The following is a 144,179-nucleotide window of genomic DNA, read 5'->3' on the forward strand; positions in this document are numbered from 1 at the left end:
TGTGCCGTACTTATTGTAAATACCAATTTACATGCCCACATATTTATCTAGGCGTTGCAGATGATTATGTATTTAGTAGCAGAAGGTTACAGAATTTAGTTTGAAGATATACTTACTTTAATTTGAAATGAATTTGTTTTTACCATTTTTTGTATGTACTTATCTCTGACTTTCAGAGTACAAACAAAAAATTGTAAAAACACCAGAACACACGGTGGTGGTACAACCTAAAAGCAGACGGTCGGCAACGACTGGCCGTTCTATAGCACTCTAACCTAAGTACGACAACGGTCTGTCTGCTCGGCGGTAGAAACAAAGGGCAGTCATACAAAAATAATTACCATCGGTGAGGAAGTGTGTGGTGGTAGATATAGAATTGTAGATGTAGATATAGGTAGAATGATAGAATTGGGAGAACAAAATTCTATATTAGACTATCTAATATAAGCGGGAACAGCGGTAGCTTAACTCAAAAAACCTTCAGGTACCAACCGAAAGATTGTGGTTTGAAATCCTACCTGCGATTGCACCACTCAATATAGTTTTGGTCTATATATCGGCATTTTTCAGTTTAACCAATTTCTCATTCTTCGCACCAGACGCTTCTTCACATTCCTCAAAAAAAGAATGAATTTTATGTTGCCTGGATGTCTGTTTTCTGTAGTATAACCAATGTTTTATAATTTTGCATAAAAAGTTTATTAGTACCAGGAATTATTATAAATAATTGTTACATAAAGGTGAGTACTGACGCATGGCAGATATGTAACATTGGTTATAAGTACAAGTCAATTTTCCAACCAACTAGGAAAGTCTCGAATTCGATAATGAAGCATGTATATATAAAGTTCCATGCCTGCCATATGCAACACTCGATCAAATGATTACATAATCATTTGTTAAAATATTAAAAGAATAAAATAAAGTTGTTCTAACGAAAGAGTTGTCTCATATCTGAGAGTATATGAATGCAGTTTAAACATATACTATCATTTCGAATGCGGTGGAAAAATACCGTAAATTAATCATGATATATCTAGACAATGAATGAATACATGGATCGCGCAGTGCTTATCCCTAAAAATGTCCGAATCACTACACAGACGCTTGCATTGCTCATAAAAATAATGTCATGAATGCTTATACTGTCAGTCAGTAGATAAAAGCACATTTAGAACGTAAATTTAAGTATGGACAAAATATACGATTGAATAGAAAGACGCTGCATTCAATGCATCCTTTTAATCTAATCAATAACAATTTAGGTTTGATGTATTTTAAAATAAATTACTAACCTAGTTATCGCAGTCTCTATATAGGTTAACGATTATTGAGTTAAACAGCTTCTTTGTCCAATAAATTCTGATTGTTTTTGTACGTTTGTGTAATTTTTGATGGTACAAAGAAGCGAATTAGCTATCACGAGAATTAAATCAACAATCGAAAACCCAATAGAAAATGTGATGTTTCTGATGAACGACTCTGTTAAATAATGTGCATCTTATCTTTGTTTACTTTTTGTGCCAGATGCAGCCAGAAATTCTAAATCAACAACCATGAATATTAATTTGGTTTTCAATACAACGTTACAGGATATAAGAAAAAATTGTGGCAAGTGCTAAAAGTAGACCTAAATGGAGTTTAATATTGACTATAATGGTATCAGCTAGGTGTACTTCTTGATTTTAAACTGCCAGTGACAGGCTTCATTTTCGGTTTTTTGCTCAGTAGATGTTCATTTGACTACAGCGCCTCAGCGAAACGGAATTCGAAAAAGTAATGTAAAGGGTAATTGTAGAGTTAATTATTGTCTACAATATTGTTGAAGTAAGTACATTTTTCTTCAGTTCAACTGCTACCCCGTTGGTGGCAAAAAAGTGCGCCGAAGCATAAATGATAAAGCTATACTTTCTACAACGATATTGGAGATAATAATTAACTCTACAATTGCCCTTTACACTACTTTTAGAATTCTGTTCCGCTAAGGTACTGTACAAGGTGAGTTAAAATAGGTGATCTAGTTTTCACAGTTTGTAGAACAGAAGTGCGCGGTACAATTGGTTAGCAACCATCGACGTTGTTTATACATTCAACAGTTTCCGCTTTGAAAATTTCGGTGATCGTCAAGGGTAACCCAGCGGGGGTGAAAAACAAATTTGAACATCAGAAAACCTCTCTTGACTAACCTTGGTACTGTAGTCAAATGAGCATCTACTGAGCAAAAAACCAAAAATGAAGCCTGCCCACAGAATGTTAGATGTCTGTCAAAATTGAATGATAATGTTCTATCGATTAATTTTGTGTATCTTTTTAAGAAATGTATCATCGTTCATTATTCAAAAGCATAACATCATAATACTCGATCACCTAACGTTTTTTAAATAAATAAATACTTATTCCCTATAGTCATTTAGAGATGTCGAATTCACTACTGTTAAAACAGTTAATTCCTACATATACAATTTTTCCTTGTTTTGTTGGCATTACTCCTTTTACGGTTAGTCTGCATAATCGTGTAACCGTTCATAGGAGTGTTGTTACTCTAATTAAGCTAATACAGCACAATAATAAATAATATACCTAAAACTAGTTGAGTGCCGCCATGATCTGTCCGATTGATTTAAGCCATTATTTTGTGTGGTTGTATCCATTTTTTCATGTAGTAACAGAATAGCGTGGATAAATATACTAGCACCATTAAAGAACACGTGACAGCTAGGGCTAGTACGGATGTTTTCGTTGGACACGGTTCAATGATAGTCACAGTTTTATCTAAAAAAAAAAACAAGAGAACAATTTAATTTAACTCACACCAGTTCTAAATTCTTAATCTGGTATTGTGCGCACGTGTGCTTGACATATAACTTTATAATGATGTTGTAAACATTAATATATTTTAAAGCAAGAGAAACGGCGTTGGCGGCGACATGGTGCTATCAACTTGGATAATTGGACCAAATATTTTGACTTCACCCAAGATATATGCAGATGATAGTCTAGCCAGCGCGTTGGTTAGGATCTGAGAGAGAGGCGCCAGCTCAGTGACAGATTGATTGTTGTTGTTGTCTTGTTCTTCTTATATTTGATACAAAAAATTCAAATACTAGATATTATTTAAGTCAAGTCAGCATGCTCCGGTTTGCGAGGAATTTGAAATTTCAACGAAAATAAATACATCCCCTGTTTTATTCAATCAAGCTAGCCCGGTTCACACTGACATTTCTTACCCAGTTTCCAGTCCGGTGCACAATAACCATCCCAGCTGGCACCTCTCTCTCTCAGGTTAGAATAGATTCATTTGTCAACATAATGTCGTCACCGGACAAAGCGTGTTGCGAATCGAAATCGAAATCGATCCATCGCCCTACAGAGACTATAGATTACAGAGGCGCCGAGACACTCAAAAACCGCTAAATTTTGAACGAAAGCGGAGAGTTACCCTTATTTATGTCTCTGTACTTCTCCCTCACGATAAAAATCAATTGATTGGTAAGTAAGTGGTGCTGCCAACATCGTCATCAACGAATTTAACGAAACCAAACAGGTATTTCAAAATAGCAGATACAAAAATTAATTAAACAAATAAAGTAATTAGTTTATATTTCCTGGTTTCGATCTTTACTTACCTCTTCCATATTCCGTACTAGCTTCGCTTCGCAGGAAGTCTCGATTTTTTTCGTCGCCAAAATCAAGAACTAGGATTTCTTGGGAAATATTCATATCCTCTTCCTCTTCTTCACCAGCTCCCGTTTCATTCCTGCAACAATTCAAAATTGTTAGCTCTGTCTTATAAGACTTGTTATGAAATGAATTTATGACACTTTTTTACTTGTCTTATACTCATAAAATAAGGCTTTCTTCTTATACTAATATTTATACTACGGCACTATTATTGACAACAGCTTTTGAAAAAATAAGGCGCATAAGGAAACATAATTTGCGTGAACTTCGGAATTACTGGGTAACGGTTATGGAACCATTACAAAAAAACTAAATACTTAAATTATTTCACCTTGCGGTGTTACATGGTGTTTCTAATGCAAAAATGTATTATTTGTAGATTTCTCAGTACCGGGATACCTGGGTATGAAATGAGGAAGGCAAATAAGAAAGTGACCAATGTTCCAATATAGTTCTTGCCATCTCAAGTCCCTACCACGCGGCCATACCCGGTAATGCTCTATTGAGTAGCTAACCTAGGAGGTGCGATGCTGCGTGGTTCTCGGCAGCCTGATTTCAAAACTGCGATTTTGGGCAGGCGGCTGTGCCACACGGCCAGGTAAGCCTAATATGTTATTCTAATGATTTATTTTGTTTTAGCTCATCAAGTAGCTCCTACTGTACAGTGAAAACTTTTGTAGTGACAAGTATAATAATGCACATGGATATCACAAGGAAAAATTAAATTAATGATTGGAAATGAGATGCATTGATGGAAACTCAAATGACGCAATTATATTTCATTTGACGGATTGCTGGTGCGATTATTATATTTTTGTCCATATTCGCTCCATTTCATTTTATTTTTACGCTTATATATTCATATTATATTCATATCGTATATTACTGGGTACATAAACTCCTATGAAGGTTGCGAATCATAAGAAAATGGCTAGCTGTATGGTGTACTTACGGACGAGCACACCACATCAGCCACCCATGGTGTGTACTATGGTTGTCTATTGTAGAAGGGAAAATTAATCTTCACTGCTTGGTGGTCCAAATCGGAATAACAATTTAATTTATTCCGTATTAGTTACAGGGAGTCAAGGATACCTAACGCTACACAGTTTACTACGATCCTACATCTATGTTATGCTATGCTATGTTATGCTATTTCTCAGTACAGGGATACCTCGATATAAGACAATTTATTATTTTAAAAAGTTGTTTTTTATCGAAATCGTCTTATTTCAAAACATGATTTAAAAACTACAAAGTAAGGGTTAGTAACCCTAAGGGTTGTACTTGTACGAAAGGGTAACGTAGCATTATATCAGATCATTAGAAAAAAAACTAATGTAAACTGCGTTTGATCGTTTTTGATTTGAACACTTTTAAATTTGAATCCCGCGAATTTGCAAGACTTATAAATTAATAAATAGTTTAAATGTCATAATCAATATGGTATCGGTCAATAAACACGATTTTTATGCACTAATTCTGCGTGCTTAATCTGTTCCATATTTCGTTTTACCCAAAGATTCTGATCAACGTTTGATCTGAGAACTAAATATTCGTCGCTTGCAACTGCCAATTAAATCAACCACACACACAATAACCGCACAGTTCACACACGTTTTAGCACATTTATGGTTGCCAGTTGTTCAAATTAAAAACGAACCCCGTTAGTTTGCATGAGCAACCGTTCAAATTACCGGGGCATGGGCCCGCGTATTAACTAGTACACTTTATTTATAACCACCGTCATCCGGGGATACTTGCAACACTTTTGAAGTTTGACTTGGTATAACTTTCGAAATGTACCGTTTAGGTCCAAGTGTAAGTAGCCAAAACTTGTATAGTGGTCAGTACTTTTGATTTATGATTATAAAAAAATTATCAACCAAATGAACTTGAAAATAGGGGTGTTGCAAATTACCCAGTCAACGGGGTTACTTGCAACACTTTTCTGATTCTGATGATCCTAAATTTGATTTCAAATCGAAAATGAGTATTTTTAGTTATTTTGAGTATATTTCTAATAAAACAAGAGATACTGGAAGCATGTTTTGTTTCCCAATTTTGTCTATTACTTTTTTAAAGATATTCAGTGAAACTGCAGCATGTCGGCGTAGTTTAAATTGCCGTTTAAAGGCACGTGAAATTTTTCACAATTTTAATTTTTCTGGAGATGGCAGTAGACAAAATAACATCGTACAGATGCAAACTTACTTTGTACATACTGTCTATTACTATAATTATCTATTTTACAAGTGCTGCAAGCCGCGCCATATTGGAAGTAACAACCAGAATTCATCGTTACTTCTCCAAGTTCATAATATAAACAAAGCTCAAAGTTGCTATTTGTCAGCTTATATGATGCACTAATTGTGTCCAGGAACCAAACGATAAAAAATAATTTCATGTCAATAAACTGACGCAACTTTGCGCATCCATTTTTCCTACTCTGAATGTAAAATTACTTTAAAATCGATCAAATGATACCGTTCTGATTCAAACTTAAAACAGTTTCAAACTTCGAACACTTAGAATAAAATGCTCGCTAATATCGCTAGTGGCTGGCAAAGGGTGAACATGTGCATTCCATAACCTCTGTTCATTAACTCCTATTCCTACCTCCACGAGGTGCCGGCTGGGGTACGCAACTTCGGTTGTCGTATGCTAACAGCAAAGGGGACACAGTGGCTCTCGCCCACATTAAGATGGCAACCCCATCAGCGGGATAAGGACCTTAGGTTAACAGCCTACTGTACCAGAACATAAAAAAAGTTACCGAAAATGAAAGAAGAAATCTCTCTGGATTATTGGCAACGACCTTTAGCATGAAAACACGGACACGAATCGGAACATGGAATATACTGACCCTTGCCCAGCAGGGCAAGCTGGCTCAACTTGCAAGGGAAGCTAGCCGCCTGAAGCTTGAAATCCTGGGGCTGAGCGAAGTCCGCTGGCCGGGTACTGGCGAACACAGGACATCATCCGGGCAAGTCTTGCTCTACTCTGGCATACAAGGTGAAAATGCTACTCGAGAAAGAGGAGTTGGATTCCTACTGAGCCCTGGGGCACATGCGGCCCTGATGAAGTGGGAACCAATAAATGAGCGAATAATCGTTGCCAGATTCAGAACACGGGTAAGGAACCTTACGGCAATTCAGTGCTATGCGCCAACAGATGCTGCCGACCTGCAGACAGCTGAACAGCGTGGTTGAGAAAATCCCGAAGGGGTACATCCAAATTCACATGGGCGACTTCAACACGAAGATTGGCTCAAACAACGCGGATCTTGAACGCGTCATGGCCTAGGAGAGATGAGCGAAAACGTGGAGCTGTTTACAGAATTCTGTGGTAATAACGACATGGTCATTGGTGGATCGCTCTTCCCCCATAGACCAGTGCATAAAGTCACGTGAGTTTCCCGCTACGGCCGAACAGAAAACCAAATCGACCACATCTGCATCAGCCGGAAATGGAGAAGGAGCCTTCTTGATGTACGTAACAAACGCAGCGCTGATATTGCATCCGACCATCATCTTGTTATCGCTGAGATACGTCTGCGCGTCGCACGTGTCCAACGACGGGAGGAAAAAGTTGGATGCCGCTACGACGTCCGCCGATCGGAGAATCCTGAGGTGAAAAGGGCCTTTGTCGAACAACTTGAATCTCGAGCCTCAGAGTTGCCACCTGGTGGAACCTGGTTCACTGACCGTACAGAACAGCTTAAGCGATGGACTGAACATTTTGAACAACTCTTCCTTGTTTCAAATGTCAGAGACCAACAAAACCAGCAGCGTATGACGCCTACAGTTCATCAAATTAATCGCGTCAACTCAGCAGCCATCAAGAGTATGAAATCCAATAGAGCGCCAGGGATAGATCGTATTTCAGCCGAAATTCTCAAAGCTGACCAATCTTTGTCAGCCCAGATGATGCATCAGCTTTTCAGCAATATTTGGGAAATCGCAACTTTTCCGGTGGACTGGATGCAGAGCATATTGGTCAAAGTCCCTAAGAAAGGAGACCTAACTGAATGCGGTAACTGGCATGGCATCATGTTGCTCTGTATTACTCTCAAACTACTCTGTAAGGTAATCCTCAACCGGATCCAGGAGAAGATCGACGCTACTCTCCGGCGGCAGCAAGCTGGATTCCGTGCTGGCCGATCATGTGTAGACCATATCACAACGCTCCGCATTATATTGGAGCAGATCAACGAATTCCAGGACTCTCTTCTGCTGGTGTTCGTTGACTTCGAAAAGGCGTTCGACCGACTCAACCACGAAAACATCTGGGGCGCACTTAGGCGTAGAGGAGTTCCAGATAAGCTAGTCCATCTCATCGAGGCTCAGTACGAGGCGTTCTCGTGCAAAGTTTTGCACGACGGCGTCTTGTCCGACCCCATAAGGGTTACTGCTGGCGTGAGACAGGGCTGCATTTTATCACCGCTTCTGTTTCTCGTCGTTATGGATGAGATATTAGTTGGAGCAATTGACAGTAGACCAAATCGAGGATTGCCTTGGAATCCTCTAACGATGGAGCAGCTAAATGACCTCGACCTAGCCGACGACATTGTCTTGCTCGCACAACGCCGAAACGATATGCAGAGCAAGTTAGACGACCTCTCCGAGAGCTCCCAGGCAGCAGGTCTCACAGTCAATGTAGCGAAAACTAAGTCAATGGTAGTGAACACTGAACCAACTTCACAGTAGCGGGACAACAAGTTGAGCAGGTAGACGACTTTCAATATCTTGGTAGCCAAACAACGCCCGATGGTGGTACCAAGACTGATATAGCCACACGGATCAGGAAGGCCAGGGGTGCCTTTGCAGGTTTGCGAAACATTTGGCGCTCAAACCAGATCACTCTACGTACGAAAACCCGAATCTTTAATTCAAACGTTAAATCCGTACTGCTGTATGCCTGCGAAACGTGGTGCGTCTCAGTGGAGACAACGCAAAAACTGCAGGTATTCATTAACCGGTGCCTGCGATACATAATAACTGATAACTGGATATCCAATGAGGAACTTCATCGTCGGTGTCATCAACGGCCGATAGCCACAGAAATTCGTGAACGTAGGTGGAAGTGGATCGGACACACCTTGAGGAAAGGAGTGAACGAGGTTTGCAGAGAAGCACTCGACTGGAATCCACAAGGACAGCGTAGAAGAGGCAGACCCAGAGGCTCATGGTGACGGAGCTTAGCCAACGACATCCGGGCTCTAGACGAGAACCTGTCCTGGCGACAGGTAAAAGCCATGGCGGGTAACCGTCAGCTGTGGAGATCTGTGATTTCATCCCTTTGCTCCGCCGGACCGGCGGACATGGACACATAAGTAAGTAAGTAAGTAATATCGCTAGTATGATAAAATATTATCCTAATTGTATGCCACCGGATAGAGGACATCCTAACGAACACGGTGGTATACAATATCAATAAGCATACTATTTTATCATATTAGCAATACTAGCGAGCATTTTATTCTAAGTGTTCGATGTTTGAACGGTATAATGGATTAAACTTAACTAAACAATACGTAAACGTCCCTTCTTCAATCTTTAAGGCCCCGACATCAAAAATTATGGTACTTGCAAGCTGTATCTCCACTTGTTTTCATTCGATTTTTATGCAAGTAGCCTTAAAAGAACAACAATAGATTGGCCTTTAATGAAAAAATAAGTTAATAAATTTTGGTTCCATTTTCCCGGAGATATTCCAGATCGTAGTGAGATTTTTTTTGACGTCATAAGAAGCATGTGAAATAAAACTAGAAATCTTCTTAACATAGTGCGCAAAAGTTATCCATTTCATTTGTGGTCAATAAAAATGAACCTTACACTATCCTGTAGAGCGCAAGTTCATGTTCCACACTCCGGAACATCCGGTATCGGTTCTACCGGAAATGAAAATTGGCCGTTTTGAATTCTCTTCTGATTATATGGCAAATGGGGTATCAAATCAAAAGATTTTTCAACGCGAGTCCTTCCGTGGACTTTTGGATGTATTTTGACCCGCTCTGGACATTCCGGAATATCCGTTGTCGGTTCTACCGGAACTGAAAATTAGCCATTTTAAATTCGCTTCAGTAATATGGCAAAAGGGGTATCAAATCAAAGGGGTTTTCAACGTGATTTCTTGGGTGGACCTTAGGATGCATTTTGAGCCGATCTGGACATTCCGGAATATCTGTTGTCGATTCTAGCGGAACTCAAAATTGGCCATTTCAATTTTTCTTCTTGAAGTGTGGAAAATGGAGTATCAAATCACAGAAACCACCCAAGTGCTTGCGTTGAAAATTCCGTGATTTGATATATTTCCAAAGAAAATTCAAACAGGCCAATGAGTTCCGGTAGAACCGACAACGGACATTCCGGAATGTCCAGGTCAGCTCAAAATGCATCCTAAAATAAATGCGACAATGAATGGGACATGGACATTGCATGTAGATTGACACCCACACCACCCTTCTGGTTGCCATCCATGCCAGCAGGGAAAGACATCCGAACGAATTAACTGAAGGTTAAATGAAATTTTTCGTAATCTACACTTTGCATTTATAATTGTAAATTACCTTTCTTGTTAAAATTTTTAGTTTACCGTACCTAAAACGCCAAATACATATCACTTTTGTGGCGTTCCCTTTAAACTACTATTGTACAACACTGTACAATTCCCTAAAACAATTTAATTTAATTTAAATTTAATTTTATCTTCAATTATTCCTTGATGTTAAAGGCCACCAAGGCCGCTTGATCGATGATTTTAGCCTGAAACATTTAGGTAGCAGGAGCTCAAATGTCGTGATAATTATGTGCCTTCTGGAAGTGCATTTTCTTTAATTCACTCAGCAACAAGAAGGAACGAAGGTCTGAACCTCACGACCGATATCCAGATAGATAGATAGATAGATAGATAGATAGATAGATAGATAGATAGATAGATAGATAGATAGATAGATAGATAGATAGATAGATAGATAGATAGATAGATAGATAGATAGATAGATAGATAGATAGATAGATAGATAGATAGATAGATAGATAGATAGATAGATAGATAGATAGATAGATAGATAGATAGATAGATAGATAGATAGATAGATAGATAGATAGATAGATAGATAGATAGATAGATAGATAGATAGATAGATAGATAGATAGATAGATAGATAGATAGATAGATAGATAGATAGATAGATAGATAGATAGATAGATAGATAGATAGATAGATAGATAGATAGATAGATAGATAGATAGATAGATAGATAGATAGATAGATAGATAGATAGATAGATAGATAGATAGATAGATAGATAGATAGATAGATAGATAGATAGATAGATAGATAGATAGATAGATAGATAGATAGATAGATAGATAGATAGATAGATAGATAGATAGATAGATAGATAGATAGATAGATAGATAGATAGATAGATAGATAGATAGATAGATAGATAGATAGATAGATAGATAGATAGATAGATAGATAGATAGATAGATAGATAGATAGATAGATAGATAGATAGATAGATAGATAGATAGATAGATAGATAGATAGATAGATAGATAGATAGATAGATAGATAGATAGATAGATAGATAGATAGATAGATAGATAGATAGATAGATAGATAGATAGATAGATAGATAGATAGATAGATAGATAGATAGATAGATAGATAGATAGATAGATAGATAGATAGATAGATAGATAGATAGATAGATAGATAGATAGATAGATAGATAGATAGATAGATAGATAGATAGATAGATAGATAGATAGATAGATAGATAGATAGATAGATAGATAGATAGATAGATAGATAGATAGATAGATAGATAGATAGATAGATAGATAGATAGATAGATAGATAGATAGATAGATAGATAGATAGATAGATAGATAGATAGATAGATAGATAGATAGATAGATAGATAGATAGATAGATAGATAGATAGATAGATAGATAGATAGATAGATAGATAGATAGATAGATAGATAGATAGATAGATAGATAGATAGATAGATAGATAGATAGATAGATAGATAGATAGATAGATAGATAGATAGATAGATAGATAGATAGATAGATAGATAGATAGATAGATAGATAGATAGATAGATAGATAGATAGATAGATAGATAGATAGATAGATAGATAGATAGATAGATAGATAGATAGATAGATAGATAGATAGATAGATAGATAGATAGATAGATAGATAGATAGATAGATAGATAGATAGATAGATAGATAGATAGATAGATAGATAGATAGATAGATAGATAGATAGATAGATAGATAGATAGATAGATAGATAGATAGATAGATAGATAGATAGATAGATAGATAGATAGATAGATAGATAGATAGATAGATAGATAGATAGATAGATAGATAGATAGATAGATAGATAGATAGATAGATAGATAGATAGATAGATAGATAGATAGATAGATAGATAGATAGATAGATAGATAGATAGATAGATAGATAGATAGATAGATAGATAGATAGATAGATAGATAGATAGATAGATAGATAGATAGATAGATAGATAGATAGATAGATAGATAGATAGATAGATAGATAGATAGATAGATAGATAGATAGATAGATAGATAGATAGATAGATAGATAGATAGATAGATAGATAGATAGATAGATAGATAGATAGATAGATAGATAGATAGATAGATAGATAGATAGATAGATAGATAGATAGATAGATAGATAGATAGATAGATAGATAGATAGATAGATAGATAGATAGATAGATAGATAGATAGATAGATAGATAGATAGATAGATAGATAGATAGATAGATAGATAGATAGATAGATAGATAGATAGATAGATAGATAGATAGATAGATAGATAGATAGATAGATAGATAGATAGATAGATAGATAGATAGATAGATAGATAGATAGATAGATAGATAGATAGATAGATAGATAGATAGATAGATAGATAGATAGATAGATAGATAGATAGATAGATAGATAGATAGATAGATAGATAGATACTCGTGAACGTATACATGCCAGAAATGCAGTCTGCATTGGTCCTTGCTCTAATGATGCGACATAAAGGAATACTTCATCGAGTAAAATATGTTATTAATACAACGATAATGTTAACATAGGCCTACGTCACCCTTTCGTACAGCCCTTAGTGCTGTATACCTTTGGTTTTTTTATTTCGTAAGGTAGACAGTAATGAACTATATAATATTATTAGCATGTATATTTTCGAACTTCAGCTACCGATTAGATTGATTAGATTAGATACTCTTTGAAAACCATTACAAAAAAGTGGATGTAATTATTTTGTTCGATGTTCTAAAATATTTTCATATTTGTAACTCTCATATCATCCACAATATCAATACCAAATTCATTTTTTAAAATATCGCATATTTTTGAATTCGATTGTACTAGTTAGTATTTTATATACTAGTTAAGTCTGCAGACGCGGGAAATCGAAGGTGTAGTATTTCAAGGTCAAAGCAATTTTTCTAAGAAAGAATAATCAGAACTTGATTGATTATGCTACACAAATTTCTTGCTTGCAAAGCGTTATAGACTGGTAGAACACGACCTATTGGATTATTTTTTAATTTTGTGAGAGATGTTTCTTCTAGCAATTTTTCTATGAATGTCGACAGATTCTGCATTCAAAATTCGTTCTGCATTCATTCAGAAACTTTTCTGTTTTAATTTAAGAGCTGCATAAGGCATTTATGCAGAATTTTAGTCTATGGCCCCGAAACATGTACAAAAATTCAATGCAATAGTTTGATTTTTACAAAAACATGTTTTGTAGTTTTTCTAAGGTTTAAAATAATTTGCAAATTGTACTAAAAACGGTAAAAGATGCATCCATGCTTATTTTTAAGGTTACCTTGTCAGAGAACGACGTTTTCTTCCCCAAGACTCTACAGAATCTCGTCCCCATTCACAAACAGCCGGTTCACAAGGTCCTAGACAATATTTAACGTTACACTGGAAAATAACACCGTAGCTTTCAGTAAATCTGAAAGCTTCATATATTGACTGTAATGCGTTTCCATCTTGTGTGAATGCGGGGAATATGCTTGGATCCACAGGGCATCCGTCGTCATCGATGATTTGGAAGGTACTTTTTGAATCCTTAGCCATAGCAACACATGACCGCGCAAAGATACCATATGGAGCTGTTAAGTAAACTAAATTAGTAAGCAGTTAAAATGTAAGAGTAAAAACTGGAGCCTTACTGTCCTCTGGAATTTCAATTCGGAATGTCAAACGATCTCCAATGCGAACTGTTTCCACTTCACGACTTCTTGCATCTAGGATGCGAATTCTCGGTGGTGGTGCTTCCGGTGATGAATTAATGTGTATCATTTCTGGATCTCGAATCGGGAGCATTCCGAAGGAGATATTCTTTGAACTCATGTCGTAGGTACATTTAACCTTATAAATTTTATCCGCTTTTGTCATAACAACTGAATGATGTTGCAATACAACTGTGTTACTGTAGATACCCGTCTGAAAAGTAATTAAATTAGTCAGTTCAGTTGATAACAACTTCGTTCACTATATCGTACAGCACTCTGTGTGTTACAATCCTGTCCACCCATTGTCAAATCGAGTCGGAAGGAATCTGAATTAATCACGTCAATGTTACAAGTTTCGGACCGTCCTAATGCGTAGATTCTGCCGTTGAATGGTTTATTAGTTCTGACTTGAACAGCAATTCTTGTGTCTTTACAATGTACAGATACTGAAACGATAAAAACACGATTATTTACACGGTTATTTAACAGGCGTTATGCAATATAGTCATAGGTTTATTACATGATCTATGACATGTCCATTCTTTATCTATGGTGACTGGTACCCGAGAGGCTAATGTCTGTACCGGCACTGGTATAAGAGGCTTATGTCTGTACCGAAAATCAGGTCTCAGACAGGACGCCATAAGAGGCTTATCGGTAACTAAAAACAGGTCCCTGACAGGACGTCATGCTTTCGTAGCAATGGGTTGCATTCTCAGTCACCTCGCTGGTCGACTGCTGGACTGCTCGATTGCTCAACTGGTTGACTAGACTGCTCGACTGGACTGGTTGATTAGACTGCTCGTTTTGATTACTCGACTGGACTGCTTAACTGAATTGCTCGACTCAACTGTTTGATTCGACTGCTCGATTTAACTGTTCGAGTGGACTATTAGACTTAACTACTCGATTCGACTACTTGACACATTTGCTTGACTTACTACTCGACCCGACTGCTCGACTTAACTGCACGATTGAACTGCTCGACTGGACTGTTCGATTTAACTACTCGACTGGACAGCATGATTTATCTACTCGACTAGACTGCTCGACTCAACTGTTCGATTCGACGCTCCACTCAACTGCTCGATTCAACTGCTCGAATGAACGGCTGGACTAAACTACTCGATTGGACTATTCGAACGGGTTGCTCGACTCAACTGCTCAACCTGATTGCTCGATTCAACTACTCGACTAGACTACTCGATTTGATTGCTCGACTCAGCTGACAGCTTGATTCAATAGCTCGACTAGACTGCTCGACTTAACTGCTCGGTTCAACTACTCGACTCAACTGTTAGACTTAACTGCTCGACTGAACCGCTTGACCCGAGTGCTCGACTAGACTGCTCAACTCAACTGCTCGACTAGACTACGCGATTCAACTGTTTGACTAGACTAATCGACTTAACTGCTCGATTAAACTGCTCGACTGGACTGCTTGATCAAACTGCTTGACTCGACTGCTCGGTTCACCTGCCCTACTCGACTGCTCGATTCAACTACTCTTGACAACTACAACTTGACTGAACAACTTGATTTAACTGCTCGACTAGACTGCTCGATTTAACTGCTCGACTCAACTGCTTGACTTCTGTTTGATTCGACAGCTCGACATAACTGCTTGATTTAACTGCTCGACTGGACTACTCGACTCAACTGCTCGTCTAGACTACTCGACTCGACTGCTCGACTCAGCTGCTCAATTGGATTACTCGACTCAACTGCTCGACTCGACTGCTCGAATGAACTGCTCGACTCGACTGCTTGAATGAATTGCTCGACTCGACTGCACGAATGAACTGCTCGACTCAACTGTTCGACTTAACCGCTTGACCTTACTGCTTGACTAAACCATTCGATTCGACTGCTCGACTCAAGTGCTCGACTAGACTACTCGATTCAACTGCTGGACTGGACTACTCGACTTAACTGCTTGATTAAACTGCTCGACTGGACTGCTCGATTTAACTGTTCGACTTGACTGCTCGACTCGACCAGTCGTTTCATCTGCTCGACTTAACTGCTCGACCAGACTGCTTGACTAAACAGCTTGAGTTTACTGCTCGATTAGACTGCTCGACTTGACTGTTCGACTCGACTGATCGACCCAACTGCTTCACTCAATTGCTTGATTCGACTGCTCGACTCGCCTGCTCAACTCGATTGCTTGTCACGATATCATACGGTCGGTGTTAAATCAGACCGGACCAAGTGGCAAAATTTTAAAAAATGAGTTAATGATAGCAAACGATCAAGAATTTTCTAAGCAACATTTTACTCTAATCAGACTTCATAAATGTTGCAAACAACCAGAAGTTTTTACTCAATTAAATAAAATTCAATATGACTATAAAAACTATTTGTTTCAGTTTCCGGCTTTGACTCGTTTATGTACAGCATTTTCAAAATTTTCAAAATTTCAAAGAATTCAAGTATTTATTTACTAAATTTTAACTTAAGTTAACAAATTTCCTACTGTACTTCGTCGGCGCAAAACATTCGAGCCTCCTCTACGAAGCAGAAACTATACGCAGCATGTAGCGACATGCAGGTTCATGAGGTTCATGCACGAGTTTAACGGACTTCAGCATATTATAACTTTGGATATAACACCGAATATGTTACGACGAAGACTTAACCTGTACTACAGAGGTCAATTATATAGTGTTTAGATTTTATGTATTTATAATTTACTTAAGTCAATATTTTCTTTATAACTGTAATTCAATTAGTGCTTAAGGGCAAAAAACCTACAGAAGCCAGAACACATACAAATACTAACTCTTTAATTGACATTTTTCATAAGAAAATTACACGAATGTGCTACCGTGGACTCTCGCTATTATGAATGACATGTTATTCTAATTGAGCGGGTTCACTTTTCATTTCGTCCGGTCAGCTTTACTGTCAATTGTATATGTTTTTTTCACCTATTAATACGAACGTACTCGGCATTGGCAGAGCTCAGATTACAAAAATCCTATTTAAGACGTCCGCATTAGACGTCCCGGTACGTCCCGGTATTACACGGTACGTGTAATTATTATATTTTGTACACTAATATATTTTCCTTTCTGTGGTGTTTAAATATTTATACTTGATGAATACGTAATTTATTTTTAGAACTGTCCACGTAATGTTTTTTTTTACAGATTTTTCTTATAGTTTTGGATTTCTAATGTATTAAGAGGAGATTTTTCAAAATTGTTCGGGTTTGGACCGAAGGGTCATGAGTTCATGAGTTTTTGTATCGTCATTTCTTTTTCTCTGTGGGCTTATCACAGCAACCAGTACTTTGACCTAGTGTAATATTGCCCGGGTGTATGCTGTAAGCAGCACTGCATTTCTAAGTTTTTTCGTTATTGAGTAAGTAATAAGCTTATATCTCGGGTACTTTTTCATTTCGACGTATCTGCAAATGAGAGATTCTCTTCGTGTCTCCTCTCTTCCGCTGTTTACGGCGATACTAATGCATTTTGACACATCAGCTTTGCCTGAATTGGTTGCCGGAGTCACTAGCTAGCCAACTGTTTTGAAAATTTTCTTTTCAATGCACTAGTATCGCCGTAAAAAGCGGAAGAGAGGAGACACGAAGAGAATCTCTCATTTGCAGATACGTCGAAATGAAAAAGTACCCGAGATATGTTTTTATGCGTGTTTGTGTGATGAGGGTTTACGTTTTTCTCGAAGCATGCCCTCCAATACCAAGCCTATCCCGCCTCGCTGTATTTGACATTAGCGAGTCCTCAATAGGCTCGGAACATTAGCTCAACAGGTCCTCGTGATCAGTACACTTCATTATAAGAAGCTCCAGAATTATTTTCAGCATCTAGGACCTGAACAGCCCTGGGTCTCTATGTGGTTTCCGTAAATCCGGATCGCTGGAACCATGTTCCAGATCCAAAACAAATTTGTACAATTGGCAATAAAACCAAACAATGTAGGTATCGAAATTCATGAAATCACTCCAGAAGTTAATTTTTATTCATTTTGTGTCCATTTGAAAATTTGTTTCTGGAATTCCCTTCGCTGGTTCAAGAACCAAACTTGGGCAATAAATGATAAAGCTAGAACCATTTTATTAAGTTGGGATGGTACCCAGCCGAACAATTATAGGTGTTAAATTTCCCGTACACATAACGGTTAAGATTCGAAGCCACGACCATTCGCTCGTCATGGCAGACTCTGTAACTTTGCAGCGAGGGAGCCCCCCGAGCATAGTTTATGGACTTATTGATAAAAACAATAAGTTGATTGATAAAACAACGTTTTGAAAATTTGATGTCTCCTGATTTCCTAGTTTTCTAAGGAAAAAGGCAGTCTAAGGAAAAAGTGACAAAATCTTGCCGTCCCTACAGCTCATAAATTCTTTACGGTGATTAAACCTAGAACAATTTTATTTCTCTGCTGGAGAAGTACACGAGAAAAAGTGACAAAGTCGTGATCGTCCCAGCAAGTTGAAGATTTTTTATGTTTGTAAGAACGATACGTGTTGTGCCCTGTGCTGTATTAATAGCGACGATTAATGCTAGGCCAATTTGATATCTGTGTAAGGGAAGTGCGCTACAGTTGTAGTGTAATTTTATATGTATGCGTTTGTTACCATTTCATTGGAAGGGTAGTGTAATTCGTATATTGATGTAAATGTAGCCAATTGTTGCATACACTTCGACCTAATACAGGTCGGACTCAATTATCCGGGTGAAATGGTAGGTCTCGTCGTCCATAACCCATTTGCTATGTACTTGTGCAGAACTTTTTTGCGTACGAGCTGTTCTTTCGACACTATTTTTCAGATCTTTGCACACCTGATGAAAAGACTCACACAGTGTAAACAATGCACTTTGAACTTTCTGCATGCAAAATTTCAATTAATTTTGCCCAACGGTTCAAAAGTTATAGCAATTGGAGAGTGTTGCGATTTTACCACGGGCACCTTTTACTTTGTAAATTTTTACCTCCTTGCCACAAATCTGCCTCCCCCTCACCCTCCCCCTCACCGCATCCATGGCGTTTTTCCAATATCAATGGCCTAATGCTGAACGTGCAAAATCTGTAAAACGAGTAAAACCGGGCTAAAAGTTAATCTGGACGCATAGAATAACTTATAATTCAGGGCTGGAGTGTCGCAAAAAACCCATAAATGATTGTACTACAGTATCTCTATCCAGCTTTAAGTTTCACAGTATCGCATTTCTCTGGCTCTGATCAAAATTCGAATTTTTTTAATAGAGCTCATCATAGCCTGCACAGTTAAAGATGCGACTGAATCAGCATGTATCTTTCATTTTGAACCGTCCCCCGCTTCGTCGAAATCGTCATATAAATAACAATACAAATGTATTAAAAAGAAAACTTTCTTCTACCTTCAGAACAGAGCACACGCGAAGGGAATCTGTCAATGTCACATACGTTCTGTTGAAAAAGTACCCGAGAATAAGCCTAGGATAACCTATCCTGCTGTTCTATGATGGTCAAAGGTGAACGGTCCAGGTCAAACTAAACAAAGTTCAGCGCATGGCTTGTTTTTCAGTTACCAGTGCCATGCGTACCACATCTACAGCGGCCATAGAGGCTATGCTATGTTTTTTTACCGATGGTTCTGCACAGGCTCGTAGTCTGTGAACTCGTTATTAGGGAAACTATCTCATTGGTAAAGTAACCCACCGTGTTTCAAGCAGAAGTATAAGCGATATACATCAATGCAAAAATATGCTTGAAACGAAAATTGATATCTTTACGGCAGGCCAAGCTGCACTCAAGTCCGCTAAAGTCCGGAGTGCAGCACGGCATTAAGGGAGCTAACCCGCCAAAACAAGGACTTATTGCTTTGGGTGCCCGCCAAGGTGACTAATAAGCATTAAAACAAGCAGTAAATCAACTGCTTATTGGCATATCTGGCATTTTAAACTGCACGTTGTTGTATATTAGCTTTTTGACTGCATAGGTGTTGTAAATTGGCATCCAAAATTCTATTCAAACAAAAGGTCGTAAACAAGTTAAACAGTTTATTTACCCAAAACCGGCAATTAGATAAAGACTACCAAACTTAGCGCATAGAAAACTATGCACAATTATGAAAATTCACGTAGCTGCTTTGCAATTGCGGCACTCTTGCTTTATCTAGACATAACTTTTTGAAAGTTTTCCTCCTACTCCATACTAAGTATGAAGCCAAATTCTCAAAATGGCCATTGATTTTTTGACCATGTAGTACCGAATCGGGGCACAGGATTACATCTGTCTACCTCAACTCCTTCAATGGGTATGAGCAGTCCGTAAACTGACAGCAATCGTGGCTTACCACAAAATACGACCATTAAGACTGTCGCAGTGGCCTTTTAGCCCAATACCCTTCTGGCGTACAAAAAAGACACATCGTATACATACTCGTAGACGGTAACTCGGAGGGTCATAAAATTATGTTTAAGGAATCGCTTGTTTTTTGAATAGGTCTTAACTGCAAACGAGAGATTCTCTTTATGTCTCCTCTATTACGCTTATCACGGGTGCCTAAAAGCGTTTCAATGCAATTTTTCTTAACAAATAGGGATAGCTAGATTTTGACGCCAGCAAGCATTTCATGGGAAAAAGCTGCATTCGAGTGTATTGGCATCGTCGTGATAAGCATAAGGGTGCCTACTAGGGCTGTCTAACCGGTAGTACCGGTAGTACCGAAACCGGTAATACCGGCCAATTTTTGGATACCGAAATACCGGTTTTGGAAAGGCAAAAAACCGGTATTTCCGGTATTTTCTAATCTGAACTAAATTTGATAGAAGATTATAAAACTCTTAGGAAAACAAATTGGTGTTAATGCAGACGAGATTCTTTGACTACTAACAATGAAGATAGTGAAATTGTGGGTCAAATAACTATAGTTCTTGAATCCGTTTAAGGCACAGGAGAGCATCTTTGCTGTAAAAATGTTTTATTGTATGAACCAGACGTCGCGTTTCAATTTATTTTTGAACAACTTGATATTTAAAAACCACAAAATTATTCGAAGCTCTCAAATAAAGAATTTAGGAAACAAGTTCAGGGCCCAGAAACATCACTTACAATAGTATGTTGTTTTTTAACTATGAATTAATGAAGCTTCAGTTTTAACTGAAGCAGCGCCGCTTCATTTCAAAATTGGCTTCAATCAGCGTCATTGAACCGATTTTTAGTTCATCATGACGACCGGTTTTAATGTTTCATTTGTATTTCTCTATCAAAGTCCAGCCATTTTGAATTCAATTGAATTGATTTTGAGTAACATGTCCTACCATTTAACGCATATTATGATTAAACTACTCAACATCGACAAATCGTGCCTGAGACTGTCATTTGACACAGCCTCTAGCTTCAGGTGAAGTTTGCTAGAAACGCTCTGTTCAACAAATGAAACAAGTCACTTCATATGTGAAGCGAAGGTAAGAGAAGGCAGCTTCATTTATTTGTTTCGATAACGCCGGGCCCTGATCAGAATACGGGGACCTTTGCGCCTTTTGAGTATTCTTGCCATCAAAGGATCTGCCAGGAAAGAATTTGGAATATTTTTCAAGTCTTTCGAGTGATACATTAAACAAGGAGATGAAATCTGCATGACTGATAACAGAGAAGAGAAGATATCTGTGAAGGATTATGAAGAGGATGATGCTATGCAAGAGTTCCGGTTTGGAGATGGAGGAAAAATTCGTGACTGTAGGAGACCGGGGCATTAATTATGCTGTAAACTTCAATACAAGATATTTGTAAATAATTAAAAGCGGGTTTCCCTACTTTAAATTTGAAGAAATGAAAGGAAAATTCCTGATGCGCTTAGAGTCGTTCGACAGACATCGATGAAAGCGGAAGTTTTTTCAATTGTTGGAAGCGTTGGTAATAAAATTCGTTCTAGTAACGGAAATACATCGCTTAGAGTATTATATCTGCTTAAATTTTACATTGATAAGCAACAATACTGAAGCTTAAGTTTAAAAATAAAAAGATTTACTGAAAAACATCGACATTTCTATTGATTTCGAATAATCTGCCAATACCGGTATTTTACCGGTACTACCGGTATTTTCTGCGCCAATACCGAAATACCGGTTTTCACCAAAAGCGCCCAATACCGACAGCCCTAGTGCCTACAGACTACAGAGTGCAAGCGACAGCGACGCGACGCGACTTCGCTCACATTCATTTAAGGAGACACCGAAAGTGGCTCACGTTATTGTGTTAGAGCGACACACACTGTACTGTACATCTCATGTGTTCGTTAAAATCCTAAACGTTTATTTGAATGTTGCATTAGTATTGGTAATATGTCAAATGGTAGAGCTTGCAAATATAAACACAGCTAATTTGCAGCCAACCGCCAATCGAGCCAATCGACTACGAATATCCCGAAATATGGTTTATTTTCTTTATCAAGACATTCCGATTCATCTAAGATTTGCAGCAGCAATCCTATTGATCATATAGATGCATTCAATAGGATGGCTAATTAATCCGTTTGTATTGAAGGCTAGTTTTTGATTGCTGGTCAGCTGTTAGTTTGTTTACATTCTCTAAGCTCATCGATGCGGCAAAAGCAGAAAACACTTTAAAAGCTCATTGATGTGGCGAAACTTTGAGACCGTGGTGCTGTTTTTTCGGAAAGCGCTAGTGCAACGAAATATGTCCGCAACCAAATATCTATTAACCAATTCCAGATTATACGTTTTATGAACACATAATGATCTATATGATCCGTTGAATTTATTTTCCATTAGCAATTATGTTTTGCTGAGCGTTTGTTGATAGAGTAGGGCGGGGCATAAGTGCGATGTTAGAAGTTGTCATAAATTTTCGTGAGATATAAAGAAGGACAACAACATAATATATTTTATAGTGATGCAGTAACTCAATGTCTTTACATTCAACTATATATCATGTGCGGTAATAGTGTTTTACAAAATAAATTCTTCTTTCTTCTGATCAAGTGCCGATTCGCACTTTTACCCCACTAGCGGGGCAAAAGTGCGAATACCGCAGGGCAAAAGTACGAAGCTCGAATCTATGAAATTAGCACGGCAGTGGCTAACAAAATCATATTATCTCCAATCTGCGGAATGTTTTGGTAAGGAATATTCTCAATTTGCACCTTTACTATTTTGTGCTGGTGTATTGAAGCCTTCGTCTGATCGAAACTTTTCCAAACGTTTGTTTTTAGTTTCATCAGCCGAAAAACATTGTTTTCCTTCGGCCAACATCTGTAGAGCACACAGTTTTCTGCTGATCTTCCATTTCTGGTATCTGTAATATAGTACCTAAAGTTGTATATAATTACCCAAGGAGCAAAACGGCAGCCCTTAAAAGAGCAGGTGTGGAATAAGAGTTGTGTAATAGCATCCGGTGCTGAATAAGCGAATTTGCTGAAGTACGTGTTGTTTAAACGTTATATCCCATATTTTTCCTAGCTTCTAATCAACATCTACATGTTGTTATTTAAGTGTGGAATGAGAGTCGAATAGGCATTGTGCAAACGTATCAGCAGCACAGCTGGTGTGGAATACCGGTCGCTTAAAAGCTACCGTATCAGCTAAGAGCCAATGTGGAGAAAAAGTAGAATAAGAGTGGAATAAGCATTATGCAAACGTATCAGCAGTATTACAGAAAGCACGTGTGGAATAGTAGTGGAATAAGGATGGAATAAACGTGGCGCAAACGTATCAGCAGCATTGCTGACAGCAAGTGCAGAATAAAAGTGGAATAAATGTTGCGCAAACGAATCAGCAGCATCGCTGAGAGCAAGTGTGGAATAGTGATGGAAAAAGGGTCGAATGAAAGTTGCGCAAACGTATCTGCTGCATTGTTGAGAGCAAGTGTGAAATATGTGTCGATTAATCGTCGTACAAACGTATCAGTAGCACCACCAAGAGCAGGTGTGGAATAAAAAGTGCTTGATGGCAGCCAATAACACCAATAAATTGAATTACACTTTATAATTTATATAAATAAATTTATATTAGGTACACTTTATTTCTTTTTTTACAGATTAAGAATAGAAAAAATTTGCATTACCACTTTTAGCCGAGACAAGTTTTTGCTGGTCGTGGCAATCCTTTTATTTGTTGTTGTCTTGACGGTACCCAAGTAACAATTTGGGTTTTTTTACACTTGTATGATGGCATTTAAGAGCAAAATTGTGCTTGAAAGCTGTAATAAGAGATACAAATACAACTCGACAATACAACTCACATTGTTACTTGGGTATGTATCTTCTCCCTCGGCGTGTCGTTATCCCTCGTCCAAGGCAACCAGCTCTGCATGGCGCTTTGCGAGTTACTCACAATAAAAAAACTTTGGATGAAAAAAACTAAATCCGATCCGATGACAAATATACGTAGCGATTAGCTCAGGAAGCAGTACTATCTGCGTAAACTAATGACGGGGTGACAAAAGTACTATTCCTCTGCGGTACTAACACAAACCACTTCTGCTGTTAACTAATCACTGCTGCTGCTAACTAATAACATAACATCACTGCTGAACACAACTGAACAATCGCGCACAATGTTCCCAGCTAGCCGAAAGTTCTGGATTTCCAGTTTCCACTGAATTTCACTCAGTAGCACTGCTCACCGTCGTTAATATTCAAGAGAAAAAAAACTTTGCGTTGTGAGTGTGTTATGTTGCTGGTATTGCTGGTGGTACAAGCGAAATACTTTAGCACAAATAGTTTATTAAATGTTTAACATGTGCAGAGTAAATACTTCTAAAGCAATCTTGTACAGCAGAGGCCATACATGATTTGAGAAACTACTCTTCAGCGCTTAAATGTATTTTAGCCCATTTTTGTTCCACGCTTGACAAACTTAAACTGGTAAATCCACATCGGCTAAAAACTCGGCGCCTGTCATATGTCAGATTATCTCAGTTGTGTTCGTCGATGGCTTCCGATTGTCAGGATGTAAGTTCGAATCCGGATGAATGAAAAAAGTATAATGGCAGGCTTGATAAATTTTGAGTCAACCAACGATTTCCTACTAAGTCTCTCATGAAATTATAAAAACTCGAATACAAAAGTGAACATGAAAATAACGAAACCCACAAAATAAAATAACAGTAGATACTTCCTGCATATTTTATGCCTTTTGCTTGTCTAAATGTTGAACTGCTGTGGAATAAACGTAGCTTCAGTGTCATTAGCAGCAGTTTAACAAACATCTCTATGCGTACTGAATAAACGTTTTACTAAACGTTGATTAACAGTCATACAAACGCATCTTCCACGTCCATATTCAGGACTGTGCTGTTTAAATTCTCCAAAACCAACTGTATAAGCATTGAACAGAGGTGTTTAGATATACATTAAAAGCAACTATACAGCATGTGCTGAATAAAAGCTGTCGGTGAAATGTTTAATAAGCAAAACTTGTTCCTTGGGTAGCTATACATTTTTGCCTCGTCCATGAATCGCACTTTTACCCCGTCCGTGAATCGCACTTTTACCCCGCTAAGCACTTGACGGGGTTGGATTAAATTACGGAAAAGTAAAATATATTTTGTAAATTCTTTTCACCGTATTTTCAAAACAAATATGTGAGTGATGTAGAAGGCTGCTACAAATTTTCAACAAGTAATATCCTCCTGTTGATATCGTATTTGCCGTATAACGAAAAAAATTACATTACAATTACAATTACAATTACAAAATTACATCAAAACCGCCCTAAAATAACATTTGCACATAACTCAGCAACTATGCTTCGTAAGCAACCAAAGTTTACGTTAGATTCAAGCTGTCAAAGTAGTCACCCATCCATGCCAATGTAGTTAATTTACTCGCAATCTGCACCGATAAATCATTGAATCGCACTTTTACCCGCATCGCACTTTTACCCCTCCTTACTCTATATACCGGGTCGATAAAAGGAATGACAAGATTTAGGAAATTCTAACAGCACTGGAAGCACTGATTACGTGCTCTGCCAATACATATGCATTTTTAAGGCATGAAACAATATATGCATCGAACGGTAGCCATTTATCCAGCCATCTTTGAGCCATTTTCGGTTTCCCCTTAAATACGCAGCTCTTTTTCGTCGGAAGCAGGGCTACGTATTTGTGGGCTACGAACAATGTGAGCGAAGTCGCGAAGCGTTGCTGTCGCGTGCACTCTGTACGGGGCCTAAGGGAGGAAACACGAAGAGTATGTCTCATTTGCAGTTAAGACCTATTCAAAACTCAGGCCAGAATTATACTAAATTATGCTTGTGTCTTCGCTTCATCGCGTCACTACGAATTATCTAAATACGAGCATGAGTGAGGGTAATGAGTATCTAGTATCTACATCCGTGCCTTAGCCACGTTAGGAGTTTGTAGTTTTTTTTATCAAATTGTGGAAACTAGAAATATCTTTTGATCTTTTAATTCTTCTTTTACCGCATTTTTAAGACAGATGTTTGATAATTAATTATTTCCTATTGAAAAGATTCAACCAAATAATGTGCAAATTAATAAATTTGCTTTACAGTGAATGTGATGGAGACATTTGCTGATTTTGTCCCTGAGAATATTGATATTTAACATAAAATCGAACAATCTTACCATCGTAGCAGGTTCCGGTCTTATCACAGTTTGCATCGTTTCGTGTTGAATTATTTAATGTTTCGTCTTGCACTGTGTCGAATACCACTGGTAGAGTTGTTTCTCCTTGCGAAGATTCTGCAACAATGAAACGCATAAGTATGTTAGTAGTTAGTATGTATATTTTAGGAATTTTTAATTTTTAATTTAGGAATTTTTACACTCATTTTTCGAGGTTTTCAAGCTGTAGAGTCCACAGACAATTGCTTTTATAAAAACCCGATTTAATCCACCTAGTGGTGAAAGGAACCTTTGTTATACATTCTTACTTGCTATTTGAGATAGAGATCAGCGATTGCTTCGTTTCTGTGATTAAATTATTAATGCATTGAATAATTATGACATTTTGCTCATAAGAAGTTTATTGAAGAATATACGTTAGTTAAACAACGATTTGTAACTTTATAATATGGCGTTGGAAAACCTACACGTGTTGTACAAAATACAACCAGGCTTCATTTTCAGTTTTTTGCTCAGTAGATGCTCATTTGCCTGCAGCGCCTCAACGAAACCGAATTCGAAAAAGTATTGTAAACGGAAATTGTAAAGCTAATTATTATCTACATTATTGTTGAAGAAAGCATAGTTCTATCTCTTGTATTTAAGGCGCTATGCGATTGCTACCCCGTTGGTAGCCAAATGAGCGCTCTTTTTGCTACCAACGGGGTAGCAGCCCCATAGCGCCGTAAATACAAAAGATAGATGCTTTCTTCAACAATAATGTAGATAATAGTTAACTCTACAATTACCGTTCACACTACTTTTTCAAATTCTGTTTCGTTGAGGCGCTGCAGGCAAATGAGCATCTACTGAGCAAAAAACTGAAAATGAAGCCTGAATACAACAGCGTGAGTAACCGAAGATTAATAAAAATTGATGAAAATTATTCAAGAAAACTCTATGGATGTGAATCAAATAGAATAGAATACAGAAAATTATGCATAGTTCCAAAACCTATAAACTAGACTTTTACTACGCAATGTATATGGTAAAGAATAATATTTCCTCTTACAACTTGCTTTTACTTGCACTTACTCAAATTAGTAACAACCAACTTACCCTCACTCAGTAATTTCATGAAAAAAGGATCTATCAAAATTTATAGGTGCTCCTATTTTGTTCAAATTTTGTAAACTTATTCAATTTCCATAAATTTTATGAAAACCAATGCACTACGCAGCGTTAACCAATAGATGAATTATGTTCCGAAGACGTGTCGATTTCTATCTCAAATAGCAAGTAAGACCGTATAACAACCCAAGTAACAATTCCAAGTTTTATTACGTTCGTATAGTGGTTTTCATGACCAATTTCATAAAACCGCCAATAAAACTATGAGCTCCATCAGAACTTTCTGATGACCGCTATAAAACTGGTTTCTGACCAAGTGGCCCACTCCTCAGAATGTTTTCATAACCGCTATAAGAATCAAGCTATAAGCTCAAGTAGCTGTATTACGCTCTGCTCAAAGCAGCAATAAAACTGCTTAAGCTTTCGCTGCTTGACAGCCATCGCCGTAATTTAAAAAATCAGAGGGGTTGTGTACAAGACACGACCGCATATATAGGTGACGCAGGACTACGTAAGTCTCTTTGTAGTGATAGTAGCATGTATTCATGCTTGTAATCATTCTATTCTTCATGTATACATGCTATATGCAACATATATACATGCTACATGCGTTGTATGTAACATTTATCAAAGAAGTAACATTGCATACGTTCAATTCTCAAAAGAATGTGCATTTGAAAACAATTTAACAAAATCAAGAACACAAACTATTGCTCTCCTGCTACCTTACTGAAATTAAAGATTGTTTTTATTACCCATGGTTTCCCACGTTGAAGGTATTTTATCAATTCAATCCTATTTTATCAACAGCACATCTTTTCACTACAATTCTAATGAAACGGCAAGCATGCGTATTCATACAGAGTCGTATTATAACCGAACAGTACAGCTGTTGCACATTTTTCCAACACAGATATCAAGTTCGCCGAGGTTTAATCGTCTCGCAGTAAAGAATTTGCGATTTGTTGGGACAACGAACTTGTGTCATTTTTTCTGGCACACTTCCCTAACACAGACATCAAATTAGACTAGGTTTAATCGCGTTCGTAAGAAATCTGTTGGCACGAGGGGGCTTTAACACTCTTTCTGGCGTACTTCCCAAGCAAGGACATCAAAATGGTCTAGGTTTAACCGCGGTGATAAGAAATCTTGTTGAAATGAGGAAACTTCGTCACTTGTTTTGGCTTACTTCCCAGGCACAGATATCAAATTGGTATAGGTTTAGATCATCGTAAAGAATCTTCCAACCAATCACGAAGCGAGAATTCTGGTAAAACATAGGTTCATTATTTTCAATTTTTCAATAGTTCAACATCAAGAATCCATACTTTTCTTCATTTGGGTCAATTCTTAGAAGATTTTCCGAACGATTGGTGTAAGAATATTGAAAATCGATCGGAAAACCGCTGAGCTATTAGTGCTCAAAACCTTTCATTTTTCGTGACGCTCGCATTTTTCGATTTTTTGGAATGACACCCTATCTCAAAACTTGCCGTAAGACGTAGTCCCACGTCAAAAAGCTTTTCGCTTGTCGCATTTCGCTTTTCGTATTTCGCTTTTCGCTTTTCTGGCAAAAGCTAAATAAGTTCACTAGCTTTGTCAACTTGTAAATATATCTGTGAAAAGAAAAGTTTACTGACATATCATTCTGAACGATTTGGTTTATACCGACCAGAGTAAAATATCCCATAGAATATTTATTGAATTTTAAGCAATTTCATTGGCTTGCAGCATGTGCGCGTTTAATTTCATCGTGCATATTGATATGATAGGTCGATAAAATCAGTGCGCCACTGATTAATCGAAAAAGTTTCTAAAGATGAAACATAGGAAATTATGTTACATTGCATGAAAAAAACTATTGCTGACACCGCTCATCAGCCGGTTCCCACCCTCCCCAGTCACGGCCCGCCCAGCCCGCACCAATGTCGCTGGTGACTGTTCTCTTCATCTTGAGCTTTCGTTTCATTATCCCCCAATATTTCAATACTGAACGAACCCGGGGACAATTTGATGCACTCATCTCTTTTGAGATGAACTTAAGTCCATTGTCCATTGTAGCATGAAGACTTGAAGGCACCTAGCCCCAGGGGCGGACTGGCCCACCGGGCAACCGGGCAAATGCCCGGTGGGCCCCAGTAAAAATTTCGTCGTTATACAAAATGAGATTTTCCAAAATTTTTATTTCAGTTAAACTCTTTCTACGACTCACGAATGTTCAATTGCTGGGGCCCCATGATTTATGAAATCAACCGATTTGATGATTGAAAACTCAGCTTCAAATGGAACTGTTGGGGCCCCGAACTTTAAACCAAAATTTCTCTTTCAATCAAACTTTTTCTATGACTCACGAATGTTCGATCGCTGGGGCCCCATGATTCATGAAATGAACCTAGTGATGTCCGATTTTTTCAGTTAATCGATTAGTTAATAATCGATTACTTTTTAGGCAGCCAATAATCGACATCGATTAATCGGCGCTGCATGATCGATTAATCGAAATAATCGATTAGTTATAACCTTTACGTCCCCGACACCAAAAAATAACTTTGCGTCCCGTAGTACTATCCACGAGTGTTTTGGAATGTGCCAGACTTAGGCTAGTTACATAGAAAACGAGAAGACCGCATTTTTTGGGTTTTGTATAGAAAAAGTCGCAGGGTATTACCCAGTTTTCTAAAAATTCCTTACAAAATTCCGTGTCTGACAGACTGACAAATTTCGAATTATTTTTTGACGGTGGCACGGTTAATATCTAGATTAAGTTTAGTTTGGTTTTTAGGCTTCAGCGTAGTATTTAAACCGACCCTCTGCGTGCAAACTGGATGATTAAAAGCAAAGCCTTTGGGTTAAACATCCTTTCTAAGATTTGACCCATCTTTATCGACAGACTTCACAGCCAACTATTAGAGTACAAGGCAGTTACGGGGCTATTGCAACAATCCTACTGACTCTATCTAGGAGCACCACCTAGCTGAGATTTGAACATACGACTGCTGGTTTCTTAGATCAGCATCGTACCTCGAAACCAACGAACTGGCTGATTGTGTGTGGTTAATTTAGAAGGTAAGCGCCTGCCACTGTAATAATTAAATTTGTTAGAAATTGTCAAATAATAAAATTTTAAATAATCCGCCATAATCGATCGGCCAGTTAATCGATTATCAAATAATCGGAACATAAAGCAATCGATTAAAAATTAATCGATTATTTTAGCGGATAATCGATTAGTTCGATTAATCGAGAAGTAATCGGACATCACTAAATGAACCGATTTGATGATTGAAAATTCAGCTTCAAATGCAACTGTTGGGGCCCCGAACTTCAAACCAAAATTTCTCTTTCAATCAAACTTTTTCTATGACTCACGAATGTTCGATCGCCGGGGCCCCATGATTCATGAAATGAACCGATTTGATGATTGAAAATTCAGCTTCAAATGGAACTGTTGGGGCCCCGAACTTTAAACCATAATTTCTCTTTCAATTAAACTTTTTCTATGACTCACGAATGTTCGATCGCTGGGGCCCCATGATCCAATGGGACTATTGGGGCCCCGAACTTTAAACCAAAGTTTCTCTTTCAATCAAACTTTTTCTATGACTCACGAATGTTCGATCGCTGGGGCCCCATGATTTATGAAATCAACCGACTTGATGATTGAAAATTCAGCTCCAAATGGGACTATTGGGGCCCCGAACTTTAAACCAAAGTTTCTCTTTCAATTAAACTTTTTCTATGACTCACGAATGTTCGATTCTATGACTCACGAATGTTCGAATCAACCGATTTGATGATTGAAAATTCAGCTTCAAATGGAACTGTTGGAGCCCCAAACTTTAAACCAAAGTTTCTCTTTCAATTAAACTTTTTCTATGACTCACGAATGTTCGATCGCTGAGGCCCCATGATTCATGAAATGAACCGATTTGATGATTGAAAATTCAGCTTCAAATGGGACTGTTGGGGACCCGAACTTTAAACCAAAATTTCTCTTTCAATTGAACTTCTTCTTCGACTCACGAATGTTCAATTGCTGGGGCCCCGTGATTCATGAAACCATTTAAGTTGAGCTGTTGGGGTCCAAGCTCAGAAAATATTACTAGCTTCAATTCTGAGTATTTAAAAGTAGAATTAGCATTTCATCCGCAGTTATTTGACTACTTATAAATATCGAACTGTCGGGTTAAGCTCCATACTTAGTTTACTTCAGTGGCGATGTCTTCTCTGAAGTCTACGCTCTCTTCTTGATTCTATGATTAAAATAATTTTGGTTACTCTTTCGTCGGGCATTCTAGACACGTGACAATCCCAGCGCAGACTGTCACACTGTACTATCTTCATTATAACAGCATATTTACATTCTTAATACAGCTCGTGGTTCATGCATCTGCGCTACACGCCATTTTGGATTTTGCTAAACTTTACGCTAAAACCCCAAGCATTCGTCGATCAGCTTCTTTTAGCGTCCATGATTCAAGTCCGTAAAGGGCCACCGAGAGGATTAGTGTTCTCTAGAGCATCAGTTTATGCGAATTTGCAAGCTACAGGACTTCAGCTACAAAATGTAATGCCTCCGTAAAGGCCAATTCGCAGCTGCAATTAGTCGTTTTATTTTGCGACTTACATCGTTGTCACATATCACGAGCATATCAAAATATATTCAGTTCCTCTTCGACACCAACACCATTTGGATTTCCACGCCATGTACTTCGTTTTGGCGGTGTTAATGGTAAGTCCCAATTTCTCAATAAATGACCTAAAGGCTTCTTTCGCTGCTGTACTTTTGATTTCGGTAATATCGACGTCATCCGCAAAATCAAGAAGCACGTGAGGTCTCATCTGCTATTCTAACTTATAATTTTTACTCATCCAGCGTCACACGAATCAGCGTAACTAGTTCTGTGAGAAAACCATGTCCTAGCGTTAACTGTCACAGCTCATTTCGTTTTACTGAATCGTATGCCGCCTTGAAATCCATAAAAATATGATGAATCTGCAAGTTGTATTCCCGGAACTCGTCAGTTACTAGACGCAGGGTAAATACCTGATCCATCGTGAAGCGACCCTCATGAAAACCAGCTTGAAACTCGCCGACGAAGAACTCAGCTAACGGACTCAGCCACACACGATAGGGAGAGCACCTTATAGGCAAAATTGAGCAACGTAATGTCTCGATAGTTTGTACTCTCAAGTCGATGTCCGTTTTTAAAATTATGGGAAATGAGGCCAATCAACCACTCCTCCGATATTTATTTTCGTCCCATATTCTATTCCTGACAATGAGGTGGCGAATTGTTTCGTACAGCTGCTCGCTCCTCGTTTTAGAAGTACAGCCAGGATACCATCCTTTACAGCAACCTTACCTTTTTTCAGCTCACTGATTGCTTTTTTGACCTCCTCCTGTGTCAATGGCTCCACAGTTTGGCCGTCGCTCAAAATTCTTATCCTGTACCTGCTGATCTTCCTGTTTACTTCTCTATTCAACAGCGTCTGGAAATACTCTTCCACCTGGCTGCTACCGTCGTTTTGTCAGTAAGCAGGTTGCCAGCACTATCATTGCACATCACAGGCATGGCAAAATTCTTGCACCTGACCGCTTTGTAGAAACTCCGTGTGTTGTTGCTGGCGAACCTCTCCTCTGGACTGACGAGCACGTGCTCTTCGTACTGACATTTTTAGACGGTGGGTTCTTTTTTCCGCAGCTCTATCAGGACGAACCAAACAGATTCGCGCAGAGTATCGGGCATTCCTCACATTGGAATCGTGAGAAGAAATTCTGCAGAGGATTCGCACAGAATACCTTACTTATAGAAGCAGAATTCTTGTAGGAGAATCCAAGAGTTTAATCCCAGGGATAGCTATAACTCGGCACGGGAATCGCCTGCACTATGAACTGTTTTGTTCTGATGTGAAGACGCAGTAAGCTACTTATCTATATTGAACTGTTGACATCCTATCATTTATAAAATCCGCTTATTTGGTACTTTGATACTTAATTTGATTTGATACGCTTATTTGAAATATGAATGGGTGATAGATGAGGAAAACGTTGCATTGCTGGCAAAAATGCGCAGTGGCACTTATCAGAATGTGGAAAGTTCTCTTCCGGGTTCGCTGAAGCACGGTCAATAACGAATCAAATATTCACGCTGCGGCAGATCCTCCAAGAAGTTCATGAATACAGAATTCTACGCACAATTATTTCATTGATTTCAAAGTTGCGTATGTTACCATCGACCGTAAAATCATGGCCATTCTAACCTCGCAGTGGGCTTTATTAACGTGATGGTCCCTCAGGTGGGCTGTACAACATGTCGTTACAGGATGTTATGAAAGGAGCAACACACAGGCACAATCGTCAGCAAATCTAGTTAGTTCGTCTGCTTTGCCAATGAAATGGATATTGTCGATAGAACAACATCTGTGGTGGTGGCTGCAAAAACTAAAACTCAAAGTAGCGAAGATTGGGTTGAAGAAAAATGCGTCCAAACTAAAGTACCGTGAACCGCTAATATGACGCACACGCTAAAAGCTGATAACTCGGTCCTAATAACGACTGAGTTTGTTTTGTTTCGAGCATCGAGCCGCTATGCTGTCCGTTCTCCCGATACTCGACACTCGACGTGCCTGAGTCGAGTCAAGTTGCACGGGGCCCCTAATCTCAAAGGCCCGGTGGGCCCTTTGGCTCCCAGTCCGCCCCTGCCTAGCCCTGTGTATCTCCGAATTCTTATCCGTCATAAAGTACTGGTTTTCACACGGATGCCAATGAAACAGATTCCGTGTCAAGTCATGACCTTTTTGTACGAACCGATCCCAAACCCCAATCACGAAACTGGTTTGGCTGAAATCGGCCTTCTCTGAAACTTATTCATTATCAGGTCAGACCCATGCATCGCATTTCGACACCACCAGGCCGCACGGCCCACGAGACCGGATTCTAGCCTTTGTTTATTGTTTCAGACTTTTGTTGGGATCCCCATTTGCTCGGTAACACTTGTAGCCATTCCGAGACGGATTCACCGTACAGTACTGCGGCTAGTATTCAGTTTTTTCGCCAAAGCACAAGCCGGGATGCTGAGATCAGCCTTGACTTTCTGAATGACCTTCAACCGCAGTTGACGATCAAGAGTTCAACTCCAACGGCTAGCCTGCGCCTTGCGGACAATCCTGCAGGTGACCGCACATAATTACTTACATTTCTTCTCTTACATGATGAATATCTCGAAGCCATGTTACCTTAACCCTCTAACGGGTAAGACCGTCTGTAGACGGTCTTCGCTTTTGGAGCTCCAGAGCCGCATACGAGATTTGTTTTTAATTGGCAATATCGGAAATATGTTCTGTACAGATTTCTTGTCATTTTGATACTAATATCATAACATTCTGACCATGCATTCAAAAGTTATCATCTTTCAAAAACAAAAATTCCGAAAAATTTCGAAAATAATTAATGCGCGAATTTTCCCTTTTTTACTTTTGTAGAAAAAGGACATCTAGAACAAAATGATTGACCTAAAAAGTTTTTCTATGAGTAAATTTCATGCATTATTTTAATTTTGTAATATATCTGAATTGAAAAAATATCTGGGCAGAGCCTTAGACATGAAAAAGGAAAAAGAGAAATTGGACTTTTTCTTACCTGGCGCTCCTCCAGATAATTATTTTTGCATGAAAATCAGAACTTATAGTTTTTTCGTGTGTACTTTCATGATAAAATAGTCATTAGCTTGATCGCATCGTTTTTACGGTGTTGCCCGTTAGAGGGTTAAAGCTGCGAAAAAAATATACCGGCCATAACTGTTTACGAATAATACAACGCTACCAAAAGCTACCATCCACGGCCACTGGGAGTCAAAATGAAGTGCCCAATTTCTAAATGATCTCATCTTTACTACCGAACTGATTTAGCAAATAAGCCATTCAATATGTCCCGCATTCATCCAAAAAAAATCTGGTCACTTTATCATAATAGCAGCAAAAAAACTGTTTGGTCAGGGTGTTTCCGTTTTAATAGCTCTATAAAGCAGACAGATTTATTGCGTTTTGACAAGTAACCGCGATAAGATCAGTTAAGATTGGTGCGCGTTAAATCGGGTTTTGCTTATTACTTTTAAACGAACGTCGTATCACGAAACAACTCAATAGTGATCTACTAGACAATAATACCTTTCAAACAAAAGTAATAGCGAACGATTCGGTTCAGCCATCTCTGAGAAACAGGCGATAGAAAAAATCATAACATACACACACACACACACACACACACACACACACACACACACACACACACACACACACACACACACACACACACACACACACACACACACACACACACACACACACACACACACACACACACACACACACACACACACACACACACACACACACACACACACACACACACACACACACACACACACACACACACACACACACACACACACACACACACACACACACACACACACACACACACACACACAGACATTGCTCAAATCGTCGAACCCTATCGATTGGTATACAGGTATACCTCGATAATACGTACACCCGCGCATCGTTTAGCGTACGTACTATCGAAACGTACGTAATATCGAATCACAATTTTTAAGGTAAAGTATTGTCTTTATTATGCTAAATATTGTCTAAAATTTCCAAATTATAATATACTATAATATAAATAATTATCTGGGGAGCGTGTAGGACGCTATATCTCTACATATTTGCGTTGGTAAGAGGAGATGCTTATCAACTTAGGGAGCAATTGCTTCAAGAAGCCCAAGGCTATGCTTTATGGGACAGACATGCTTTTATTTAGCAACTTGCGCTTATAAATAAAAGCTTAACTGAGTAATCTTCGAAATTTTGAAAAAAAATATGCATTTGTGTTTAACTTTACAACAAAATTAATATGGATAGTTTAATTACTTCTTCGACTCGACACACTCCAGCTTCGCCGCGATAGCTCTCGTGCAATGACTGTCGCAGACGTTTTAACAGCCCGTATCGACTGCCCAGACATCCTCCAGTTGATAAACATAAACGCCCCCTCCAGAACTTTAAGGATGGTTCCAACACTACGTCTACCGCTCCGACGAACTAACTATGGTGCCAACAGTGCGATTATAGGCTTGCAAAAAGTTTTCAACAGAGTGTCAGCGGTTTTCGACTATCATTTGTCCCGTAACGTGCAACGCACAAAAATTATTTTAATATTAAGACGACTCTTTTATCATTAGGGCAACTGTGTCTGTTGATATATATATATGTAAATAAATAAATTTCTAGCGCAACATGGTTTTTCCTCCGAAGAAAGTAAAATAATTCTTGTATAATGACGCACAACATATATATTTATAAATTAGTCAGTTGCCTGCTGTCTCATTTTTCCACACTTCACTTTTGTCTATATGGGACATTACGCTTTTATCACAGAGAACAGATTAACAGGCTCGAAGGAAGTAATCGATTTTTTGTGTGTAAAATCTGTCGGTAGCGCCCTCCAGAAATAGTTTGCCAAACGCATCAAAAAATATCCATGTACCTTTATCAATATTTCTTTGTGCTGGAGTTACATAGTAGCGACGGCACCGACATCAAGATTTAGTTTGCCACTTACTGCTCGAGGGGTGCTCTATTGAAGGATTACTCGTAGATTACATAAAAACCTTTTACACACTTTTTGTCAATTACCTGGTAGTCTGTTCTCTGTGCGTTTATGGGTAGTAATCGTATTTGACGAACACCACCCAAGTAACAATTTGGGTTTTATTACACTCTTATGATGGCATTTAGGACCAAATTGCTCGTGAAAATCGCCATAAGAGTACAATAAAACTCACATTGTTGCTTGGGCAATATCTGTAAACAAAAGAATATAACATTGCCTGCTGTTCCCCCCATCGCAGTTGGATAGATTGTGAATCGCAGGAAAGGGTAATTCCCTGAGCAAAAATCTGCAAAATCAGAATACTAAAATAACTGTTATTTAGAACGTGTATTTGATTAATTTACTATTTAGGCACTGTTTTTAATTTTAAAATAATGGTTTTTACATAACAGAAATAACTGATATTATTCAAAAATTTAGAATTTGAATACGTATTTGCTTGTATTGAATCATAAATATTCATAAAAAGGTTTCTGCTTTATGTAGAAAAATAAAAAAAATCATTGCTGGAAAATGTACGTACTATCGAGGCAAAATGTACGTATTATGGAGGGTACGTATTATCGAGGGTACGTACTAGCGAGGGTACGTACTATGGAGGTATACCTGTATGTGACTTGGCCCTCCGGGCCTCGGATCAATTTCGTGTTTTTCGACCAATTTTTAAACCTTTGTAATAGTATAACAAAGGTAAAAAAATTTAACTCATATCCTACAAATTATTTTTTTGCCCCCCGATTTTTCAAGCCAATTTCCAAGGAGGGGGGTGACAAAAACTTTGAAAATGATTTGCAATGGCCTTATTCAAAGTGGTTTTTGCTCATATTTCACTTTTCCGCTAATAATTCCTGTATTTTGATAACGAAAGGCTTTGTAGATAAGTGGTGTTCTGGGGCTACTCACATGACAGTCCCATTTTTTATGGACTTTGCTATATAAATGGGACTGTTTTGCGAGTAGCGGCAGTATTACTGTCATTACATTAGTAACACGGATAGGATGTTTTAGGTAATAATTTTCAATGAAACTTAACAAGTTTTGTGAATATATTGAATATTTGAAAGCCTGTAGTTTATAAAGGCACATGTATATATTTTGCAATTAAAAAAATATAGGTAGCGTTTGTAAACTCGATAGGTACAAATAATATACCTGTAGATGTAGTATTTATTTTTAACCCACTGTAGGTGTCAGTACCATATTATATGACCGAACCTGACTTTGTATGACAATGCTAATGCAATGCAATGTTCGTTTTGCCCATAAAGTGAAAGTGTTGTACGCTCCATGCATACATATACGTAATTTGGTTTATTACTGTTCTTAACTTTACTTTCCTATTTCAAACTCACTAGGACAACGAAAAAAGTTATGAAAAACTTTCGAATTCGTTTTAAATAATTTTCAATAGCACTTGCGTACATCCATGAGCTTAACGTCTAACGAGATTCGTCAATAAAATTTACTGAATTTATCGCTAGACACAGTTTGTGCAAATGTTTCAATAATATTGAGTTTTATAAAAACGGTGGAAAATGAAATAAAGTTACGCTAAAAAGTTGTTTCTTGTCGGAAAAGATACGTTCTGCAACACAACATGTATTGGCCATTGACGGAACTAGGATAGATGTGAAAATCGGCTCTACTGTTGAAGTTTTGAAAAAACTAGCTCTAGTCGCTTGAGTTGTTTGAAAGGTTGCGTAGATAGAAGCAACTTTAAAGCGTAAAACAAAAATGTTCAAACAAAATTACTTGTTCTTTCTATAGTTTATATCGCACTTAAGCTATTTGATAGCTTTTGTTGTTCATTTGTTGATGAGATAGTGTGAGGCAACGAATGAATTGTTCTTGAAAATTAAAAAAAAACATTAGCTTGGAAAATATTAAACCATGTTCTCTAATGAGCTTTTAACAAACCACTTGTGTCAATACTGTGACTTTGAGTCGAAATTGTCAAGTGATTCGCTGCTTTACAATAATCGAAATAAGCGCATAGCTTTCTATAGAGAAATGTGCTCTGTACGCTTGAAGCATTGACTGGTGCAGACTGCAGCCACTGATGAAAATTGCTGGTTTTCTTTTTCTCAGAGCTGAAAATTTGTGGGTCAAGTTTAATTCCGTTTCCAATTTGAACACAGCGCTCTCATCATACTGACTCTCTAATGGGGGTTTTACTTACACAGTAAAGCAGAGCAAAGAAGATACGACTTCGAGAAATTCGTTTCAGCAGCGTGTCAAAGGAAACCGGTAAAAGCGTTGAAATTTTGAGTACGGTAAGTGCTGTTGGGAAAAAGAAAAACTCCCACGACTCGCGTAAACGACGTAGTGCATTGAACTATACCAACATATTTTGACAGTAATATGAAAGCTACCTCTAATGCATGTTCATTGTGTATTTTGTTTAGTGTACTTGTTAGAAACAAAAATTATTATAGATTATACTAGTTAAACAAAATTATTGTCAAGTGATTCTAGTCTTTACAGGTTGCATTCTTTAAATATGTAAGTAATATGTATTAAAAATATAACAAGCATAGGAAAACTGTCAGTGGTTGAAAACTGTTGACAAAAAACAATGAGTTTGAAAAAAGGAAAATGGATGAACTGATGTATTATATTCCCCCTATCGTAACACCAACATCAAATCATAGCACTCGGAAATATTTGTTACCTCATATCCAAAGGCTGATTTTGAATTTGCGCGCGTTTTACTGTCCCTACGCAGTCTAGTGTGTGAGCTACTTTCAGTTATCGAAACAACAACAACAAATAAAATGATTTTTTCAGTAATGCCACCACGGTGCTCCCCCAGACCGTTATTATAAAAAAATGCTCCATGAAATCGGACCTCACCAGTCGATTTGTAAGGTTGTACTGCATCTCTGGTGAAATTTTCAAAATCTTCCTACGGTGGAAACTTGAGTTAGGTCCTTTTAAGTGCCGTAAGTATTAAAAACAATGTAAAAATGACGAAACATTTATTGCAATTTGCAAACCACGTGTTAAACCACTAGTTTCCAAAAAAAACTGAGAAAGTGCTCTATACATTTCAGATACAACATTACATTATCTTTATAGCTGCTGGTAAGTCTACACGCAGAAAAATGAATTGTAAATGCAAAAGAATTCTGTATAAATTCAACAAAAGATATTGTAGACTGAAGGCTAACCCAGATATTTTTTTGATTCTAACTGTTTGACCTTTTAGTTCAACAATAAGGTTTGTTATTTTGAATAATAGATAGTTTCTACCAAAGAAATAATTGTAGAATCAAAAATAAGTATTTTTGGGTTTATAAACGATCTAGTAGAAGCAAATGGAGTATGCATTCAGTTTAAACAATATTTTTTTGATTCAAAAATATTACCTATACCAGTTAAACTCAACAACAGGTAATTGTTGTTTCAAACTATCATCATTTTTCTGCGTGTAGTTTGAAAGTTTAAAGGACGTAAGTGCATTTTATTAAATATCTAATATGCTAAACGTATAAATTCGACTACCATTAACGTTAATCAGTTCTATATAGAAAAGAACAATACAATTTATCAAATTTCACCTTGTAGTAGGTGTACTAGTGCCAGTCTTGACAAGTAACACCAGTTATAATAAATTGAATTGTTCAGTTAATGTAAGTATTTTGAACCAATTCAATCAATCTTCAAAACCATAACAATGCATGTCTAGCTGAGTGCGGATTTATTTAGAACAAACACGTAATAAATGTTGGTATTATGTTTTGGTATATGAAAGCACTGTTCGTATACCTTCCGCTACCTCTCTATCACTTTGCATCATGAACGCAGTTTTCAAAGTAGTAGGAAAAGTAGATAAAGATCGGGCTGATTTGTGGGTGAACCATAGCTTTGTCAGAAATCAGAAGACACTCAAAAATGAAATTCTCTTTCCTGATTGCTGGATCGATTTTATAATTAATAGCACAAATTACACAGAAATCATAAAGGTTCATGCTTGACTACCTGTTACAAAGACAACACGCCTGTTTACAGCAGTTTCAGTGCGGCGTTTACTACAAACGTGGTGTTCAGATCGCGTTTAATTTTGGGCTAATCTCCTAATAAACTAAACTGGATGATTGATATGATGTTTTGATTTGACTACCAAAGTGAAGTATAATTGAATAGGCCTCTTACTGGAACAATTCAATTTACAGGATATGATTCTAACTGTTTGACCATTTATGATTGAACACACAATGTAAATTATTTTATAAGCACTTTTAAATACACTCTTGATACGCACAAGCGCTTTTAATTCATTTATCTGATAGCGCGAATCATAGGTTGCTGATTTCAGAGCTGGCTCATTTTGGCGCAATTTTAACAGTATGATTGTGAACTTTTGCAGTCTGCCACACATAGTGTTACCTACGTTCAGCTTGCAGTAGAGACAGAGTAATACAGAAAAGCGCCAAAAAATAACAGTTAAACCTTTAAATCAGACTCCAAACGAATAAAGTAAAAAAGTAGGTATAAACAAAATTCACGCTTTAGGAGGGGGGGGGGGGGGGGGCTCCTATACAAATGAAAAATAAATTTTTTCATAACTCGAGAACTAATCAATCAAATGGAACCAAATTTGGCATGTAAAGGTTTTAGGAGGCAAGAATTTTTCCTATGGTGAATTAGGACTCCTCCCCACTTTAGGAGGGGGCGCTCCCATACAAATGAAATACAAATTTTCTCATAACTTTAGAACTAATCAAGCAAATGAAACTAAACTTGGCATGTAGGTGTTTTGGGAGGTAAATTCTTAAAAGGGAACGCTCCCATACAAATGAAATATGTACAAATTTCCTCATAACTAGAGAACTAATCAGTCAAATGGAACCAAATTGGGCATGTGGGAGGTTTTGGGGGCAGGAATTTTTTTTATGGTTTAATTTGTGGCAATACGAAGTTTGTCGGGTCAGCTAGTAAAGATATTAATAAGCAATTCCGAGAAAACTGGAAAATTACGTTCGGAATTTTCTTGGAAAATAGATGACATCGCCTTTCTTACGCTTTCCCATCCCTACTTTACGAAACCATTTAATGCTGCACTACTGCACAAAACACGTCATAAAAGCATCAACATATGAAATTCGAGCTGAATAGCTTCATTTCGACGAAACTAAATCGGATAAAAAAGTGGTCAAAACGGGAGAAAGACGTGACAAAATCGAGGAGTGACAATCAGGTTACCACTGTATAGGGTAAATTAACCATTAGTGGATTAACCATTTCTGTAGTTCAACGTTTCTTACTGGGTTTTCGCTTCTAATACTATCAAACATTTAATGTCGTCTTCCACATCTCTTTATACCTCTTTGGACCTCCCCGGGTATGTCGATTGTCACTTTTAATATTATTCAGTGGTTATAGTGGAACTTGTTACTGAGATCTTTGTCGAGTTACATCGACAAAAGAGTGGGGTGGAACGTCGTCTTTTAACTCAAGATTCAACGCAATATTATGAATACTGGATGATTATGATAATACTATTGATCAACAGCTACAGATAAAGGGTGGATAATATGTTAATCGTACTTACTTTCACACATGTTTTCATAATACACTCCAGATGGCTCGCCAATGTCTATTAACGGACGTTCTCCGTTCAAATATGTTGATGGTCCATCGGGTAAAGATTTGTGATCTAGGTGATACAGGCGACAGTTGTATTGTGATCCGGCCGGGCTGCCCATGTACAGAACAGAACGGCATAAAAATTCGGTTTCAATTTCACATGCGAGCTTGCAAGCCGAGTCTGAAGTAACTTGTAATTCTTTATCTGTATAATAGTGCAATCCGACATACTGAGAAACCTTATCTTCCGAAACTCCAGTACGTGGGAGCTGGAATAGTCTATTAAATTTACATGCTTGGCCCGGTTTCAAGCAAAGATTTTCGAAATAGTCAACGCCTTGTGCATCTACTAGTTGAACAAGTTGTCCCGTTGTTCTTCGATCTGAATCACTTAGGACACATTTCATGTTATTATAGTCGTATTCTACAGAACGGCAAATAAATCGTTTCTCATTTAAGCATGCCGATAAACATGCTTCTTTCGTACTGGTATAAATCAGAGCGTTGTCTAGGCCGCGAATCATTTTATTAGGTAGGCGTTCAAAGTTCCAAGGACGTTGACATGCGTTATCTGAACGCAACTGCAATTTCACCATATAGTACATACTGGATGATCGTTGCGGTGTGCTTGCTGGATTATTGGCAGCTGTTACATTTTGAAGTTGGCACAAAGTCTCTTGAGCTGGGGTTAGCGGATTTACGACAAAACTGAAAATGAAAGTAGAAAAAATGTCATCAAAAACATTTGTGACGTAATAACAGCGATTTCATAATTTGGTGTTTCATGCGACTCTCTAGAACGATTTGAATGGATAGTTCCGTTACAAGGAAAATTTTGTCTCAGCCCAATATTTGTCAGCATAATAAATTATTTTTGAGCGTCTTAGTAAAACTCATGAACACATGAAACAAAATTTTGGAGAAATTCACTACATTCTACTATAATTCTACTACAAAATATATTATAGTAGGGCCCCGGGAATCTACCATGTTTCCTGAAACTGCAGCGGTATGAGGTGACGCTACAGGCGTTTTAACAGTTTAGATTGTATTATCATTTAGGGAATCAACAGCATTGCAAGTCTGCTAAATAATTAAATTTCCATTTTTACTTTTTCTCTAGAAATTTCAGATCTTTTGAATAAACACTTTAATAGAAGACAAATGTGCTATAGTTTATACACTCAAATCTCCTTTTACGTCTACTATTGGGGGGACATAAAAAAATCGGTCGTAAAAAAGAGGACTTTAATTCAAATTTTGGAATTTATTTCACAAGGTGCAAAAAAAAAGATGCTTGAAGAAAAAAAAGATGCTTCATTTGAAAACGGTTCGTAATCGGCTGTTCGGCGAAGCTACCGTTTGATGTCAGAACAGGAACGTTGTACGGCCATCATCAACTTTGCGAATGCATCTCTTGATTCTACCAATCAAATGGTTGCAATTCGTGGCTCTCCAGTTATTGTTGTATAGAAAGGAGCTCAAAATACCGAAGAAATCTTCGATTGGGCGACACATAGGTCAGAGGCAGATTTGTCGGGTTGTGGTTTTTAGGTACAAATGGGATGGAACGACTGTGTTTTTTAGTGTAATGTGCTGATGCTTTCTCCGGCCAAAACACGTATATCTACATGATGTTTTTGTAGAAACGGGATCAAAATTTTCGTCAAACATTCGTTCAGGTACACATCTTGATTGATAGCCAAACCACAAACCATGGCTTAGAAATACCTCTCTCGGAAATGGCAATGTACAGCATCACTTTCGATCACTTTAGGAACATGGAACTGTCGGTCTCTAAATTTCCTCGGAACTACCCACGTGCTTTCTAAAGAAGTGAAGAGCCGCAAGTTCGACATCGTAGGGCTGCAGGAGGTATGCTGGAAAGGAACGATGGTACGTACGTATAGAGATGGTCATATCATCTACCAGAGGTGCGGCAATACACACGAGCTGGGCACAGCTTTATAGTGATGGGCGAGATGCAGAAGCGGGTGATCGGGTGGTGGGCGATCAACCCCCGAATGTGCAAATATCCCTCTATGAATTGTATTGTATTGTATTGTATGCATTTGAATATAGGCTTTGAGCCCGTTACCCAATCTTAACCTAGTTACAAAACATAAACATAAAACACGCTTCTTAAAATGAATAATACAAATAAACAATAAAGACACTAATACAATTGTTGTCTAAAATATAATCTAAGCTTATGTCTAATTGTATCTGGACTCATATCAATGGTGACAATTTCCTGCAGTGTGTTGTAGGCATTCATGAAGCGGGACGTAGGCTCATTCTGTGTGTAGTTCCTGGTTCGCAACGGTGGCTCGAAGGTTCTCGTTCGCCGTAGCGAGACTGGACTATCGTTCAATATTAGTCGGCTGGCAAGAGGTTGGCTGACAGTTCGTCCTGCAAGAATATTCGTGAAGAACACGATGTCGGCTATCTTATGCCTCGCGAGGACCGAGTCAAGGTCTACCAGACAGCACAGGTCCTGATAAGGTGGTAGCTCTTCTCCTGCGCGGCACTACTCTATTTTGGTAACCCGTAATCGGGTTAACTTTTCTGGTGAATGCCGTTACTGAGCACTTGTCTGCATTTACTCTTAATCCACGGTTTTCGCAGTACCTTCCAACGTGGCCTAGGTCGAGCTGCAATTTCAGGCAATCTTCCGTGGACTTGATAGGAAAGAAGATTTTTATATCGTCTGCATAAATTAGAATTCTTGCGTGGGTGATAACATCAGGTAATTTGTTCATTAGAATCACGAACAGCAACGGTCCTAAGTGACTACCTTGTGGTACTCCAGAATGTACGGTAAATGAGCAAGATTTATTGCCGCGAATTTTAACAAACTGTACTCTATCCATCAGGTACGATATCATCCAGCTGTACAATGGACCTCGAACGCCAAACTCTTCAATTGCCTCCAAGATGCTATTAATGCTAACGGTATCAAACGCTTTGCTCATATCGATATATATGCAGTCCACTTGAAAACCTTTCGATATGTAGTCCGTAACCATTGAGGTGAACTCACACAGGTTTGTTACAACTGATTTCTTCTTCAAGAATCCATGTTGCACAGAAGAAATACGTCCGACTACATTGTCATAAAGGTGACAATAAACTAATGATTCGAAAAGTTTCGGGATAGCCGATTGTATAGCAACCCCACGATAATTTTCTACATCGCCTCTGGCACCTTTTTTAGGTATCGGAGTGATGTGCGAAATCTTCCAGATTCCTGGGAAATGACCGGCGGCCAGCGATGCGTTGAATAAGCTAGTGAGCGGAAATACAAATTCTTGCCGATATTGCTTGAGAATACTATTTGTCAGCATATCAGGACCAGCGGATTTGTTGGCATTGAGTGCACAAATACCGTTTTCCACACAAGTATGGGACAGTTGTTACGGTGCCTCTTCATTAGTAATAGGTAGTTCTCTGATACTACCAGTTGTTGCAGTGAACACACTTTTGAAGTAAGCCGCAAAAAGTTCGGTTGACGATTGGGCATCGGTAGCTGTGACACCCTTATACTTAACGCAACCCGGGATGCCGGTACTTTTTCTTCTATTATTCACAAATTTCCAAAACGACTATTTTTTTTACAAGAGCTCGTTTTAAGTCATGAAATGAAATTATTTCAAAAGATGTTCAAAAGGGTTCAAATCTAGGCGTAATACTGATATTTTGATAGCGCTAGGACAATTGTATGGTGCCTACTGCTTACAATTATCGACAGTGTGCTTAGATTCATCATCCCGGTACAATATGTATGTATGTACCACACAATTACAAATTTGCTTTAATTCTACCTGAGATCGTTCAGACAATCAAGTTTACGCTTAGTTCTATCCAAAAATTTCCTTGCACCCCCACATGGTATGACACTAACCGCAATGTTCGATTATTGTTTAACTGCAATTTTCACTTTTCACTTGTTTTACTATCCATCGGAACCAAAGGTGCCACATTTAAAGATTTTTCAAAACTGAACAGATTGAATAACATGATCAATAACGAATTTTAATTTATCATTGCTTGATTACTTGCTGACGAGTGATTTTGCTCTTGCAGCCCTTCTCTTGTAGTTAGTCCTGCATAATGGTTCTCGGTATCATACCTTGTTGGGGTGCATGGAAAGCTCCGAGGTAGCAAAGATATATATTTTTGAACAGAACTAAGTGTAAACTCTGGTCGTGGGTTCGAATCTTAGTAGAATCAGGCCATTCTATGTCAAAGTGACTTTAGCATGGGTTTATTCTCTGGCCCCTCATCACCCTTCTTTCATGCTGAGTTCTATATTATCCCGAAGACGCTTCTTATGGTTAGTATACTGGTATGAAGACCTAATGAGGTAATGGTTTTAAACCTCAGGAGGACTCACCAGTGCTAACTATAACGAGGCGAAACAGGTTTGGTATAGTAGGACATGCATCAAAGCATGGGTAAAACCCTCAACACATAAGCACGCATAAAAAAAATATAAGCTTATCGTTTACTCAATAACGATAAAGCACAGAAATGCAGTGCAGAATACAGCATACACCCGGGCAACATTACAATAGATCAATAATGTTGTGGTCAAAGTGATAAGCCCATACAAAAAAAAAAGTGTAAAAACTCAATTATCTGAACAATTTTAGGCGAAATTACAGCAAACTTGTAATTGTGTGGTAAATACATATTGTACCGGGAAGATGAATCTAAGCATACTGTCGATAATTGTAAGCGGTGGGCACCATTCAATTGTCCTAGCGTTACCAAAACATCAGTATTCAGTCCAGATGTAAATGGTCCTACGTCCAAGAATGTAAATGGTCCTACGAGATAGTAGTTGAGCAAGAAGGGTCATTTATTTTAACTAATAGTTAACTATCCGAATACTTTTTTGGCTGGCTTGGGCTTAATGCCGGGTTTACACGAGAAGCAAGTCCCTACGCGCAGTCAATCGCTCGGTGCCTATGGTTTACATTACTCGCTCGCTCGCATGCGAGTGCTATATACAATGCAGAGAATCACTTTCTCCGAGGAAGGAGCAGAATTCAAAAGGCAGATTGCAAAAAAATAACATTCACGGTTATCTTTGGCTGCAGACAAAAATTCTAATCGTTTGGAAATTTGTTCGGTTAGAAGAGTTTTTTTTGTTTGAAACCAGTTACAGCTACGCGATTATTGAAACAACGGATTTTCCGAAAATCGGCAAAAAATTTTTCATTCTATTTTGTCTTTTTTTTTCGTATTTTTTGCATGGAAAATAATAACGGATATATAAATAGCACGAATAGATTTAGTTTTCACGTTTGAAGTTTAAGTAAAAATCTCTTTGTTTTTTTTTTCGCCCTCCCCCCCTTCAGTTGGCCAACACTGGAAGGAAAATTTTTTTTTAATTATTTGTAATGGCCTAAATAACTAAAAATAAAAAACATAGTTCTTTTCCAAACGTCTTAGAAAAATACCTAAATTTACAAAAAATACTAAAAGTTCCATTTATTTTACTACCTAATACTGTTTATTTTAGCAAATATGTGTATTTAGAATCGTGATAGTGATTGAAAGTAGTAATAAAAAGTTAACAAGCTTTATTGCACTTAGACCTCGATATGAAACAATTCGATAGAAGACAAATTCGTTAGACATAGTTGCCAACAATATCAGAGATAAACTCCCTTCCACAAGCGGCGACCTAAAGATTTTCATTATTTCAAAATAGATAATACTAAAAGTTTAAAAAATCAAAGTTTAAACAACAATCAACAGTTCAAAAACTATAAACACAGTACACAAAGCAAAAATGGGGACTGCTGACACAATTTTTGTTTTAAATCATGATTCTATGTAAGACAATTTCACTATGAGACAACTTTTTAAAATGATAAATCGTGTTAAATCGAAGTATCCCTGTAAACGGAACATTCTACTCACTTTCTCGAAAATAATAGTTAATAGTAATGCATGTATGTGTAGTGCCCCGACTGCGAAAGTCTTCAATTAGCATATTCCGAGCCCGGATCTTTAGGCCGAACAAGCAGACCAGCGGTCTTTTACACTCACCATATATTTTTTTAAATACAGTTTTGATGTTTCAATATAAATTACCGTTTTAACAATCTTGCTTTTCGACACAATTTAAGCCGCCTCAATGGTCACACGGAAAATACATAACAAACGACGTCGTTGCGCAACACAACCGTTTGGTATTCTAATATTTATTTAATATTTTTTAATTGCAGTCAATCGTGTGTAGACCGTGTTACAATATTAACCTAATCTTACTGTAATGTTACATTTACATAAGTTTTTCTATTATTAAGAATTGAAATTGCGTGTTGCCTCTAAATATTGCTCCATTTTCGTTTTATTCATTGAGAAGTAAATTAAAATTACAATACTGATTGTATAGCACCCTGATTTGATTAAGCATAATTGGTTCGATAACGATCAGTGGCAAATAGTGTTAGAACGAGTAAGTTTCTAGAAAGCTCAATGGACTTTCTTTTGGCATTGCACTCTTAAAATGCTTTATTTTTGACGTAGGACTGAGTCTTACGAAATGCTACGAAAACAAAAATGATCGTGACTCGAAAAAGTGATAGATTTTGAACGGTAATAGCTCAGTCAATTCTGAACGGATTTTGCTGGATTACATACCAATCGATTCACAAAACGTGTGCCTATTCTGTGGTTTTCACAAAAAACTGGACGGCTAATTGCTGGAATTTTTATATAAGGTCGAACAATTTTAGTAAATTTGCATAAGCTGTCAGCCAATCACGTTTGAGTATTTTCGGGTATGAACTTGTTACTTCTATTGCATTTATCAGGTAGATGTGGGAGTGAAATCCATCGTTTTATAACCTTTTAGTCTAAATACTGCCAGTTTATTGAATATTGGATACTTCAGGTCAAAATTTTTAACCTTTTCTTTTATGCCGAGTGCTTTTAGACACAAATGCAACACTACACATCATCAGTTTTCATTACTACGTGTAGTAAACACAGTAATAGTTTCGCAGCTTGCTATTAGTATATCGGCTAGCTACGCTCTTTAGTTACGTAGATAATGGAATGAAACAACTTGAAAAATCTCACTCCCAATTTTAATGAAAAAGAGACTACTTTATCACAAAGTTAGTTTCTACGAAGCATTCAAACGTATAGTACGTAAATTTTGCCGGTTAGCTTTGAAAATTAATGATGAAAGGCGCGCAAAGCTCGTAAAACATTAACAAGGGTGTTAAGAAAAATCGGTGTAAGAAGACGCAATGCACATATATAAGGTGCTGAACTAGATCCTTTCTTACACAGATATTTTTCCAAACGAAATAAGTATCTTCAAACGAATTTTTACCGACCCTTCTAGCCTAACTTATTACAAGTGCTCTACAATTATCGCTCCTTAAGGTCAAACCTCTGGAAATGAACTGCTCATGGATGCAATTGGACAAGCTCGTCATCTCTAATCTTGTACTTGGTAGCTGTTTCCTGTATACTTGGTAACACTAAGGAGATGTTTCATCCACCAATCGGCGTTTTTTCACTAAAACTAACTTATCAAGTTACAAAGGTTTCACCTAAACTGATTAAAATTGTTCATTTACGTTTGTGCCTAATTTAGAAGTCAGTTTTCAGTTATTGAATTGGAATTTGGTTTTAAATTTGGTACATATTTTTTGATACTCGATCCATTCCGTAAATTTTTCAAAACAGTGTAATTTTTTATAAAGCAAATCGTTCAACGATGAACGATCATGCAACAAAGAGACTCTCGTAGTCCTACGTTCTTTGATTTTTTTTGATGATTTTGGAGCCTTGATAAAGAATACAAATTATTCAAAACGTTGGTGAAAGAGAAAAACACCGTTTTTAAGATTGCAAAGCAAAGACTGCAACTCCATTGAGTGAATTACCAGTCGATAAAAGATTGTAGTTTCTAGTAAGCGCGTAAAAAATTTGTTTTGATAAGAGTTCGGTGGAGTTAATACCTTGTGGAGCTATGTTGTTTACAAATGAAACCATTGCGAATGCACGACGCGCTTTTAATGTTTCAATATTTAGAAGCTTTCAGCGGTCCTTATAAGATGGAAGAGTCAAAGCCGTCTAACTTAAATTACGGAATGCATTCAAATAAGAATTGTACTTAGTGGATTTAAAATGTTTTTAACCAAGAATACTTCATATATACCAAGAATACATTCATACCATACCATATCATATTTTCAAACAAAATACTTTTCATACCATATTGTCCTATGTATGGCGTAAAATAGCGGCCTAAATAAATAAGTAAATGATAGTGCTTTCTGTATTTTTACGAGTGTCAACATCGGAGTACAGCCTGAAATCGTTAGTTTGGTCACCACTGCACGCCAGCTGATTCGCTAATTGGGCCGACTGATAGTCGGTAGAAATTTCTAAAAGTTCAACAAAAAGTTTAAAAGTTCAATAGAATTTTGACGTTCAAGTTGGAGCGCGGCCCAACTTTTGAACACCCAATTAACGAATCGTTCAATTAACAAACCCTCAGTTAGCAAATCATAGCTGTATTTTAGAATAGAAATTTCCCTCGCGCACCTAGCTATTAACAAAATTCTATTATGAAGCAGCAACAGCAGCAGCAGCAGCTTTATGTAGCGATTAGAAAACAATTTTTTCAAAAAAGTCATACAATTACTGTGTCATTTATGAATCCAATGGTACGCGAACCATCAAAATCCATTCTTAATTGGAAGTGGTATTAGCGTTCAAAATCTTTCATTCTTTCGAGACGCTGGTTTGAATCCTAATTTTGGATTGACATCCTACAGTAAGACGTAGTTCTACGCCAATACCGTAATATGGGGCAACATAGTCAAACCTCTAACTGAAAATAATTTGCCACCGGATTACGATACAATATAAAAACATTTAATAATGCAAATATTGCTGCAATTAACGTCTTGAACTGGATTTTTTAAATTAAATTCCGCTAATGCGAATGCGTTCACCTTTAAATGGAAGAAATATAGATAATTGACAATTGAAATTGGTACATTATGTAAAGATAATATTGCTTGAATTAGCTAACAAATAATGGCCTTGAAAGTTGAAACCAGTGAATAACTCTGTAAAGGAACCGCAAAATCTACTCATCTAGGTAATCACAAAGCATGAAAACAATGCTCACATAGGATAGAAATCGTTTTCTTGCCTACTTGCTTTGGAAGCTACTTGCTTTGGAAGTTGGAAGCTTCCAACTTTGAAGCGGGTTGAATATTCTGTTGTTCTTGCCTCCATGCGATAGATCGTATACAGGGACTCGTATTGTATCTACACTGGCAAATAGTAACGGGCGAGTGGCGAGTTGAAATACATTGAAGAATGGTACGCACACGTGCTTAATTTTTGTGTATGGATCAGGGATGGAAGATCAGTGGTTTTGATAAAATCTGTGAGTTATCGCCACACGCACAGATCACGATCCGTACAGATCATGACAAACAATGGATCTTTAGCGTTGATCACAAGATTTTGTTCTCTAAACAGTCTCAGCAGTCGATCATAGTGTTACATTTTACCTAGCTGCGAGAAAAAAGGTCACACATGTTTGTATTGCGATTCATACGATGCACACAACCAATCGTCTGTATCTGTTATATTTCTCAACGCAATCATGCAATGAACATGGTCTGACATGAGGTTTGTCATAATCTGTATGGATCGCGACAAAGTGTTTGTCGCTTACAAGTATGAATCTGATTCATGAATCATGAATCTGATTCTGATCGCTCCTATGATCTTGATCGCTAGAAGCGTTTTTTTTCCATCTCTGGTACAGATACAAAACAAGCTCATTCGTACGCAGAGATTTTTCTCCGTGTGAGCCGGCCATAAAGCGACATTCTCATGCAGAGCACTCACAGCCGCATTACTCATATTGCTGCATTTCACATGGATGACATCTTCGCACCCACCGAAGCAGTAGATGCGATAAGATCAGATTGATCATCGTCGATTTGGGTAAAAACTTATGCCAAAAAACAGAAGTGTTGGAGCGGATCGGTGCCCGATCTTCCATCAATTAGGAAAAAAGAACAATCAAAATCACACAAGGCTGGACTTATATATTTAAAAATTTGAACATTCCTAAATAAGCGTTCTGATCCATTTGACTAAAAGTTAGTTGAACAACGCATCGTAGTCTAAATCTATGCATCATTAATATGACCCGAATTATATTTTGAATGTCTCATATTGCTTAACGATATAACTAGATTTTCCACAATAATAGCGGGTGGCTCCTTTAATACATGGGATCAAATCAGTGAGCCTCAATTGTAGTTTCCACCAGGGGCGGACAGGGAGCCAAAGAGCCCACCGGGCCTTTGAGATTAGGAGCCCCAGTTTGCAATATTATCATGATAGTAAATTAACACAAAAAACGACATCTACTCAAAAGACATATGCGTTATAAGGATAGTAAATCGAATGAATATGGGCTCTATTTTGTAAGTCATGTCGTGCAACTCGACTCGACTCAGGCACTGGCGAGCGGCTATAGCGGCTCGATCCTCGAAACAAATCAAACTCGGTCGTTATTAGGACCGAGTCACCAGCTTCTAGCGTGTGCGTCATATTAGCGGTTCACGGTACTTTAGTTTGGACGCATTTTTCTTCAACGCAATCTTCGCTACTTTGTTTGTTTTAGTTTGTTCAGCCACCACCACAGATGTTATTCTATCGACAATATCCATTTCATTGGCAAAGCAGACAAACTAACTAGATTTGCTGAAGATTGTGCCTGTGTGTTGTTCCTTTCATAACAGCCTGTAGCGGCATGTTGAACAGCCCACATGAGGGACCATTACGTTGATAAAGTCCCCTGCGAGGTTAGAATGGCCATGATTTTACGGTCGATGGTATCATACGCAACGCGACAGACAGACAGACAGACAGACAGACAGACAGACAGACAGACAGACAGACAGACAGACAGACAGACAGACAGACAGACAGACAGACAGACAGACAGACAGACAGACAGACAGACAGACAGACAGACAGACAGACAGACAGACAGACAGACAGACAGACAGACAGACAGACAGACAGACAGACAGACAGACAGACAGACAGACAGACAGACAGACAGACAGACAGACAGACAGACAGACAGACAGACAGACAGACAGACAGACAGACAGACAGACAGACAGACAGACAGACAGACAGACAGACAGACAGACAGACAGACAGACAGACAGACAGACAGACAGACAGACAGACAGACAGACAGACAGACAGACAGACAGACAGACAGACAGACAGACAGACAGACAGACAGACAGACAGACAGACAGACAGACAGACAGACAGACAGACAGACAGACAGACAGACAGACAGACAGACAGACAGACAGACAGACAGACAGACAGACAGACAGACAGACAGACAGACAGACAGACAGACAGACAGACAGACAGACAGACAGACAGACAGACAGACAGACAGACAGACAGACAGACAGACAGACAGACAGACAGACAGACAGACAGACAGACAGACAGACAGACAGACAGACAGACAGACAGACAGACAGACAGACAGACAGACAGACAGACAGACAGACAGACAGACAGACAGACAGACAGACAGACAGACAGACAGACAGACAGACAGACAGACAGACAGACAGACAGACAGACAGACAGACAGACAGACAGACAGACAGACAGACAGACAGACAGACAGACAGACAGACAGACAGACAGACAGACAGACAGACAGACAGACAGACAGACAGACAGACAGACAGACAGACAGACAGACAGACAGACAGACAGACAGACAGACAGACAGACAGACAGACAGACAGACAGACAGACAGACAGACAGACAGACAGACAGACAGACAGACAGACAGACAGACAGACAGACAGACAGACAGACAGACAGACAGACAGACAGACAGACAGACAGACAGACAGACAGACAGACAGACAGACAGACAGACAGACAGACAGACAGACAGACAGACAGACAGACAGACAGACAGACAGACAGACAGACAGACAGACAGACAGACAGACAGACAGACAGACAGACAGACAGACAGACAGACAGACAGACAGACAGACAGACAGACAGACAGACAGACAGACAGACAGACAGACAGACAGACAGACAGACAGACAGACAGACAGACAGACAGACAGACAGACAGACAGACAGACAGACAGACAGACAGACAGACAGACAGACAGACAGACAGACAGACAGACAGACAGACAGACAGACAGACAGACAGACAGACAGACAGACAGACAGACAGACAGACAGACAGACAGACAGACAGACAGACAGACAGACAGACAGACAGACAGACAGACAGACAGACAGACAGACAGACAGACAGACAGACAGACAGACAGACAGACAGACAGACAGACAGACAGACAGACAGACAGACAGACAGACAGACAGACAGACAGACAGACAGACAGACAGACAGACAGACAGACAGACAGACAGACAGACAGACAGACAGACAGACAGACAGACAGACAGACAGACAGACAGACAGACAGACAGACAGACAGACAGACAGACAGACAGACAGACAGACAGACAGACAGACAGACAGACAGACAGACAGACAGACAGACAGACAGACAGACAGACAGACAGACAGACAGACAGACAGACAGACAGACAGACAGACAGACAGACAGACAGACAGACAGACAGACAGACAGACAGACAGACAGACAGACAGACAGACAGACAGACAGACAGACAGACAGACAGACAGACAGACAGACAGACAGACAGACAGACAGACAGACAGACAGACAGACAGACAGACAGACAGACAGACAGACAGACAGACAGACAGACAGACAGACAGACAGACAGACAGACAGACAGACAGACAGACAGACAGACAGACAGACAGACAGACAGACAGACAGACAGACAGACAGACAGACAGACAGACAGACAGACAGACAGACAGACAGACAGACAGACAGACAGACAGACAGACAGACAGACAGACAGACAGACAGACAGACAGACAGACAGACAGACAGACAGACAGACAGACAGACAGACAGACAGACAGACAGACAGACAGACAGACAGACAGACAGACAGACAGACAGACAGACAGACAGACAGACAGACAGACAGACAGACAGACAGACAGACAGACAGACAGACAGACAGACAGACAGACAGACAGACAGACAGACAGACAGACAGACAGACAGACAGACAGACAGACAGACAGACAGACAGACAGACAGACAGACAGACAGACAGACAGACAGACAGACAGACAGACAGACAGACAGACAGACAGACAGACAGACAGACAGACAGACAGACAGACAGACAGACAGACAGACAGACAGACAGACAGACAGACAGACAGACAGACAGACAGACAGACAGACAGACAGACAGACAGACAGACAGACAGACAGACAGACAGACAGACAGACAGACAGACAGACAGACAGACAGACAGACAGACAGACAGACAGACAGACAGACAGACAGACAGACAGACAGACAGACAGACAGACAGACAGACAGACAGACAGACAGACAGACAGACAGACAGACAGACAGACAGACAGACAGACAGACAGACAGACAGACAGACAGACAGACAGACAGACAGACAGACAGACAGACAGACAGACAGACAGACAGACAGACAGACAGACAGACAGACAGACAGACAGACAGACAGACAGACAGACAGACAGACAGACAGACAGACAGACAGACAGACAGACAGACAGACAGACAGACAGACAGACAGACAGACAGACAGACAGACAGACAGACAGACAGACAGACAGACAGACAGACAGACAGACAGACAGACAGACAGACAGACAGACAGACAGACAGACAGACAGACAGACAGACAGACAGACAGACAGACAGACAGACAGACAGACAGACAGACAGACAGACAGACAGACAGACAGACAGACAGACAGACAGACAGACAGACAGACAGACAGACAGACAGACAGACAGACAGACAGACAGACAGACAGACAGACAGACAGACAGACAGACAGACAGACAGACAGACAGACAGACAGACAGACAGACAGACAGACAGACAGACAGACAGACAGACAGACAGACAGACAGACAGACAGACAGACAGACAGACAGACAGACAGACAGACAGACAGACAGACAGACAGACAGACAGACAGACAGACAGACAGACAGACAGACAGACAGACAGACAGACAGACAGACAGACAGACAGACAGACAGACAGACAGACAGACAGACAGACAGACAGACAGACAGACAGACAGACAGACAGACAGACAGACAGACAGACAGACAGACAGACAGACAGACAGACAGACAGACAGACAGACAGACAGACAGACAGACAGACAGACAGACAGACAGACAGACAGACAGACAGACAGACAGACAGACAGACAGACAGACAGACAGACAGACAGACAGACAGACAGACAGACAGACAGACAGACAGACAGACAGACAGACAGACAGACAGACAGACAGACAGACAGACAGACAGACAGACAGACAGACAGACAGACAGACAGACAGACAGACAGACAGACAGACAGACAGACAGACAGACAGACAGACAGACAGACAGACAGACAGACAGACAGACAGACAGACAGACAGACAGACAGACAGACAGACAGACAGACAGACAGACAGACAGACAGACAGACAGACAGACAGACAGACAGACAGACAGACAGACAGACAGACAGACAGACAGACAGACAGACAGACAGACAGACAGACAGACAGACAGACAGACAGACAGACAGACAGACAGACAGACAGACAGACAGACAGACAGACAGACAGACAGACAGACAGACAGACAGACAGACAGACAGACAGACAGACAGACAGACAGACAGACAGACAGACAGACAGACAGACAGACAGACAGACAGACAGACAGACAGACAGACAGACAGACAGACAGACAGACAGACAGACAGACAGACAGACAGACAGACAGACAGACAGACAGACAGACAGACAGACAGACAGACAGACAGACAGACAGACAGACAGACAGACAGACAGACAGACAGACAGACAGACAGACAGACAGACAGACAGACAGACAGACAGACAGACAGACAGACAGACAGACAGACAGACAGACAGACAGACAGACAGACAGACAGACAGACAGACAGACAGACAGACAGACAGACAGACAGACAGACAGACAGACAATTAACCTTTAACACAATGTGTTGCAATTAAGATAAAATCATTACATGGTTTGTTATGAATCAGGCATTAATTAGAGACAGTTTAGTTATAATTTTTGATATTTTAACCACTTACGGAGGCTGATTTATAACCACGGTTGTTATAATTTGATCAAATATGTCAAAGTAATAACAATTGTTGTTAGAAAATTTTATAATAAAATAACAAGATGTATTATAATTTTGTTAGGTAATCCTGATCGGGTAATTACATGCAAAATTGCAAGTAGGGTACGGGAGGGTATTCCCATCACGCTACTAATTTCGGCATACATTAGCTTTTTTGGCTACACTTTCCCAAATAAAAACTTTGCCGCTATTTAACAATACTGAAACGAATGTATCACTCATAGGCTTTAATGTGTTATAACTATTTTCATAAAAATGTAAGTAGTTTGCTTAATTTTATTCAATAAACATCAAAACCACTGTTTTTCCACTGGCACGTAACCAGGCTGAAAAAACTAGCAGCAATCGCTTACGCGTATCCGCTCACGATGATGGTTTGGAAAACACACAATTATGATCACGTTTACTTATTCTAGAAACTAAACAGCTATGAATAGACTATCACAGAACAATTCTACTTCTTTTTATCACGGAAGAACACAAAAATCCCCTCTGATATGATAATATAAATCAATTTTCATTCACTAGCCATTAGCAGCATTTTGTTTTTAATTCCAGCGTATGGTGCGTTACTTACACTACTGCCAATATATGTGCTGACATATCTGGTATTTGAGTGACAACTGGCGCTAGTGTATATGACCGATTCAGTGATACACTAGCGCCAGCAGCAAGCTGTTGTCACTGCAAAACTAATTATCTTCAATGAGCCCGGAATGTAGGCAATACCGAAGAGTTATTTATCGGTCTCTCTTTTCTTGTCTCTTTTGATCTGTTTTTGAAAAGCATTTAATTGCTGTGCTAGCTATTTCGGCCTGTCGGATTTGTCTCGAATAAATATAGTTTCAACGTAGTTCTTGAATATTGTTTAGGCTACCGCTTAATGGGCTGGAAATACCCACCCGTACCCTATCAAATAAGCTGATTTTATAAATGATAGGATCTCAACAGTTCAATATATATGAGTAGCTTACTGCGTCTGCACGTCAGAACAGAACAGTTCATATTGCAGACGATTCCCGTGCCGAGTTATAGCTATCCCTTAGATTCAACTCTTGGATTCTCCTATAAGAATCCTGCTTTTATAAGCAAGGTATTCTGTGCGAATCCTGTGCAGAATTTCTTCACACGATTCCAATGTGAGGAATCCCAGAGATTCTGCGCGAATCTTTTTGGTTCGTCCTGGTAGAGCTGCGGAAAAAAGAATTCACCGACTAATGATTTCATGAATCATGGGGCCCCAGCAATTGAACATTCGTGAGTCGTAGAAAAAGTTTAATTGAAATATAAATTTTGGTTTAAGTTTCGAGCTATTTGAAGCTGAATTTTCAATCATCAAATCGGTTGATTTCATGAATCATGGGGCCCCAGCAATTGAACATTCGTGAGTCATAGAAAAAGTTTAATTGAAATAGAAATTTTGGTTTAAAGGTCATTTACTGAAGTTCATCGGGAATCCTAAACGTAATGGTCTTTGCCTACTGTCTTTGTAGCACTGTCGGTAAAGCGCCCAAAAGGCTGTTCAGAACTTGGTAAAGTGATAAAAACATTTTTTGATTTCGGACCATATTTAGAAAACCAACCAGTTTTTATTTGTGTTGTCATTAAGATGGAGTAAAAGAGCAAAGCCTTGGGTTTATATGTCTTTCTAAGACTTGACCCTTCTTTAACTCGACAGACTTCGCAACCGAATATACAGAGTACATGACAATTAAGGGGTAGTGCAACGATCGTACTGACTCTTTCTAGCAGCACCGCCTAGCCGATATTCGAACATACGGTGACTAGCTTGTTAGACCAACATCGTACGAAGCTAACTGGGCGATAACACTAAGACCGGGCAGCCCGCGCATAAATTACCTCTATCGTGAGGTGCCTGGCTAATTTTGGTTCCTAATTCCGTGGACCTGGTATTAAAGGCAATAATCTTTTCAACAGGTATTTATGATTTTATGAAGGCGGAACAACACGCTTTTCTGTAATTTTCGTAAATATCTCAGCGAGATTTGAACATACGTCCATACTTCTTCTGCAAAGTTGTTCGTCATAAAATTTCCCATCGATGCAGCATAGCAACGTTGCTCTGAGATATTGTTCGATACCCTGTTTTGACGTTTATTTAAATGAAATTTTGAAAATTTCAAAATTTTGCCAAATTCAATCAATTACTGTGACCAAATATGACCCCATAACTTTTTTATGAATGTATCGGAACTTAACGATTGTGAAAAAAATAGTTGAGTACCTTGTTCCACTTACTTCAACATTTCCAACAGTATTTTTTTGAATTTAGTCCTAAAAATGTCATTTTTTCATAAATCTCAAATGTGCGACCCCTAAATCGCGTCAACCAATGTTGACACCATATAAAAGTTTTGTTGTGACACCCTAAATTAGGCACGGAGTTAGGGCACCTCGCGGTATTTGTTTTCCTAAGTCTACTATCCTCTAGTATTATCCTTCAGATGGATCTGAATGAGCGAAAGCGAGAATAGTAGTAAGATGGATTTTGGGTATGGGAGAAAATAGTTTTCACAGAACGGTATTATCAGCGTAGTGGTTCTCCGCAAAGTAATATTTTCTGTGAAATGGTATTGGGTGATTTATTATACAATCAACAACGTTAACTAGCTTCTTTGAATTTTCCGCAGTAATTGCTGTTGCAAGGAAAATTGTACCATCCAAAGTGCGAAATCGCTTTTAAAAGTGCGATCCTGCATTAAATCGTTTCGGTATCTTCGGTGCATTTTTCCGTTACATTCCAAGCAATAAGTGCGCCGAAAAGACCGAACCGATTTAAGCTAATATAGCACTCTTATTAGCGATTGCGCACTTATTGATTGGACAATTTTCCTTACAATTAGCAATATTCGTTTTTTTTCACTCTATTTAGCAGTATTTTAAAAAAATCACTATTTACGAGCTGCGTAGAACTTGCACTTTTGTTAGGAGGCGTTTTCCTTTTTTCTAGCACCTATTCAGCTTGCTGTTTTTGTTCTAGTAACTCAATTTTGTTAGGCCAGATTCGTTAGTGACAGATTCGTCACTTTTTTCTTGCGTTTTGGTACCACCCTCACCTTAAGTGACTGTGAGAATCGCTCCGTTAGGTGACTCATGTCACCCATTCTTGCAGTCAGTTAGGTGACCGAAGTCACCCAAGTGATTCTGAATAATTTAGGTGAGGTAACGGTGAGAATAGGGCCCATCTTTTGTTTGTTTGTTTTGAGTATAAAAAGTGCTTCTGAAATCCTAGAAATCAATGACGTGTGTTTGAAATTTAATAGTTTTTAGCGAGTACTTATAGGTTATACCAAATACTCACAATGTACTAAAAATCAACTTTTTTGGTTAATAAGCAACTAAGAAATCACCTTGGGCGTACAGCACGAGCACCACCCACCGCCTTATTCGGGGGACTGCTGTAATTGTCTTTCAACTAACATACGAACAACGAGTTAAAATTATGACAGTTAAAATATCATCAATTAAAGCAACATATTAAATGCCCAAAACCTATTTTCTGATCAGATAGTCGCTAATTCTTCATCGCTCTGAAAATTGCCACATCACGTCAACCCCAGGACATCCAATTGGACTAAGCCATTCACTGCGAGCCTAGGAAATCTTGCTGGGATAGGGAACTTATCACTTTTTCTGCCGCACTTTCATAACACAGATACTAAATTGGTCTACGGTTAGAGCAGCCTTTTGTTCTCTTGTTTGTTTTGGATCGGGATACTGTACCGTGCCTGCGGGTAATTCCGCGCAGCATATTATTCCGCGCACTCATCCTAAAAATCTATTTTTCAACAGTAAATTTCACTAAAACGTCATTAATAAGTATACTATCATGGAATACCATGTTCCTTTAATGTTTTTGTTAAAAACTGACAACTTTTGCTTCGTTCGTCTGGCCAAACCAAAGGCCATTTCATTGCACGCTGACCAAAACGTGATTTCCGAATGTTTTGTTAACAATTGTTCTAAGCGGAGGCCTAAATTATCGGAAGGTTTTTTTCGCTCCAAAAAGTATTTTTTATGATGAATTTGTGCTACATAGGTACATAGATGTACACTTAACTGTTTTATGGAAATAGTTATTAATAACTCATTTTTCTGTTTGTTTTGTTTAAAGATTTGTTGTGAGCGGAATTAAGAGCAGATAAATTAGTGTTGTTTATAATTCCGCGCGGATGTAGCAGGATTATATCGGGGAAAAACGGATAGCAGAATATGCATTACTCTACAGAAAACTTTGTAGATACGTTGAAGAAAGTCAAATAAGGTTGTTCAGTACGGAAATCTGCGAAAATGACCAGGATTCCGGTCAATACCTTACGGAATGAAAAGCACCAAATGCAAGTGATCCAAAATCAGTGAACCAAAACGTTCCCACTAGAGTTTTGAGTAGGAAATCTTGGTTTTAGGTTTGTGGAACCTTTGCAACCGTTTCTTTAGATTAAAAGATCTTTCGTTTGGTGGAATTCAACTTTTGATTAATCCCCCTACAAGTGAAATGAAAAACTCAGTTTTCTTCAGTTTCAATATAACACACTGATGTGTTCTGCGAAGTTTTAGAGCATATTATTATGAAAATTTTTGCTGAAGACTGTAATCTTCTATCACTTCAGCGAAGATAGAAAAATTCTACTTTTTATAGATGAATTGTTAAAATCAATTTTTCTATTTTAGCTCTTTCTGTAGTTGTTTTATGATTTTTCCATGTTCTAGTTGTATAAATAGGAAAAATACACAACTTTGCTAAATATAGTATAACTCTGTGGTTGCTTGTTTAGGAACTGTAGAACTTTTAATATAAAAAATTCCCCAATTTTGACCCCGAATTACTTGACTATCGGCAGCCGGCAGCTAAGTAATTACATGAACTAGAAACTATATGAAAAATGCAACAAAATCCAGAAGGTTTCATTCGTAACCGACATACTAGTTGAGTAAACCGGGGTCGAAATTGGTTTTTTTATATTGAAATACTACAAAGGGGGGAGGAGGGGATGTTTTTGGTCAAAATTTGCTAAATGGATGTCGCCATAGAGGTATACTATATTTGGCATGGTAGTGTATTTTTATCATTTGTACAACTTTGTAAAACATGAAAAAGTCATACAATAATTACAAAAAGAGCTAAAATAGAGTTTAACGATTTTTTCAATCTTCGGATTTTTTTATCTTCGCTAAAGAGATAGAAGGTTACTGTCTTCAGCAAAATTTCTTATAATAATATGCTCTAAAACTTTGCAGAACTCATCAATGTGTTATATGGAAAATGACGAAAACTAAATTTTTTATTTTACTTTTAGGGGGATTAATCTAAAGTTGAATTCCACCAAAAGATAGAACTTTCAATTTTAAGTAATACTTGCAAAGGTTTCACAAACACTTCTCCTACGTAAAATTCATGTGCGCACGTTTTTTTAGTTTTGGACCAATGTGAAATGGCGTAATTTCAGGATCACAAACGAGAATAAAACTCTAAACCATCGAATTACGCTGAACGCGTTTAATATCTTTTCAACAATTGTAAATATGAGTGACAGAAAATAAAGAAGCAAATTTTAGTCATCAATATAATTATTATCGCTAAGCTAATTTTAAAATGTAGCGATCGTGTAATGTATCTACTGCCTAGAGGTTATTCAAGTAAATTTGTCCAAACATTTTAGCTTGAGCCATTTTCCGGCTTTATGCAGTTTTAATCTATTATCGTTGATGAGTGCAGTCCATTTTTTTATTTAGTTGTTGCCATGTGTTATTATTAGCACTCTTTCTTATGATGCTCCAAGATGTTATGTACATGCTTGTTTGTGTTGCTAAGTCTGTTTGTCTATGGTTCCAGTTCCTACCAGAAGTCCGGACCTAAAATATACTCTTTTCAATTTTAGACTAATTTTGCCTATGGGCTTTTTTAGACTTTGTGTCTGTGATTATTACAATGAAAATATAGTGCGCGGAATTATGTACGCGTCTGAGCGGAATTATAATCAAGTCATAAATTAGTGCGCGGAATTATGTGCACTGACACGTAACCGGCTGAAGGATTTTTTTTCTTGTTTATTGGAACTTTACACCAACTATCATATTTTTCTCATAAAAAGGACTAAAAATTCTATCCGATGGTGAAGTTATGGTTATTCTAACTCACCATTTGAATTTTTTACACAGATCATAACATTGTCTGCGCCTTAAGTGCGCGGAATTACCAGCAGTCACGGTATATACTTTCAAATATCGCCCGCTCAATCTTACAACTGGGTATCTAGATAGAAATCGTGTACAAGATGTTCAGTTGATTAGGCGGGCGACATATGAAAAGCAAAAAAATATCTCTTAAAAATGGTTTCAAATCGGCAAATGTTGACCGATTTGGCTGAAATTTTGACCTAAGCATTAGGATTGTATATAAAACAAGTGATGTTGAGCTGAGGAATGTGAGTCATTTTTAAGATCACTTTAAGGACCCCTAAAGTGAGAAAATTTAATTTTTTTAGTTAAATTTGATATTTAATTGAAAAAATCTCATCTAACTTTTGAATAACCATCGTGAAAGTGTATGTATCCAGAAAGCTTGTCCTATAAGCTTTCCAAAATGTATAAAAAGCTTGAAATTGCTTGGAAAATGATTGAGTTATTCATGATAGTATGAGGCCACCCAGCTAAAAAACGTTTTTTTTTTGCAATAACTTGAAATTTTGGGGGTGTTAGAATGAAAAAGTTTTCAATAACGATCCGACTAGAACGAGACGGCCGGGGCGCGCAGCGAGCAAGATGGATCGATCAAATGGAAGGCGACTTGTAGATCCTACGCAGACTACGTGGCTGGCGAATTGCGGCCATGGACCGAGTGAAATGGAGACAACTTCTTCGTACAGCAGAGGAAACCACGACCTGGAGCTGACTAAGTAAGTGATGTACTAGGTGCGACTAACAACGTACACTAGGTCACTTGTAAAGTATATTAAAAATATGTTTTTTATTGTCACACGTCACACGTGAGATGTAGCAATTTTGTGGTTTTCATTATATTATGATAGATTTTATTTATTTATTCTCGATATTAACAGGAGGTGATTACTTGTTGAAGTATTCAAACATCTCTTTTCAAAATAGGGTACGAAAAATTCATATAAATATATTTCTATTTTCCATAATTTGATCAAACCCCGCCTAGCGCTTAGCGGGGTAAAATTGTGATTCACAGACGGGGGAAAAGTTCAATTCTTGCAAAACAGCTCTTTTGCATGAGCGGCTCTGAACCGTTCATTTGCTGCTGCTAACCGCTTCACGGTTCAACCGTGCAATAAAGCGTGTTATTTCGAGAAACCAGGTAAAATACCCGTCTTATTTCGAGAAACCGTGCAAAAAATGCCGAGCAAAAAAAAAATCCGTGTAAAAAAATCCATGCAAAAAAGAATTGGGTGTACATTCCAAAAGCAGAATTTTTCAACGGCGTTACCATTTATATGATGGTTCAACCATTATCATTATGTTTATCATATCCTACCTCTTCAAAGCAAAAATATGTGTGGAAAATCACTAGTTTTCGTATGGTGAACATTCCCAACGACCCATTGTTTTTATGGTTACTTGACGAATAGCAATAACTAATATACTTGATATTATACCAGGCAACAGTTTGCATATGGCATTCAACCATTTTATAAATGGTTCTAGATTGGACGATAGGTGATAATATTTATGGTTAGAATATGGTTCCAAATCATGCGGGTTATTATTAGCTAACAAAGCTACTACGTTAATTTCATGGATTCACACTTCAAATTTTCGCAAGAAAATCAAAACTTGAGCTTCTTTTGAGTGTACTATGAACTAACCCAAATAGTTCAACGTTTTAAGATTAGATTTTTATTTTAAAGGCCTTGAGCTTACTGATGGTTAGCTTTTTTTCGGAATAGATTTTTAGCAGGTAGAATACAATAAAAATCACGCAGAATCGTATAAAGATGCATGCAAACTCTTTGTAAAGCGAAGTCTTGCTTAACCGCTCCGGAATCTGAGTTTTTAGACTTTTAAATGAGTTGCTAACACCCGATTAAAACTAATCAAATGCTCTAAAAGTGTGCAAACTCAGATTCTGAGTAGTTTTCCAATTAAAAGATTAATAAGAACATCTTAAAATGCGTTATTTGTCACAGTAGGTAAGTAATTTAATTATTGGTATCAAATGACCAAAACTTTCTACTCAAAATTTAAGTTTGCACAGTTATAGGGCATTTTGAGTAGTTGTAACCAAGTTTTAGATAAACCCATTCACAGATCAGCTCGTTTAGATTGTACGTTTTCCAATAAACTGCACAACCTACCAACTGCGGGGTTAGCACTAAGATCATCACCTTTATTCTTGTTTACGGCCGTATCCTGCATTCGTACGAATAGTTTGTTTCGAACGAATCGAGAAGCACAATTCTCATATTCGAAGGAACAAAAGGAAGGGGCGTTCGAACGTTCGAATAGATTCGAACGAAAACAAAAATACGGATCGGCTTAATTTTCGAACGAATATCATTCAAACGAAAACAAGAATAAGGGTGCATATTACCTGTACAGTCCCTCCTCGTGAGTTCGGGCATTACATGTTTCAGTGAAATTTTCCAATTCAGTAAGAAAATTCTATAAAATCATTACGTATTTGAGTTGGTAAAAAAACGTGTACCTACCTGAATGCTGCAGCCTGACAATCTGGTTCCTCTCGACACCATCCTTGGCATTCATAAAGAGAAAGATTTTTCACACTGTAGTATGTTGTCCCTTGAAAATCGTAGTCAGTTAATTTCTCAAATGCTATTCGCCCAGCAGCAAGATTTGCTGCCAGGCTTAGCAGCAATATTGCCGGTATCATACATTTTGCTATATGTGTTTTCATGGCTAGTTCTGCCAACTAGAAGCAAACCCTGCAAATGAATTTTACATGATATTAAAGGTATTAAAAAAATTGCTTGCACCGGAATACTATTTGAAGTATTTTATTGTTTATTGTTGAATTGTTATTAATACTATAAAATGTCACATATGCACTTATCACCAATTGACCTATTTTGTATTGGTATTGGTGTATTGGTAAATTTTGTTTACCAGTTAATCAGTCTATTTCGTATGGTTTCGCAGGTCAGCTCTAACGCATCTACTAAACAGCTTACTTAGTCGGTTCTAGTCGATCGATTCTGTATCCAGCTTTTTACGCGCTATAATGGCAGACGCCATAAATTGTGTTCGCAATATGCGAACAATCTTTTTGACAACTCTGCATCCATCAAATCTGGGCACTCTTCTCCTGTACGGCACAAGGTTTTGAAACGAACGTCAAATGCATATGATTGTAGTGTAACCGTTTTTTTCTGACGTTTCGGTCCCAATGACGGCTAACGCTTTATTCAATGGAAATTCTAATTGCCGGCGAACTAGTTGGAGGATGCTCTCTTCACTCCTACATGAGAAAGAGATAGCATGATTACATACCCTTGGTACGGAAGTGTTGCTCTTTCTTTCGTTAACGTAAAAGAAGGAGAGCAATAGTTTTGTTAACATTTCACACATATTTGCTCTCCTTCTTTGGCGTAAACGAAAGAAATAGCAATACTGCCGCACAGGAGAAGAGTGCCAGATTTGATGGATGCAGAGTTGTCAAAAAGATTGTTCGCATATTACGAACACAATTTATCCAGCTTTTTACGCGCTATAATGGCGGACGCTATAAATTGTGTTCGTAATATATGAACAATCTTTTTGACAACTCTGCATACATCAAAACTGGGCACTCTTCTCCTGTACGGCAGTGTTGCTCTTTCTTTCGTTTACGCCAAAGAAGGAAGGCAATAGTTTTGTTTACATTTCGCACAGTTTTGCTTTCCTTCTTTGACGTAAACGAAAGAAAGAGCACGGTAGTGTTGCAAGAGAAGAGTGTCAGATTTGATGTATGCAGAGTTGTCAAAAAGATTGTTCGCATATTACGAACACAATTTATAGCGGCCACCATTATAGCGCGTAAAAAGCTGGATAGAGTCTGCCATTATAGCGCGTAAAAAGCTGGATACAAAAATCGCTCGGTATATATGTGTTTGTGCTGTCCAAATTCAACTGTGCACCACTCATCGAACCGGGACCGCTTTGTGTTAGCACTTGAATCTATGAGTAAGAGAGCACTTTTTATATCGTGACGCGCAGCTGATTTTGACGAAGTATCAGTAAACTGGATCGCACTTTCAACGTTATTCACGATATCAGCGAGGGGGCGCGCCGTGGGGAAAGAGCAAACTTCAGCCCTTTATTAAGCAGATCGAGTTCTGCTTGCGAAAATTGTGCAGAGGACCAGTTAACTACAAAATTTTCGATTGGTTGGGGGAACCTTCTTGTTTTCGCGGGTTTCTGAGATTGCGGGTTTCTGAGATTCACAAGAAACTGCTCGCGCTTGCGCAATCTCAGAAACCCGCGAAAACAGTGCTCTCTTACACATATATAAAATTATATATTTATAAAAAGTGCTCTCTTACACATAGATTCAAGTGCTAACACAAAGCCGTCCCGGTTCGATGAGTGGTGCACATTTCAGAAGCTGAAAGCCCGTGTGTATTCCCGTGCAGACAAAGGAAATGCTGCGGTGATAATGGATAAGCAGGATTACGATGCGCGCGTGCTTGATATGATCGATTCAGGCCCGTATGAAGAGTGTAAATTTAAAAACGGTAACCCTAAAGAACCGCTGAACGGCATGATTGAAGAAGCGAACTTCACACGCCAAAAAGTGGCTCGCTTGATGGGAGAAGAAAAACTAAACCGTAAGTTTCTAGTATCAAATCCGAAGGTGGCAACGCTATACTGCCTACCAAAGATATACAAAAACCCGTTAGCCGTGCGACCCATTTCGTCTAATATCTGCACACCAACCGAAAAAATGGCAGCTTGGCTAGTTGAGGAAATGCAAAAGTACCCTGTTTTACACGGTAAGAGTGTGAAGAATTCCGTCGAACTTACGAGTCAAACAGAGGATGTGGTAGTAAAAAGGGGAGAAATTCTGGTGTCGTTTGATGTTAGTGCTCTATTCCCAAGCGTGCCAGTACCAGATGCTCTTCAAAGCCTACGATAACATTTAGAACGTAGCCGAGCCCCACACAACCACATAGAGGCTTATGTTTCCGTAGCAAAACAGTGTATGGATCAAAATTATTTTGTGTTTAAAGGCAGATACTACAAACAAATCCACGGCCTTAGCATGGGTAGTAAATGGGGGCTTTGTAGCCGCAAGGTTACCGAGTCTGCTTTGACAAGCGAATGGTCATGGGTTCGAATCTTAGTAGAATCAGGCCATTCGATGTCAAAGTGACTTTAGCATGGGTTTATTCTCAGGCCCCTCATCGCCCTTCCTTCATGCTGAGTTCTATATTATCCCGATATGGCCTATTGACAGTGCAAAAATGAGACCCTTATAGTAAAAATGCACTGGTTTGCTTGCTACACCAGGGATGACTATAATTGGGGACTGTGCGCTGTCATGTGGAACGAGGTGGGTAAAGTAGAGTAAAGTATTGAAAGAAGGGTATCCAATTACACACAAGCACGCATAAAAAAATTCAATAAGCATATCGCTCACTCAATAGCGACTATAGCCAAAATAAATGCAGTGCGGGTTATACAACAAACACCCGGGCGATATCACAATAGATCTAACCATACTGGTCGCAGTGATGAGTCCATACAGGAAAAAAAATGGGTAGTAAAATTTATTTCTCCACTTCTGGCGGAACTCTTTATGAGTGATTTTGAGGATAAGCTGAAAATGGAAAAACTTTTACCACCTGTGTGGAAACGGTATGTTGACGATATCTACGCTATAGTTAAAGAACGCTACCTACCCCAAACACTAAATTGGTTAAACACCCAGCATGAAAAAATAAAATTCACTGTGGAGCGAGAAGTAGATGGAAAGTTACCATTTTTTGACCTGCTGATTACCAGAAAGGAAGACAATACTCTGAAGTTCAGCATTTTCCGCAAACCAACATCTACAGACCGCTACATTACTACGGACTCGAATCACTTCGGGGCCCAAAAACAAGCAGCCTTTCACTCTATGGCGCACCGCCTGGTCAATATACCCATGGAGAGAGAGGACTTTGCAGCCGAAAGCCAAAAGATTCAGAAAGCGGCTGAATTAAATGGGTACGACAAGAGTTTTGTGGATAAAATAATCGGTAAACATATCCGTAAAAACAGCGTCAAGACACCACCACTTTACAGCCGGAAAAAGAGCAAATCCACAGAATCAGTTTGCCATTTTACCCTAAAGTGACGAACCACATTAGGAAAATTCTCAAGCGACACGGTTTCCATGTGGTTCATAAAAGCGGTAATACCTTACAGGAGCTTCTAAACAATCAAAAGCACAAAGTTCCGCCTGAAGAACGGTCGGGTATCTACAAAATCCCCTGTAAGGATTGCCCAGCGGTGTATATCGGACAAACCCGTCGAAAATTTAAAACTCGGCTAAAAGAACATAAAAAAAAGCTGTGGAAAATGAAAGGACCAACGATTCAAGTGTAGCGATGCATTCTGTCTGCCTTCAACATGAAATTGATTGGGAGAACGCAAAGCTGCTAAAAAATGTGAGAAAATCCTCTCATTTAAATGCGTGGGAATCGATGTACATCAGCACCGCAGATCGAGTTTTAATGAATGAAGATGAGGCGCTCATCTCATCGCCTCTCTTCCAACTGACGAAACTGAATCTGTAGCAGACAACAAATCACAATACGTATGCAGTCGTCCATCGCTCCGTAGATGGGTTGGATCAAACCCGAAACCGGTTAGCGAAAAAGGTAATTTTAATGTTTTGTAAGAACCATAAGTGATGTGTCTTTTTTGTTCGTTTGTTCGTTCATCGAAATTATTCCAAATTACGGGGTTATATGCAATTAGATTTTCTGTTTATATCATTTTCGTAATGCACGTATATTTAACCCTCTAACGGGCAACATCGTAAAAACGATGCGACCAAGCTAATGACTGTTTTATCATGAAAGTACACTCAAAAGAACCTTAAGTTCTGATTTTCATGCAAATATAATTATCTGCAGGAGTGCCAGGTTAGAAAAAGTCCAATTTCTCTTTTTCGTTTTTCATGTCTAACGCTGTACCAAAATATTTTTTCAATTCAAATACATTACAAAATTGATATAAAGCATGAAATTTACTCATAGAAAAATTTTAAGGTCAATCATTTTGTTCTAGATGTGCTTTTTCATCAAAAGTAAAAAAGGAAATATTCGCGCATTAATTATTTTCGAAATTTTGAATGCATAGTCAGAATGTTGTAATATTAATATCAAAATGTCAAGAAATCTGTTCTGAACACATTTTGCATATTGTCGAATCAAAATAAATTTCGTATGCGGCTCTGGAGCTCCAAAAGCGAAGGCCGTCTACAGACGGCCTTACCCGTTAGAGGGTTAAGTATGCACACAGAAAACTTCATACCAATCCGGAAAATATTAACGAAGTTAAACGCATATTTGTAACGACGTGTCAGAGCGATTGCATTAGGAACGCGAAACTTTGAACGTGCGTTTCTCAAAACCTCGTTTTAAAAGTCGAAATCGGTGAGCAAGATTTCTCGAAAACAGCTGAACCGAATCACTTCAAATTTTACCACAACTGTTCTAAGGATATATTCTACAGATTAACTGAAGGTTTTTCCTCACCGATTAATATTACTTATTTTATGGACAATTTAAGGGCAAAATTTACCCCCAAAATCGATTTTTTATGTTTAACAAGCCATTTAATCAAAAATGGTTATATTTTATCACCGATTCCTTTTTGGTTTTTCGATTTTCGATGATTCAGTTCAAAGATATCCTGCTCACCGCAAGACGCCTTATTTTAGAAGAGCTCCAGTAGATTAACTATAGGGCTTTTGCCTAAGTGTAAGTGTATTAGTGATCTGGGGGGCACACAAAATCTCTAAGCCAGGCAAAATTGTATGCAAAATGTGCTTGACTAACGTTTATTTTGAATATTTCAGAATTTGTGGTCCGTTAGTAGTACTCAAAAGTATTTTAGTGATAAGTTTACTAGATGAATAATGTTGTTTGCGGGTATTGCATCTTGTAAAGTCATGGTTATGTGAAGAAATAGATGGTTTTCGGAGGTCTATTCACTTCCAGGTGTAAGATTCCAGGAATTCTTAACACATTATTCACAGAGACTATTTATTTTGATATTGTTGAAGGGAATTGGACATTTTTGCAAGTTTTCGTGTACGAGCATGCTATAAAGCATTAGAAAGTCAAGGCAGGAATGACTTCATTTATAAATTAAAATTTGTAGGCGGCGACTTTTGCAAAAGTGCTGTATTTGTAATTTGATATCCACAGAATTGTGAGTTCATTTTTAGTCAGTTAGTGTTAGGAATCTAGCCGGGTCAATCAGGCTAGTTAGCAGATTGTCAGATATAAACATTCAATGCTACAGAAACCTATTGAGTAAACTGAAGGGAACTTTTAGTGTGCATCCAAGTTGTATATTAAGTATCTAGGTCGAATGTTCGTTATTCTTGCACTTCTCCCTGCAAAAGGCAGCATTTAAATGTTATGAAATGTTAGGTATTTGAGTTTTGTCGCTTTTAGACTAACGGTAGCAACTAGCAAATAGCAGCGTGTTTTGCTTTGCCAAAAACACCATTCTTTTAATTTGTTCGCATAGAAACCAACTAACTAAACTTGATAAATATTTTTACTCACTGCTCGTGGAAAATAAATGACAAAATAGCAACGAAAAGCGTAAATAAACACTAGGGTAACGACCCCAGAATTCGCCCCTTTTATCAGGTTTTTATGCTGTAAAATGAATAAATCGCCATATTATTATAAAATCAGCCCTGAACTCAGACAAGTATGACTATATATTAATATTCTATCTAGTTTGGTTATTCGGAATAACGAAAATTGAAATTTGATAGTAAAAGATTCAATTTTGAGCAGGAACCTCTAGTACCACATTTCGCCCATAGCGATCCCAAATTCGACCCCCATGTGACCCAAATTTCGCCCACTTGTTATTTGTTGCAAATTTCCCAAATAACCTCAATTATTATGTTAGAATTGTTGTTACTATTATTTTACGTTAAGATTATGTCTATATTCAGTGCTTAATATGGCAATTAATTTGTATCAGGAATTCGTTAAATGTAAATCTAAATTGAAATAAACTGAACATGCTCACCTCCTGATACTTGATTCAGTAAAACAAAAAACACAAAGAAGGTGGGTTTTTACTAAATGTTTACTTTCATTGCAGTAAAATAAGACTTTTGACACCCGTCAAAGATATTTAAAATGAATGGTCCTGTTGGTTCTTTTTCTGGTCATCTGTTGAATTCATTTTCACTATTGATATGTGGGCGAATAAATACAATTCAGTGCATACGGAAGGGTCAATGTTTATTTTAGTAGTTTAAAAACCTTATATAATGATTACTTATATCATTGTTTAGTAATTTTTTGGGAAAGAGTAAATGTTTACTGTGCACAATAGAAAATTAGATGAACTGGAAAATCTTGATATTCGGCTATATATATTGACTAATCGAAGGTGAGACTCGAGTCCACAACCTAACCTTTTCCCCAAGAAATAACTAAGCTTATAGCAGTTAAGCTAGTTTAATAGTCAATAAAAAGATGAAGAAAAAAAAATTGTTTAGTAAATCACTGTCTATAAATGGGTATCCCGGTTTACTGTATTAAATATTCCTGGTAACTGGCAAGCATACCCATCGTACCTACTCAACTAGGATATTTTTTGACATAACTTGGAATTCTTAACTAGCATTTTTGGCTAGACCGGGTTTGAAATGCTAAGCTATTAGAGTTTTCATGATATTACCGGAATATTCTATTTTATCACCACGATTATTTCTTTGTTGTCTGCATTGCACTTTAAATACTTTTCAAAGTTTTAAAATAGTAGATTTTTCGCGTGGTTTTCCACGTTGTCAGATTTATTCTCATGACCAGAAAAATTGTGATTTTTGAGAATATTATGCGCATCTTACTAATTCGTGCGGTTTTAACCTTATTATCAATTTCGATGTCGATTATTGCTAATTCAACATTTCGTTTGGTAAAAACCCCATTAGCCCATGTTTAGCAGGTAATTATTTTGTTAGATGAATTCAAATGAAGATATGATGTGCTTTCTGCATCAAAATATTATTTATTCGATACTTTTACTCACCATTTTGATAAACATAAATCAGCGAACAAACTAATCGATTGTGACTTGCTTTTGCTTATGTGTGGCATATTTGTATATGTTTGATAGATGAGGGCGAAAACTGGTTCACGCAGTAATTTCGGTTAAGTATATACAGATTCGACCCGGGCGAATTTTGGAACTCATATGATTTACAGTACCCAGTTTTCGCCCAGTGCATTTATGTTCTATTTTCAGCAGAATTGCGATAAAATATTAAAATAAAAGCACAATTATCAAATTTGAATCAGATCTAACCAAATTGATGCGAAAAAAGTGCAAGGAGATACGATTTTCCATTACTTTTCCTCAATTTTATTTTTCGTGCTCGTTCTTGAGAATGGAAAAATCGCGTCTTAAATACAATACCTATTTTTCAAACCACATTAAATCATTAAAATACATAAAACAACACAACGAATTCTATTCAAATAACTGAAAACTGAGTTAAATTGAATATAAATTGAACTAACAACGTATAATTCAACTGTATATTGAGTTAAATCACGGGAATACCAATGGGAGGGCGAATTCTGGGGTGGGGGCGAATTGTGGGGTTCTTACCCTATTTTCTGCAAAAATTACTATTGAACGCGGGCTGTTTTGATGTAATGTGTGCCCCCCAGAAGTCGCATATGTGTTAGTGTGCAAAGCCCTATAGCAGCTATTCAAAAACAAAACTCAGAGAACTCAGATTTTAACTTCGTTCGCATACTCTTAGCGTTTGGTGCAAAAGTAGTTGTTTTTTCGTTTGCCTTATTTTACCAATTTTAGAACATTTACTTTCCCACTTCGCGATTATTGGGTAAGTGCAAGATATATACGTACTGAAGCATATTTTAAAAATATAATATTTCATGCTGTTCGATGTTACATAAGCTTCAAAGTAACTGATCTATTTATACGTCAATCCAACATATAATTGTTATACGATATCGAATTTTGTAAAAAGGAGACACCACTATTTTTATCACTAACATAGAAAGAGCCTAGGGTCGGTCTAATTGCATACACGAATCAACCAGGAGATAACCCGATGAGAGATAACGATCACTTGATCAGTAGCCATCCGATAGCGAACGAATAAACACAAGCTGTATGCGTTCAATATTATAGCCTGAAATAAATGTAGTTTTTTCATAGAACAAATATATGAGAGTTCACTAAAAGTGCTGTAATATTTTTACTACGCCGAATTGCAAGGGAAGGATCTCGGAAAAGATTGGATATTGGACAGCTGGAAAGGATTGGATATTGGTCAACGATAAAGGAATGAAGGATTTCTAGTGCGAGACTGAAAGATAGACTAGAGGGGAGAGGCTGCTAGCTGTGTGATAGTTATCGATTGAGTACGGTCCTATATTTAGTGCGATACAAAAAATCGTCTTGGTTAAACCAATCGTAAATCTGGCTTCAGCCCGCGAACCGCCTCCCAACACATGCATTATTTTAAAGATATGAGATAAATAAAAATCAGAGGGGTTGTGTACAAGACACGACCGCATATATAGGTGACGCGGGACTACGTTCGTCTCTTTGTAGTGATAGTAGCATGTATCCATGCTTGTAATCATTCGATTCTTCATGTATACATGCTATATGCAACATATACACATGCTACATGCGTTGTATGTAACATATATCAAAGTAGTAACATTGCATACGTTCAATCCTCACAAGATTTCGGAGTTATTCCTATGTGCATTTAGAAACAATTTAACAAAATCAAGAACACAAACTATTGCTTTCCTGTTACCTTACAGAAATTAAAGATTGTTTTTATTACCCATGGTTCCCCACGTTGAAGGGATTTTACCAATTCAATCCTAGGTATTTTATCAACAGCACACCTTTTCACTACACTTCTACTAAAACGGCACGTATGCTCATGAAACAGAGTCATATTAGAGCATCCGTAACGGTGCGCTAATATTTTAGTTGCTCTGGTGACTTTGAACAGCGCTGCTATATTTTTAGTCGCTCGTTTTCGTACCGGTCGTTGCTATCACGGCTGTTATTTTAGTTGCCGTATTCCGTACCGGTAAAAACCAAACAGTTATTTTGGAACCAATTTGTAAACCAATAAAAATTAATCATAAATTTAAATGATTGACTATTTAGACATAATGTGGCGGATGTTGTTCCAGACACAAGTAACTGGTATGGAAGCCGCGGAAATGGTACGTACGCGAGGGAACGAACTGAAAGACGACCGAATATCGATCGGTCGGCACAAAAAGTACCAGAGCGTTTGAAGGACGATTACTTCTCGAACAATCCTGCATACAGTGCCGAGTAATTCCGCGAACTCTTTCGAATCATGTATTATTCATGCGCATTGTGGAGGACGTACAGAAGCTGCCAAAGTACCTAAAACTTGTGAATTACTTCGGAAAATCCATAAAAGAAAATAAAAATATAGAAGAAAATAAAGAAATATGAAATGAAAATAAAATATTAAATTCATTTATTAACGCAAAACACCTTAAATGTAAAGTAATTTATCAGTTTTTTAATTTAATCATCTAAATCTAAATTGTAATCAATGTATGTAAAACCCGAAATTTTGAGATCTCAAATATGCGGATTTGGCTCTCATGTGCCTGAAAAGTGTGTTGAAAATGTTTGTGATTATTAAAGTATTGCATAATCGTTTTTCTGAATTTTTCATAACCGGAGAACTTTACTGTTTCACAACCGGGGCGAACGACGAGTTTGTAAAAATTTATGTAAAATTTTTTGAGTAAATTATATCACTTAAAATTTGTCTGTGTAATTAAATAGAGGTCCAAAACTAAGGTTATATGCATTTTACTGCCTTTTTCTATTTTATCTGATGGACGAAAAAATCAATCCCAAAATATTCCAAAAAACTTTTTCGGGCAGGTTTTTTGAACATATTTCCTACAAAACATTCTAAAAGCTGTATTTTGATTGTTGTTTGCTCCAAAGGTAGAGTACAACGAGACGAGCCGTTGGTAGTAATTTGGTAGTGCTAGTTCAATAAACACGTCAAAAACGATGGGTGTTTCACAACCGGGGCCGTTTTACAACAGGGGACAATCCCCTACAAGTGGCTGTGAGACAAAGGCGCCCCGAGTACAAGCTAGTAACTTGTAAGAAACAACTTTTGCAGAATTTAGTGTATCCCAATCGTATTTTCTAAACCTTCAACTGGAATATTGGCAAATTCAAAACCTTCAATGAAAATGCGGGTACCGACGAGTTACTCGAAATCCGCTTAGACAACATTTTAAACAGCATGCAGAACGGTGAAATAAATGTGCAATATGGTACACCGCGTGGTACCGCTCAATACCGTCTAAACAAGAGGTACAAAAATAAAGGGAATAAAGGGCCCTACTACACCGTTCTGACGAGTAAGGAAGAGGACGTTATTGTCAACTTCCTGAAAGAAATGGAACTGAAGGGGTTCTCGATAACCAGAGCAGCACTGAGAAACAGGATTACATGTTTCCTTAACCCATTATGTCTTAGTGTATCAAACTTCACACCCCGCTTTCGAAACCTATTTACCGCTGATTTCAATAGTTAGCATCGTTAATATATGATCACAACAAGAGAGGTAAAACATCAATATAGTGTGTGGAAGATAATTACCAGTTTTAGTCATTTAATCTGTACTTTCAACAGTGCAAAGTATCACAACTTAGCGAAAAAAAATATCCGTAAACTTATAACGTTGACACGCATGAAAATGTCCGCATTTTGGGATGAATCATTACCTAACATGTAAAATATTGTGCTTTGCAGCAATTTTACAAGTTCTATGCTATGCTTGTCAAACTAGGAGGAGTACAAAAGTGTCAAATAGGACATCGCCTCTAGTTTCTGATAATAAATAACAGAAGTTGGCGCAAGTGTTTCATCATGCGCCATGCGTGAGATTATGCTTGAAACTATCAATGTTTCCCTGTTGAATACTTCGTAACGCATATAGAATTTTTCGGAAACAGCTGAATTTTACGCGACAATTTGCTTAACACAGCCTCCTTACTCTCTCATACATCTCAGTTTCTTTTGTGTTTATCGCTAATCGCAATATATTGCAGTTGCAGTTGAAAACCGTAATAATCGACTCGCGACATTCGCTTTTATTCTTGTTCTGTGTGTCGCAACTACGTCGCACGTGGTGTGCTGTGATCGCACATTGATGCGCACCACGTGCGACGTAGTTGCGACCACAGAACAAGAATGAAACCGAATGTCGCGAGTCGATTATTACAGTTTTCAACTGCAACAGCAATAATAGGTCGTAAGAATAAAACAGTTTGCATATTCATCTAACATGTTCAGCTCCTGGCTCTCGTACGGTATCAAATAGCTAGTAGCCAAGCTACTACCAACAAAACAAAAAAAAGTTTTTTCCAATACGTTGTGTGGTTTCTGAGAAAAAGGTACATAAAGTTTGAAAATCGTGGTTTTCCAGGAATACACAGCAGTTCCAGGATGTCTACTGCCTAAAGTCCCTCTACTATTCGATTGTGCGCACTGCGCAGTATTCTTGAGTACGGGGTGCTTGTATGGGCGCCCTACCATGCAGTTCAAATCAACCGGATCGAACGAATCCAGCGTAATTTCATCCGGTACACTCTTCGAATGCTGCCTTGGAATGACTCAGTCTGTTTGCCTCCCTACGAGCACCGTTGCGCCCTAATACGTCTGCCCACTTTGGCAAATAGAAGGAGTATGTTGCAACGACTATTTATCTTCGACCTCCTGCAAAACAATGTCGATAGCCCGGAGATGTTAGGACAGCTTCGACTCAACGTCCTGCCAAGACGTACCCGACGAGCGGACTTCTTTAGACTTTCAATGCACCGTACTTTGTTTGCCAGGAATAATCCTATTGATGTGTGTTGTCGTGAGTTTAATGTTGTCTGACTATTTTGACTACAATGTGACAAGAACTACTTTTAAACTTAGAATTAGTATATATTAGAACTGTCTGTACGACACCTTCGAAGACCAGTATTAATAAATTAATCTATCTATACCTATAAAAAGGATTTCTGTCTGTCAGTCTGTCTGTCTGTCCGTATGTTCCTTATAGAATCGAAAACTACTGCACCAATCGGCGTGAAAATTTGCATGTAGAGGTTTTTGGGGCCAGGAAAGGTTTTAGTGATGGTTAGAGACCGCTCCACCCACTAAGAGGGGGGCTCCCATTCAAATGAAACACAAATTTCTGCATAACTCGAGAACTAATCAAGCAAATAGAACAAAATTTGGCATGTGGGTGTTTTCGGTGACAAGAATTTATTCTATGGTAATTTGAGACCTTCCCCTTCTTTATAAGGGGAATTATAACTCCTTTCCCCTTTTAGAGGGGGGCTTCCATACAAATTTCCTCATAACTCGAGAACTAATCAAGCAAATGGAACCAAATTTGGCATGTGAAGGTTTTCGAGGGCAAGAAAACTTTCTATGTTGAATTAGGACCCCTCCTCACTTTAAGAGGGGGGGCTCCTGTACAAATGAAATACAAATTGCCTCATAACTCGAGAACTAATCAATCAAATGGAACCAAATTTGGCATGTGGGTGTTTTTGGGGACAAAATTTTTTTCTATGATGAATTGGGACCCCTCCCCACTTTAGGAGAAGGGGGTCCTATACAAACGAAATACAAATTTCCTCATAACTCGAGAACTAATCAAGCAAATGGAACCAAATTTGGCGTGTAGGTGTTTTTGGAGGCAAGAATTTTTCCTGTGATGAATTAGGACCTCTCCTCACATTAGGAGGGGGGGCTGCTATACAAATGAAATACACATTTCCTCATAACTCGAGAACTAATCAAGCAAATGGAACCAAATTTGGCGTGTAGGTGTTTTTGGAGGCAAGAATTTTTTCTGTGATGAATTAGGGCCTCTCCTCACATTAGGAGGGGGGGCTCCTATACAAATGAAATACAAATTTCCCCATAACTCGAGAACTAATCAAGCAAATAGAACCAAATTTGGCATGTGGAGGTTTTTGGAAGCAAAAATATTTTCTATGGTGAATTAGGACCCCTCCACACTTCAAGAGGGGGGGCTTCTACACAAATGAAATACAAATTTCCTCATAATTCGAGAACTCATCAAGCAAATGGAACTATATTTGGCATGTGGGTGTTTTTGGAGGCAACTATTTTTTCCATGATGAATTAGGACTTCTTACCTTTTTAGGAGGGGGGGCTCCCATACAAGCGAAATACAAATTTCCTCATAACTTTAGAACTAATCAAGCAAATGGAACCAAATTTGGCATGTGGGAGTTTAGATGGCAGAATTTTTTTCTGTGGTGTATATCGACCCCTTCCCCTTTAAAGAGGGGGGTTCCCATACAAATGAAATATAAATTTCCTTATAATTTGAGTACTAATCAAGCCAATGGAACCAAATTTAGCATGTAGGAGATTTTTGAGTCTTGAATTTATTTTATGATAGTTAGAGACCTCTCACCCCTGTGGTAGGGGGATATGGACTCTCATACAAATAAAACAGAAATTTTTGCGAAACTCAAAAACTAATCCAACTCGAGGAATTCGAGACTCTTCCATAAAACATTAATCAATAACAAGGCCACAAAAACTGTCTATAGTAACACTAGATCATCCAGGACGAGCCGGTCGCGAGTATTGCCGGTGACCCGCCGTCGGAAGCGCCTCCCACTGGGGGGCTTGCGAAACTCGAGATTGTGACAAAGATCATCCGAGATTCATGATTTATGTACAACACAGGTTAATTTGTGGCAATACGAAGTTTGTCGGGTCAGCTAGTAAATAAATAAATAAATCACTTTTCAGAGCTCTCCGGTGACTGGTAGTAAGATGCTATGGAGAGGTATAGGCAATGTTTGTTTTTTTTATCTAAATTAGGCAGAAGTCATGAAAATTAAGTATAACAGAGTAACTGTAGCACAAATAAAATATGATCAGTGATTGTTTTTCAGGTAGGTAAACATAGATGAGCGAGAAATTTTGATTTTACTACCACTAGAAAAGCGCCAATTCTTGAAAAGCAACGGTTCGTATGGTGTCCTATTGCAGGTGAACAGAGGTGTTAAATTGCTAAATTTCAAATGTGTGTGAGACGCAGAAAGAACACGCTAATAATTTTCGCGTGGGACTCTAAGAAGGTGGATTTTCCGCAATAGTGTAAATATGTGAAGACTATAACAATACCCGAGAAGGAGCGAAGAGCAAAATAATATCAAAATGTGTTATGGAAATCGAATAACACATGTCAAAATTTGATCTGGTTTTGGCTGACATAGTTGGTTAAATAACAAAAAATAATATCAAAATTTTGCTTCTTTAAGGCCAAAAGAATAACTACTTGTGTTATTTGAATAACAAAGCAATAACATGACTGTATTCAGAGTTTAGAATAACATCCAGAGTGATTCGCGATTGGGGCTCAACTACAAATTGTAAACAAATCGTTTTATCACACCATCAGCCTTAAAAAGACTGATAATATCCTTGGCAAGAATCCTTCCTTCTGTTTTAATCGTTAGAATTATTTAAAACAAGTTTTTAGTAATGGGCGATAGAAGTGTTTAATCAAAACAAAAGACAGTTTGCAGTTTAGCCCCTCGCATTGTTATGAAGTGACAGGCTTATTTGCAAATCGTTTTGTAAACAGGTGATAGTAAAGAGCGAAACTGCGTTGTTTTCAAAACACAGGCGCATTGTAAACAGGCGAAACTAAATAAAAAAATCAAAACGAGGCGAAACAGGGCAAGGCAAATCTCATTGTCAAAATGCTTTGAGGCTCATTCCAAGGGATTCAACTATAAAACTTAGATTTTGAGCTTGAATGCACAAATTTTATGCAATATTTTTGTGAAATTATAAGATTGATTTATTCTACACCAATTTATGTCTTTAAACTTGATTTTTGTAACTTTTTGTTTTAATTAAGATTTGAAAATGTGCTGGCAAATTATCACAGTGATATTTCTCATTGTTCACACTTTGTTAGTTGCGCCCTTATCGCGAATCACTCCGGACCTATTTTAGTATAAGGTATTGAATAACAAATGCAGTAGCATATGAGATATTAAAATAATATTTTATAAAATAATTATAATCTAAAATCTCTTTAATCAATAAAAAAATTAATGGAATATATCGAATGTCATTTTAAGATCAAAATAAAATATGATAACAAAATCAGTTATTAAACTCACCTTTGTTTTAAATATCTACTCAATAACAAAATGTGCTATCAATGTATCTACATATCTATTCAATAACTCGGGTATCCAAAAAAAAATGTAAACACTTTATAATTTGTTTGTTTAATTTAATGGCTGAATAGGAAATCAGTAAGCCGAAACGTGAAGAAAAGGGAAAGTTTTTTCATCGTATTCACCGAAAAATATCAATTTTAAATTGCATACACAATTTGTTTGTTTGAATCCGAGCGCATGAAATATCATACCTAATGTATTCTGACTGTTGCTAATTAATTCTCGGATTTTTTCGGCTTGATCAATCTCAAAAACTGTCAAAAACGAGTTTGGTCTCTACATCCTTTTTGATAATTTTTGAGACTGATCAAGCCGAAAAAATCCACGAAGTATAATACCTAAGATATGTTGACTTTGAAACCAAGCCAAATGAAGATAGAATTAACAAAACGGCGAATGTCGCAAGCGTAAACAAACCGATTGAGGGTTGATTTTCCTATGCTGGTACGGCAAAAAATAACTCTCACTCGTTATGTTTACACTTGCGACATTCACCCTTTTGTTAATTCTATCTAGAAATGGCTATTTTGAGTTTCCTAACACATTTGAGCGTTAATGTTATGTGATTTCAAAGTTCCACTTCATTTGGTCCATACCTGGGTATACCTGCATCATAATGGGTTAGAGAAAATCCCTGTCCTCATGTGTTCAAAAATAATAAACTTGGTAACTTTCAGCACAAGAACACAAATTGAAAAGATTTTTTGACGTAGGACTACTGAATAATAAGGAAACAAAATAATTGATTTATGATGACTAGTTTTGTTTATCCTGCTTGTTACTACATTATTCTTAAAACAAGCACTTAAACGGGGTAACTTGCAACAGCTGGTAGATATAAGAAGCTGTGTTCCGTTAACTTCACGAGGCAAATAACCATTTAATTTTGCATCAAGCAATACTAAAGCACAACTGAAGAGTGTACGATACTTTCGGTAAGTCGGAAATATGCCAGTTTTTCTCTGGATATACCGAAAATGGCCATAGAAAAGGCTAAAAAGAAATATATTCTCACTGAGAGAAATTGACCAGCAATATGACAGTATCTAATTACGATCACTCGTAACGTAATGAACATTCATACATTACGTAACCAAGATATCGATGATTTAATTCCCCCACTCCACTTCATGACGCGATTTTGCATAGTGGATATACGACGTGTAATGAGTTGTTGCACAACTCCCGCTCCCCTAAGTGCGTTACGTAATATGTGAATGGTCCTTAAAGAAGGCAGTTCTATCGGATCCAGACAAGGAATATCAACTGCATGAATAATATAAAAAATTTATTACGTAATCTTCCGTTACGGGGTTTATAAATTATTTTCACCAAGGTGACATAGGACGTTTATGCGTATATTCATAGCAAAAGCATTAAAAATCGCAAGTTGGATTATCATTTGCATATTCAATTCAAAAGAAAATCATACAAATCATTAAATTCGTTCAATTTTCAAAAAATATTGCTTGTTGCAAGTTACCCCGTTTAAGGGGTTACTAGTAACAAATTAGTTAAAAAATTCTACAACAGCCAATATTGATCGCATATTTTTTCTCAATATGTGAAATTATTCTATCCTAGACCTAATAACTTTGTATTAATTAAATGTCCTCAAATGTACAACAGATAAGTTTTTACTTGCACTAATAGTTGAGAACTGTTGCAAGTTACCCCGTTTGACGGTAACGGTTTTCGGTAATTGATGAAACCCAGGAAACTTGGAACTTAGGACTTTTCACTCGGTTTTCTTTAGCAGCACAAATTTATCCATCACCAATGCTACAGTAATAATACGTAGCGCAATTTTTCTTTGGCAGCAAAAGGCGAACGGCTCACTGGTAACTTTGCTCTTTTGTTCAGACTGAAATTGAAATGCTCTATGTTATTTTACGTACATGATAGAATGAAGGACCATGAAAAATAGGTGTGGCCAATTCTTGTCGCTTGCTCTGGTACATAACAAGGGGTAAGCCGGCGAACAGCATTATTCAAACGCTAGCTGAGCTACTTCCAACATCGTTTGCCAGGGCAAACCAAAGTCACGCTCGACTTGTGCACTTTTGCGGTGTGTGTGCAGTGCAGTGTATTGGAACTGGAGCTGGAGCACTCGTTTGGCTGCCGTGATGAAATATCTGGCTGCTGAAGTACTGGAATTGGCAGGAAATATGCAGCACGCGACAACAAAACGACCAGAAGCATATCCCACGTCACTTGCAGCTGGCCACTTGAAGTGGTATTTCATCGTGATTCAGGACCATACACGAACGGCTTTGTTAATCGCATAGCTGCTGAAGCTTTCCGGCTGGTCTTTTACAACAAGCCGTGCCTGGTTAGCAGTTATCGGTACTCCAAATTACCGAACAGAGAATTACGTTAAGTGCGTTAGTTCAAGTTTATTGCAAACTGGAGTTATGATAATCAAACAATCGGTCCTTTCAAGGGCCACACAACGATTGAAGAGTTTATTATATTTTCTTGCCCAGTTAATACCATAATAACACAGGCAACGAGGGAAAAGTTGAATTTTTCGCCACTGCGGACGACCAACAAATGACGGAAATAAGTTAAACGTCTGCAGGTTGTAAATTTTTTACCAGTGTTCTTTTGTAAGCCGCAGAAAAGTTGCGAAAAATTTTCAACTTTTTGAAAACTCGCGCGTACCGTCTACCGATTACCAGAGGAAAATCACTATTCAACGTCGAAACAGATCATAAAAATTTATTTACTGTTTGGTTTAGTTACTGACTTGGTTTCGTTTTAATAAAATAGATTCAATCAATTCATGGATATAACTCCAAAATCAATGTTACTACTTGTTACAATGTTACTACTTTGATAAACGTTACGTATGAAGCTTGTCTACATGAAAAATCGTATTATTACTACATGGATACATCCTACTATCGCTACAAAGAGACTTACGGGGTCCTACGTCACCTGTCCGGTCGTGTCTTGTGCACAACCCTGTAGGGACTATAGCAAATGATCAGTAATATCTCATTGAGTAAATGGAATGCAAATATTAAATTTGCTAAAAATTCTATCTTTTATAAGAAACCATTTTAGCGTGCATTAACGTGTTGCTCACAACGCAACAAACATCGTTTGCTTGCTCTGCTTGACTCGAGTGGCGAACAAGCACACGAAAAGGATGACTAGCAAATAGCCCGGAAAAGTGCTATGTCTTTCGGTTATATAGGAAGAAAAGATATGGAAAGAAAGAGACGAAATTTGGTTGATACAAATGTATAGAGCGAGAGAGGGATTGATTTGGTGTTCATAGTTCATTCAATTGGTTATAGTTGAGAAAGATAGACGTGAAGTTAAGTTCGGTCACGACAAACCCCTCTGATTTTTTTGGACTATTTTCAGGGACGTGGTTTTATAAATCGCCGTAAGGACCTTACTCTTCGCACACCAGAAGCTGTGGCCCCAGCCAGATCCAAGGTCAATGAAAAGAATTTGCGTAGTTGGTTCCAGATGATCCGTAGCTATACAACCGATAAAAATATTCTGTCTATTTTCAAAAACCCATCGCGCATCCTGAGTGGTGATGAAACTGGAATTTGCTTGAATCCTATTTCCAAACAAGATCTTACAAACACAGTAAACAAGAATGTTTCTGCTGTAATGACAGGAAGCAGTAAACAAAATAAAACAATAATGTTTTCATCACAATCACATGATCGAGTTTACTGGCCATGAGTTCAAATACGAGATTGTCGATGCCGAAGACGATTATGAACAGACCGAAAAGGTCTAAATCAACGAAAGTAGTTAAAAACTAACCGGTTTCCAGAAATACAATTAAAATGGTAACTTAATGTAACGTTTAAACGTAATTACTATTGTTGAACAAATTTAGTAAATTACGCAACTGTTGTCAAAAGCTGTTTTATCGGTTAATTTTTTTGTTTTTTAACAGCTCAAGTGAGTTTGCTCTATGAAGCTGTGGTCATTTTCTTTTGACGCAGGACTACGTCTTGCAGGAAACGAAGATAGGGTGTCATTCCAAAAAAAAACGTCTCGCAAGCGTCACGAAAAAATTATAGGTTTTCGCTGGTCAGAAATCTTTCTATGAATTAAACGACATGGTAAAGACAATTCATTTTTAAATATTCACTATTGATAAATGCCTAAACGTCAAGCATTGTCCTAATTAATGAATCAACCATTCACATTCCAGTCCAGCACATTTTTGCTTCCCAAGTCTGGGACGACAACCTTATACACTTGTGGTTTCACTCGTTTCTATTTCTGGGAACACAGTAACTTTGTTTTTTCGTTCGAGCAAGTCACGAACTATATTCTTTCTTGTCAAGTTAAACGGATTTGATGTCCTGAATGTAAAATGTGTTCGACAAGCGTGCAACCACTCCTTACGTTCGACAGTTTAGATCGATATTCCATTAAAATCTAATTAAAACTTATGTTTCCTGTAAAAACGAAGGTAACGGGATATAACATTTCGTGCCTACTACTGCACTAATCTTAATAGTTCATCCCGGTATCGTTAGTAAGGAATCCCACACGAGCTTTACTTACGCTTTTATCCCAGAATTACTTAGGGAAGTTTCATTTATTTATTCGCACCAGTTAACCTTCTGTCTGTACAAAAATCAGAGAGGTTGTGTACAAGACACGACCGCATACAGCTGACGCAGGACTACGTAAGTCTCTTTGAGGCGATAGTAGCATATATTCATGCATGTAATAATACGATTCTTCATGTAAGGGAGAGACGTCTACAGTGATACACTTTTGACGTAGGACTACGTCTTTGATTACTATATTGGGACTGGGTAGCACTTTGTGAAAACGAAAATAGAAGTTTAACGTTTGAATGAAAGATTTCAAATGGTATTAACCACTGAACTACTGAACGAAACTGAACAATTTATATGTCGTTGGATAGATAAAATGACCAGTAATTTTATGAAGGGAGTAAAAGAGCAATTTTATGAAGGGCGTAAGAGGGGGGGCTCCTATACAAACGAAACACAAATTTCCTCAAAACTCGAGAACTAATTAAGCAAATGCAACCAAATTTGGCATGTGGGGGTTTTTGGAGGTAACAATTTTTTTATGGTGCACTGAAATCCCTTTCTCTTCTAAGAGGGGGAGCCCCATACAAATGAAATACAAATTCCCTCAATTCTAAAACTAATCAAGCAAATTGAACCAAATTTGGAATGTGGAGGTTTTAGGAGGCAGGATTTTTTTCTATGGTGTACTGAGACCCATCCGTCTTTTAAAAGGGGGGCTCCTATACAAATGACACACAAATTTCCTCATAACTCTAGAACTAATCAATCAAATGAAACCGAATTTGGTATGTGGGAGTTTTTGGATGCATGAATTTATTTTATGATGGTTTGAGACTCCTCACCTCTGTGGTAGGAGGATGAGGACTTTCATACAAATAAAACAGAAATTTTTGCGTATGTGCCATATTTTCGGCTATGTAACAAGCGGTAAGCTATGAAAGTAAACTAGTCAAACCTTCTCGGAGCAAGTGATAGTGAATCGACGCCGCTGACTTACGTACCTGCTGCCATTCAGGTCAAAAGAATAAGACATTCGAATGGCACATCATATTTGCAATGAACGTACTTTGGTTTTGATGTTATTTGTAACCAATGGCCCTTTTAAGGGCCATAAGCGAGTTAAAGTTAGATTATTGAAACATGTCAAATTACGTATAATCATTTTTAATACAACAATCTACGGCTGGTCATTCATTACTATTTCAACTTTTATGATGCCTACAAGTGATTTTTAATACAAATCCTATGTCTCAATGGTTGCAAGCGTTGTATTAATGAACCCTCGTCCACCGTCGTTCCGTCGCATTCCATGAAGAATGGAATTTGAATAGGGCACGGGAGAGTATTTTCGGCCCATTAAGCGATGGCATCTATTTTTTCGGCCTATGGCCTAGTTCTAGTGGAAGTACAGGTGGTTTTGGCTTTGAAGAAAAAATAGTAGATTACTTACAGTCTTGAGAAAATAGTTATAACATATTAAAATTGTATGTCGGCAAAGTATTTTTATTGGCGAAAGAAAAGGCAAATAGGCTGAAATTAGAAACCTTCTGAAAATACCCTCCCGTACCCTAGTTTGCTCTTCTCTTTCAAACATTCACGTAAAAATGACACTCACAGGTTCTTTTAACCTTCCGTTACTCGCGCTGTTGTATTTTGTACAACACTTGTAGATTTTTGGATGCCATTTTGTTTTAAAGTAACAGATCGATGCCAAACCAAAATGTATTCTTCAATAAACTTATTATGAACAAAATGACATAATTATGCAATACATTAATGCTTTAAACTGTTTAGCAAAATAGATGAGCATAAACCGAAATGGCAGAAACGATGCAAGCGACGTGTGAGGGGTACCGGATTTGGCCCCTACTGGAATTTTCTCTTATTTCTTCATAAGGGAAAATGGTTTCTGTGTACAGCAAAGTTATTTAGCAGTTGATGGTCATTCCGCTGGTGTGCAAAAGTTCATAATTTCGTGGTTTCACGATATATATGGCTAATATATGGGCTAGTTTTCTGAATGTGTTCTATCTACGGAAGATGTTATTTGTAAGATCCTGTTTTCAGAAAATATTTTAGTGGACCAAAAATGCTAATGCAAAAATGCAAAAAACTTTTTAAACATCCTACCCGAGTAAATCAAAACACCACATCAGCCCTATTTTCTAACCACAGAATGCCATAGATGCCAACAGCAGAAATGTTGTCATACTTTATGTGATGAGATGTTTTATGTGAAAAATATCTAAGAATCACGATAACGGCTTGAAAAAAAATTAATCAATAGAATGTTACATCATTTAGGAACGATAAAAGGATATTTCCTAATGCAGCAACTTGTATATGGCCGCAATTGTAAGATGTACAATTTACAGAGTGTTTTGGCGCCACCTGATGACAAACTTATAAAATTTCATCCCACAAACGAAAGGCCTTGACCTACTGATTAACTTTGCTGAAGACAGTAACTTTCTATATAGCCAGGATTCCGAGATATTCCGAGATAAAGAGTGTTGTACAAAATACAACGCGCGAGTATCCGTGTTACAAAAGTTGGCGCGAGTAACGGAAGGTTAAGCATACATATGCCAGAAATGCAGTTTACTAAAAAAACTGACTAAAGAAGTGACAGTGACATTTTCGGTTCTTCGAAACCAAGTGCGCATGAATATCGATGAAACCTTCTGAATCTTTTGCTCGAAAACTTGTGGAGTATCAGTCGATGAACGCGGGAAGAAATATTAATTACAAGCAAACGGCAACAAATATCATCGTATCATCACGAAATCAATCCGTGCTGCCTGATGAAAGCACCAGGCAATCAAATTTGTAGCGTATAGTTCATAAAATCGCTTAAATGTTGAGCTCGAAAAAAATATTGTTAGAACTTTTTCGAGCAACATTGAACAGAATCACGCACAACAATCATCGTTGAGCAAATTAGATTTAATGATGACAGGAGGCCGCGAGTGACTGAACTCCAATGTCATTTCTTTAGTCAGTTTCTTTACAGTTTACATTAGTCTTTGATCTAATGATCTGATATAGTACTACGTCACCCTTTCGTACGACCCCTAGGGCTATATATCTTGTAGTTTTTTCCCAAAATTTTTAAAATTTTTTTGGTGATAGCTACCAACGAGCTCTTTATTCCATTTGAAAGGTATATCCCTCTAGTTGTCTGAAAAAAAGTTTCAGTCGTTTTAGTTATAAGCTAAATTAGTTACAGCTAAAAATATGAAGGTGTCTTTTTGTCTCACTGTTCCATAACAGGTGGGAAGAGTGAGACAATAAGTATTGAATACTAAGACACATATTTGAATTCAATTTAAACCATATTTTTTGGTTATAAAGAATAGTTTATAAGACGTACTGTTTATTGTGTGTATAAAGGATACATTATGGCTGGGTATGATTAAAAATTCCGACTATTTTCATATCTACATATATTTCATCTAAAGGAATAATGCTAGTCATCTGACTTTTAATTTTCACTTCAGAATTCATTTACAATCAACTCATATGGATTTATTTACAATTTAATGCATTTTTTTTTAATTCGCATGGCGTGAGCATTGTCTGTGTGTCTCACTGTTCCAAATAGGAATGTTTTATAAAAAAACTACAAGGTATACAGCCCTAAGGGTTGTATGAAAAAGTGATGTAGGATTATATCAGATCATTAGATCAAAGACTAATGTAAACTGCATTTCTAGCATAAGTGTTCTAGCATAGTGTTTATAAGAATCTGTGACTGCCATTGTTTAAGAAACTGTTTGAAAGAGAAGAGCGAAATATTCAGATTCAATTCTTCATTGAATGCAATGGTGGCTTTGAAAATACGTGGACGGGGGTTCTTAAGTACAACACCTGCAACTGCAACCATTGAAACATAGAAGATTTCTTTTAAAAATTACTTGTGTTCATCATAAAGGTTGAAATAGTAATGATTGACCAGCCCACAGATTATTGTATTAGGCCATTGGTTACTGATAACATTAAAGCCAAAGCACGTTTATCGCAAATATGACGTGCCATTCGAATGTCCTTCTCTTTTGACATGAATTTTGACATGGCACGTAAGGTAGCGGCGCCGATTCACTGTCTCTTGCTCCGAGAAGGTTTTACTAGTTTACTTTCACAGCTTACCGCTTGTTATATGACCGAAAATATGGCACATACACAAAACTTTCTGTTTATTTGTATGAGAGTCCTTATCCTTTTACCACAGAGGTGAGGGGTCTCAAACCATCATAAAATAGATTCATGCCTCCAAAAACCCCACATGCCAAATTTGGTTCCACTTGCTTGATTAGTTCTCGAATCATGAGGAAATTTGTATTTAATTTGTATGGGATTCCCCCTTCTTAAAGAAGGCAAAGCTTCTAATTCACCATAGAAAAATCCTGCCTTCTGAAACCCTCACATGCCAAATTTAGTTCCATTTGCTTGAATAGTTCTCGAATTTTGCGGTAATTTGTGTTTCATTTGTATGGGAGCCCATCCCCCTCTCTTATGCCCTCCTTAAAACAGCACTTTACTCCCTCCATAAAATTGCTGGTTATTTTATCTATCCAACGACACGTAAATTGTTCAGTTTCGTTCAGTAGTTTAGTAGTTATTAGCATTTGAAATCTTTCATTCAAACGTTACACTTCTATTTTCGTTTCCACAAAGTGCTACCCAGTCCCAGTATAAAAAACAAGGACGTAGTCCTACGTCAAAATAGTGAAATAGTGATGTTAGCAAACAATTCGATTGTCATATTTTTTTTATTTTTATCTCCCATTACTATGTGATGTCATGTAGTAAATTCAATTTGGATGAAATATGCGGTTTGCTGTTGAAAATCATCGGAAAATGATTGCAAAAAATTGGGGCTACCCTATATGGCATAAAGACATTTGGCATAATGCTGTTTGGCATAACGCCATTTGGCATAACGATCATTTGGCATAATGATCATTTAGCATAATGGTTATTTGGCATAACGACTTTTTGGCATAATTGATAATCTAGCCAGATTTTGTTGTTTGGTGCTTCGTCGTCTCACAAAGAAAAAGTGATCCGTCCTTACTCGCTATCGCTCGTTCGGACCCAACTGAAGGAAAGAACGCGAGGTCATCAAACCTAGGAAAACAAATAAACCTAGACAGAAGTGATTTCTGCAGGGGGGCTGTCCCCCCCGCAGTGGCCGGCGCTTCCGACGGCTGGTCACCGGCGAACACTCGCCGTTGCCAACGGCCGGCTCACCCTGAATCATATAGGAAAGCGAACATAAGGTCATAAAATAATGTTTGAGGAATTATGGCTCCTTATGATTATGCCAAATGACGTTATGCCAAATAGCATTATGCAAAATGACTTTATGCCAAATGGGCGGCCCCACAAAAAATTTACTTTGACCTCCCCAAAAATGACTTTTGTTGAAAAATATATTGAAAAATCAACCAAGTTTTTCCAAACTACATTATGTAATATAGGTTCATAAACTTCACTTTCCATGAAAATATCATGGATCTTGAATGCTTTGTGGCGAAGTTATTCACGTCGTCTCACTGTCCCTGTTGTCTCACTGTTGACTACTCTTCCCTATACATTCTATATGCAGCATATATAGGGTTTGTTGAGACTGCAGGTTGAGAATATTTAATTATTTTCGAATGAATGTTAATAGCGCCTCAAATCTTACTTCAACATCAAACACTATTTAGTTAGACATATCTATACCTATAATAAAGGATTTCTGTCTGTCTGTTTGTCCGTATGTTCCTTATAGAATCGAAAACTACTGAACCAATTGGCGTGAAAATTTGCATGTAGAGGTTTTTGGGGCCAGGAAAGGTTTTAGTGATGGTTAGAGACCCCTCCCCCCACTAAGAGGGGGGGCTCCCATACAAAAGAAACACAAATTTCTGCATAACTCGAGAACTAATCAAGCAAATAGAACAAAATTTGGCATGTGGGTGTTTTCGGTGACAAGAATTAAATATTCTATGGTAAATTGAGACCCCTCCCCTCTTTATAAGGGGAATTATAACTCCTCTCCCCTTTAAGAAGGGGGCTTCCATTCAAATTTCCTCATAACTCGAGAACTAATCAAGCAAATGGAACCAAATTTGGCATGTGAAGGTTTTCGAGGGCAAGAATATTTTCTATAGTGAATTAGGACCCCTCCCCACTTTAAGACGGGGGGCTCCTGTAACAAAGAAATACCAATTTCCTCATAACTCGAGAAGCAATCAAGGAAATGGAACCAAATTTGGCAAGGGGGTGTTTTTGGAGACAACAATTTTTTCTATGATGAATTGGGACCCCTCCCCGTTTTAGGAGGAGGGATCCTATACACACGAAATACAAATTTCCTCATAACTCGAGAGCCAATCAAGCAAATGAAACCAAATTTGGCATGTGAAAGTTTTGGAGGGCAAGAATATTTTCTATGGTGAATTAGGACACCTCCCAACTTTAAGGGGGGGGTGCTTCTACACAAATGAAATACAAATCTCCTCATAATTCGAGAACTAATCAAGCAAATGGAACCATATTTGGCATGTGGGTGTTTTTGGAGGCAACCATTTTTTCTATGATGAATTAGGACCCCTTACCTTTTTAAGAGTGGGGGCTCTCATACAAACGAAATACAAATTTCCTCATAACTCTAGAACTAATCAAGCAAATGGAACCAAATTTAGCATGTGGGTGTTTTTATAGGCAAGAATATTTTCAATGGTGAATTAGGACCCCTCCCCACTTTAAGAGGAGGGGGGGCTCCTATACAAATGAAAAACAAATTTCTGCATAACTCGAGAATTAATCATGCAAATGGAACCAAATTTGGCACGTGGGTGTTTTTGGAAGCAACCATTTTTTTATGATGAATTAGGACCCCTTATCTTTTTAGAAGGGGGGTCTCCCACACAAATGAAATGCAAATTTCCTCATAACTCGAGAACTAATTAAGCAAAAGGAACTAAATTTGGCATGTGGGTGTTTTTGCACAAAGGTCATCCGAGATTCACGATTTATTTGCACTCGAGTCTTTTTTTACACGGTTTGTTTTTTCGATTACTCAAGAACGGTGTAATTTAGGGACCATTTACAAAATACGTGGCGAATGTCGGGCCTCTCCCAAACGTATTGAGAAATAAATGAATGGTCCCTAAATAGCCCCGTTCTCAATATTCGAAAAAACAAACCGTGTAAAAAAAGTACTTGAGTGTACAACACAGTTTAATTTGTGGCAATACGAAGTTTCTCGGGTCAGCTAGTAAATGATAAAATTGAAAATTGATAATGAATGGTAACTTGGCGGGGGACCTATTACAAGGAGGGGCTTTAGTAAAAATAAATCGGTAAAATCGGATTTTTTCAGATTTGTGACGTTATCACGAAATCCGTCCTCCTCCACCTCCACCAAATCACCACCTAGAACAATGCTTTTTTTTCCTGTATGGACTCATCACTGCGACCAGTATGGTTAGATCTATTGTGATATCGCCCGGGTGTTTGTTGTATAACCCGCACTGCATTTATTTTGGCTATAGTCGCTATTGAGTGAGCGATATGCTTATTGAATTTTTTTTTTTATGCGTGCTTGTGTGTAATTGGGTACCCTTCTTTCAATGCTTTACTCTACTTTACCCACCTCGTTCCACATGACAGCGCACAGTCCCCAATTATAGTCATCCCTGGCGTAGCAAACCAGTGCATTTTTACTATAAGGGTCTCATTTTTGCACTGTCAATAGGCCATATCGGGATAATATAGAACTCAGCATGAAGGAAGGGCGATGAGGGGCCTGAGAATAAACCCATGCTAAAGTCACTTTGACATCGAATGGCCTGATTCTACTAAGATTCTAGAACAATGCTTCCTTCTATAAAAATATACGCGAACATGAGATCTCCAAAGTGTGACATTTTACAGGATTTGCTCGTTGGGTGGCGTTTATCTGGAAAAGGGGTTTCTGGGTTCTACTCGTGTAAATCGTTCTTGTTCTCGCTAAAGTTGATTAGATAGACAAGAAGACAACGGAATCCTTTTGTAAATAGCAATTCAAAAAAAGCGCTTAGTGCCCGCAGTACAGTTACAAAGCAGGAAAACCTTTTTTAAATTTCTTAGATATTTTGAGTAAGAGAAACTGTACAATATCAAAAATACAATACACTATTAAAACAAACATGTCTCTCCGGTTCCAGCTCATGTACCCTCCATGACCGTAATATGTACTCCTCAAAACAGAACAAAATTTGTGGAAGCAATCCGAAGAGAGTGCGGTGCTCGCGGTATGCCCGATCCGAACGCTGATGATTTGGTTGAGGTACTGTCGCGAGCGTGTGACGCTACCATGCCTAGGAGAGGCCGACCTGGGAATGGGAGGTCACCGGCTTACTGGTGGAACTCCGCGGAGCATGCTTTCGTGCGAGGAGAATTATGCAAAGAGCTCGTTCAGACGAAGGCAGGGGTGAATGTCGAGTAGCACTTGTTGCTGCACGCCTAGCGCTTAAGAGTGGGATAAAAGCTAGTAAACTAGCCTGCTTCGAAAGGTTATGTGCTAATGCCAATGCAAACCCCTGGGGTGACGCCTACAGAGTCGTAATGGCAAGGGCGTGATGGCGCCCACAGAGCGATCACCAGAGATGCTGGAGCGGATCATCGAGGGCCTCTTTCCGCGCTACGAGCCAAGGCCCTGGCCCCAGGCCGCTGAGTCGTCCAACGGCCGACGTTCCAGTATCTCAGACCATACCGTAAGATGGTCGGCCTCCATGCCGGACATCCAAAGTAACGGGGCGAAGGCGGTGTAGAGATCGGGGAGGAAGCGACGGTTACGAACGAGGATCGCTAAATCCCTAAAGGTGAGCAAGGCACCGGGATCAGACGGAATTCGGAATTTGGTCATTAAAGCGGATATTTTGGAGGCTCCTGAACTATTCATGGCAGTAATGAATAGATGCCTGGAAGATGGCCACTTCCCGGACAGATGGAAGCGGCAGAACCTGGTCCTATTGTCGAAGCCGGGAAAACCACCGAGGGTCCCCTCGTCATATAGGCTGATCTGCCTGCTCGATACTACCGGCAAGGGGCTGGAGGTGCTTATTCTTAACAGACTCGTACAGCACACTGAGGGTACAAACGCTCTGTCAAGGAACCAATTCGGCTTCCGAAAGGGCAAATCTACAGTGGATGCCATCTTGTCTGTCACTAAGACAGCCGAGGTGGCAATCCAGCGCAAGAGGACTGGTATCCGCTATTGCGCAGTTGTCATACTCGACGTGAGAAATGCGTTTAATAGCGCTAGCTGGGACTCCATAGCCAGCTCGCTTCGGAACGTCCAAGTGTCGGTGTCGCTGTAAAGAATTCTGTCCAGAATCGTGTGCTATGCTACAACACGGAGGAGGGTCAGAAGTGCGTTTCAATCATCGCAGGGGTTCCCCAGGTTCCATACTGGGCCCGGTGTTGTGGAACGTCATGTATGACGAGGTGTTGAAGCTAAAGTTCCCGGTAGGGGTTGTGATTGTCGGCTTTGCGGACGACATCACCTTGGAAGTCTACGGTGAATCTATCAGAGAGGTTGAGTTGACGGCCACCCTCTCTATAAGTATTATTGAAGATTGGATGCGCTCCAGAAGACTGGAGCTAGCGCATCATAAAACGGAGGTTATCATGGTGAACAACCGCAAGTCGGTGCAGCAAACAAAGATCAGCATCGGGGACTGCACTATTTCGTCAACGCGGTCCTTAAAACTACTGGGAGTCATGGTCGACGATAAGTTCAAATTCGGGAGCCACGTCGACTATGCCTGCAAGAAGGTTTCCACAACTATTTCGGCATTGTCTCGTATGATGTCTAATAGCTCTGCGGTATATGGTAACAAGCGAATGCTATTAGCCAACGTAGTCCAGTCAATACTTAGGTATGGCGGACCGGTGTGGTCATCGGCATTAGGAACCAAAAGCTACCTAGGTAAGCTGGAAAGTACCTATCGTCTCATGTGCTTGAGAGTGGCGAGTGCGTATCGCACAGTTTCACATGACGCAATCTGCCTCTGCCACAAAAAGCCTGTGGACACATCGACTTATCCCGGACGTATCCGGGTGGGTCGACAGGCGCCACGGCGGGGTATTAAATTTGTCGCAAGATGTGGCAGAGAGGAGATGCTTAAGGAATATATTATTGTTGTTGTTGAGTTTATTATAGAGTGGTTTAACCGACGGGTCATTCACCACCGCACCGGAAGGATAAAAATTAGAGGGGTTGTGTTTAAGGTACGACCACGGATGACGTGGTACATCGTTAATCCGGTTGCATGATTTTGAATATTTCACTAACTTGATTTTTATTCTATCTGTCAAACAAGTTAAAGGTGATGCGAAGTCAACCTGCTTACTTATGGGTGGAATATAATTTTTCTTTATTCTGAACCTCACAATTATTTTAACTAAATCATTAATTTCTGTAGGTTCTACAATCTGAAAAACTCAAAAAATGAGTGTACAAGTTGGGTTAACGCTTTTAGCACGAAACAAAAATGGAAATTCGAACAATGGAATTTCCGAAAATCTTCCAAAAAAAATTTCTATCGTTTTTGTGTTTTTCGTAGATTTTTGCATAGAAAATAATAACGTATATATTATAAACAAGAATAGATTCGGTTTTTACGTTTAAACTTTAAATAAAAGTGCTTAAACCCAAGTTTTTTTTGCTCGATTAAAAAATTCACTTTGTTTCTTTTGGCCCCCCCAAGGCCCGAACACCGGAAGGACAAAAACTTTATAAAATATTTGTAATGGCTTTATTTGGACGTACAGACGCAAATTTTGGTGGGGTATTGCAAAATTTCTAGCAAAATAGCAACCTGGACAATAAACCAAATAATAGCTTTTCTCTACCTTTTTCTTAGGAATCTATTTGATGAATGTTTCAGCAGTGGTGCGAAAACTAGCACAGAATCGAAAACTAAATCCCTTATCCGACTTGAGTTAGGACTTCAATTTAGTCTTTCAATTAAACTTGAAATTGATCTTAAAATTGAACATTTAATAGGACTTAGTTTGGACTTGCAATTGCACCTGAAATTGGAGACGACACGAACTTTAACTTTTACATAAAATTGGATTTGATATCGGACTAAAATTAAACTTGAAATGGAACAATAAATCAAACTTAAATTTAGAATTCAAATTTGATTTGAAATTAAACGTGAAATTATACTTGAAATAAGACTCTAAATTGAACTTGTAATTAGGCTGGTATTGGACGTAAAATTTGACCTGAAATCAGATTTGAAATTGCACGTGAAATTTGCTTTAAATTTTATAGAAAAGGTAGGGCACGTGCCCAGTGTACAGCCTTATGATATATAATATTTTTAGTAGAGGAAGCCATATTGCTCCTACATATCTCAATGAGTTACCACTATTAGTATCTTGAAACCTTTGTTATTACTTCCTGATAAGTTTATTTCCGATTGGTATAAATATCAGAATGTTTTATAAGTTAAATATAAATTTGTTAACTCCTTCTGATCGAGTTCTGTTTCATTCAGTGATGTAGGAATTGTATTTGTTTATTGTTTTGCATATTATAAATAACTTTTAAAGTAAAAGTAAAGTAGTAAATCAATTTTCCTTGCTAATTTCAGCAAACTGAATCCTTGTAGTTATGGCTATCCTAAAGGAAGTTACAGGGGAAGAAATAGTTACGATACCGTGATTACAATAAATAACTATGGCCATTAACATATGCTGAAAAATACAATTCTGCCAAGGGGAGCATGATATGCGAATTGTTTTAATTGTAAAATGTTTTAATTTTTTTATGTTCAGTTAGCTACCAATTTTTCAAGTGAATAATTTTGAGAAAAATTACAATAGTTAGAACTTTGTTTACGAGTAGAAAAATATAACTGAGTAAAATCAATAAAATAAAATCAAAAATGAAAGACATCTGAAAATAGGGGGATTTATTTATTATTGACATGCGTTTCGCGTACTCCATTTTGGACTTTTCCAGTTGATTTTACCGTAAATGTCCAAAATATAGTGCACATATCGCTGTCCAAAAGAGATAAATCATCCTGATTAATTTGCAAAATATAATATTCAATGGAAGATGGCATGTGATCAACACCGATAATTTCTAATTTTACCGTTTTAAGTACAATAGAGAGAAAACCTAGTTCAGTGCTCTTTACCCGCCCACGAACTATACTATGAAGAGTTCCCACGTGCCAAATGAAGTCTATTATGTTTTACGCGATAGCTGAGTTTTAAACGATGGCTTACTGTTGTTTTTTTCTACAAAACATGACAAACAAAGTATAACATTCTCTTCTTTGTTTGAACTCGACTAATTTTCTCATAACCAGTGTCAAAGATCTAACTTTTCTAAAAGGGTTTCCCCTTTATATATGTGGTGAAGACCCTCTACTGTTTGATACAGGTCGTAAAATTGCGCAAGGTACATCGAGATACATTGGAATCAATCTTTTAATGCTGAATTTAGGACCTCTGTTAAATTGCAAAACAAATTCGTTTTCGGAATTCGGCCTGTTGTTGTATCTCCGAGATTCGAATATATTCCAAGTGAACTGGGTTGCAATTGTTCAATCATTCCCAAAATTCTAAACTTTGTTTCTGGCCATTTTCATTTTAGCTCTTCAATCCAAACTTAAAACCTTCAAAAATCTAGAATATGGCATTTAAATATGGTCAAAATTAGAAAAATGTTTATTCGATACATTTGACATTTGCATAGAGTGGTAACAACCTTTAGATTTAGTTTTCCGTCCCTTCTAGTCAATGTTGTTTTTGCACGTTAATTGTTCATAAACATAAAAAAATAGTAAAAGTATCACAAGCCGTTGGATCCTTAAAATTCGTCAAAATATCTTTAAGGGTCTTCAAATTATTCTAAGATGCTTCCAATTATACACAGGAAACTTAAACCATTTTGATGCTTCTTTAACTATTCGAATCCAAATTTGAAGCATACAATTTGTAAAAGTTAATTTCTACCCGATCAAATGAAAATAACAAATTTATAACAGAATGAGTTCTAAATAACAAGTTTTTTATAACAAAATCTCCTTCGCGTTTTGTTATAAACTTGGTCTCGTTAGTAGTTAAAATAACAAAAATTGTAACACAAATATATCAAATCAAATATATCAAATCAAATATATCAAATTATGGTATAATTCGATTTAGGTTATATTAAGATATATCTTAAAACCCAGAATTCTGCCCTGCTTTATAACCAAAATGTAACAAATAATGTTATAAGTAACTGAACGAGATAAAAACTTAAAAAAATAAAATAAAGTAAAATTTTTTGCGTGTAGCAAGTTTTTCTATTACATTTATAACAAAGTTTGATAGAAATATTAATTGGTGCTACAATTAAGTAATATTTTTGTTAGAATCATCTGATCGGCTAGTACATCTAAGATATAAACTGATTAACTGATCTAAAACATCTAAAACTAAAATAGAATAGCCTTCTACTTTACTTTTACTTTAGCGGAAAACGGAACAAACGGAACGGAAAACGGAGAAAGATGCAGGCTTGAAACGGTCGGATAGCGGAATCTTTCTGATTTGAGTGACACTTTACCTACCTGTTTGATAGGAGGTAACATGCAGCTTCCATAGATGAGCATTTTGATTCAAGACTTATTTTTAAACAGGACGTATTTATTTTCATGGGGGTTATGTTTGAAAAATCATGTCTCGAAAACTGTCGATTGCTCAAATATAATGTCTATGGAAAAGTTTTAGACAATTGATTTTTTAACATGGAAAATATTTACCTACAGTAAAACTTTTTTTACCAGTTTTTTTTTTTAAATAAAGCTTAAAATCAAAATATTAAAAATATACCATTTTTGTTCTTTTAAATGTTTCACAAAAAATAGAAGTAATTTGCAGTCTTTTAAAAGTTATTCAAAGATGGAGCAACTTTTATGAACGGGCTTCGTAGAACAACGTCTTTTATAAGTTTTTATTTTCAAATTAGAAATTTTTCGAGGAGTATATGAATTTTTAATACAAATAAAAATTTATTTTGTGCTTCACAACAAAAATGCTCATCATAATTATTTCTTTAAATACAGCCATTTTCGAGATATTTGAAGAGAAAGTTAGATTTATTTTAAATTTTATTTTAAACTAGCTGATCCGACAAACTTCGTATTGCCACCACTTAGGCTGTGTAGTACATAAATCATGAATCTTGGATGATCTTTGTCACGAGTTTTGCAAGGTTCTGTGGAGTTCAACGGTAGATGATTCATTTTGACAGTTACGTAACTATGAAAGCATGGGTAGTTTAATATACAAATTTCCTCACCGTAAAGTAGGAAACAATTCTCCCCATTGCTTAGCCAGAAAGCAGATAATAAAGCGGATAGCAATATTCACTGTGATTGTATAACATTTCGCCAAATACCTTTTCACTAAAAACCTTAAGCGGAATGTACCATTTCACGGAAAACTTTTTCGTGGAAAGTACCATTTAGCAGGAGTGATCTTCATCTTACTCGCTCTCGCTCGTTCGGACCCAACCGAAGGAAAGTAATAGAGGTCAGTAGGCCTAGGAAAATAAATAAACCTAAACAGAGATGATTTCTACGAGGGGGAGGGTTGGCTACCCTCTCCCCCACCCACCACGCAGTAACCGGCGCCTCCGATGGCGAGTAGCCGGTAACACACACTGCTTGATTAGTTCTCGAGTTATGCGAAAATTTGTATTTCATTTCTATGGGAGCCCCCCTCTTAAAGGGGGAAGGGGTCCTAATTTACCATAGAAAAAAATTCTGCTTCCAAGAACACCCACGTGCCAAATTTGGTTCCATTTGCTTGATTAGTTTTCGAATTATGAGGAAAGTTATATTTCATTTGTAAGGGAGCCCCTCCTTCTTAGAAGAGAGAGGGGTCTCAGTACACCATAGAAAAAATTCTTGCCTCCAAAAACAGATGTACGTGAATAATGTTAAAAGCTTTCTGATAGAATTCTTTAGGAATCCGCCACACCCCCCTGACACTCTGTCAAATTTCGACGGACAGGGTCAGTACGACCTCTACGGATGACGGTGATAACTTTTACGTTGTATATGTGCACTCTAGCATCACAACTATACTGACATCATTGTATGACATTATACATCAACATCACACGCATACATTCTTTCAGATAGTTGCGATCACTAACACTTATAAGCAGTAGTAACTCCCTAGGGATAAGAGATGGTGTTAGTAGTATCACAGACAAACAGACGAGACACTCGCGTTAATTCCATCGTCCAATCAAAAACTACTTAGTTTTCAAAACCACATGTTTCGCAACATGACCACACCGCGGCGCGCGAGTGTTGCTTCGAGTATTCAGTATAAAACCATACAAATGCCAAATTTTGTTCCATTTGCTTAATTAGTTCTCGAGTTATGAGGAAATTTGTATTTCATCTGTATCCTATACAAATCCTAAAGTGGGGAGAGGTCCCAATTCATCATAGAAAAAAATTTTGTCTCCAAAAACACCCACATGCCAAATTTGGTTCCATTTGCTTGATTATTTCTCGAGTTATGAGGAAATTTGTTTTTCATTTGTACAGGAGCCCCCCTCTTAAAGTGGGGAGGGATCCTAATTCACCATAGAAAATATTCTTGTCCTCGAAAACCTTCACATGCCAAATTTGGTTCCATTTGCTTGATTAGTTCTCGAGTTATGAGGAAATTTGTATTTCATTTGTATGGATGCCCCCCCTCTTAAAGGGGAGAGGAGTCATATTCCCCTTCTAAAGAGGGGAAGGGTCTCAATTTACCATAGAATAAATTCTTGTCACCCAAATCACCCACATTACTTAATTACTTTCGTTCTCTGGTTAGATAAATGCAAATATACTATATTAACAATATAGTTCACTTTGCAAAATCTCATATATATCCGAAAAGACGCAAAAGTAACACCCTCTTGCGGACAAAAAGGCGACTAAAAGCTTTTTGTAACAAACATTTTTAAGCGTGCAACCAATGCATAAGTAAAAGGTGCGGTAGATTGAATATGCTATCTCTAGCCCTATGACGTCATTCTTCTAAATTGTAACATTAGATATAAAAATTAATTGTGAATACTAGAAACTATCCGGCTTTTTACGAACCATAATGTCGGACGTGTACGTAATAGTTGAACAACATTTTTGACATTTCAGTAGCGTGCAGGAATAAACTAAAAATAATTAATTTATAATTATCATAATTTTTCATTCATGCTCTATTGTATTAACCCTTGACGTTTGTTATCAGGATTGAAAAAATCGGATTCATGAAAATGTAGGGAACAAATCAGACTACTTTTGCTGATTGACGGTTTGCGACAAAACTTTGCTCACGTATCCGTTTGCCTAGAGATATAATAAAATAGGAACATAACTGGAAATCGAAATAGTTTACCTTTTGATAGAATTAATTCGGAAAAAGAAAACACTGGAGGGAGTTTCTTTTAAACTGGAACATCCGAAAACTGCACAGTATATGCGACCCATTTCACAAATTTAGCACTTGAACAATAATAAAACTAACAGGATTAGTTTGTTATACGAAAAATTGACAAAAGTCTTGGTTTGAGCGATCCAACCAAATGTTTAAATTGTAGCAACGTTTTTATTTTAAACCGTTTAGTAAATTTTCACTTAATACGCGGCTACGAAAATAAGGTGCTGCCATCAGTAAATGTTTAGTCTTCAAAACAAGCAAGGTCAGGAAATCATTAAAGAGTGTGAGGAACAGAAAGATTTTTGACAATAATTCTTCATTTACACTCACATATCTCAATAGAGTTAACAAAAGGGCGAATGCCCCAGGTGTAAACAAAACGCGTGAGTTATTTTTTGCTGGACGAGCCTAGCAAAATCAACTCTCAAATGACTTTTTACGCTTGCGGCATTCGCCCTTTTGTTGATTCTATCTTCATATGCGCAATTCCATGAGTGTAAAAGGGATGATGGAGAATTGAATTGAATTGAATTGAATTGAAGATAGAACCAGCAAACCAGAGAATGTGGCAAACGTGAACAAACCGAGCGAGAGCTGATTTTCTTATACTGGTCCAGCAGAAAATAACTCATCCGTTTGGGTTACATTTGTGACATTCGCCCTTTTGTTAATTCTATCTAGAAATGGTTAAACTCTAAACTGAAAGTTGAGTTGTTTCCGATAGACGTGTTCAATTTACGGTGTACTTTGGTAACCTTTTATGCCGCAATGGCGCTAGTAGTCGTGTCTTCAGGATTATAGAGGAGTGAACTATATTGTTAATATAGTATATTTGGTAAACGGGTCAGCGTCGTGTTCGACTTAAATCGTACCGTTAATGACACAAAAGTGAAATTGAAAGTAAAAACCCGAATTAATCCACCTAGCGGCGTAACCTAGCCTTTCTACTGCCACAATCCAAATCAATATTTAATTTTTCAGGAACATCTATAATTAACTTGGCTATATTCTTGAATATCCGTTCTGTATTCCTCAAAATCCTTATTTGCCAGTAAAATTCACAACGTATTGCGTACAATAATTATATTTTCTTTCTTTGGGTGCATAAATACTTGTAAGCGTCATTTATGTTACTTGATGAACACCTTATTTAGTTTTATAATATTTACGTGATTTATAGAAACAAAATATAAACACAAAAGTAATTTTTGCAGACTTGAACGAATATATATATATACAGAAAATTAGAAATTAATCCACTAACGGGTCTACAGACGGCCTTAATTTTCGGGCTTCAGATCCACATACGAAACTTGTTTTGAATTGACAATATGAAATATGTATTCATAGCAGATTTTTTGATATTTGATAACATCTTTGAAAAACAAGAGTTCAGAAAAATTATTATTATATTTCGCTTTTGAAGAGAAAGGATATCAACAACAAAATAACTGATCTCAAAATTTTACTATTAGTTTGCTTGGTTTCAATTTTGTAATATATCTGATTTAGAAAAAATAACTGAATAGAGCATTAGATATGAAAAAGAGAAATGGAACTATTTCTTAGCTGGCGCTCCTTCAGATAATTATTTTTGCATGAAAATCAAAACTTAAGCTTCTTTTGAATGTACTTTTATAAAAAGATAGTCATTAGCTTGATCGCATCGTTTTTACAATGTATCCCGTTAGAAGGTTAGGAAAACAAGATGAGGTCGAATAGTGCAAAAGGTGCGCCATAAACACGCTTGAAAATGGGAAATATGATCGATATGATTTCCAGTGCTTGTCAATTCGATTTAGTTATTAAAATATGATACATGACATAAGATCTCTGTCTTTTAAAGTGTCACTAACGAAAACAAATCGTACAAAATTACTACCGTACAATGTTTTCCTCTTATTTCGAAGCGTATACTTATCTGTCGCGAATTAAATTAAATAGTGGAGTTTAGTCGGAAAAAGTTTTTTCTTTTCTTTAATTTCAGAGTTCGTATTCCACTTCCACTAAGAGGCTTCAAAAACAATTGAAGATAATTCACATGTTTCTCACTTTTCTTGAATTTCAACGCAAATTTCAAAATTGCAAATTGGCATCACATACACATAAATACATACATACATACATACATACATACATACATACATACATACATACATACATACATACATACATACATACATACATACATACATACATACATACATACATACATACATACATACATACATACATACATACATACATACATACATACATACATACATACATACATACATACATACATACATACATACATACATACATACATACATACATACATACATACATACATACATACATACATACATACATACATACATACATACATACATACATACATACATACATACATACATACATACATACATACATACATACATACATACCTACATACATACATGCATACATACATACATTCATCACACACAATTGAATACAATCAACATTTGATTGATATGTTTTGCTTTTACACGTTTTAACGGTTTAATATACGGTGCTTAAGTGTTAACCTTCTAACGGGCAACATCGTAAAAACGATGCGATCAAGCGATGCGATGTTTTATCATGAAAGTACACTCAAAAGAACCTTAAGTTCTGATTTTCATGCAAAAATAATTATCTGGACGAGCGCCAGGTTAGAAACACTCCGATTGCTCTTTTTCGTTTTTCATGCCTAACTCTCTACCTAGATATTTTTTCAATTCAAATACATTACAAAATTGATATAGAGCATGAAATTTACTCATAGAAAAATCTTAAGGTCAATCATTTTGTTCTAGATGTGCTATTTCATCAAAAGTAAAAAAGGAAATATTCGTGCATTAATTATTTTCGAAATTTTTCGGAATTTTTGTTTTTGAAAAATGATAACTTTTGAATGCATAGTCAGAATGTTGTGATATTAATATCAAAATGTCAAGAAATCTGTTCTGAACACATTTTGCATGTTGTCAATTCAAAACAAATTTCGTATGCGGCTCTGGAGCTCCAAAAGCGAAGGCCGTCTACAGACGGCCTTACCCGTTAGAGGGTTAAATTTTGAATAACTTTTGAATGAACCGTCTGATTTTCACTAACTCGGTTTCGTTTGATAGATCTCAACAGTAATTTTCGAATGATAATAAATTGTGTGAGGCTTGCAATGAATTAATGCTTATATGTTACAAAAATATGTTTTAAATACTATTTTTTCACATTTCTATATGTAACTTTCAGACTACAAGCCCAATCGTCATGAAATTTGGAAGTTAAGGGTTTGCAAGGCTCCTCTTTCATATGCAATCAATTTGGTTCAAATCGGTTGAGGGACCTATGAGATAATGAAGTCCCATATTTTTTGTATTTTTATACATAACTTTTGAACCAAAAGTCCGATATATGTATGAAGTATGAAGTTCAATAGCGACCTATGGGACACCTAGACCTTTCATTTGACACTAAGAACATTAAAATCGGTTCAGCCATCTCCGAGAAAAGTGAGTGAGATTGAAAGCGTTACATACACACACACATACACACATACACACACACACACACATACACACACATACACACACACACATACACACACATACACACACAGAAAATGCTCAGTTTTCGAAACTGAGTCGAATATATATGACATTCGGCCCGCAGGACCTTCTTTCCATTTCCGGTTTTCCGAGTGATTTCTGTACCTTTATACTATATATTTATATAGTAGAAAGGCAAAAATGTATAGAGAGATGATTATTTAAGACTACATTTCACAAGTGATAAGTTGTTTACTTATAGGCATACATTTAAGAGACAAAATATGAGAAAGTTTTGCCTGTCCGGAAAACGGTTCAAAAGTATCCGGATATTGATTCATTGAGATGTGAGGTGTCCGGATTTATGAACAAACATAATGTATTTTATTGAGTTTTCATTGTAAACTTGTTGTGTTATTGCAAATTTAGGCTTTATATTTAATTATAGTACAAAGCAATTACTAAAATGATGCGAAATTATTGTTTACGAAGCATATTAAAAATATAACCTGCTTAAGTTATAGTTACTATATATATATAGTTCGGCGCAGGCATGATTTGCTCTTTTTACTTTATTTTTGCTCTTTTGACTATAGCGTCCAAGTCAAACAAAATTCGAAATAGTGATGCATAAGCCAATTGTAGAGGTGATTATTATCTACAATATTGTTGAAGAAAGTTGAAGAAGAAGGAAAAGCTCTTTTTGCTACCAATGGCATTGCAGCTCTGTAACGCTATAAATACAAAAGATTAAACTATACTTTCTTCAATAATATTGTAGATACAGAGTAACTCTACACTTGTCCTATAAATCATTTTTTCGAATTTTGTTTGGCTGAGGCACGGTAGTCAAAAGAGCAAAAAATAAATAAAAAGAGCAAATCAACCCTGGTTCGGCGGATAGAAAATCCAGCAAATTGGCATCCCTGATTTTTAGAAAAATATCTAGCATCACGGGAAAATGTTGAAGCTTTCGTAGAACGCATTCGAATGAACTAATTTAAAGTACTTATTTAATCTTATTGTTCTCTGCAAGTTTGCTGTACATACTTACTATTCTAACTGTTTGCGAAATATAACGATTTGTTTACAAATGCAATCAAATTGAGAAATTGAGATATCGAAATACTGCGGTTTATGTCACAATTTATAATTTATAATTACATTTATTTATTTTTTATTTACATGTCGAAAAAAAATTCAGCCAAATCGATCCTCTACATACTGAGATACACGTACCGCCGCTGAAAAAACAAGTTTCGAGGAAAACGCGTTTAAATCATTGCACAGCTAAGCACTTCCCCTTCAGGTGATCCCACAGTTTTTATTGTAAATTTATAACGATACCACGTATCGAAAAATTCTTTGGGCTCAACATTTCTAAGGTCTCCTAAGGGGCCATCCATAAAGTACGTCACGCTTATAGGGGGGAGGGGGGGTTGACATAAACGTGACGATTTGTGACGTAGGGGGGAGGGGGGTATAAAGTTATGTGACGTCACAAGAAAAAAAAATTCAAATAGAAGATTTATTCGGGGATTTATAAAAAGGCTTCTTCATTTTGAGATACAACTATTGAAGGCTTCTATAAAATTAACGTACTGATGGATTTTTTTAACATATTTGTGTAAACAGGACTTATTTATTTTTGTAGTATGAACTCTCCATTAAAGCTTTACAGAATATGCTGTACACCACTGAAGAACTCTTTGAGTACCGTCCTGCCTAAAAGATTTTTGCAACCGCAAATTGTAGTCGCATAAACTTCTGAGGGGCTACGGGGTGCTACCAGAGACCAATGGCAATGTTTCCTCTTGATATTCTTGCTGAACTCAATCGATGAACCTAAACTCATACCGAAGTTCCACGGCTGGTTTTAAGGTTCTTCTGTACAACCTATACTGCCCCTCTCTCAAAAGCTTCCGGAAGGACAGAGTTTGTGCCACTTGCGGATAAAATTTCGCATCTAAAGTAATATTGAATGATTGCAAAAAAATACACAAAATGACAAAATCCTCAGAAAAGTTCTTCCAAAGCGTGTTGTTGCAAGACGTCAGCAGGAAGTCCTGATTCTTTCAACTATAGTTCTATAGATCAGACGAATTTGAGTGGATGGATGTAAAGGACGTGGATATGCGCGAAACATTAATCGACGACACATCAGCGACTTCTGAAGCGTTTCCGATAGCAGCAATTGGAGATCATCTTCAAAATCCGTCAATCGATGACTTATAAGCTCGAACATTTTCCTTCTTTTATTTGCTGAAATTCATTTTTGTTATTTGATTAATTGATTGAAGTGAATTAAATTGATAACTTGAAATTAAAAGGCTGGAATGTATATTTAATTTTTTTGTTGTGAAGGGGGGTGCAGTGACGTGACGTACTTTCTCAGGGGGGGTCATAAATGTGTGACCAAATGTGACAATGGGGGGAGGGGGGGTTGATAATAACCATAGTCTTATCAAAAAATGTGTTTCGAAGACGTGTCAAATTCTATCTCAAATGACAAATGAGATGGTAAAACAAAGGTTCCTTTCACCAACAGGTGGATAAAATCGGGTTTAACACGTCCTTTTGAAAAGTTATCCTTGGCGAAAAAATTAGGTTTAATGGAAAATGACTGCTTGCGTGCAAAACTTCATTCTAATCAAAAATAATATTTGATCTGGAAAAGCCCACATCAAATGACAAATAAAATGGTATAACAAAGATTCCCTTCACTTCTAAATGGATTGAATCGAGTTTTTAATTTTATTTTCGATATTTTCTTCAACTAAAAAATATTACAGTGTACATATTTTTTACAAGTGCGATTTGATTTTTTAGAAGTGCGATTTATAACTTTGCTAAAGATCCCATTTCGATCAGACAAAACTTTTTACCAATATGAAACTTTTCTTTCCATGTAAGGACTTATCACTGCGACCAGTACCGTTGATCTATAGTGTTATCGCCTGGATGCACTGCATTTCCTTTTGCTATGAGTGAGCGATATGCTTTTTTATTAATTTCATGCGTGCTTGTGTGTAATGGGATTTACCCTCCCTGCATAGCTTGCTGTAATTTACCCCCTCGTATCTAACTACCAGTACTATCTCCAATTATAGCCATTCCGAGCGAGTCCTCAATTGGTCCTCTTACCAGTACACTTAACTATAAGAGTGAGAGCATACGAAGCATATTGATGTGAAGTGATTGAAACAGATAGCTCAATGTGCAATCATGGAGGGCTCGATCTTCCATCTGGAACAAGCTGCGTTTTTACAGACGGCTCAAAAATGGGGGCCCGCGCTGGTTCCGGAGTCTACGGACCTGGTAGGGAAACTATCTCATTAGAAAAGTGGCTCACCGTTTTTCAAGCAGAAGTATATGCAATATACATTTGTGCAAAAATATGCTGGAAAAGAAAGTACAGACATGCGAAAATCGGTATCTTTACAGAGAGGAAAACTTCACTACTGGCACTCAAGTTCGCTAAATGCGTATCCAAATTAGTTTGGGAGTGTAGCACAGCATGGAGGGAGCTCACCCGCCAAAACAAAATTCTATCACTTTGGGTGCTCGATCACTGCGGAATTGAGGACAATGAATTTGCTGACAACCTAACCAAACAAGACAAGGATCGGCTCCGTAATTTATAGGTCCTGAACCATTTCTGACCACCTCCGCCGTAGAAGAGGAATTACTGACATGGGAAAAGCAAGAAACAGTATCCCGTTGGAATCAAACACAGGTTTGTAGACAGTTTATCTACCAACAGCTTCCGGTAGCTAAATAACCATTTAACTTAACTCGTAGTGAACTATGCACAATTACGGGACTCCTAACTGGACACTTCTCCGCGCACTTTTGCACTGTCAAGAGGCTTCATCGGGGGATTTCAGTATTTAAAGGAAGGGTAATGACGGGCCTGAGAATAAGGCCAAGCTAAGGTCATTTGACATTGGATGACACGATTCTACTAAGATTTGAATCCACGAGCAATCGCTTGTGGCTTCGTAGTCCGCCATTTGGAATTTTTAAAATATTTAATTATATTTTTGATTAAGCCCTTTTGAAAAAGCAATCGAAAGCTTAAAAAAATAACAGAAAATGACGACATTTTTTTAATAAAACAACTAAGCAAAGTTTCACATACACCTGAAATGATAAATTAAACAAAATTGTGTTTGTTATTTAGTACGGAGTGCTTCTACTGTGGAATGGCGTTTGCAGTAAGCTAGATTCCGTTGTGAAGCACGAAAATCTAGTAGTGGCGAATAGATTTCACCGATGATGACCTTAGCCATGAATACTACTGGTGAGTTCTTATCTCGTCCGTAGTCTAGCGAGTCTAGGTCAAGAAGACGGCATCGCTGCAAATATGATGGGAGGTTCTCGGGATTACGCCTTGGTTGATGTCGCAGAGCAAACTGAATGAACTTATTTTGAACTCCTGCGATGTGCAGGTTCCTCGTTAACTGTCGAGAACGCCATAAAATGCTACAATTTTCACGCGGCGGCAGAACAAGGATACATGGATTCGAGGCAATGAGCATTTTAATGTTTCGTTCAACTTTTAAAACGAATCTGAGCTAATGCATTGCTCTCAAGACTGTCAACCTGCGATGTAGGCCAAATGTACGGTTGGTATCGAATAAAACACCGAGGTTACTACCGTGGTCTACCCAACGCAGTTCAGTGCAATCGATCTAGAGAGAATCGGACTCTTAATAAGGCATAAACTTAACGTTAGCCAGTTTCGTTTACACCTGTCGTCAAATGTATTGAATAAAGCTTGCAGACGGAAATAGTTTCAACCACTAGAATTATTTTGTATTATTAAGATAATTAAGAACAACAGAAATAAATTGTGATGAAATGCAGGAACCAAGTTTCACACGTAGTACTCCGCCTCACAAGTACGAGCTCAGCCATTGAGATGTTGAGATGCACTGCGACGAGAAAGTTTTTGCAGTAAAATTGAATGGTAAATGCGGTCGAAAGCTTCGTGTATAAATTACGTCAATTTGCTTCTTACTCTCTATTTTCGAAATACAGGTCAAGGTAATTTCTAAGAAATCCATACGAACAGCACGACCAGGCATAAAATCATGTTCCTGCCAGCTATAACGCCGGTTTTTTTGTTAGGGGGGTCTTAGACTACTTTGTCCATTGAATTGAACTTTTGTAGTAAGGATAACGCCGGTTAATGATGACCGCTACAGTGACATAATCACCGACTTTTCTGTACTACAATTGCGTGCCATTGATATGGAGTAGCGAATACATCAGCCAAAGATGAATCCTGATCAACTTTCCCCTCTATTAATAATGGTTGTTTTCCCGAAATGTTTTTGAAGATGCATAAGATTCCCTGATCTTTGGTAGCAACTAGGGCTGTCTAATCGGTAGTACCGGTAGTACCGAAACCGGTAATACCCCACCAATTTTTGGATACCGAAATACCGGTTTTGGAAAGGCAAAAAACCGGTATTTTCTAATATCTTAGTTTTTTAAACTCCTTATTCGAAGAATTCGAACTAAGTTTGAGAGAAGATTGTAAAACTTATAGAAAAACAACTTCTGATGATCTTGCTAGCAATTAAGAGGGTGAAGATGTGGGTCAATTAATTATAGCTCTTGAACCCGAGAACAGTAGAGCATTTTTGCTGTAAAAATGCTTCACTGTACAAGCCAGACGTCGCGTTTCAATTTATTTTTGAACAACTTGATATTTAAAAGCCACCAAATTATTTGAAGCTCTCAAATAACGACTTTAAGAAACAAGATCAGGTTCCAGCAACGTCACTTACAATAATAAATCGTCACTCAACAATGAAGTAATGAAGCTTCAGTTTCAATTGAAGTAGCGCCGCTTCGTTTCAAAACTGGTTTCAATCAGCGTTAATGAAACGGTTGTCACTTCATCATGACGACCGGTTTTAAATTTTCATTTGTATTTTCTAGCAAATATTCAGTAAAAGGCCAGCAACTTTGAATGCAATTGAATTGAATTTGAGTAACATTTCCTACAACTTAACACATATTGTATCCTACTCAATTACCTACTCAACTTCGATAAATCGGGCCTGACTATCAATTGTCTTTATTTCAAACAGCCACTAACTTCAGCTGGAGCTTACTTGACACGTTCTGTTCAGCAAATGAAACAAGTCGCTTCATCCATGTATGAAGCGAAGATAAGAGAAAGTCAGCGTCATTTATTTGTTTCGACAATGCCAGGCCCTGATCAGAAATGGCGATCTTTGCGTTTTTCGAGCATTATTGCCACCAAAAAATCTGTCAGGAAAGAATTTGGAACAAGTTCAAATTCTTTCGAGTGATACATTGATTAAACTCCAAGCCTCTATTTGAGAATAGCCGGATTGATAACAGAGGAGAGAAGGTATCTGTGAATGATAATGAACGGGAAACAAAGGTGTTTCAGTTTGGGGATGGAGAAAAAATTCATAAAGATACTGTAGGAGGCCAGGGCGTTGATTATGCTGGAAGCTACAATACCGGAATTTTTGAAAATGCTTGAAAGCAGGTTTTCCTACTATAAGTTCGAAGAAATGAAAAAAAAACAGTGATTTAAGATTGACTTTCAGTCATCATTTTGCAATTTTCATGGGTCCTGCCTAAGCAACAATGTATGTTTTATTGTACTCTTACAATGGTTTTCAAGACCAATTTTGGTAAGAGTGTAATAAAACCCAAATTGTTACTTGGGTGGTCAATAACGGAGTAGCAGCATACGGACGCACGCCGGTATCCTATGGACATGCCTGTTTTTTTCGAAATTAATCTCTAGCGTTTCGCTTTTTCCTCCTTGGCTTTAGAACAATTTTAAGAAAAATCGTGGTACACAACGTGAACACATATTATTACAATAATTTTGAATGGTTTTATTCGAGCGAATACAAATATAGCGTTTTTTCTTGTGTGCGCTCATCGCCGCGACCAGGGATGGCACAATCACTTTGAATCAATTCACATTCGTTAGACGACTGTCTACTGTCTAATGAGTTTGAATTCAGTCAAAGTGATCGTACTACCACTGGCCGCAACCAACACTTTGCTCTATTTACAATTTGTGACATCGCCCGGTAGTTTGCCATAATTTGAACTGCATTACTTTTAGTTATAATTACTATTGAGTGGACAATGTGCGATATTAATTCTATGTGTGCTTCTCCATGCATGGAGGTTTACCCTTCCTTCAAAACTTGCTCTGCTATATCCATTCGCTCCACACATCAATTGACCATTACACGACTAGCTTGTAATATTTTTGCATCTGTATTTTTTCTAAAAATGCCAACTACCAGCAGATGTAAAATGTTTAAAACAGTGATGGCCAAATTGCGGCCCATCGGGATAATTCGTGCGGTCCGCGGACTGATTTGAGGGACGGTGGACTTGAGAGTAAATGACACAGGGGTACACGGAAAGAAATTTGATTCCGATGCCATGAATGAGATCATGAAATCATGAAATGTGAATTCCTGTCAAATCATGACTGAACTGCCATATCAGACAGCACAAAATCATGAAGTTTATGATTTGGCGTTGTGTTGTACTGCAAGAAGATCGTGATATCATGATTATTATTCATGGTGTATTTTTATAAATCATAAGCTAGAAACCTGGAATCATGAGTCATTTTGCTCGTTTTGGAGATCAACTTTCTATCCGTGTAGAGGCGGGCTCGTGAGCTGTTCGCCCATCCCTACACAGGGGTCACTCAGTTTAGTCCTAATAACTCGTGTATGTTGTGGATGCTTTCCAGCTTAAACCTTTCCCAAATTCCTTTCCGATGATGATTCCTAAATGGTTTTCGTTGCCGCATATTTTATATTCTGTTATGCGCAGGAATAGTCAGAGGTCGTTGCGGCCCACGGCACTCATGGGACGATCAGATTTGGCCCACAGCATGCCTATGCCTGGGCACCACTGGTTTAAAATGTATCCTTTTGTTGGTAGTCGAGTAATTCGGGGTCATAATTAAGATATTTTTTATAATCAAAGTTCTACAGTGCCTAAGCAAGCAAACATAGAGGTATACTATATTCAGCAAAGTTGTGTATTTTTACTATTTGTACAACTTTGTAACATGAACTAGTCATACAACAATTACAAAAAGAGCTGAAATAGAAAAACTGATTTTACACATTCATATACAAAAAATAAGATTTCTCTATCTTAGCTGAAGAGATAGAAGATTACTATCTTCGGCTAAATTTCTTGTAATAATATGTTCTAAAACTTTGCAGAACACATCAATGTGTTATATTGAAACTGAAAAAAAACATTTTTTTATTTCACTTTTATGGGGATTAATCAAAATTTAAATTCTACCAAACGATAGAACTTTCAATTTCTAGAAACTCTGCCAAAGGTTCGATAAACCTAAAACCAAGTTTTCTCAGTCAAAACTCTAGCGCGCGCGTTTTTTTTTTGGTTTTGGGCAATTGTGCGCGCGAGTAACGCGAGTTACAAAAGTTAGCGCGAGTGTTCGAGGGTTAATATCTTTTGACCGGCAAAACCAATTCTTCTGAAATTTTGCAGATATATTTTCAGCAGTAAAACCTCTAATAATCTCTCTAATAATTTAAACTAGATAAATTATCTTAGATGAAATCGTAATACATTATTGTAAATTTTAATATGTTGTTTACGATTGCTCCTAACTTTCAAATTAAACGTCCAATCAAAAAACAAATCAATTGTGATCTATTAGGTTATATTACCTTTCAAATGAGACTAATAGTGCATAAATCGGTTCAGCCATCTCTGAGAAACAGGCGATAATTATTACCTTGACAAAACGGGGTTTTTAAGCATAACTTTTGTACTACTTGTTTGTTTTGAATAAGACTACCTGAAACATTTAACGTTGACGAGAGCTTTCATTTGATACTAAGATCGTTGAAATCGGTCAGGTAATTCCGGAGAAAATCGTGTCACATTATTTTTACATTTTCACTTATAACTTTTAAACAAAATGTAGGACCACGTAGCAATTGAATAATGATATACTAGGCAATAATACCTTTCAAACGAAAGTAATAGCAGTCGAATCAGTTGAGCCATCTCCGAGAAATAGACGAGAGAAAATTGCGTTCCGCACACACACACACACACACACACACACACACACGCACGCACACGCACACGCACACACACACACACACACACACACACACACACACACACACACACACACACGCGCGCGCACACACACGCACACACACGCACGCACGCACACACACACACACAAACAACACACACAGCATTTCGTCTACGACTTGCAGGGTTCATCAGTGTCTTTTTCGAAATAGAGTACACCCGTACTAGAAATTATGACTGAGTCTGAGATTATCCTGCCTGGATCAGAGCCTGCCGTGTTTAAAGAAGCCAACAAGTGCCATTCGACTAACACAATCGTTGCAAATTTGAATCTAATGACATCTTAATTCGATATTTCCAGTTCACTTAACGGCTCATTTAATATGTTACCTCCCTGCATTTAATCGCTACCTAGAGAAGCAAACATGCTGCTGACAAATCAACAAAAATAACGTAAGAAAAAGAGCTAATAAAAACTAGTGGAGTAAAATAACGTCTACACTTCTTTTCAAAATAAACTATTAGTAAAATTATTCCTTCTTTTAGCATGTACTTAAAAACCTCTTTAAAACATGTTCTAACATAGTTAATATTCTTGAAATTGTGTTTACAACTCTAAGGAGCCTTGAACTCTGCCACAATCCGTCTTACTTTGTCATGGTTCGTCTTACCTCTTTGGTGGTCCTTGTTACGCCGCCTGGTTGTGAACGAGTAATTTTTAGACGTTTCAAAAATTGATGAAAAATCACGGGAAAATAGACTTGTTAATTTTTGATATAATTTTTAATGGAAGGCTTATTCATGAGTGGAACAAGAAAAAGTGAATTTCCGCACACATATTCTGCTATCAATTTATTTGCTCAAGGGGGTCTTACCCCGTTTTCCCCTACCTGACATTCGGCCCGCTGGGCCCTTTTTTGATTTTCGGGTTTCCGAGTGATTCAGTAGGATTCCGAATTCCTCAACAAATGCGTGTCGCCTATGTGGGTATGAAATGGGGAAGACAAATGAGGAGCGTCCAATATAGCTCTAGCCATCCCAAGCCCCTACCTAGCGCATCCACGTCGCCATACATGGTAATGCTCTATTGAGTAGCCTGACCTCAAAACCGCGGTTTTGGACAGACGGCGAAGCCACACGGCCTAGCTAATAGGTAAGCGTAATAAGTTATTTTAATTATTTTTTTCGTTTTAGCTTATGAAGCATCTCCTGCAATATAGTAAAAACTTTGGCCAAAACGAGTTTTAATACTGCACATGGATACCAGAATGAAAAATTAAATTGCCTATTAGAAGCACTTATGGAACCTCAAAGGACGCTACTCTATCCCATACGAAGGACTAGTGAGATTGTTCTATTTTGATCCATATATACCACATTTCATCTTAATATCATATTATTAACAGTATTATTATTGATATCATAAATGTGGAAGGCTGGATGATGGGGTGGATTGCCAACCTGAATCCTTAAGGTCTGAAGCAAATATGGCACTTCTCAATTCAAAACAAACAAATCATCACGTGGGTTAAAGTTGGTACAGCGAAATTGATTATTACATGGAAGGATCCTAATGCTGGAAAGCGACTCTTATAACCCCGGAATGCGCACAAGTGCCTCTACTTGTGGGTCCGCCCAATCCCTTTTGGCTCTTCTGTAACAGCATTAGTGTGAAATTCATTTGATAATCAAATGTGGATCTACTGTAATTCTACCCATATACATTAGCATGTCCTTGAAATGATGGTGGCTTTCCCCTATTACTACTACTACTACTACTACTACTACTACTACTACTACTACTACTACTACTACTACTACTACTACTACTACTACTACTACTACTACTACTACTACTACTACTACTACTACTACTACTACTACTACTACTACTACTACTACTACTACTACTACTACTACTACTACTACTACTACTACTACTACTACTACTACTACTACTACTACTACTACTACTACTACTACTACTACTACTACTACTACTACTACTACTACTACTACTACTACTACTACTACTACTACTACTACTACTACTACTACTACTACTACTACTACTACTACTACTACTACTACTACTACTACTACTACTACTACTACTACTACTACTACTACTACTACTACTACTACTACTACTACTACTACTACTACTACTACTACTACTACTACTACTACTACTACTACTACTACTACTACTACTACTACTACTACTACTACTACTATCGAGATTGTGCCAAAATCGAAACCCTTTTTTGCTATGAAAAATTGGATGTAAGTGCGTTAGAAATTGGCTAAATATTATTAATCAGCGGTTGTAATTATGTTTCATTTTATGTTTAAAAAATTCGCCAAGAGTTATCCGGCTGGTGCAAGTAAGTTTTTGGCAACCTGCGACAAGACGTAGTCCTACGATAATAAAAAATATTATTGTTCGAAACATTCTATAACCGCAAACTTTTCTTTCTGAACACACTGAGCGCATCATTTTTTCGTCAGTTAAAGCATGTATGCGGATATTAAAGCATATTTTGGAAATGAAATATTTTGTGTTGCCAAATACGGATACTATTGTTGCCAAAATCGAGGCATACCAAAACCGAACCATGCCAAACTTGAAATCTCACTGTGCCTTTATACTCTATATTTATATAGTAGAAAGGCAAAACACGCTTTATCTTAGTTTAGACAATATTCGCATTTACGAAGAAATATCAAAGCTGCTCGAATTCCCGTAAAGAACCAATAGCAAAGCCGCCATGAATTTCGTTTATCAGCTTATGATACATATCACTAAAAATGAGTATGTTAAATCAGTGTCGTACTACGAGGTACAAACCAAAACCTATGCAACGCAATGTAAAAATGAAAGCCCTGTAACTGTACCTTCAAATACTTTTCTCAAATAATCGGTTTTGTGCATAAAATCTTGCTTTTTTATGGTCTGACGTTTCGTTTAAAGGTTATAAACAAAAAGATGAAAAGCACGTGGCACGGTTTCTACCGATTTCAACAATTTTAGTATCAAATGAAAGGTCTTGTAGACGTTTCGTTAAAAACTAACAAGCAATTCAACAGTTATTTTTTAAAATGTGTTATAGAAATTCAGTGTCGTACAGACATGTACTATACGCGGGAAAAAAGTGCTGCCTAGCAAAAGCTCAAAAATATTACAATGCGTCGTGTGCCATCAACAAAATATTTTTTCTTCATTTCATATGCTTGAAGTATGCAAGAGTGAGTAATGTTTTTAAATAAAACAAGCAAGAGAGGGTAAGATTGATTGAAGGTAGGATAAACCCGAAAATACACACAAGCATGCATAAAAAAATTATAATAAACATAACACTTACTCAATAGTGGTTATAGCAAAAAGAAATGCAGTGCAGAATCAGCATATAGGGGAGGACTGTGCAGAACGCACCGACGGGTCGAATGACCCGTCCTATCAATATTTTAAAAATGCGGAAACTATTTTATAACGGAAACTATTTTTTCCGGGCGAAAAAAACAAAGAAAATTTTTTAATCGAGCAAAAAAATATGGATTTTAGGCATTTTTACTTAAAGTTTAAACGTGAATGCAAAATCTATTCTTGCTATTAATATATACGTTATTATTAATGTAAATGTAAAAATCTGCTACAAAAAAACAAAAACGAAAGAAAAGGTCGATTTTCGAAAATTCCACTGTTTGAATTCCCATTTCTATTTCGTGCTAGAAGTGTTAACTCAACTCGTACACTTATTTTTCGAGTTTTCAGGCTATAGAGCCCACAGACAATTGATTTATAAAAAAAAATAACTCATATCCTACAAATTATTTTTTTTGCCCCCCGATTTTTCAAACCAATTTCCAAGGAGGGGTGACAAAAACTTTAAAAATAATTTGCAATGGCCTAACACGCAAGACGATTAGATTCGGGTTTTTTGCATCCTGAACATTGCACTTTAGACAATTATTAACCATTTTGTTTCCATATGAAAACCTCTTCCTTTCTCCCCTACGGCTCCTTGAAAAACATGAATTGCGGCACCATGGATTGGCGCTCAGGGGCTTATCCGAAATGAAAAATTCTAAAACGACATGAAAGTATGTTAAATTATCTCGAGTTTGACCCATTCTTTTTTGAAATTCGAACGCATAATAAAATAGCGAACATTCAAAAAATTTTAGTTTAGATTTTTAGTCAAAAAAGTTGACTTTAAGCATTTCTTAAAAATAATGGCAATATCGAAAAAGGGATGGGTCAAACACTAGATAATAATTTTGTTCGCTTTTAAATAAAAAAAGAAGCAAGAGAATTGCCTGAGCCGTTCTTGAGATATTTATGGTACCGATTTTGAAAACCTGGTTTCGAGAAAAAAGGCATAGACGTGTTTATTCGTTGTGCAATCGTTCCAGACATGCACGGTACGAATAGCTATAACTTTGACAATTTTCGGAATTCATCCAAACGGCTTCAACCACATATGCACAAAATGGTAATCTTTCGAATGAAAAATTTCGATTTTTGGGAATTGAAAAAGTACTATGCTCCCTTAAGCGTTTTGCCCCACATCATGATTTTGACTGTTGCTAAATATCGACAAAATATCAAAATCTACCTGTTCTTTTAATGACATTTCACCAGAAATATGTGTGAACATATCTCAAGGTCCTGCAAATGTTAATAAACGTGGAACATACTATAGCTCTGCTAAATGATGTTTTTCTTTAGGGGTACGTTTTGTACCACGAAAAGTACTTGTGGAAGAACGCACTACTAGCAAATAACTAGATAAACATTTTAGTCATCGTCTTAATAGACAATGAATAAAAAAGAATTACTCAAGTACTGTTCTCCAATATGGTACTGTAATATATTTAAATACAATCTAGAAATTGGGTATTATTTTTTATTATATTCTTACCTATAAGTATCGAACAGGTATAAACTCGAACATGAGTTTATGAAATCCATTTTTTGTGCTTTGAGGCATTTCCAAATAGATTATTCCAATAACCAAAAGTTCTGGCCTGGGTTAGGGTTTCGCCCATTTTTTAGACATTTTTGAAGCTATTCGTAAATAAATGGCAGGATTCTGTTGATAAGTTTGCAAGCATTTTTTGAAATCATACGCAAAAACACATTACCTTATTACTGGTAATTAATAAAAAATATTATAGTTGTTTAAAAAACGATGAACAATGCATCATGCGGATTAGCAACATGCATGAGATGCAGTAAAGAAAATCATAATTATAAAGATAAAATTCTATTTAAATGTTAATCTTTCATTTCGTTTACTCACGGCGCAAATAATATAAAAAAATCCAGCTTAACTTCAAAGATTGATAAATAGAAGCAATTCTAAAGTCTTATTTATCATTGCTTTTTTGAATGCTATTCGTAAAGTTCGTTTCAATAATAAAACTCATTTACCAATGTAATTAAACCATGCTCTGCCAGTAGTCTAGTACGCATTATTCAAGCGATGTAAAACGAATATAAGATACAGTAATTGTGCCGCTTTATCAACCCTACCAAATCGTACAAGTCTAGCCAATGTGAACCAATTTGCTACTGTACGTCAATTTTCGTCGATCGTATGCTGCTTTGCTCCACGGTTTGCTAAAGGCATAGCTGTACATTTGATTATAACGCAACAATAGACGTCTGGTGATCAAGAGAAGAGACGAGTGAGATGATAATCGAGACTGTAATCCGTTATGAGGCAGAGATTTCTCACAGATAATTTTGATTTCTATCACCGTTACACATAATACCAAAACTGTTTAAATTAATCCCAAATGGTTTTTATGGTCACATCTCTTTGCATCCGCGATACACTAGTCTGCTACAAACTTGTTCGCTCCTTGCATTCATGAGGGCAATTCTAATCTACAGTTATGACATCAAAAGAGCACCTTCCATGACACAGTTTCATGTAGAAAACTGCTCACCACCACAGTGTGGTCTAAATACAATGTGCACTCAACAACGCGTGGATCGTGAGAGGTCATCATAGAAATTCCATTTACTGTTGATTTTCACCGTTGCTCATTGACCTTGATCTTAACTGATCATCCATTTGATGCACTACACTCTTTAGGCACTCCTTAAGTATGTCACCGATTTTTTAACGCACAGTCCAAGTATTCCGGTCAAGCACAAACAAATTAAGAGCATTACTGATTCTTTCATACCTTATGGTTTGATAATTGCAGCTTCCGAATTAATTTTCACTATTCACAAATACCGGAAATGTTGGCAGCTGTTCAATTTTCCCAATCCAAAACCTCTGCCAGCGATTCGTTTCTAATAAGTTATCATCTGCAACCACTGTACTTCCTCCGTTAGTTTTTCTTCTTCAACAAGTGGATGAATTTATAACGGTATTTGATGTAAATTGATCTTCCACCTAGCAGCCTACTTGCATTATGAATAACAGTTTTCTGTTGCTCAGTTCGCCTAGCACAGAAGGTTACGAACGTTGACTTCACACACAAATTGCAGATGATAATAATAGACCTATTATCATTTAGAAATGATGTCAATACAGGTCACAAAGAACAACAGTACCTTTAAGCACACCAACGACTAAAATAAGATAAAGCAGAAAATAGCAAAACTAGACGATGCTAACACACCGGTTGCATCATGGACAATGACTTTGAATTCAATGCTCGCTAGGCTTTTTATGGTCTTTCTGAAGAAATGGGTAGTAGTTCTTGTAAAACATAGCAGTATATGCTACGAAACTCTCTGCTTCTGCTGGATTTGATGAATCTGCAATGAACGAAAGAGCTTCTGTGGAAAATTTGAGAGAAATATGAAGAGAAAGAGCGACGTATTCAAAGCAAAACCTCAATGAAAGAGGAAAGTAAAGAGGAAAAGCGAGAATTAGTTTACGGTAATGTGGTACACAATCCCGCGGCCTTATGTTTTCTATTCAGCCACCACAAGCAGCAATGCGGCGGAGGCATTAAAACTTGCATGCTGGGTTGTATTATTACTCCTATCCAGGTTCGTTTACAATTGAGAAGTTACACATCTACCCAGAAATGTACTGGGAATTTATGCGATTTTTCGTTACACTAAATACATGATCCGTTAAGTTTGCATGAGACATACATGAGACAGATCTAAACTGGAAGTGAAGCGACGAACCCCGTCACATAACTGGATAACGTACATGTTAGAATGACACCTATTTGGCGATCGTAAAATACCGACAACGAATCGCTTTTCGATGTGGAATGCGTTTGCGATTTATTAATTGCTTCGAGAGATTGTGAATGTGAATGAGGTCAGTAAGCAAAATTTTGAATGTTGCTTTGGGTCTTTGTAGAACAGGAATTAAGCATAGGATGAATTTGATGCATGAAAAGGCAATTTTATGCAGTTTAATTTCCTGTTAGAAGTACATTTAATGGCTCCTAAATTGCTATATGGTAACTTATTATTTACATGAACACATTTTAGCGAATTAGTAAGAATCTCATTTGAGTTCTGAGTCGCTTATTTAATTCAAAAGATGCACCCATCATATAGGTAGGTACTTATATAAAAGCACATAAACGGTTTTTTCAGAAGTACATACATATTGAGCGGGCAGTAAGACCCGTGCGCGTGTGGAACGCAGTTCGGATCGGATAACTAGTTAATCACCGACAAGTTTATGATCGCAAATATGTTTACATGCAACACAAATGTGATTCCGTCATTTTTGAAATATTTTACAAGCGGGGCTAATTTTGAAGGATGGTTATCCACTTTCAATTTTCGTCCTATTTATATGTATTGTATGTGTATAAGGACGAGTGTACATATATATATATATATATATATATATATATATATATATATATATATATATACACAACCATTTTATGTTTAAAAAGTCCGCCAAGAACTATCCGTCCGGTGCAAATAAGTTATTGACACCCTGCGGTAAGACGTAGTCCTACGGCAATAATAAAAATATTATTTTTCGAAACCACATAACTTTTTTTCATGAACATACTGAAGGCATAATTTTTTCGTCATTTAAAGTATGTATGCAGAAACTAATTGAGATATTGAAGCATATTTTTGGAAGTGAAATAAGGCCATTGCAAATCATTTCAAAAGTTTTTGTCAACCAACCCCCCCCCCCCCCCTTGGAAATTGGCTTGAAAAATCGGGGGACAAAAAAATAATTTGTAGGATATGAGTTAAGTTTTTTATAAAATCAATTGTCTTTGGGCTCTACAGCCTGAAAAACTTGAAAAACGAGTGTACGAGTTGAGTTAACGCTTCTAGCATGAAATAGAAATGGAAATTCAAACAGCGGAATTTCCGAAAATCGGTCAAAAAAATTTTCTTTCGTTTTTGTCTTTTTTTCGTATATTTTTGCATGGAAATAACAACGAATATATTAAAAGCAAAAATAGATTTGGTTTTCACGTTTAAACTTAAAATAAGAATGCCTAAATTCCATTTTTTTTTGCTCGATTAAAAAATTCTCTTTGTTTTTTTCGCCCCCCCCCCTTCAGTGGCCCAACACCGGAGGGACAAAAACTTTTTAAAATATTTGTAATGGCCTAACTTGTGTTGCCAAAAACGAATACTTTTGTTGCCAAAATCGAATCATGTCAAAATCGAACCATGCCAAATTCGAAATCCAACTGTATTGAGATTGGACACCACACTTATTGTTCTTATAACATAAAATTGATGATTTACCTTATTTTTTAATGTTTCTAAGTATGTTTATATACATGTTATTGTATAATTAAAATATTTACAAAGGTATTACATGGCAATTTCAAAGTTAAACTTGAATTCATCTATATCAACTCTATCATTGCAATTATCAATGAAGTGTAAACCATTAAAATCTTGAGAATATTTGTTCTTGTAGACATCGATATTCCATCGCCAACCGGTTTCGTGTAGATGTTACCCATAATCGGGGCTAGGTCCAACTGATTTTAATAAGAGAGCAGTCACAACTGAAGTTTTGTTAGTTGAAAGTATGGTGTCCAGTCTATACATATATTAGTAGTTCTTACGTTATCACAAAGATTCCAAAGCGAAATCAAACTGATCCTTTTTTAAAGTTTTTGAATATAAATTTGAATATAAATAGAAAAAGCGCAATTCCAGCAAATACATAAATAGAAATCGTTGTAAAATACAATATCAGTAGTATCATGGGATGTTGCACAGTAAGAAATTTGATTCGGATGCCATGAATGAAATCATAAAATCATGAAATGTGAGTTCATGTTAAATCATGACTGAACTGCCATATCAGACAGCACAAAATCATGAATAATAGTTCATGATTTTGCGTTGTGTACACGTGATATCATGATTTTTATTCATGGTGTATTTTCATAAATCATGAGCTGCTCGTTTTGGAGATCAAATTTCTACCCGTGTGGGGCAGCTGGCGTTGGACTGTCTCTTATTATTTTGTCACCTTAATAGCATTGCGGTGCAATTTTTCATCTACACATGCTAAATTATCAATGGCGCTATGTTTTTTCTAATGTTTCCGCGTAACTTTCAATGCTACATACAACCAACAACAGCACCTGGCGCACAGCTGCATACTAGTTATTGAATAACATTCGCTTAAGGATCCTCCAAAAAGTGATGTATTTATATTTATCTGATTTTTGAATAGGTCCTATCGATAAATGTAAACAAACTGCGTTATTGTTTATTTCCCTATATGCCAGTCTGGCAGAGATTAACTTTCACGCGGTTTGTTTACGTTTGTCGATAGAGAAGAGAATGAAGGTTTGAAGAGGCCAACTATTCCCGAACAGCGCCGAAAAGCTACATAATGATCTACAATAACAAAATGTATTATCATATATATCCACATACCTGCATGATAACAAAATGTGCACTAAAGCTATTGGTTAGAATATATTCTTTCGATATGAATTCCTGCTTGGATTGTGACAAAGTAATTTGAACAACTTTCTAGGTGAACTACTTTATGCTTCCGAAACATGTACGAATAAGTGTACGGTGAGTATTGTTGGTTGATGGTGAAAATTGTTCTATAGCTTTGAAATTGTTTTTAATGAACACTATACATATAGGTACTACAAATATAATTTCTACTATTTTTTTTAACTTACAACAGATCAAAGAGAAATAGAACAACAACAATTCGTGGTTCAATTTGGGCACTTACCATGAGCGGAAGAGTAGAATAGAAGCCATGATTAGTTTGATATGTTTTGCTTTTGATTTGAAACAGGTTTGATATAAAGTATTTATTGATATAAAATGATACAAATACTTCTAATTTTACTATCTCTTCCTGAAGTTATCGGGTAGGCAAGTTTAAATAATCAATTTTTATAATTCGGTAACAATTGCGTCAAATATGTCAACAACCGACAACGTTTACTATGCATTCAAATCTGGTTGTAAATACTTTTGTATTAGATTTTACAAAGTATTTTGCTCTTCTGAGAAAATTTAGACGGAAGTTTAGCCATCATAGTTAGCAACAGTCGTCCTTTATTAAGAATGGAGTCGCGTTTGTGGGAACGAATTTTCACTTTATTCCGCGTATGCATATTTTTTTTACTATCATGCAAAATTTCAAAAATTGTCGAAAAAGGCAAATATTGTAAGGATATTTTGATGTAGAACTATGTCTTACCGCAGGGTATCAATCTAAAATTTGGATTCAGGCCAGCGTCACGAAAGTATGAAAGATTTTGAACGCTAATAGCAATTTAGAACGCATACCATTCGATTCATAAAAGATACAGCAATTGTGTGGCTTTCTTGAAAAGATTTTTTAAAATCAACGGATACTTTCAAGTTAAAATTTTCCCCATACATTTCCTGTGTCGACGGGCGACGATTACATTCACCAAGCTTATGGTTGTGGCTGCTGCTGCTGGTTCAAAACAGTGAAACAGAACAAACTTGGCGGCGGTTGCGTAGTCTTGCCTTCTTGACATCTAAAGACTATTGAAATGACAAAAAAAGAAAAGCAAAGTCATTATTGTTTGGCTTTCTGCTAACTACATAACGCTGCAAACAGGCGACATATGCAGTCATGGACTGGCTAATGTATATCAATTTTCGTGGGTAGTTCGTTAATTGGGTGTTCGTTAGTTGGGTCATACTCCAACTTGATTGTCAAAATACTTATGAACTTTTAAATTTATAAATTTCAGTCGACCCAATTACCGAATCAGCTGGAGTGCAGTCATGACCCAATTGACGAATTCAGCCTGTACTCCAAGTTTGACACTGGTAAAAATATTGGTTTTTGGCATCACAACATTTTTTATCTCCACGTAAATGCCTATAATTTAATTATTTCTCAAGCAACCAGCTTAGGATTATGCAGAAATATAACTTATTCAAAGACCTTTGCAACGATGTATTTAGATTTCCGAAATTCCTTTTGAAACGAAAGTTATGGGCGAATGCCAAAAGGTGGCCCAACCACGATGACATTCGCCTACAGGACGGTGACGGGGCTAGTGCAACCATCCTACTAACTCTATCTAGCAGCGCCGCCTAGCCGAGATACGAACATACGATGACTGGCCTATTAGACCAGCATCGTACCTCGCAACCAACTAAGCGGGTGACGGCAGTTTACCAGCCAAAGGCAATGTTTCTATTAATGGTTCATCCAAATAGGCCGTAACAGAATCAGATTACTATTTAAGCACGACAGGCGACTTTGTAACGAATATAAAACACAATTCGTGAGTAATCACGAATCCTGCAATGCGATTCAGCAATGCAATGCAGGATTGTATCGCAACGTGGTTGAATATGTACCTGCATCCAATTCTTACGATATGTAATTTATCATTAACCATTCTTTAACAGTTCATAAATACGACTATAATCTGTTTGTTCTATCACGCACAATGCAACAGGGCTAAAAGTGAAACTATCATAGCAAATAGTTACGGTATAACAACTATAACGCTTATTTTTCCACTTTGGCTTTAAATGCCATCATAAAAGTGTAATAAAACTCAAATTGTTACCTGGGAAGTCATGTTAATGGATTTCTTTTTTGGGTTACATCATTCAATTTTAATTAAAAAGCTCAAAATAACAGAAAATGGTGTATATTAATATACAGCAACGTTAAAGCCCTGAAAAAAGCAGAAAAAGACAAAAAAGCAAAGCCTTGGGCATAAACGTCTTTCGAACATACGACGACTGGCTTGTTAGACCAGCATCGTACCTCGAAACCAACTAAGCGGCACCGTTAGTGGTGTGTGCTCACCGATAGTGGCAAGCGACGAATGGGTAAATTAGAGCAAGATTTGAAAGAAGGGTAAACCCTCGTTACACACAAGGACCTATGAAATTAATATTGCAGATCGCACACTCAATAGCGATTATAACAAAAAGAAATGCAGACCGGGTTATGCAGCAAACACCCGGGCGATATCACAATAGCTAAACGTACTGCGCTCGAGTAAACTGATTAACAAAATTAGGTACCGGTCTTCCCCCTTGGAGTGCCGGTTTCTACCGCATTGCTTCATAAACACCATTTTTTGGTTGTTTCAAAAATTTACCATATTTTGTCAAATAGCCGATCAAAAGCACTAGCAGTCTCATATCTTATTGATAACAAAATACATACTGATTGTATGCATTGAGCTTGAATGTTTGGTGACGAAGCTAATGGGTGACAACTAAAGTTTTGGACCTTTTTTCACATGCGGCCCAGTAAACCATTTGGTTTGTATATCTCAATTGCAACTGAGGTATACGAAATCATATCTGAACGAAAAAGTTATATTTCTCGCCATATAAGAACATATATGTACCAAAGTGGAGGCGAAATACGTGCGAAAATTTTGACAACTATTTGTAATTCTATTTTGCGCAGTTTTTATAACACGCAACTAAATACTCCTAAATATATGATTGAGATATAATCAAATATTGCAATTGTCTATCCTGCTTTATAATTCACAGTCATGAATTGTATATGAAGACACGCACGACTGCAAAACAACTTATTGTTCACATCGATTTGACATACTCTAATCATTATAAAATTCCAATGTGAAATTGACATGAAAACGATTTAATATGAACTTTCTATTACGATTTTGTGTTATCTGGGGGTCAACGAAAGACAATGATACACGAAGAAGATCTGATTTACCGAAATTAAAGATACGTTTAGGTACTTGTCGTTTATTTGAAATCCATTGGTGCAATTGAACGCAAGGCCTCTGTAGTAGTGACCGCCGAGGATATCCATGAGGCTACACGGTATACCAGGAATTGGGCCGTTCTCTGCAATCCATGGGCGGATGGCGGAATGCTTTAACATGGTAACCCCCAGGAGCTACCAGAATTCATCACTAAAGGGGTGACCTATCTTCTACCCAAAGATCGGAACACGCCTAATCCCGCCAAATACAGGCCAATAACATGTCTTTCAAGCCTGTGCAAGGAGCTCTTGTCGGTAATCACCCAAAAGGTGCAGTACCATTGCGATGCAAATGGAGTGATGGCAGAAGAACAAAAAGGATGCCGTAAAAACACACAAGGCTGTAAAGATCAAGTCATCATCGATGCAGTCATTGTGGGTCAGGCAAGCCGAAATAGGCGAAACCTCAGTAAGGCGTACATCGACTATAAGAAGGCATACGATTCAGTACCCCACTCATACCTAATTAAGGTACTAGAATTGTATAAAATAGACGGTGGCATCATCAGGTTAATTAAGCACGCAATGGGAATGTGGAACACATCACTCCACACTACCGATGGGACAGAGGTGTTACGATCCAGAACTCTCAGCATAAAAATGGGGATTTTCCAAGGCGATACATTCAGTCCGCTATAGTTCTGCCTTGCGATGAACCCCCTCAGCAAGCACTCAACCGAAGCTACCCACACCTTCTATATGGACGATCTAAAGCTGTTTGCAGACACTACGGAGAAGCTGCGTCATTTGTTGCAGTTGGTGACAACGTTCAGCAACGATATTCGGATGGAGCTTGGCGTCGACGAATGTCGTCTCGTAAATATTCATCGGAGTAAAGTAATGGACGCTGAAAGTTTCCGCATCAACGAAAGGGAGGAAATTCGAAGCATGATTGAAGGTGAATCGAACAAATACCTGGGTTTCCTGAAACTGAAAGGTATTCACCACACGACTATCAGGAAAGAACTGCAGGAACGGTTCCTGTATTGTGTCAACTGTATTTTGAAATCGCTCCTCTCTGCCGGCAACAAAGTAAAGGCGATAAACACGTTTGCCGTGCCTTTATTGACACACAGCTTCGGGGTGGTCAAATGGGCCAAAACGGATTTGGAAGCGATCGAACGTACCTTGCGAGTATCGCTAATCAAGCACCGTTCGCACCACCCAAGATCAGCAGTCGAAAGAATCACCTTACCACGTATGGAAGGAGGAAGAGGTGTCACTGACATCCAAGCGCTATGCGTATCCCAGATCCAGCAGTTGCGGAGATATTTTATAGATAGTCAGACTCGCCATGTTGTCTACCGCATTGTCTGTGAAGCAGACCACGGGTTCAGCGCCCTGCATCTGGCGCAGGAGCATTACCAGCTGAACTGCGACCTAAAAACCGTACCAGAAAAGGTCGAAACGTGGTAAGCAAAGGAAGTACATGGGATGCACCCCCATCAATTAGAGCAAGCGCATATAGACAAAGTGGCATCAAATGCGTGGTTGGTGCGAGGTGTACTTTTTGACGTAGGACTACGTCTTACGGCAAGTTTTGAAATAGGGTGTCATTCCAAAAAATCGAAAAATGCGAGCGTCACGAAAAATGATAGGTTTTGAGCGCTAATAGCTCAGCGGTTTTCCGATCGATTTTCAATATTCTTACACCAATCGATCGGAAAATCTTCTAAGAATTGACCCAAATGAAGACAAGTATGGATTCTTGATGTTGAACTATTGAAAAATTGAAAACAATGAACCTATGTTTTACCAGAATTCTCGCTTCGTGATTGGTTGGAAGATTCTTTACGATGATCTAAACTTATACCAATTTGATATCTATGCTTGGGAAGTAAGCCAAAACAAGTGACGAAGTTTCCTCACTTCAACAAAATTTCTTAACACTGCGGTTAAACCTAGACCCTTTTGATGTCCTTGTTTGGGATGTACGCCAGAAAAAGTGACAAAGCTCGTCCAAACTTAGTCCAATTTGATGTCTGTGTTAGGGAAGTGTGCCAGAAAAAATGACACAAGTTCATTGTCCCAACAGATCGCAATTTCTTTATTGCGAGACTATTAAACTTCGGCGAATTTGATATCTGTGTTGGAAAATGTGGTACAGCTGTAGTGGTCGGTTATAATACGACTCTGTATGAATACGCATGCTTGCCGTTTCATTAGAAGTGTAGTGAAAAGATGTGCTGTTGATAAAATAGGATTGAATTGGTAAAATCTCTTCAACGTGGGGAACCATGGGTAATAAAATCAATCTTTAATTTCAGTAAGGTAGTAGGAAAGCAATAGTTTGTGTTCTTGATTATGTTAAATTGTTTTCAAATTCACAATCTTTTGAGAATTGAACATATGAAATGTTACTACTTTGATAATTCATAGACTAACCGACGTAACACTGAAGCCTCATTCCATCCCCAATAAAAACGATCATTTCAAATGTTCACTTAAGCCAAGACTCAAACAACAGTCGCTGCGTGTGAACGCCGCTCGCTTGCACTGGCGCTGTTCTCAGATAATATACAAGTAAATTTATAGCATTGCTAAATTTATAGCAAGCTGCTTTGCGTAGCGCGAAGACTGCACCAGGTGATGCTAGTGTTTTTTCCAAGTTTTAGGGGTGTCATTGAAATGATGTTTTGTTAGAAAATTTGTTCGAAGTGTTACGTCTGTTAGTCTGTGGATAAATGTTACATACAACGCATGTAGCATGTATGTATATATGTTGCATATAGCATGTATACATGAAGAACCGAATGATTACAAGCATGAATACATACTACTATCACTACAAAGAGACTTACTTAGTCCTGCGTCACCTATATATGCGGTCGTGTCTTGTACACAACTCCTATGACTTTCTTCAGAGACGGAAGGCTTCATGGGAGCCATTCAGGATCGAGTTATTACGACGAAGAACTACCGCAGGTACATATTGCACGAAGATATAGAAGACCGTTGTCGAAAGTGCAATTCAGTAGGGGAAACGATCGAGCATGTGATTGCAGGCTGTTCAGCCTTAGCCGAAACGGCTTACCTTGGACGTCACAATGCAGTTGCCAAGATTGTGCACCAGCAACTCGCCTTGAAGCACAACTTGGTAAACTGTCACATACCCTATTATAAGTACCTGCCTAGCCCGGTTCTGGAAAATAGCTACATAAAGTTGTACTGGGATCGTGAGATCATTACGGACGGTACGTGCCAATCGTCCTGACGTTGTGATCTACGACATAAGGAGGAAGCACATTACCCTCATAGATATCGCTGTACCGCTGGATCGCAATGTTCAGTCAACATTCTCGGCAAAAAATATCGAAATACCACGACTTGGCCGAGGAGTTAAAGCAGATATGGCACTTTGAGGGCGTACGTATAGTTCCGGTGGTCATCTCAGCCACCGGAGTAGTACCCTGTAACCTACAACGTTCCCTCGAAGAGCTGGAGCTGCAAAGAAATTTGGACAATATCCAAAAAGCGGTGGTTCTTGAAACCTGTAATATAACGAGGAGGTTCATGAATCACCATAATTAAACACAACTGGAGCAGACGTAACAACAAAAAAATGTGAATGAGAACCACAGAGCCTAACCCCTCTTGGCATAAAGAAGCCCGAGGGTAGGTGAAAGTTTCCAGCATTTTTGCTGAGAAGTGCCAAAACTCTATAATAATAATAATAATAATAATAATAATAATAATAATAATAATAATAATAATAATAATAATAATAATAATAATAATAATAATAATAATAATAATAATAATAATAATAATAATAATAATAATAATAATAATAATAATAATAATAATAATAATAATAATAATAATAATAATAATAATAATAATAATAATAATAATAATAATAATAATAATAATAATAATAATAATAATAATAATAATAATAATAATAATAATAATAATAATAATAATAATAATAATAATAATAATAATAATAATAATAATAATAATAATAATAATAATAATAATAATAATAATAATAATAATAATAATAATAATAATAATAATAATAATAATAATAATAATAATAATAATAATAATAATAATAATAATAATAATAATAATAATAATAATAATAATAATAATAATAATAATAATAATAATAATAATAATAATAATAATAATAATAATAATAATAATAATAATAATAATAATAATAATAATAATAATAATAATAATAATAATAATAATAATAATAATAATAATAATAATAATAATAATAATAATAATAATAATAATAATAATAATAATAATAATAATAATAATAATAATAATAATAATAATAATAATAATAATAATAATAATAATAATAATAATAATAATAATAATAATAATAATAATAATAATAATAATAATAATAATAATAATAATAATAATAATAATAATAATAATAATAATAATAATAATAATAATAATAATAATAATAATAATAATAATAATAATAATAATAATAATAATAATAATAATAATAATAATAATAATAATAATAATAATAATAATAATAATAATAATAATAATAATAATAATAATAATAATAATAATAATAATAATAATAATAATAATAATAATAATAATAATAATAATAATAATAATAATAATAATAATAATAATAATAATAATAATAATAATAATAATAATAATAATAATAATAATAATAATAATAATAATAATAATAATAATAATAATAATAATAATAATAATAATAATAATAATAATAATAATAATAATAATAATAATAATAATAATAATAATAATAATAATAATAATAATAATAATAATAATAATAATAATAATAATAATAATAATAATAATAATAATAATAATAATAATAATAATAATAATAATAATAATAATAATAATAATAATAATAACTCGGTACCGTTCGAGGAGGTGAGGACTCAACGGCGCTTAGCTGCAAGCGGCCGAGCGGGTTGTAGGTTGCGGATAACTAACGGCCATTAGATATAATGGTTAGTTGCGAATTAAATAAGCAATCCCGGACAAGCAGCGGGGATGGTCTATGGGTGTGGTGGGGCTCAACAGTGGGCTCTGTTTAGTTTCCATGAAAAACCACAATACCTGAACGCCAGTCCTGACAAAGCGAGTAGGTACCGCTATAAGTGCCTTAGCCCATGACCTCACTAGCCGGTTAGACTTCCGGAAAGAAAAGTCAACCCAATATGGAGTACAATTTACGGAATAGAATAATAATGCGATCGCCCGAGGAGGGAGCCCCTACTGGAGCTGGTCCTGGAACGGGGGACAGAGCGAGCGGCCAGCGGCTGGAGGAAGACGTGGTGCAAGAGCGACCTTCCAGTCAACGGGCTCAGCCCGTACACCGAACGCGAAACCGAAGAAGCAGCAACAGACACCACCAAGGCAATGCTGCACCTGCTAATGTTGCTACGGCTGACCGACGTCAGTCGCTCACCTTGGCAGGCCGCCAACGGCAGCGGATCATGTGGACGAGGGAGATGAACATGTATGTGATCCGCTGCTACTACGTTTGCACGAGGTTGGAGACGGATATGTCCGGCAGGCCTAGAATGCTGGACATGTTCAATGAGCGGTTCCCTCGATTCGCCAACCAGCTTGACCGGAATAAGCTGTACACCCGACGACGAGCAATATTGACAAACAACATGCTCACTACCGCCGAGTTAGACAGCATCAAGCTGGAAGTGCAAAGGGAACTAGGGAGTACAGGGAACAGATCGAGCGATGTGTCGAGTAGGAGTTCTGTTGGGCACGATGCAGCACGGCGGGAATCGACTGCATCCATAAACATGTCAGTGGAGGAACCATCATTGCATGCTCCAGAACTAACAATGGACCAACAACGACAACAATTACTTGACGAACTAGCTTTCGAAATGAACGCAGCGGTTACACAATTTCGGGGAACAGACCCCTTATCCCGACACCGGATACCAAAGCTGCAATATTCCTTCCGGCTAACGAATGCAGTAAGAATCCTTAACGAGGATGTTTTGCCACTGTATACTGAAACCGCTGAGAACCTTGAGGAACTGCAATGTATAGTGTATTCCGCAGCTGTAGCCGTTGTGAGAACTATGGGAGTACAGACCTTCCCCCCAGGTAATGGTGAGGCCCATGTACGCCCCCAAACACGAAAACCCGCATGGATGCTACGACTAGAATCTAGGATAGCATCGTTGAGGGTGAAGATAGGTCGGTTAACACAATACAAGAGGGGAAACCGATCAAGAAGGCTGGTTCGTCAGGTGAAAGAAATCGTAAAGCCCGCAGAGCTCCTAAATCTCAGTGAACTCAACATCACTGAGATCCTCGACACCCATGTACAAAGGTTAAGTGCTCTTGCTAAACGGATGCGACGTTATGTTGAATGTTCAAAGCGGAAACAACAAAACCGGATGTTCAACACTAACGAAAAGGAGTTCTATAACCACATCAGCAATAACAAAACCGATTACAGCGAGGGACTCCCAGAACTTGGCGAAATTACACAGTTTTGGGCCAATATATGGGAGAACCCCGCTCAACACAACAATAATGCGATGTGGTTGGTAGAAGAGGAAGAAGGCAGTGGTGAAATTGAACGCATGGCCCCCGTAGCAGTGACCGCCGAGGATATCCACGAGGCTACACGGTATACCAGGAATTGGGCCGCACCAGGACCAGATTTTGTGCACAATTTTTGGTATAAAAAGTTCTCTGCAATCCATGGGCGGATGGCGGAATGCTTCAACACGGTACTAAGAAACCCCCAGGAGCTGCCAGAATTCATCACTAAAGGGGTAACCTATCTTCTACCCAAAGATCGGAACACAACTAATCCCGCCAAGTACAGGCCAATAACATGTCTTTCAAGCCTGTACAAGGTGCTCTCGTCGGTAATCACCCAAAAGGTGCAGTACCATTGCGATGCAAATGGAGTGATGACTGAAGAACAAAAAGGATGCCGTAAAAACACACAAGGCTGTAAAGACCAAGTCATCATCGATGCAGTCATTGTGGGACAGGCAAGCCGAAATAGGCGAAACCTCAGTATGGCGTACATCGACTACAAGAAGGCATACGATTCAGTACCCCACTCGTACCTAATTAAGGTACTAGAATTGTATAAAATAGACGGTGGCATCATCAGGTTAATGAAACACGCAATGGGAATGTGGAACACTTCACTCCACACTACCGACGGGATAGAGGTGTTACGATCCAGAACTCTCAGCATAAAAAGGGGGATTTTCCAAGGCGATACATTCAGTCCGCTATGGTTTTGCCTTGCGATGAACCCCCTCAGCAAAGCACTTAACCGAAGCAGCTATGGCTACCAATTGAAAAGTGGGACAACGAGTACAATAATTACCCACACCTTCTATATGGACGATCTGAAGCTGTTTGCGGAAACTATGGAGAAGCTGCGTCATCTGTTGCAGCTGGTGACAACGTTCAGCAACGATATTCGGATGGAGCTTGGCGTCGACAAATGTCGTCTCGTAAATATCCATCGGGGTAAAGTAATGGACGCTGAAAGTTTCCGCATCAACGAAAGGGAGGAAATTCGAAGTATGATTGAAGGTGAGTCGTACAAATACCTGGGATTCCTGCAACTGAAAGGTATTCACCACACGACTATCAGGAAAGAACTGCAGGAACGGTTCCTGTATCGTGTCAACCGTATTTTGAAATCACTCCTCTCTGCCGGCAACAAAGTAAAGGCGATAAACACGTTTGCCGTGCCTTTGTTGACATACAGCTTCGGGGTGGTTAAATGGACCAAAACGGATTTGGAAGCGATTGAACGTACCTTGCGAGTATCGCTAACCAAGCACCGTTCGCACCACCCAAGATCGGCAGTCGAAAGAATCACCTTACCACGCATGGAAGGAGGAAGAGGTGTCACTGACATCCAAGCGCTATGCGTATCCCAGATCGAGCAGTTGCGGAGATATTTCATAGATAGTCAGACTCGTCATGTTGTCTACCGCACTGTCTGTGAAGCAGACCACGGGTTCAGCGCCCTGCATCTGGCGCAGGAGCATTACCAGCTGAACTGCGACCTAAAAACCGTACCAGAAAAGGTCGAAACGTGGAAAGCAAAGGAACTACATGGGACGCACCCCCATCAATTAGAGCAAGCGCATATAGACAAAGTGGCATCGAATGCGTGGTTGGTGCGAGGTGATCTCTTTTCGGAGACAGAAGGCTTCATGGTAGCCATTCAGGATCGGGTTATTACGACGAAGAACTACCGCAGGTACATATTGCACGAAGATATAGAAGACCGTTGTCGAAAGTGCAATTCAGTAGGGGAAACGATCGAGCATGTGATTGCAGGCTGTCCAGTCTTAGCCGAAACGGCTTACCTAGGACGCCACAATGCAGTTGCCAAGATTGTGCACCAGCAACTCGCCTTGAAGCACAACTTGGTAAACTGTTACGTACCCTACTATAAGTACCTGCCTAGCCCGGTTCTGGAAAATAGCTGCATAAAGTTGTACTGGGATCGTGAGATTATTACGGACGTCCTTATACGTGCCAATCGTCCTGACGTTGTGATCTACGACAAAAGGAGGAAGTACGTTACCCTCATAGACATCGCTGTACCGCTGGATCGCAATGTCCAGTCAACATTCTCGGCCAAAATAACGAAATACCACGACTTGGCCGAGGAGTTAAAGCAGATGTGGCACCTTGAGGGCGTACGTATAGTTCCGGTGGTCATCTCAGCCACCGGAGTAGTGCCCTGTAGCCTACAACGTTCCCTGGAAGAGCTAGAGCTCCAAAAAAATTTGGACAATATCCAAAAAGCGGTGGTTCTTGAAACCTGTAATATTACGAGGAGGTTCCTGAATCACCACAATTAAACACAGCTGGAGCAGACGTAACAACAAAAAAAAATATGAATGAGAACCACAGAGCCTAACCCCTCTTGGCATAAAGAAGCCCGAGGGTAGGTGAAAGTTTCCAGCATTTTTGCTGAGAAGTGCCAAAACTCTATAATAATAATAATAATAATAATAATAATAATAATAATAATAATAATAATAATAATAATAATAATAATAATAATAATAATAATAATAATAATAATAATAATAATAATAATAATAATAATAATAATAATAATAATAATAATAATAATAATAATAATAATAATAATAATAATAATAATAATAATAATAATAATAATAATAATAATAATAATAATAATAATAATAATAATAATAATAATAATAATAATAATAATAATAATAATAATAATAATAATAATAATAATAATAATAATAATAATAATAATAATAATAATAATAATAATAATAATAATAATAATAATAATAATAATAATAATAATAATAATAATAATAATAATAATAATAATAATAATAATAATAATAATAATAATAATAATAATAATAATAATAATAATAATAATAATAATAATAATAATAATAATAATAATAATAATAATAATAATAATAATAATAATAATAATAATAATAATAATAATAATAATAATAATAATAATAATAATAATAATAATAATAATAATAATAATAATAATAATAATAATAATAATAATAATAATAATAATAATAATAATAATAATAATAATAATAATAATAATAATAATAATAATAATAATTGAAATCACTCCTCTCTGCCGGCAACAAAGTAAAGGCGATAAACACGTTTGCCGTGCCTTTGTTGACATACAGCTTCGGGGTGGTTAAATGGACCAAAACGGATTTGGAAGCGATTGAACGTACCTTGCGAGTATCGCTAACCAAGCACCGTTCGCACCACCCAAGATCGGCAGTCGAAAGAATCACCTTACCACGCATGGAAGGAGGAAGAGGTGTCACTGACATCCAAGCGCTATGCGTATCCCAGATCGAGCAGTTGCGGAGATATTTCATAGATAGTCAGACTCGTCATGTTGTCTACCGCACTGTCTGTGAAGCAGACCACGGGTTCAGCGCCCTGCATCTGGCGCAGGAGCATTACCAGCTGAACTGCGACCTAAAAACCGTACCAGAAAAGGTCGAAACGTGGAAAGCAAAGGAACTACATGGGACGCACCCCCATCAATTAGAGCAAGCGCATATAGACAAAGTGGCATCGAATGCGTGGTTGGTGCGAGGTGATCTCTTTTCGGAGACAGAAGGCTTCATGGTAGCCATTCAGGATCGGGTTATTACGACGAAGAACTACCGCAGGTACATATTGCACGAAGATATAGAAGACCGTTGTCGAAAGTGCAATTCAGTAGGGGAAACGATCGAGCATGTGATTGCAGGCTGTCCAGCCTTAGCCGAAACGGCTTACCTAGGACGCCACAATGCAGTTGCCAAGATTGTGCACCAGCAACTCGCCTTGAAGCACAACTTGGTAAACTGTTACGTACCCTACTATAAGTACCTGCCTAGCCCGGTTCTGGAAAATAGCTGCATAAAGTTGTACTGGGATCGTGAGATTATTACGGACGTCCTTATACGTGCCAATCGTCCTGACGTTGTGATCTACGACAAAAGGAGGAAGTACGTTACCCTCATAGACATCGCTGTACCGCTGGATCGCAATGTCCAGTCAACATTCTCGGCCAAAATAACGAAATACCACGACTTGGCCGAGGAGTTAAAGCAGATGTGGCACCTTGAGGGCGTACGTATAGTTCCGGTGGTCATCTCAGCCACCGGAGTAGTGCCCTGTAGCCTACAACGTTCCCTGGAAGAGCTAGAGCTCCAAAAAAATTTGGACAATATCCAAAAAGCGGTGGTTCTTGAAACCTGTAATATTACGAGGAGGTTCCTGAATCACCACAATTAAACACAGCTGGAGCAGACGTAACAACAAAAAAAAATATGAATGAGAACCACAGAGCCTAACCCCTCTTGGCATAAAGAAGCCCGAGGGTAGGTGAAAGTTTCCAGCATTTTTGCTGAGAAGTGCCAAAACTCTATAATAATAATAATAATAATAATAATAATAATAATAATAATAATAATAATAATAATAATAATAATAATAATAATAATAATAATAATAATAATAATAATAATAATAATAATAATAATAATAATAATAATAATAATAATAATAATAATAATAATAATAATAATAATAACCATGGTACCGTTCGAGTAAGTGAGGACTCAACGGCGCTTAGCTGCAAGCGGCCGGGCGGGTTGTAGGTTGCGGATAACTAATGGCCATTAGATATAATGGTTAGTAGCGAATTAAATAAGCAATCCCGGACAAGCAGCGGGGATGGTCTATGGGTGTGGTGGGGCTCAACAGTGGGCTCTGTTTAGTTCCCATGAAAAAACACAATACCCGAACACCAGTCCTGACAAAGCAAGCTAGTACCGCTATAAGTACCTTAGTCCATAACCTCTTTTTTTCCTGTATGGACTCATCACTGCGACCAGTATGGTTTGATCTATTGTGATATCGCCCGGGTTGTTGTCGCGAGCAACATTTACTTTGGCTAAAGATGGTCTTAGCCGGTGGTTTTGATTGTTGCCCCAAAGTCTTTTTCCGACTAGGTCGTACTTCGAAATTGGATGTGATATTCACTCGTGCTGATCGTGCTGATTCACTTCACTACTGGTATGTGGGAAACTGTTCCCAGGAAAACTTAACTTTATTGAAAAAAGTTACAATTGTCGTCTTAAAGCTACGCGTTGAATATTCGATGGATACTTATGTAAAGCATCCCAGAAAAATTGACTTATATACTATGTCCCTTTAGATACCAGACTTTTCTTCGAATATCCATAATTTTCATTTATTTTCCTTCTGGAGTCTAACGGGCGCTTATTCTAAAACACTATAATTGTTTGAACACTGCTCATTGCGTCCTAACGATAAAAAGAGAAAGAAATTCTAAATGCGACACATGGGAGTGGCTTAATCTTTCATGCCCTAAATAAATAGTCTAATCAGTACATAATCCACGCGCGAGATGGTTTTTCAGATTCCTTTTCATATTCTGATTTTCCTACTGCCGATCAGATGGATCGTTTTGCTGGCATGTTTATTTGATTACATCGTTGGCGCGTCTAGCTAAGCAGCTTGTTTGCTCTACCTCTGGAAGCGATAATGCCTCCAGCTAAGTTATTTATTTTTATCATTCCGCTCTAGCAGCGACACGGGTGTTTGCTGTATAACCCGCACTGCATTTATTTTGGCTATTTTTGCTTATTGAATTTTATGCGTGCTTGTGTGTAATTTGAGTACCCTTCCCTCAATGCTTTTTCTCTACTTTACCCACCTCGTTCCACATGACAGCGCTGTCCCCAATAATAGCCATCCCTGGAACAGCTAACCAGTGCATTGAACTATAAGGGTCTCATTTTTGCACTGTCAATAGGCCATATCGGGATAACATAGAATTCAGCACGAAGGAAGGGTGGTGAGGGGCCTGGGAATAAACCCATGCTAAAGTCACTTTGCCATTGAATGGCCTGATTCTACTAAGATTCGAACCCATGACCATTCGCTTGTCAAAGCAGACTCGGTAACCTTGCGACTACAGAGCCCCCCGCCCATGACCTCACTAACCGGTTAGGATTCCGGAAAGAAAAATCAACCAAATATGGAGTACAATCTAAGAAATCGAGATATCATGCGATCGCCCGAGGAGGGAGCCCCTACTGGAGCTGGTCCTGGAACGGGGGACAGAGCGAGCGGCCAGCGGCTGGAGGATGATCAGGTGCAAGAGCGACCTTCCAGTCAACGGGCTCAGCCTGTAAACCGAACGCGAAACAGACCGAGACTGACCTAGGTCAGTCGCTCACTTTAGAAGGCCGCCCACGGAAACGAATCATGTGGACGAGAGAGATGAATATATATGTGATCCGCTGCTACTACGTTTGCACAAGGTAGGAGACGAATATATCCGGTAGACCAATGATGCTGGACATGTTCAATGAACGGTTCCCTCTATTTGTTGATCGAAACAAACTGTACAGTCGACGACGAACAATACTGCGAATAACATGCTCACTACCACAGAGCTGGATACCATCAAGTTGGAAGTGCAAAGGGAGCTCGAGGGAACAGGGAATAAATCGAGCGATACGTCGAGGAGGAGTTCTGTTGGAATAGATGCAGCAAGACGCGAATCAGCTGCATCTGTAAACACACCAGTTGGGTAGTCACATGTTCCAAAACAAGACATGGATCGACAACAACAACAGCTACGAGACGAACTAGCTTTCCAAATGGACGCAGCGTTTACACAATTTCGAGGTACAGATCCTCTATCTCGACACCGGATATTAAAGCCGCAGTATTCCTATCGGCTGACGAATGCAGTAAGCACCCTTAACGAGGGTATTTTGCCACGGTATTCTGAGGCTGCCGAGAACCTTGAGGAACTGCAGTGTATTGTTTATTCCGCAGCTGTAGCTGTTACGACGAGCAATCGCAGCATCCCTACCCAATCGTTACTACATCAGTTGACCGTAACAGTAACGTAAGCGACGTGGCGATCCCGTTTGCTGTCGAGTAGTGATATCGGCCTATTCATTGTCACACCGCCAGTATTGATAGTTGAGCGTAGCTGAGTCATTTGTTATTTAGAAAAGTTTAATCAAGTGGTAGTAAACTATAATATATAGGTAATTATTGCGCCCTACGTGGACCTAGTATAAAAATATTAAATCTAATTATATTAATGAACAATATTTGATTAGTGGCTGAACCACATGCGTAAAAGGAATCATTAAAGTTGGAAAGTTGCCGATTAGCGGTACCTGAAACTAAAATTAACGTGAGTTAAATTGTTAAAGATACGAAATTGTAAGTGAAGATCCTCGATATTTTTTGTGAAATCTAGATTAGAAATTCTCAGGTCCCGATCAAGAGCCGTATCCTAATCTTACAAATTGGAAACGGACACCAAGTTTGTAAGTCCTGATAAATTACTTTGAACAACTTACTAAAAATTGTTAAATTACAGCTTGAAGCAACATAAATAAATACCTATTTGCTAAAAAGACTTGGTCATTCGAACAGTAGCCGTTGTGAGAACTTTGGGTATGCGGACTTATCCCCAAGACATTGGTGAAAGTCGTGCTCGTCACAGTAAACAGAAGCAAGCTTGGATGCGACGATTGCAATCAAGAATTGCATCTTTGCGGGTAAAAATCAGTCGATTAACACAGTATACAAGGGGAAATCGATCGAGAAGGCAGGTTCGTCAAATAATGGAAATTGTTCAACCCACAGAGGTTCAAAATCCTAGTGAACTAAACGTCACGGAGATCCTCGACACCCATGTACAGCGGTTGAGTGATCTTGCAAA

The 144,179-nt window shown here is 37.6% G+C and overlaps 2 protein-coding genes across 2 annotated transcripts; one reads left to right on the forward strand and one right to left on the reverse strand.

Moving 5' to 3' along the window:
- Positions 1-2,370: 2,370 nt before the first annotated feature.
- On the reverse strand, positions 2,371-67,285 carry LOC128742317 (uncharacterized). Its single transcript, XM_053838647.1, has 8 exons — positions 67,076-67,285; positions 42,913-43,655; positions 26,573-26,689; positions 14,276-14,451; positions 13,943-14,216; positions 13,591-13,882; positions 3,627-3,757; positions 2,371-2,772 (listed from the first exon to the last, which is right to left on the reverse strand). The coding sequence occupies exons 1-8, from the start codon at positions 67,279-67,281 to the stop codon at positions 2,621-2,623; spliced, it is 2,091 nt and encodes a 696-aa protein (XP_053694622.1). The 5' UTR covers positions 67,282-67,285; the 3' UTR covers positions 2,371-2,620.
- Positions 67,286-133,540: 66,255 nt separating this feature from the next.
- LOC128742041 (uncharacterized protein DDB_G0287625-like) lies at positions 133,541-134,278 on the forward strand (the record flags this gene model as incomplete). The annotated part of the gene is made up of 1 exon (XM_053838222.1): positions 133,541-134,278. A coding segment is annotated over one exon (738 nt), but the record flags the coding sequence as incomplete, so codon positions are not given.
- Between the last annotated feature and the right edge of the window lie 9,901 nt (positions 134,279-144,179).

This window comes from Sabethes cyaneus, chromosome 3 (assembly GCF_943734655.1).
Source record: "Sabethes cyaneus chromosome 3, idSabCyanKW18_F2, whole genome shotgun sequence".
In the NCBI taxonomy this organism is placed as follows: domain Eukaryota; kingdom Metazoa; phylum Arthropoda; class Insecta; order Diptera; family Culicidae; genus Sabethes; species Sabethes cyaneus.

Excerpts from the sequence above, each read along its gene's own strand:
- LOC128742317 (XM_053838647.1), bottom strand. The coding sequence starts at position 67,281 with ATGAAAACACATATAGCAAAATGTATGATACCGGCAATATTGCTGCTA. Across the intron at positions 26,690-42,912 it reads TTATGAAAACATGTGTGAAA|AATCTTCGCAAGGAGAAACA; the intron begins GTAAGTACGATT and ends TCATTGTTGCAG. Across the intron at positions 13,883-13,942 it reads AATTGAAATTCCAGAGGACA|CTCCATATGGTATCTTTGCG; the intron begins GTAAGGCTCCAG and ends TTTACTTAACAG.